The sequence below is a fragment of the Dama dama genome, chromosome 14 (assembly GCF_033118175.1).
Source record: "Dama dama isolate Ldn47 chromosome 14, ASM3311817v1, whole genome shotgun sequence".
NCBI lineage: Eukaryota > Metazoa > Chordata > Mammalia > Artiodactyla > Cervidae > Dama > Dama dama.
This window is the reverse complement of record NC_083694.1, coordinates 26,891,157-27,035,335: the sequence shown is the minus strand read 5'-3', so window position 1 is coordinate 27,035,335 and position 144,179 is coordinate 26,891,157. Positions and strand designations below refer to the sequence as shown.

General features: G+C 39.4%; 2 protein-coding genes across 4 annotated transcripts; one reads left to right on the top strand and one right to left on the bottom strand.

The window, feature by feature from the left end:
- The first annotated feature begins 38,110 nt into the window (after positions 1 to 38,110).
- LIN9 (lin-9 DREAM MuvB core complex component) lies at positions 38,111 to 129,361 on the top strand. 2 transcript variants are annotated; one of them, XM_061160161.1, is made up of 16 exons: positions 38,111 to 38,210; positions 44,891 to 44,923; positions 46,364 to 46,458; positions 47,920 to 48,024; positions 58,107 to 58,240; positions 59,511 to 59,636; positions 67,915 to 68,072; positions 96,864 to 96,997; positions 98,445 to 98,564; positions 99,049 to 99,150; positions 100,759 to 100,833; positions 102,313 to 102,393; positions 123,415 to 123,540; positions 126,974 to 127,153; positions 127,306 to 127,403; positions 127,896 to 129,361. In XM_061160161.1, the coding sequence occupies exons 1-16, from the start codon at positions 38,132 to 38,134 to the stop codon at positions 127,999 to 128,001; spliced, it is 1,752 nt and encodes a 583-aa protein (XP_061016144.1). In that variant the 5' UTR covers positions 38,111 to 38,131; the 3' UTR covers positions 128,002 to 129,361. The 2 variants fall into 2 exon arrangements, with proteins under 2 accessions (XP_061016144.1, XP_061016145.1); XM_061160162.1 differs by lacking the exon at positions 100,759 to 100,833 and having other exon boundaries at positions 127,896 to 129,359.
- A 2,876-nt stretch (positions 129,362 to 132,237) lies between these two features.
- On the bottom strand, positions 132,238 to 135,255 carry MIXL1 (Mix paired-like homeobox). 2 transcript variants are annotated; one of them, XM_061160164.1, is made up of 2 exons: positions 134,848 to 135,255; positions 132,238 to 133,750 (listed from the first exon to the last, which is right to left on the bottom strand). In XM_061160164.1, exons 1-2 carry the CDS (start codon positions 135,253 to 135,255, stop codon positions 133,421 to 133,423), a joined length of 738 nt encoding a protein of 245 aa, XP_061016147.1. In that variant the 3' UTR covers positions 132,238 to 133,420. The 2 variants fall into 2 exon arrangements, with proteins under 2 accessions (XP_061016147.1, XP_061016148.1); XM_061160165.1 differs by having other exon boundaries at positions 132,238 to 133,726.
- Positions 135,256 to 144,179: the final 8,924 nt, after the last annotated feature.

Here is a 144,179-nt window from a genome sequence, read left to right as displayed (position 1 = left end):
GTAAACTTTGCCTGAAAGATCATCAGGCAGCTCCTATATGCATTTCTCTGGCTTTAGAGAGCAAGGCCAGGCCAGGATCTAGGTTATAAGCAGGTATATTTTTGGAGACTCATTTTGGAAAATAAAAAGATAATGGCCTACAAACGTTTTCCTCAGGTAAGAGGTTGCCAACTGGGGGACAGTGCTGGTGATGGGGACACCTGGGCATTAGCCCTGTTCCACCACTGTGCCTTTCTGGGCAGGGGGTCTCACCTTACAGCAATGGGCTCGTGCCCATAAGTCAACTGGTTTTACCACATGTCCCTTCACCCAGAAGTGGCCTCATTGAAGGTGGAATGGCTCCTAAAGTTGAGCCAGTGTGCCAAACAGGGTGGGGCTGCACCACAGGGCCTGTGAGATCTTAGTTCCCCGATGGGATCAAACCCTCGCCCCCTGCATTAGAAGCGTAGTCTTAACCATTGGACTGCCAGGGAAGTTCCCCAGAATATGCTTTAGATCAGATACCAGCCTGTGGTCCTAGAAGTAAGGGCGGGAGTGGGCATAGCTCCTGAGTCTTGCCATGTGTGACTTCCCCTGGAGCTCTGCTGGTTTGGAAGTCCAAGGCCTGAGGGAGACATGCTTCCCTAGGGGCCACAACAGTGGTTCCACAGAGTTGGAAGATAAGGCTGCCACCTTAGGGCTCTAAAAACCACCATCCCCACAAGCAGAGAAAGGGGTTACTCTACTGGCTAGTGTGACTGATTACCCAGTGGGAGATTAGGATGCTGGACCTTGGAGGTGGAAGGACAGTCTGCAGCCCAAGGGCTTCTCAGCATCACCTTGTCCATGACGTAGTTGGGGGGCGGGGGGAGCTGCGGTCGGTGGAAGTCCATGACAGCCCATGACAGTGGTGGGGCTGTTGAGGACCTGACCCTCAGGAATGACGCTTTGGGCACTAAACCAGTTCAGAAACTTCAGCTAAGGTTCAGACTGAGGGCAGAAGAAATAGGAAAGAAGAAGCTGTAGGTAACAACTTGTGGTTTTATGACCCGAGTATAAACAACTGAAATAACCAGGTAGGGGGCTGTAGACAACTGGCCTAAGTGGCCTGAGCCTAGGATTTGAGATGATGGGTTAGAATGGCTATAAATGTAAAATTGTTTATAAAGTGACTATAAATGTCAATATGGGGCTTCCCTGGTAGCTCAGCTGGTAAAGAATACACTTGCTATGCAGGAGACCCCAATTCAATTCCTGTGTCAGGAAGGTCCCCTGGAAAAGGGATAGGCTACCCACTTCTTGGGTAGTATTCTTGGGCTTCCGTGTGGCTCAGATGGTAAAAAATCCACCTGCAATGTGGGAGACCTGGGTTGGGAAGATTCCCGGGAGGAGGGCATGGCAACCCACTCCAGTATTCTTGCCTGGAGAATCCCCATGGACAGAGGAGCCTGGAGGGCTACAGTCCACGGGGTCAGAGAGAGTCAGACACGACTGAGCGACTAAGCACAGCACAGCCAGATGTCAGTATAGGTTACATATCTACCCCCAAGCTCCCCACCCCATACATAATTCAGCAGATCCTGAACTCAGATGCTGTTGCCTGAGAACTGATGGTGGATTCAGCTTGGGGGTCACAAGGTTCAGGGCCCAAAGGAGAGAATCCCTGACTTCCCAGGGTCATCTGAGTCCTTTCAATCAGGGCTTTTTCTCTTGACTGCAGAAAGATGAATCAGGGCTTTGCTGGTGGCTCAGTGGTAAAGAATCCACCCACCAGTGCAGGAGACATGGGTTCAGTCCCTGGTCTGCGAGGATTCTACATGCCACAGGACAACTAAACCCGTGAGCCACAGCTACTGAAGCTTGCACGCCAAGAGCCCATGCTCCGAAACAAGAGAAGCCACCGCTATGAAAAGCCAGTGCACTACAACTAGAGAGTAGCCCCTGCTCGCCACGACTGGAGAACACCTGTGCACAGCAGCCAAGACCCAAGGCAGCAATAAATAAATAAATTTTAAAAAGAGAATGTCAAAAAAAAAAAAGGAAAAATATAGCCATTCTGAATGCCTGAAATCTGTTGGTACCAACCTCTGAATTGCTCTGAGAATGTGTGTACTAATTCCTATAAAGTACTTGGCGTGGTTCCTGACCTTGATATGCCCTCAGTAAACCTCAGCCATTATCACTGAAATCCTAACGGATACCTTTGCCCGGGGTGTAAGTTGAAATAGGAAGCTCCAGTTTAAAAAAAAAGAGAAACTGGGTCTTCCCTAGTGGTCCAGTGGTTAAGACCACCCTTCTGCTATAGGGAGGCATGGGTTTGATTCCAGGTGGGGAAGTTTCTCATGCCATGAAGTACAACCCAAAAAAAGAAGGAGAAACCAAGGAACAAGAGTAAGGAATAAATCCTATGCTTGTTGGGAGCCATTGGACAGTCAGAAGGAAGTAAAAGAAACGTGAAAGTGTTAGTCGCAAAGTCGTGTCTAACTCTTTGTGATCCCATGGGCTGTAACTCTCCAGGCTTCTCTGTCTATGGGATTCCCCAGGCAAGAAAGTGGAGTGGGTTGCCATTCCCTTCTCCAGGGGATCTTCCCCACCCAGGCATCAGGAAGAAAAGCCCAAGGTCATAAAGGTGACCTTACGCCCACATTTTCAGTCTCCTGTGCAACCTCAGTGACGTTGGCCTCCGCTCACTGTGCCTTCGTTCTCCGTCGCTCCCTGTCACCCCTTTAACTAGAGGGACAGACGCGCCTACTAAAGGGACAGTGCTCCCCCCAGGCCCAGCCCTGCTTCCAGCCAGGCCTACTGGGGCTCAGAATAGCCCAGCTGCTGTCTCAGCAGATGGCCAGTCTAATTTTAGCCATGTGGTGCTCACCCAGAGACCAGGCTGGGCTGTTTAGATTTGAATAAGCCAGTGTGCGACTTTGGTTTGGAGCCAATAACAGAGCTTTGAGTTGTTGTGATCCGTGTCTGCTCGTGCTTTACAGGCATTCCAGAAATATAATTTTTAAAGTATTTTGTTTTTCTAAACTAACAAGAGCCCAAACTGTAAAAAACCAGCAGGCAGTCAAGCCTGCGGTGTGGTGGGAACCAGCCAGGAGACTGAGTGAGGATGGAGGGACATGAGAAGCAGACGGTGGTGCCGGCTCCTGCCATGCACCCCCAGCGACAGGCAGGCGGCCGGGCCTCAGTATCCGGGGCACACCTGTGCCTCAGTGTTGTCTTTGTCAAAACACAAGCAGAAAGCCTAAGCTTCCCAGTTCATCTCCTGAACCACTTCTGGTTGATGGGCTGTATTTTGATGCTGTGGAAGGACTGTGATCAGGAAGAAATTAACCACAGATGTAAACAAGAATGGGCTTCCCAGGTGGCGCTAGTAAAGAACCCGCTTGCCAATGCGGGAGACGTAAGAAACTTGGATTTGATCCCTGGATAAGGAAGGTCCTCTGGAGGAGGGCATGGCAACCCACTCCAGTATTCTTGCCAGGAAAATCTAATGGACAGAGGAGTCTGGCGGGCTACAGTCCATGGCATCATGAAGAGTCAGATGTGACAAGCAACTTAGCACGCATACACATACAGTCCCTGAAGACAAGGTAGTGTGAAGTAGCAGATATGGAAACTGAGTCTTAGAGAGGTGAGACTGTCCAAGTTCCCACCACAGATTGGAACTGAGCAGGTTGAGAACCTGTGTTTTCCAGCATGATGTTTCTTACACATCATCTCCCATATATGAAGACTGCTTTGCCTACAAATTCTCTCAGAAAGTTAAGACAGCCCAGTGTGGCTTGGAGACCCCTTATGTAGCCTGCCTTTGCCGTTCTGGGGGCTGATAGTTGAGAAAGTTGAGGACTCGAGAAGACAATCACTAGAATGAGGAGACCAGGCTCTAGTTCACAGCTTCCAACACTGGGTCTGTGAACTCTTAGAAGGTGCTGGATGGTCATCAGGGAATCCACTGAGTCAGCAGCTGCTTTCAGCGGTAAGAAAAGGAAAGCAGGGACTTCCCTGGCAGTCCAATAGTTAAGAGTTTGCCTTCCAATGCAGGGGGCGTGGGTTCGATCCCTGGTCAGGGAGCTAAGATGCCACATGCCTTTTAGACAAAAAAAAAAAAAAAAAACTAAAACATAGAACAGAAGCAATATTGTAACAAATTCAATAAAGACTTTAAAAATGGTCCACATTAAAAAAAATCTTTAAAAAAAGAAAAAGAAAAGGAAAGCAGTTCCAACAATAATAATGCATGTCATCTCTCCAGTCCAATCACTTCATGGCAAATAGATGGGGAAACAGTGGAAACAGTGGCAGGCTTTATTTTTGGGGGGCTCCAAAATCACTGCAGATGGTGATTGCAGCCATGAAATTAAAAGACGTTTACTCCTTGGAAGGAAAGTTATGACCAACCTAGACAGCATATTAAAAAGCAGAGACATAAAACAGGGACAACAGCTCTCGGGTATTCCAAAGTGAAAGGGGCCATCAAGACTGAAAAGAGAGGGTGGGATTGCCAAGTGGCAAATTATTGGTACCGGAGGAGCTGGCACACACTCTGGTAAGCCAAACACACCAAGCGACCCACCTAGGCTATGCTGCCTGCTCACAGGTTAATGCTGCCTCTTGGGTATTCAGACAAAAACCTCCGGGTATTCAACTGAAATACACACTGCCCCTTGAACACCTGGGAGTGGACTTCACTGAAATGAAACCTCACCGACACTACCGTTACCTGCTGGTCATGGTATGTGCATTCTTGAGATGGGTAAAAGCTTTTCCTACCTGGACTGAAAGAGAATCAGAAGTATCCCGGTGCCTGATTAGGGAAATGGTTCCTAGATTTGGATTTCCTACCAGCATTGGATCAGGCAATGGCCCAGCTTTTGTACCTGATTTAGTATAACAAGTAAGCAAAACTTTAAACTGCACACTGCATATAGGCCCAGAGTTCTGAGATGGTGGAATGAACCAACCGGACACTTAAAGAGACTCTCCAAGTGGATCAGAGAGACTGACTGCTCCTGAGTGGACTTGCTTCCGATGGCTCTGCTCAGACTCAGGATGACCCCACAGTCCCAAGGCTATTCTCCATATGAAATTGTGTATGGGAGGCCTCCTCCCATAATAAAACAGGTATCAACAAATTTGCCTCAGGTAAGGGGGGATAGGATTTCACAGCAGATGGAACTGGGTAAGGTAATAAATCGGGTAACTAAGTTTGTACAAGAAAGGGTGCTGTTCCCCCTTGGGGAACAGATTCATGAGTTTACACTTGGTGACCAAGTATGGGTCAAAGATTGGGAACATGATTTGCTAGCTCTTTGGTGAAAGGGCCCTTATGTTATTCTAACTACCCCTACTGCAGTTAAAGTTGCAGGTATTGTCCCTTGATCCATCACACCAGAGCAAAGAAGGCATACCACGCTGACCCGGAGGACGCCAAGTGGACCACCCAGAAGGACCCCACCGACCCACGGGAAACCAAGATCATTCTGAGGAGGAAGAAGAAAACTAGGTCCCAGATGAGCCCTCTACAGGATGGAGCTGGGTAAACGACTCCTGCTGCTCGGCCTCACCAATGCAATTCTGAACTTGGGTATGTGGGGCTATGCCCCTGTCAGTAATAGACAGACTCCCCTGGTGGGTATCGTCACTCCGTTATGGGGACTTTAACAACAGAAAGGAACTTTCCTGTCTCTCACCAACCATAACCTTTCTTTGCCCTCTGGTGTTAGAAGAAGCCATCAATGGGCCAGGGACATAGGGTTACATTTAACATGAACACCAGCCTTATGGAGATAACAAAGGCTTATACCTCATATATGAGAATTAAGGAGGAAAAGGGCTCCCTTACAAAAGGGGGACAGGCCTCCCGGTGCCTTCAGCAATACTACCAGGTCTGGGATGAATATTTCTGGATGACTCCTGAGAAAGGACAGTTGATTGCCCCTGCTACTATTTGCTGGGAACAAAAAGAACAGAAAGTTGGATTTGGAGACCATCCCCTAGACCCAAAAGAATTGTTATTTGTGCCCTGAACAATGTAAACAAATCTTGGAAGTTACCTATCACCCCAATCAGTCTGCTCAGTGGCCCGGTTCCGACTGGAAATATAATCCTGGAATCCGCTGGGTAGCCCCCAATGGGACCCAGTGGCTCTGTGGGCTTAACTTATGGCCATGGTTACCAGTTGGCTGGGTGCGGCGTTGCACATTAGGATTTGCTTTCGCCCATGGCAGAATTAAGCCTAGCCTATACCAGCCTCCAGTAAACCTGCCTTATCTGCATGCAAGATGGACACGATCTGTGTTCCAATGGTATGACTATGTTGCTGCCTTGTTTATCATACTGCTTTGTGGGCCCTGCTTCCTACAATGCCTCGTGAATTTTGTAACCCAGAGGTTGATAGCATTCTCTCATGTGGGTGGCAGGAGGGCTAAGGTACAGTATATCTCAATAAATGATGCTCGTTATGGAAACTAAGAGCATCAAGAGGGGGGAATGAAGAAGGAATTCATAGGGCCTGGACTCCATCTCAGGCCTGTCTGTGCTGATCGTGCGCAGCCACCTCTCCAGTGGACTCTGAACTCTCTGCTTAGTGCCTGTGGGAATGACAATGGAAGGATAAGACCCCCCTCTGGGCAGGGGAATGTTGAAGAAGAGAAAACAGACACTAATCACCCCTGCCTCCGGACACTATCTATCAGAATGTAAGCACAGGCTTATCGGTTATTAACTATTTGGAATGTAACTGCGGGCTTATTGATTATTGACTGTTTGAACACATAACACGTGAATGATGGGGTTATTGTAGTTGTATTTACCCTTCCTTTGTTTATGTAAGTCTCAAGGTAGTGGGTTTGGACGCGTACACACGGAGTATAAAAGATTTTCACAAATGCTTGTCGGGGTCCTTGGCTAAGAGGAGACTCTGCCTTGGGCCCGCCGGTGTAATAAACTGCACTCTGCTAAAAAAAAAAATAAATAAATAAAAATAAAAAGCAGAGAAAAAAAATAAAAATAAAAATAAAAAAATAAAAAGCAGAGACATTACTTTGTCAACAAAGGTCCATCTAGTCAAGGCTATGGTTTTTCCAGTGGTCATGTATGGATGTGAGAATTGGATTATAATGAAAGCTGAGCGCAGGAGAACTGATGCTTTTGAATTGAGGTGTTGGAGAAGACTCCTGAGAGTCCCTTGGACTGCAAGGAGATCCAACCAGTCCATCCTAAAGGAGATCAGTCCTGGGTGTTCATTGGAAGGACTGATGTTGAAGCTGAAACTCCAATACTTTGGCCCCCTGATGCGAAGAGCTGACTCATTTGAAAAGACCCTGATGCTGGGAAAGATTAAAAGCAGGAAGAGAAGGGGACGACAGAGGATGAGATGGTTGGATGGCATTACTGACTCAATGGACATGAGTTTGGGTGAACTCCAGGAGTTGGTGATGGACAGGGAGGCCTGGTGTGCTGCAGTTCATGGGGTTACAAAGAGTTGGACACGACTGAGCGACTGAACTGAACTGTCCAGAAGTGGACAGTGGCAGGATTGCTTAATTCAGCTATTTCTCTAGACAGTGAGAAAGTGGCAGCTGGACTCCTAGCATCAACATCCAAAGGAGAAGAGAGTTGGCCCCTCATCCTTCTCTTTTTACTAAAAAGATTTTTCACTTTTTAATATATTGATTTACTTCTGTGTTGGGTCTTTGTTGCTGCTCCCAGGTTTTCTCTAGTTTCAGTGAGTGGGGGCTACTCTCTTAGTTTAGGTGTGCTAGATTCTCACTGTGGTAGCTTCTCTTGTTATAGAGCTCAGGCTCTAGGCGTGAAAGCTCAGTAGTTTTGGCGCATGGGCTTAGTTGCCCTGTAGCATGTGGGATCTTCCCGGACGAAGGATCAAACCTGTGTCCCCTGCATTAGCAGGCAAATTCTTATCCACTGTACCACCAGAGAAGTCCCAAGACAGACTTTTCTCCATTACTCCTAGTAGACCTGGTCTCACTGGCCAGGGCTGGGACACAGCTGTGAGGGAAGTTAGACCCAGCATATCTGGTGTTTTCAGCCTGTTTAGAGGGAAGTGGGCTCTACCAGCAAGGACCAAGGGGGTCAAGAATGGTGGTCAAGTGCATCTCAGTCCCTGGGAAGTGGATGGGAAGGAAGGTGAGGCCCAGCCACACTTTTTTCTGGGCAATGGGTCCATCAGTTCAGTTCAGTTGCTCAGTCGTGTTCGACTCTTTGCGACCCCATGAATCGCAGCACACCAGGTCTCTCTGTCCATCACCAACTTCCAGAGTTTACTCAAACTCATGTCCATGGAGTCAGTGATGCCATCCAACCATCTCATCCTCTGTCGTCCCCTTCTCCTCCTGCCCCAAATCCCTCCTGCCGTCAGGGTCTTTTCCAATGGGTCAACTCTTCACATGAGGTGGCCAAAGTATTGGAGTTTCAGCTTCAACATCAGTCCTTCCAATGAACACCCAGGACTGATCTCCTTTAGGATGGACTGGTTGGATCTCCTTGCAGTCCAAGGGACTCACAGGAGTCTTCTCCAACACCACAGTTCAAAAGCATCAATTCTTCAGTGCTCAGCTTTCTTCACAGTCCAACTCTCACATCCATTCGTGACCACTGGAAAAACCATAGCCTTGACTAGACAGACCTTTGTTGGCAAAGTAATGTCTCTGCTTTTTAATATGCTATCTAGGTTGGTCATAACTTTCCTTCCAAGGAGTAAGGGTCTTTTAATTTCATGGGTCCATAGAACCCATCAGATTCTCAGCAGTTCATGAATGCAAGGCCTTCCCTGAACCATAGCTGTGGAGAAATTACACCTCACTCAGCTGCTCTCACATTCTGTGGTGCTCCTGAAGAAAGATACAGACCATCATAGAAATAGAAACAGTTGTCCGGGATAGTTTAAATGGCAGTACTGAGTGCTCATCTTGGACTTCCCTTGTAGCTCAGATGGTAAAGACTCAGCTTGCAATGCAGGAGATCTGGGTTTGATCCCTGGGTTGGGAAGATACCCTGAAGGAGGGCACGGCAACCCACTTCAGTATTCTTGCCTAGAGAATGGACAGAGGTTCCTGGCAGGCTACAGTCCACGGGGTTGCAGAGAGTCAGACACGATGGAGTAGCTAAGCACAGCACAGTGCTTATCTCACAAAGTCAGGCTTCGCTGACACTGTCGAGGTCATGGTCAGCAACCCGTGGGAAAGCCAAGCTCTTCTTTTCCACTTTAGCTTTATTTTTTGCTGTGAACCCCAGGGTCCTTGCCCAGAAGATGATCACACTCTGCTTGTCTGGAGCTGAACTCCTTTGACTGAGTGGGTGCTGGATTCCAATTGGACTGGTGGTGATTCCATTCCCGCTTGGGTCGGGGCAGCCACTGTGGTGCCCAGGACACCAGGAAACAGCTCCAACTGGCTGGGCCAGTCTGAGGAGATCTTGCTGCACTGGGTTAGTGACTCCCTAGGGACAAGGGCCCGGAGAAGGCAATGGCACCCCACTCCAGTACTCTTGCCTGGAAAATCCCTTGGATGGAGGAGCCTGGTAGGCTGCAGTCCATGGGGTCGCTAAGAGTCTGACACGACTGAGCGACTTCACTTTCACTTTTCACTTTCACTCATTGGAGAAGGAAATGGCAACCCACTCCAGTGTTCTTGCCAGGAGAATCCCAGAGACAGGGGAGCCTGGTGGGCTGACATCTATGGGGTCACACAGAGTCGGACATGACTGAAGTGACTTAGCAGCAGCAGGGACAAAGGCCAGTGGGTCACAGGCACCGAGAGCTGCCTTGAACCTGGTGAACTGCAGCCTGGTCGTCTCGGTTACCACCCCCCACTAACACTGGTGCAGGGGATCCCTTCTCCTGGAAAGCCCTGATTTATGGCAACAATTGTGGAAACACACCTAACACCCCTGCCAAACAAAACACATCTTGTCTATATTATGTTGAACAAGTACAACTTGTGATCGAAACCATTTACAGTAAGTCTATATACAAATGAGTTCTGTTCTAAGAATGCATTCATAAGTTTGTTTGTAAGTCAGAATTAGCCTAAGTACCCAACTAACACAATCAGTTATGTAGTACTGTAGTATGTTTTAGTCACTCAGTCGGGTCCAACTCTTTGTGACCCCAAGAACTGTAACTCACCAGGGTCCTCTGTCCATGGGATTCTCCAGACAAGGATTCTGGAATGTGTTGCCATTCCCTTCTCCAGGGGATCTTCCTGGTCCAGGAATTAAACCCAGGTCTCCTGCATTGCAGGCAAATTGTTTACTGTCTGAGCCACAGGGTAGCCACTGTAGTATAATAGGTTTATAATACTTTTCTGAAAAATAATACATAAAAAGCAAAAAGTAAAGAAAACAGTTTTAATCTTTAAGTATAGTACTCTAAGATCAAGGAGATTAAACTAGTGAATCCTAAAGGAAATCAACCCTGAATATTCATTGGAAAGACAGATGCTGAAGCTGAAGCTCCAATACTTTGGCCACCTGATGTGAAGAGCCAACTCACATCAAGACCCTGATGAAAAGAAAGACCCTGATGCTGGGAAAGATGGAAGGCAGGAGGAGAAGGGGACAACAGAGGGTGAGATGGTTAGATGGCATCACCGACTCAATGGACAGGAGTTTGAGCAAGCTCTGGGAGGTGGTGATGGACAGGGAAGCCTCGTGTGCTGCAGTCCAGGGGGTCACAAAGAGTCGGGATATGACTGAGTGACTGAACAACAATAATAGTACCCTGAAAAGTGCAGTAGTGCAGGGCAACAGGTGGCATATAGAGAGTGGCATCCAGTGAACAGGGAAAAAGAGTTACTGACTGGAGGAGGGAGAGGAGGTGGAAGCCAGTAGAGCAGAAGGATCATCAGCAATAGAAGACGGAGGGCAAGCTGCAATTTCACCCATGTGAAATCACCATGTTGATGGAACACTTGTTCACGTCTTTGAAATTTCGAAACTTGATGATTTGTATGCAGGGGACTTACTATATTTTTCTCCTACCACCCTTTTTAAATTGTTCAGTGAAGGAACTTTTCTGCTGCCACTGGAAAGAAAAAAAAAAAAAAAACTCTGCAGGGAGGCCCTTGACCTCCCTTCTATAAAGGCAGATGGTCTTTTACACCCCATGGTGACTCTAAGATTCAACCATTTCAACTCAGCCCAATCCAAGATGACAATCAAATCTCCAGAGTTGGTTTTAACATTACCATTTCTCCCTCCTTTGGCTCCACTGGGCTGGCTTCAGGCTGGAGGCTGAGACGGGAAAGGGACACAATGGTTCTCTGTCAGGCCCTCCTCTTCCTGTCTGAGTTTCTGGCCCCTTTTAGGGTCCCGGAGAGGAGAAGGAAGGGAAGCAAAGGCTGGAGGCTGGGACAGGTCCCCTCTGCACAGGCACCTGGCTGATCTGTCTCTGGCAGGTTTGTGACACTGACTTTCTTAGCGTGCTTTCGTCGGCTCTCAGAGAGTGCCTCCTGGGCCCCTCGAGCCTGCAATGCAGGAGACAAAGGAGACACAGGTTCGATTCCTGGGTTGGGAAGATCCCCTGGAGAAGGAAACAGGAACCAGCTCCAGTACTCTTGCCTTGAAATAATCTGCCTGGGAGACAGACTCTAGTCCAGCATGCCCCAGGCTGAGGGCTTCCAGACGAGCCTTCCAAGAAAGTCACCCACTTCCCCTTCCAGGGGGAGAAAGATGGGCTCTGAGCATAGCTTCTTATAAGATGCTTCCCCACTACATGCTGATTTCCTTTATATCCCTGACCTGATTGAGGGTTCTAAGATTCTTAAAACTCTTTTCAGACTGTTTCCTGTTCATGTCAATTGTATTTTGGAGTTTCCATTAGAATTGCAGTCCTAATACCCTCTTGCACACTATTTACAACCCTGTGAGGTAGACATTATTATCCTTATTCTCCTGATGGGAAATAGGCACAGTGAGGCTAAGTGACTTGTCCAAGGTCCTAAGCTAATGGATGACTGTTCTCAACATGACTTTTTTTGCCTGTCATGCCATTTCTGTGTGCTTAGTCATATCCGACTCTTTGCAGCCCTTTGGACTGTAGTCCACCAGGCTCCTCTGTCCATGGGGTTTTCAAGGCAAGAATACTGGAGCTGGTTCCCATTTCCTTCTCCAGGGGATCTTCCCAACCCAGGAATCGAACCTTCATCTCCTTTGTCTCCTGCATTGCAGGCAGATTATTTACTCACTGGACCATCGTGGAAGTCCTGACCGCTACACAAATCCTGCTGAATGGGTAGACCATGTGACAGTCCCCTTCTCCTAACCCAAGGCCAGCAACTGATGATCAGTATGTTCAGTAATCTGTACAAAGAAATAAAAAAATGATTGCTCCCCCATGGAATGCTTTGGGGGTGATGGAAAGGTTATATATCTTGATTGTGAGGTCAAAGTCATTGAGTTACACACTTTAAACAGGTGCATTATTAAGTTATACCTCTCTGAAGTTGATTTTTAAATACCAATCAATTAAATAATAATAATATCCTCTGATCCCTCAGTGATGAGGGACTAGAGCTGAGATGTCATTATGCAGACATGGAGCTAGGGACCAACCTGGATTCTGCATGAAGAGCTAGTGGAAGTCATCAAGGGGAAGGGAGGTGCCCAGCAGAGTTCCAGAGAAGTCACTCGGCTCCCACCTCAAAGGGAAGAGAAGACTTTAGCTCCTGACTTTCTACTTTCCTCTTCCTTCTGTTTCCTTCCTTTGGATTCCCAAGTCCTCTGTAGCTTTATCATTAAGGTTTCCCTTTTTCTTGAGCCAGACCAAGTGGATGGCTACTCTCCACCCCAGTGTGTGCAGCAAAGGGACCCCAGTGCAGGTTCTTGGGCCCGAAGTCCCTGTCTGAGTTCCCAACTGCCACGTTTCTGCTGGGCTGGCCCTCTTCTTCTGGGGACTGCATACTCATCCAGATACCCTGACACCTGATGAGCTCACCCTCACATCCCCACAGAGTGCCTACAGGACCTCTCTGGGAAAAGGGCCGATGAACAGGGAAATGTATGAGGGCTGTCTGAGGCCAGGCCCAGTCTGCTGTCTGCTGGTGTGGCTCCTGCTTGGAGGAATGAGGCAGGGAGAAGCCATAGAAACTAACCAAGCAGGTTAGTCAAAGGGAGCATCTGAGCCCACTCTCTGCGTGAGGGGGACAAGAAGGACAGAGCCGATGATGCCTGAAATGAAGAAAGCACTGGTTTGCCCAAATGAAGGAGGTTGGTATGACTGTTCTGAACCCTTGTAGCTTGAATGGGAGGGGGCCTGGTGTGATGAGCCCACAGCCAAGGCCCAGGGCAGGAGAGCATGATCTCCAGATACACTGTCTGGGCTTCAGTCCTGGCTTTACCAGTTGTGAGACCTTGGACAGGTTACTAAACCTCTCTTTGCCTCATATTCCTCATCTGTAGGTGAGGATCACAGCACACCTACTCATGGAGTTTTTCTGAAGGCTTGGGACAATTTTTGTTTCTTTAGTTTCCATGAGTTAGAATGTGAAGTACTTAGATCAGTGCCTAATCAGTGTGATTTTGTGGCCACAGCAGCAAGGACCACATGGCTTCAGAAAGTCCCTTGACAGTTAATACCAAGCTCTTCTTACCCACCCCTAGCCCAAACACCCCTCCTCTTCTCAGCCACCTCTGTCAATTTTAAACACTTCAACTTGCTTAAAGACATGAAAGTCTTGCTGAAAGATCTTAAAACACACTTGTTTTTACATTTCACTTGCTTATCCCACTATCTACATATATTCATCTCATTAAAGTTGAAATTAGATTTAAAATTTAGTTAGTTAACAAATTAAATTTTTTGAAGTTATATTTTAAATATTTTAAAGTTATATTCATGAAGCAATTCTATAAGAAAAATTAAAAATATACCAGCATAGAAAAAACAAAAAAGATTGAGAAGAAACCCCAAAAATGTAAAAGTAGCAGTGTCTATGTAGTAGCCTTATAGGTACTTTTTATGTTCACGTTTTTCACATTTTCCCACAATAAGCCTTAACAATCAGAAAATAAAAATAATCAGCTTCCCCAGTGGCTCAGCAGTAAAGAATCTGCCTGCAATGCAGGAGATCCAAGAGACGTGGATTCAATTCCTGGGTCAGGAAGATACCCTGCAGAAGGGTATGGCAACCCACCCCAGTATTCTTGCTTGGAGAATCCCATGGGCAGAGAAGCCTGGCAGGCTACAGTCCATGGGGTTGCAGAGAGTTGGACATGACCGAAGCAACAAAGCATGCATGCATGCAATAAAAGCAAATCTTTTTTAATATAGTTGGAAAGTCAATTTTCCTGTCACATGCTCATTATTTCTGCTCTTTACTACAGATAAGCACTAGTTTTTTTGTTTTTTAATTAATTCATTAATTTGGCTATACCAGGTCTTACTTGGTGGCACTTTCATGGTACCCTGCAGAATCTTTTAGCTGTGGTATGTGGGATCTAGTTCCCTGACCAGGGATCAGACCCGGGTACCCTGCATTGGCAGCACAGAGTCTTAACCATTGGACCACCAGGGAAGACCCCTTGAAGTCTTTTCCAAGATTTCCCCTTGAGAGATCCTGGGTGCCCTTAGCTGGAAACAGAAGGCACTGTGGCAGAGGGGTACAGGCATTGATGGTTGACTCTCTGGAGCCCCCCTCCAAAGCCACCTCTTCAGGCACCTTAGTTGGGGCTGTTTATCTCCAAGATGCTCCTGCCTTCAATTCCAGAATACAGGCCTGCAAGACTGCTGCTGGCCTTGGTTTCTGAGAAAACTTTTTCCAGACTTCACCTCTGGGTGGGTTATAACCACCCACTGGTAGAATCAAAGGGGCACTCATTTTTCTGCACTTCCAAGGGACTGACCATCTTTTCTGACTGGGAAGTTGGCTTTTACCGAGGAAAAGGTCCACTTGTTCAAGGTGGACTCCAAAGGGAGGGTGAGCTCTGCCGGCTGGTTAAGGATAAGGGAGTGAAGGAACTATGGAGCGGAGGTAAAACAGTGGTAAAATTCTGGAACCTCAGGAACTTCTCCACATGGGTCTTGACTGTTAACAGTCGCCTGCTCCCTAGTGATTAGCAGGAAAACTCTTGAAATGGAAACGGGTCAATGTGCTTGCCTTTGATAGCAGAAAGAAAGAGGGAAGCAGGGTGTTCTGGGCAGCCCTCCTCAGCAATCCAAAGAGTAGAAGGGTGAAGGGCGGGTCAAGGCCTCCTGCAGAGGGGGGAAAATTTCTGGGAGGATGGTCCTGATACAGGGGACTCTGGGCTGAGCATCAGGAAGTCCAGGGTGGAGCCCCCAGCAAAACTCACCTTCACATTATAAATCCCACATCCTAAGTGAAGCTCAGGAAGCCTGATTTAAAACCCACATAGAGACTTCCCTGGTGGTCCAGTAAGACTCTGCACTTCCACTGCAGGTGGACGCTGGTTCCATCTGTGGTTGGGGAGTTAAGATTCCATGTGCATCGAGGCCCAGCCTAAAGAATAAAATAAAATAAAACCCAGATAAATATTAATAGTAACTTGTTGAATTTTTAGAGGCCAAAGATACTTCTTTGTAGTATGTCATCTTTTAAGTTTGTCTATAATGTCTTCATTGTTTACTTATTCATTTAACCAACACTTAGCTATAGTATGTCTTATTTGCCTGGTTCTATTCTAAGTCCTTCAGAAAAAGATCAGTACATTGAAACTACTGTATTTTATCTTAAAACTAGAAAGTAATTAATTTAAAAATCTCACTCCATATTTTTTTGTAATTTTTAACAGAAAAAATAAATATTTTTTTGCCTGGCTTTTACACAAAATTCAAGGCCATAGGTGCTTTCAACTAGATTGACGGTGTCTCTTTGTAGGTGGCATTTCTCTATTTTAGGCATGAAACTCAGCCAACTTATCTACCAATCATCCTACAGATTTCAGGAAGTATATGAAACAGCGAGGACCTCCCCTTTAGAATGCTCTGTGTCCAGTTCACCTTCCAGGCCCTGCTGTGCTTGGTAATGGATGGTGCCCCACCATTCAGTTGGGAAGCAGAGGTTGAGCCCCCATGACAGGGACACACAGAGGCTTAACTTCCTATGGACAAGAGATTAACAGGGGTTATCTGATGCCTGAGGAGTGGGCTCCTTGTCCATTTTCCACGGCGCCTTCATGCCACAAACGATGTCCACTTCTATCTCAAGAAGCCTGTGAAGGGACGCCCCCTCCCACAGACACGGTTTTGCAAGCTCCTCCCATTAAAAATCAGATCTCTGAGGAAACCACAGGGCCTGACCTGAGTCTGACTGTTCTTGTCACAGGCCCTGTTTGTTCCAAAGGTGATCAAAGAAGCAGCAAGAAGCAAAGCTGGCAGCATTTCCAGGCCGGGAAAAGCACCTGGACCCTGTTTTGAAAAGCCTTTGCTCCATTGATAATTTGCCCCAAGGTGCTCAGCTAAGATATTTCAAGGGCAAATTAACCAAGTGTATTAGAGCTTCTCCCCTTTCATCTATCAAAGCACCGGATTGAGGAAGTCATTTTATATCCAGAAAACTATATGCCTCTCTGTTCTGAAAGCAGAAAATAGTTACCAAAAAGTTATTTTGTAGAAAATCTTTTAAAAATCTAAGTAGAAAAACATATCCTGTTCTATTCCAAGGAACACTCTTGGAACCACTATCTTGGAAGTTGCTTTATTTAATGGAAAGCAAATAAATTTATTTGCTGACATTAAATAAGTCATCAGGAAATCAGTGAATGGATCTGAATGCATCACTTAACCTGCTGTCCTTCATTTTCTCTGATAAACAATGAGAGCTACCTTTACTTGCAAAATTAATAGTCCTAGTTGGTTTTGGGGGGTTTTGTTTGTTTTTTAGTTTTTGGCCCAGCCTAGTAGCGTGTGGTATCTTAGTTCCTGGACCAGGGATCGAATTGGCACCTCCTGCAATGGAGGCAGAGTCCTAACCACTAAACCCTCAAGGCCTAGTCCTACTTGTTTTATCTCATGGTGAGGGAGGTCTTGAAATCCCAGCCACTCTTTCTCTTAAAATGTAGCTCAACTCTCCAATCTGCAAATGATAGTGGCTCAGTACTTCTGTTTTGCTTTAGAATGAAATTGAGTGATGTTACATTTAGAATGAAATAGAATGTAAGAAAGTAAATTACAAGGACTTTGGATTAAAAACCCAGAAGGAGGTAAGAAAAGGCATAATGTAAAAACAGGGGCTTGAACTATAACAGGGGGTAGAATACTGAGGGTTTTTTTTTTCTTGTTTTGTTTTGTTGTTTTGCCAGTTTTTACCTGTCCTTGCCAATTTCCTGATCATAGGTTGTTAGATTTTTCCTGTTGGAGCTCAAGGGAACCTGAGGGGTCCTTTAACTAAGGGATTCCATGAAGGGAATCTGTGAGCCCTCAAATTTGACAGGTTAAAATGTTGTTGTATGAGGGTGTATTGATTCTAAGATATGCCCACAAATTCTTTGATAATTCTCCCCTCCAACAGTATAAGTTGATTCCTCTCCCCTTCCTCGTGGGCTTGTTCAGTGACGTGCTTCCAGAAACTCAGTCATAAAGGCGCTGCATACAGGCCCTCCTTGTCGTCTCTCTCAGTTCACTTGGGGAAAGCCAGCCACCACATTGTGAGGACACGGGCAGCCCTCACCAGCCACATGAGTGAGCCACCTCAGAATGGGGTCCGCCCAACCCAGTCCGGCCTGTGGACCAGGGTTTCTCAGCTTCAGCACTCCTGACATTTGGGGCTGGATCATTTTTTGTGTGTGTTGAGCTCTCTAGTGCACTATGGGAGGTTTAGCAACATCTCTGACCTCCACTCCCTAGGTTCTGATAGCACACACAACACACGCTTGGTGATAATCACACATGTCTTCAGACATTGTCAAATGTCCCCTGAGGGGCAAAGTCACTCTCAGCTGACAGCCACAGTGTTAGATGACTGCAGCCCTGGTCGATCTCTCAACTTTAACCTCATGAACCAGAATCTCCCAGCTAAACTGCTTCTGAATCCCTGACCCACAAAAACTGTGAGATAATAAGCCACTAAGTTCTCAGGGGTGATTTATTATGCAGCCATAAGTAATCAGTTCAGTGAGCATGTGAATTTTCAGAGGAAAACAAAGGTCCTTCCCTTTCTTCAGGTTCCTGGCGGCACCTGACCCTAAAAGGTTTAAGAACCCTGGGTCTAGTCCAGCTTCCTAACCTATGTAAAAATCCTTTCTACAACATCCTTGAGTATAGGTCACACATATACTACTTGGATACTTCCAGTATTCCTACATCACTCAGTTCATTTTTTTTTTCGACAGTGACTTGTACTGAGCCAAAATCTACTACCTGAGCTCCTGCCTGTGTGGCTGGTGACCTGTGTATTTTCATTTGTCCTTCCCAGCTCCTCAATCCCTATCAATTTAGCTTTCCTCTGCCCTGTCTTCTTCGTTTTTTTAAAGATCCCCGTTAACAAGTAAAATGTTTCTTGCTGCTCTGAAAATATCAGCTCCAAAAGAGAGTGAATATTCTGTGTAGCGTTTGTGGAATAAGAATGCCAGGCAAGGGGCTTCCCTGGGGGCTCAGTGGTAAAGAGGTAGTGCACTACCTCTCCTACCAAGGCAGGAGACAGGCTTGATCGCTGGTTTGGGAAGACCCCACGTGCTGAGGAGCAAATAAGCCCATGCACCACAACTACTGAGCCTGGGCTCTAGGGCCCAGGAGCCACAACTACCAAGCCCACGTGCCACAACTACTGAAGCCCGCACACCCTAGAGCCCGTGCTCTGCAACAAGAGAAGCAACTGCAAGGGGAAACCCAGCACCACAAAAAAGAGTAGCCCCGAGTCATCGCAACTAGAGAAAGCCCGCTTCCAGCAATGAAGACCCAATACAACCAAAAATAATAAATAAATGAAGAAAGAAGTAGAAGAAGGAGTGCCTTGAGTCTGGATGACTAGATGTGCCATAACCGTCAATCACCACGAGAAGAGCTCTCTCAAGGTCAAGGTGATGTGCTGAGAAAGGCAGAGCAAGAAGAGAGAAGGGCCCAGGCCCTGCTAATCTCCCCAAACTGCACACCCACCAGCCCAAGGCTGCCCTCCTCCAGCAGTCTCATTACCTGAGACAGTACTACTTTATTGTTTAAAGTCACTCCAGTGAGGGTAGTCTGTTACTTGCAAAGATCCTAACTGATACAATTAAGAATTCTCAATATATAAAGGACTCACTACATAAAGGCCACCAGACGCAGAGAGCCAACTCATTGGAAAAGACCCTGAGGCTGGGAAAGATTGAAGGCAGGAGGAGAAGGGGGCGACAGAGGATGGGGTGGTTGGACGGTATTACCAACTCAACAGACACGAGTTTGAGCAAACTCCAGGAGATAGTGAAGGACAGGGAAGCCCAGCGTGCTTCTGTTCATGGAGTCACAAAGAGTTGGACACAATTTAGTGACTGAACAACAACATAAAGGACTTTAAAAAGATATTCCTCACTGGAGGGAAAGCTCAGGAGTGGGAAGTGTGTGTGTGTGTGCTTGCATGTGTGTTTGCCCCAAGGGAATAGCAATATGTAAGGAACAAATGAAACAGAACAGGAAGGCAGAGGGAGATAGGGGAATAAGAAGTCAAGAGCTAAATATAGACAAAAACCCATATATATCGTTCAAGAGGAGATTATGTTTAGAAGAGGAATTAGAATGATACAAGAAGAAATTAAGAGGAGGTGCTGAATAACTTCAGGAATTTTAAAATGCTGATGATTAGTGGAGAGGTAATATAGTTTTTGAACACAGAGGCCCAGGGAAAAGACGAGAATTAAAGGACTAAGGTAGTAGGAGAAAGCACCAGTTCTAGGACCAGGTGAGAGGAAGCAAATGCAAAATTACCTATTAGATACCCACTCTGTGTTTGCTCATGCAGGTGACACAATAAATCCAAGAACCGTCGCAGCCAAAGTACAAGATTTTCTCTCAAAAAAGCAATGGAGAGCATTCTATCCTGCACATAAGATGCATACAATAAATATTGCTTGAATCAATTAGGAGCAATATTTGATCAAGAAGCAAATTGTCAGGTTACGGTTATTGTGTCTTTGGAGTATAGGGAAAGGAAAATTAGCAGAGTGTCTAGAGTGATTCTGGAAGGGACCATGGAATATATGAACTGGGTCTTGAAATTTATAGGGAATTTATTTGGGCATGGAAAAATGTGTAGATACTTATTGATATTGTGGTGGGTCATTAAATTCTCAGTCATAAATGCCTGACAGTTGCTGCAGTCTAAATAAGTCCTATTATTATGATCCAGAAACAAGCATATTATCAATGCAGTAGAATTGAATGTATGACTAATTGTTTTTAACTTAAAAAGTAAAAAGGATTTCATTCAAACAGAAAAATGTATGAAAAAACTTGAGTGACTAATATAATCTTTTGCCACTCTTTTCAATGTTAGCAGTTCTTACATTTTTAAATTAATGAACAGGCACCACAAAGAAGCTTAACTGAAAGACAGTCTTTGTTAAGCTTGGTGCTTGTGTCACTAAGAAATTGAAGCTGTCATAGTCACTCTGCAGTGAGGAGTGTAAGCTGCCTGACTGCTTCTTGCTAGCCAAGATGAAAAGTTTTTTAAACGTTAGGAACATCAGTAAAATAAAGATAATAGTAGTGCTTCTCTCAATAGATTGTGAGAATTAACTGAGAAAAATGTGGGTAGTGATGATTGATGACTGGTACATACTAAGTATTCTTAAATAAGAGCTACTAGTCATTACAGAGGACTTCCCTGATGGCTCAGACTGTAAGGAATCTGCCTTTGGTGCAGGAGACCTGGGTTTAATCCCTGGGTCAGGAAGATCCCCTGGAGAAGGGAATGGCTACCCTTATTATATAATATTTTTATAAAATAAAAAATTATTATATAAATGCACAATAACAATTATCACAGGCATGAAAAACAGTCTAAGGCCTAAAATCAAGTGGGCCAGAAAAAAGATAAAAGTAATGACCAATAATTATGAAATAATCACCAAATAACCAAAGTTACCTACTATTGACATTTTGGTATATTTCCTTCCAGTCTTTTCTGTATATAAAATATTTTGGTTGTAACCATACTACATGTACAATTTTGCATCCTACTTTTCTTTAAAATTTACCACCTTCAAATCAATGATATATTTCTAAGTCTGTCCATGTACAGTGTTCTGAGCTCTTTGTTATGTATAATGTTTTTGAATTTGCAGAAAAACCTTCATTATTGGGGTCTCTGAAGTGTCAGTCTCCCTTGGGCGGTGATGCTGTTCACCCTGTTCTGTGATTCTTGAGGGCAGTGGGCACCATCTGATTCAACTTTGTTCTCTCATCTCTAAGCAGGTGAGTAGCTAACATCAGGGCAGGACTGAGGATACTCTGGCTGAATGAATGAATGAGTAAATGAGTTAACAGGGATGTAGGTTGCTTGAAGTTTATTTAAAGACTAAGGAGATCATTTTTAAGGTCAACCAGCTTTATTTTGATTTGAATACTGTCTCATGCACACGTGGCAAAACAGGATCATGTCTAGATTATGACTCTTATTTTTTGCACAACCTTAGGTCTTTCCCCAAAAATGCACATTTGGGGTGCAATGCAGAAGTACACTAAAGATCCAAAAGGCTCAATGAACCTGAAGCAGGAAAAGATTCAAATAGACAACATGCCAAAGGACATTCTAATCAAATTGCTGAAAACAAGCGATAGAGCTCTTAAAAGTAGAGAAGACCAAAGATACGTTACATAGAGAGGACTGAACAGTTTTCATCAGAAACAATGCAAGCACCTGCCCCCTAAATGCCATCTTTAAAATGCTGAAAGAAAAAAAGTTACCAGTCTAATGAAATAAAGATACTTTCAGATAAGCAAAGGCTGAGAGGGTAATTTCCCGCAGAATTGCATTATTAAGAAATGCTTTTAAAACAGTTCCTCAGGATGAAGGAAAATGATGTCAAATAGAAAATTCAGAGCAGCCCAAAGAAATTAAGAGTGGCTGAAATGATAAGTACATAGATAAATACCAAATAGTTTCAAAAAATCTTTAAAAGACAATTGATCACTTAAAGAAAAATAAAAATATATTTTGAGCTTTATAACATATATAAAAATAAAATATATTAAGACAATAGGCATAAAGTTTGTGAGGGGAAAGTGGAGGTATACTATTAAAAGTTATTGTATGTAAAGTAGGATAACAGTATTTAAAAATATGTGGTTAAGTTTCACATTATAAACTCTAGCATGAACACTAAAAAAAAGAAATAATAAAGAGGTATAGCTAATAAGTCAACCAGTTCAGTTCAGTCACTCAGTTGTGTCTGACTCTCTGCAACCCCATGAACCACAGCATGCCAGGCCTCCCTGTCCATCACCAACCCCTGGCGTCCACCCAAACCCATGTCTATCGAGTCGATGATGCAATCCAACCATCTCATCCTGTCGTTCCCTTCTCATCCTGTCGTCAATCTTTCCCAGCATCAGGATCTTTTCCAATGAGTCAGCTCTTCTCATCAGGTGGCCAAAGCATTGGAGTTTCAGCTTCAGCATCAGTCCTTCCAATGAACACCCAAGACTGGTCTCCTTTAGGATGGACTGGTTGGATCTCCTTGCAGTCCAAGGGACTCTCAAGAGTCTTCTCCAACACCGCAGTTCAAAAGCATCAATTCTAGAATAAATGAATGGAAAAAATGCAAACACCAATCATAAGCAACCTAAACTAGTATCAGACAAAGTAAATTCCAGAATAAGGAGTACTACCAGAGATTTTAAACATTTCTTCATGGTGACAAAAAGGACAATCCATCAAGAAGATAAGAATCCTAGGTATGTGTATACTTAGTAAATGAAATTCAAAATACAGGAAACCAAAAATGTAATGAGAAATAAATCCACAATGGCAATTTCAAATTTCAACAATTCTCTCTGGGCAATCAATAGGTTAAGTAGGGAGAAAATCAATAGGTGCAGATTTGAACATTATCAATCAACTCGACCTAACTGTCATTTATAGAACATGCCACCTAATGATTGCAAAATACACATTCTTCTCAAGCGCAAATGTAACATTCACCAACATAGTCTATATTCTGGGCATAAAACAAGTCTCACATTTAAAAGGACTGAAACAGTGTAGGGTATATTCTTTGACCACAAAAGAATCAGAATGACAACAACAACAAATAAAAAAAAAATGACAATATCTTCACCTTCCAGGGTAAATCTCATCCAGTTAGATGTTCATGTGGGCTTTTCTATCTCAGCTCAGTTCAAGAAAACTCACTAGTTTGAAGTATTTTCATAGTTGAGACCACCAGGTAGAACTAACCATTCTACTTCTTTTGCCTGCACTATATTTGGTATGAATGTCTGTATATAAGTATGAATATATGCCATGCAATAAATACAGAGATTATGTTGATATTTTATGTACAGACACACATATGTAATTCTTATTTTGTAGTCAGTCTCATCTAATCCTTTCATTTTTGATAAAGGACCGACTCTAAAATCAAATTTTAAAAATACAATAAACTATAATGGAATATAATTTGCAAAAATACTGAGTCAGGATGCTGTACACCTAAAACTAACACAAAAGGGACTTCCCTGGTGGTCCAGTGGCTAAGGCTCCAAGCTCCCAATGCAGGGACCTTGGGTTCGATCCCTGGTCGGGGAACTCAGTCCCACATGCTGCGACTAAAGATGCCACATACTGCAACTAAAAAAAAGATCCTGCGTGCTGCAACTAAGACCCAAATAAAAAACAAACAAAGGAAAACTAACACAATATTGTAAATCAATGACACTTCTGTTAAAAAAAAAAAAAAAAAGGAAAGAAATGGAAAGAGCCCTGAGAGCACTGCTAGGGCTCAACCTCTCTCCTCTCTCTGCACCTTGAGTCCACCACTTTCTTTTCTGTGGACTGACTTTTTCTAGCCACAGGGCAGAAAACACAGGCAAAGAAAAGGACACATTTGTGCCTTACCGTGTAACAATTTGGCAAGTGACTAAGTCCACTCTTTCAGACCCCATTCCCTACAATCCCTACAGGAGAGAATCACTGATTCAGTTTCCTATTCTTGAACCGATCACCTGTGGCAAAGTGAGAGAAAGCAAATCTCAGGTAGGAGTTACATTTGAGCCAATCAGCTGTGACCTGCAAGTCCTGGTGGAGACACATTTCAAGTCCCACTCTGTTTTCTTGGTTCTTGCTGTCTGACTCCGCCCTGGGACCTTCTGCTGCAGCCAGAGCAAGGATATTTAGGACAGTATAGACATGTACTAACAGTGCCTGAAACAAATATTGACAATTCTGATGAGCAATGATTTCCATTTCTGGCAGTGATGTATATTCTTATCCATGAAAATGACCACAAAATTAGACCTAGAATCAAAATAAATTGTGACTTAGATGAAAACATTGCGAAAAGACTATTGCATCAAGGCTTAAGTGTCATCTTATTCAACACAGAAAATCAACTCCTGATATAGCAGAGATCAGATGCTAAAATTTCCTTTCCATTTTGTTTTACCAGCACTTGCAATTACCCATTAAGTCATAAAGGGGAACTTGAAGAAAATAATGCAGTTGAAATATGAAGGGCATGGGAAAAAAAAAAAAGAAATACGAAGGGGAGCACAGAGGCCTTTAAAAACTGAATTAGGAATTTCCATGGCACGGGTTTCCCCAGAAGATACTAACTTTTAAAATTTTATTTATTTTTTACTGCATCTGGTCTTAGTTGCAGCAGCGGGATCTTTTTCATTGCAGCATGTGGGTTTCTCTAGTTTGTGGCGCGTGGGCTTAGTAGTTGAAGCATGTGGGCTTAGTTGCCCTGAGGCATGTGGGATCTTAGTTCCCAGACCAGGGGTCGAACCTGAGTCCCCTGCATCAGAACGCAGACTCTTAATGACTGGACCACTAGAGAAGTCCTTTTTTAAAATTTTATTGGGATATAGTTGATTTACAATGCTGGGCTAGTTTCTATTGTGCAGCAGGGTGACTCAGTTATACATATACATACATCCACTCTTTTTTAGATTCTTTTCCTGTATAGGCCACTACAAAGTATTGAGACGAGTTCCATGTACTATAGGTTCTTATTAGTTATCTGTTTACATATATTAGTGCGTATATGTCAAACCCAATCATCCAATTTATCCCTCCCCCAGATCCTCTGGTAACCAGAAGTTTATTTTCTACATCTGTAACTGTATTTCTGTTTTATAAATAAGTTCACTTGTGTTTTTCTTTTTAGATTCTACATATAAGCAATATGCTATGGTATTTGTCTTTCTCTGTCTGACTTACTTCACTCGGTATGACAATCTTTAGGTCCATCCATGTTGATGCAAATGACATGATGTCATTTTTTAATGACTGAATAATATTCCATCGTGTATGTGTACCACATCTTCTTTATCCATTCCTCTGTTGCTTGACATTTAGGTTGTTTCTACATCTTGTCTATTGTAAATAGTGCTGCAATGAATGTTGGTGTGCATTATTCTTTTGGATAGTGTTTTTCTCTGGATATACGCCCAGGAGTGGATTGCTGAGTCATATGGTAACTCTATTTTTAGTTTTTTAAGGAACCTCCATAGCGAATACACCAGTTTACATTTCTACCAACAGTGTGAGAGGGTTCCCTTTTCTCCACACCCTCTCTAGCATTTACTGTGTAGATTTTTTTTGACAATGGCCATTCTGATCGGTGTGAGATGACCCCTCATTGTAGTTTTGATTTGCATTTCTGTAATAATTAGTGATGTTGAGCATCTGTTCATGTGCTTTTTAACCATTCATGTGTTTTCTTTGGCGATTTAAACATTTGAATACTTTGATACTCAAATTGATATTCAATTTGAACATTTGAATATCTATTTAGATCTTCCATCCATTTTTTAAATTGGATTGTTTGTTTTTTCGATATTTAGCTGCATGATCCATTGGTATGTTTTGGAGATTAACCCACTGTTGTTGTCGGTTGTTTCATTTGCAAATATGTTCTCCCATTTTGAGGGTTGAAAGACAATAATTTTTTAATGAGAATTCACTGCAATCTGATGACATTTGGGGTGAAATTAGATGCATTTTGCTTGTGAGGAAGAACATGTTAATAGCTTTGGATTCCAATGCCTGTGAGATTAAGAGCTATTGTTATGTGTCCAAGGAAGAACTAGAAGATTTCTGAGAAAAGTAGCCAATGGTGTAATCAAGATAATGTCAGGGTTTATTTATTTATTTAATTTTTAATGTCAGGGTTTAAAATGATCTCACAGATTTTTCTTTTCACATGTTGAGGTAACTTTATTTGAATCAGTTCATTGAACTTTAGAAAACATGAACATGAAAGTTCATGAATGATTTTACAAGTACTAAAAAACTGGTCCATATTAAAAGGGAGTGATGATGACCTCAGGCCTATGACTATCAAACTCAGATGTGTGTTCAGAAGTCCTTGAAACGTCTAGGCATCCGCTTTTCCTCAGTGTATTGTCGCTTGAATAAACAGGTTCCTTTGAGGAATGACTAGGAATCATTAGCCACATGGATCAAGGGTGTTTCCTCCTAGGGACTTGGCCAGCTCTTCCATCAGTGGGTCCCAGATCTGTATGTAATTTGGCTCAGGCGTGGGAAATGAGCAAGGCATCAAGACTTTTTATTAGGGTGACTGCCCTCCTGTTCCTACTCTTCCAACCTTGTCTTAACTGTAGATATTAAGTAGTTGCTTTGTTGGCTACCCATCTATTTTGCCCCTAGAGACACCATATCTTATTAACTATTTCCATTTCCACATGTTTCTATGGGTCAACTCCCTTGGCTGTCCCTTTAACCATGCCATTTTTTGTGGTAGAAGCATCCCCCACCCACACTGCTTTCCCATGATTAAACACTGCCATCTGGCCTCTGTTATTTAAAAAAAAATTCTTTTATATTTGGTTTTGGCTACATCAGGTCTTAATTGTAGGCTCAGTAGTTGATCTGCGAGATGTGGGATCTTAGTTCTTCAACCACAGATCGAACCCATATCCCTTGTACTACAAAGCAGATTCTTAACCCCTGGACTACCAGGGAAGTCCCTAGCTGCTGTTATTTTCAATAGGCCCCACATCATTCCCAGCACTCTTAAGGAGTCCAGCCTGAGACTGCCTCTCCTGTGGTCACCCCTGGCCTGCAGAGGAGAGCCACTGCTGAATTTCTCCACACTAGCACGTTCTGAATGACATGTCCTCTGGGCTTTCCCAAACAGCACACTTCTCTGCTGATTCAGTGTAGACTGTTGCTTTCTCAAGGCTTCTTTGTGATATTGTAGTAACCCTTGAGACTTTTGTCAGGACATTAAATCCTACATCCCAAGAGAAGGTCCCCAAGTCAGTGAATCCTTCCTCATCCATTTTATATTTATTTTAAATAAAATAAATATTTTATTTATTTAAAAATTTATTTTAAATATTTTCAATATTTTTATCTTTATTTTATTTTTTTTAATATATATTATATATATAGTCTTCCTGATCAATAACCTTCAAAATCCAATCTAGGGACTTCCCTGGTGGTCCCCCTGGACTAAGACTCCATGCTCCCAATGCAGAGGACCCAGGTTCAATCCCTGGTCAGGGAACTAGATCCCACATGCCACAGCTAATGACCACACATGCCACCACTGGAAGATCCTGCATGCCACAATTAAGATCCAGTGCAGCCAAATGAGTCAATAATTTTTTAAAAGTCTAATTCAAAATCTCCTTGTTTCTACCAGTATGTGCTGGGTAATTCTGGAAACTCCATCTGGTGTAATCTCTCTCCTTCTTTTTCAGTCTTAAGCTGGGATTTAACCTTGGTTATCAGTCTAGCAACCAAGAGAGGGTGATTGGGATGGGGGAGCCCTGTTGTCTTGTCAGAGAGAAGATGCTTCAGTGTCTTCCTGAGTGGGAAGAGAACTAGTTCTAAAAGGAGGGCTGGATTCCTCTACACCTCTGAGGGTTCAGGAGAGTCTGCAGATCCAAATCCTCAGGGACATCCCCCTACAAGTCTCCTTCCCAACTGTTAGTCACTCAGTTGTGTCCAACTCTTTTGCAATCCCATGGACTATAGCATGGCTCCTCTGTCCATGGAATTATCCAGGCAAGAATACAGGAGTGGTTAGCCATTCCCTTCTCCAGGGGATCTTCCAGACCCCTGGATCGAACACTGGTCTCCCACATTGCAGGCACATTCTTTACCATCTGAGCTGCCAGAAGAAGCCCTGTCAAAGGACTCCAGGTTTTCTCTAGGAGTCTGACTTAGACATGACATAACCTGCCCTGGCTGAACATTTAAATGTCTCTGGAGCTCAGTGACTCTAGCTATCAAATCCTACTCTTACTCTTTTGCTGTGTTTTCTCTTCATGGAAGCGATAAAGACCTCTTAATAAACTAGCCAAGAACCCTCTGGCTCTCCACTTAGCTTTTAGGTTGGATAACTTTTTTTTCATTATTCCTGTGCAAGACATCAGTACAACTTAGTAACAACCAGCCAATCCACTGTCCTTTTAAGCACCATTTTCCCCTTTTCTGTCAATGCCTGAATCACTGCATCAGTGAAGGTATATTCCCCTCCCCTGGGATATTTTTCTAGGACACCACAAGTGAAATCTTCAGTTACCAATGTGCCAAGAATTATGTCCCACATTCCAGCTGGGTTAGGATATTCCCTGCCAGCCAGGTGATGAGTTATCCAGTTCAAAGTCCACTGTAACACCTGCTTTTCCAGACTATTTCCTAATACACACAGTTCCAGTTCGGGTGCTCTGAGAAGTAGATGTCAGGAGGGAATCAGATATGCAGAAGATTTATTTGGGGAAACAGTTTTGAAAGATAAAGCAGAGAGGGAGCAAGAGGCTGTGGGGAGAGCTTCGGAGCAGACTCCAGGTCTGACACCTGTAAAAGGAGATGAAAGGAAGGAAAGAGCTTCTCATAGGAGGAGGCTCCAATTGTAGTGTAGCTCCAGGACCATCTTGGGCAGGCCAGTTGGGAGACTGTTAACTATGCTTTAATCACTTTCAATGTTTGATTGCTGGAAGGACTCACAGGACTCCAACAGTTTACACTCATAGTTTTTTTGTTTATGTGTTTTTAGACTTTATTTTTAAAGAGCAATTTTAGTAGCAAAATTGAACAGAAGGTACAGGGGTTTCTTATACACCCCCTGTCCCCCACACATGCACAGCCTCCCCATTTACACATCTCCCACCAGGGTGGTACATTTGTTACAACTCATGAAGCTACGTGGACATACCATTATCCCTCAAAGTCCACAGTTTACGTTAGTGTTCAATCTTGGCACAGGACAATTTTTCTATTTGTTTTAATTTATTTTTATTTTTTTTACTATTTGGCCATGCGCTGTAGCATGTGGGGTCCTTGTTCCCTGACTAGGGATTGAACCCATGCTCCTTGCATTGAAGTGCAGAGTCTTAACTACTGGGCCACCAGTGGTTAAGAAATTCCCAGTCCCTGTTTGCTTTTTAACAAGCAATGGATACAGTATGGCAACAGCAAAATTATGCAATGAAGGGGCTGGAGATCTCAGATACAGGCTTCTTTGTTCACCCACTGCTGCATCCCACGGGATGCATTTGTCTCCAGGTCTCAAACACCATTCGCTTGTGTACCAAGGAGTCCAAAATTGACTCATGGTGGAGATCACTTAGAGTGAGCTGACAGTGTAGGCATATTCTAGCTCCATGACCAGCTCTAATCATTGAAATCCCCAAGACTCCACCAAAGAAACAACTGTTAATCAATGCTGACAAGCTGGTATATCTTGCACCCCAGATACAGACCAGCAGTCACAGAACATTATTTATTATGTTCCATAGTGTTGCCAAGGGTCACCGTCATGTTGCAGGCAGCTAAATGAGTATGCAGCCAACCCAGACCATGCCATGCAGGAGCCCCAGAGTCAAGATTGCCCAACACAGGAGGCCCATATTGAGTACAAATGGTTTGGCTCTGGCAGCTCTGCCATGCCCAGTTACTGGCTAGGAGCAGCAGCCCGAGGAGAGCCTGGCATCAGCAGAAATGCTGAGCAGACTTTAGGGTGCAGCAGGGGGGCCCGTCAACCAACCACATTCCTCACAGCTGGAGATCTCTGAGGCGTCTACCACCATAGCTAGCAAAATTCACTTCAGGAAAAGTTTTTCAAGCTCCCTCTGACTCTTGTGTGGCCCACGTTTATTTCTCTAGTTTTTCCCCTTGACCTATCTTTAAAAAAAAAAAATTTTAATTAATTTATTTATTTGACTGTGCCAGGTTTTAGTTGTGGCATGTGGGATCTAGTTCCCCTAGCTTGCAAGGGTCAAATCCAGGCCCCCTGCATTGGGAATGTGGAGTCTTAGCCATTGGACTACCAGGGAAGTGCTCTCTTGCCATATCTTAAACTCTCCAGCCATCCTGAACTACTTAAATATCCTGGAATAAAAGTCATTTACTTTCTCACCTCTGGGCCTCTGCTCATGACCCTCTGCCATTAATGCTATTATTTTCTTCTTCCACTTCCTTCCCCTAACTTCTACTCATTCTTCAGGTCTCAGTTCAGACATCATTTCCCTATGAAAACTTTCCAGCTCCCTGTCCCTCTATGCTTCTATAGCATCCTGTCCTCAACCTCATGGTAGCGCTCATCACACTACTGTAATAGGTGGAAGAATCTGTGTCTTCCACTAGTTCACACAATATGTAAGGGTAGGCACTATGTCACATTGAATGTTGTCTAATGCATGTCACACTAGGTGCTTAATAAATATTTGCTGATCAACTACTGGATAATTTCACCCTTTTGAATTGCTTAGAATCTGAGGGTTTAGAAATGAAAGCAAAATCAATGATTATCCAACTCTTAATGTTTTCTTACATCCCATAGACGTATACACATCCTGAAGGGACAATCTTTTTGGGGTTAGAATCCATAAATCCACTTCATGAAGCCATCTTTCTGGCTTGGGCATCACTGATGACACGGCACTCCTTATTGGGTAGTCTCGTCTCATGTGCCCCCTTGTTGATGTTCCCCAGTTCATTTAGAAAATTCTAGACAATGGTTGAGTATGTTCATTTCTGTAGGGAGTATGTTTTTCTACTTTCCCTCCCATGGGATAATCTAGTACAACTTTTTCCATAGTTTGTTATGAAAGATACTTGGTGAAAGAGGTTGCTCTTATTCCTTCAAGGAAGGAATCACTATCACTTATCACTTCAAGGAAGTGATGTTTTTCCTTAGGCTTGACTCCATTTTGTAGAATGAAAAACAAAGAGATCTTCACTAAAAAAACAAAAACAAAAACAAAACTGGGATATGCTACTAAAGTTTGCTAAGCATAATGTCTTCAGAAGCAGTGTCTCAGAAATACAGCTCCCAACATTTAGTTTCTTCTTGGTACAGTTAGTGAAACAGGACATAGGAAAGAGTGGCAGGAGATGGTGTTTCTGTGCTGAGATATGGGCCAGGTGTTTTACATAAGGGATCTCATTTAATTCACAGTACAGCCTTAGGAAATAGGTTTAATGATCCCCTCCTCTGTTGTTGTTTTTAAACTAAATGATACTTTTACCTGGGTCTCAGGAAAAATTGGTATTGGATGACCCTCCTAAGGGTCATTCTAAAGAAATAGGATCTGTCAAGAATTCAATTTGCATCTTCCTGTAGTCACTCGGGTTGAACAGGAAAAGCAGCTTCTCTTTCCAGCATAGTTTGCAAAATAGGAAGTAGAATGTTTGGCATAAAAGACAGAGTGGACAGGAAAGCATTTTGATATGGGTCTTTTGTTTGCATCTATCATTTAAAATTGCCCAGCAGAGTGCAGTTGACTTTGCATCTTCATTGAGTGACTTAGAAAAGGATTCTACAAAAAGTAACTGTGGGGATTTGCCTGGTGGCTCAGATGGTAAAGCGTCTGCCTGAAATGCGGGACACCCGGGTTCAATCCCTGGGTCGGGAAGATCCCCTGGAGAAGGATCCCACTCCAATACTCTTGCCTAGAAAATTCCATGGATGGAGGAGCCTGGTGGGCTACAGTCCATGGGGTCGCAAAGAGTCGGACACAATTGAGGGACTTCACTTTCTTTCTTTTCGGTGGTAAAGAATCTGCCTGCCAGTGCAGGGGATGCAGGTTTGATCCCTGGTCCGGAAAGACCCCACAGGGCTCGGAGCAACTAAGCCCAAACGTCACAACTACTGAACCAGGGCTCTAGAGTCCGTGAACCACAACTACCGAAGCCTGTGCTCTGCAACAAGAGGAGCCACCGCAACGACACCTGGGCGCCAACAAGAGGAGCCTGGGCGCCACAGTGAAGAGTAGCCCCAGCTGGTCACAACTAGAGAAAGCCTGCGTGCAGCAAGGAAGACCCAGCACAGCCAGAAAGTGATAAATAAATAAACCTTATTTTTTTTAAGTGACAACCAAAGATTTTAGATCGAGACAAAACCCAAAGATTCTGAAAATAAGATTTATGTAACAACTTTATTGAGAGATAATTCACATACCATGAAATTTATCTGTTTAAAACTTACAATTCAGTGGGTTGTAGTACATGCACAGAGGTGTGCAGCCATCACTGCAATAAGTCAATTTTAGAACATTTATTTCATTCCAAAAAGAAGCGCTGCATCCTTGAGTAGATATTCCCAATTCTCCCACCTCCAGTCCCTCCTCTGTCTCCTCAACTCCATCCTTGAGCTGTGCTCTGCTTAGTCGCTCAGTTGTGTCTGGCTCTGCAACCCCGAGGACTGCAGCCCGTCAGGCTTCACTGTCCAAGGGCATTCTCCAGGCAAGAATACTGGAGAGGGTTGCCATGCCCTCCTCCAGCGGATCTTCCCAACCCAGGGACTGAACCCAGGTCTCCCACATTTGCTAACTCCAGCCTTAGGTAACCATTAATCTACTTTCTCTCACTGTGGATTTGCCTATTCTGGACATTTCATATGAATGGAATCATACAATATGTGGTCTTTTGTGACTGGCTTTTTTCACTTAGCATGTTTTCCAGGTTCACCTACATTGTAGCATGCATTAGTACATTTCTTTCTATGGCTAGGTAATATCCCATTATTAATATTACTATTATATACCACTTTTTTTAACAACCGCTTTTATCATGAAAGTAACAAAAATCTTACTGTAGAAAAATGATAAATACAGATATAAAGAGAATAAAAATCACCCATAATCCTACCACTAAGAGACAGCTACCATTGCATATCTTTTGTTTTAGATTTTAGTCTCTGCGTTTGTATTTATAAATGAGATCACATTGTGTGTACTATTTGTACAACGTGTATTTTTAATAGTGGTAAAATATACATAATATAAAACTTAACCATATTAACTATTTTTAAGTGTACAGTTCAGTAGCATTAAGTACATTCATACACTGCACAAACATTACCACCATCCATCTCAGAACTTTATCTTTCCAAATTGAAGCTCCATAACCATTAAACAGTAACTCCCCATTTCCCCCTCTTCCAGTCCCTGGCAACCACCATTCTGCTTTCTGTTTCTATGAATCTGATTACCTCATGTAAAAGGAATCATACAATACTTTTTTGTGTGTGTGGCTGGCTTATTTTACTTAGCATGATGTCTTCAAAGTTCATCTATATTGTGCATATGTTAGACTTTCCTTCCTTTTTGAGGCTGAGGAATAATATAATATCCCATTCTATGCATTTAACATATTTTGTTTATCCATTCAATATTGATGGACACCTTGGTTACTTCCACCTCTTTACTATTGTGAATAATGCTTCTATGAACATAGGTCTACAAGTATTTCAAGACCTTGCTTTCAACACTCAGAAGTAGAATTACTAGAGGAACCACCATACTATTTTCCACAGTGGCTACACCAGTTTACATTCCTGGCATCTGTACACAAAGATTTCAATTCTTCCATGACTTTGTCAACACTTGCTATTTTCTGTCTTGTTGAGCATAGCCACCCCAGTGAATGTGAAGTGGTATCTCATTGGTTTTTTTTTTTTTTATATTTGTTATTTATTTATTTGGCTGCACCAGGGTCTTAGTTGTGGCATGTGGGATCTAGTTCCCTGACCAGGGATTGAACCTGGGCTCCCTGCATTGGGAGCCTAGAGTCTTAGCCACTGGACCAACAGGGAAGTCCCTCATTGTAGTTTTGATTTATATTTCCCTGACTAATGATATTGAGCATCTTTTCAGGTGCTTATCAGCTTATATCTTCTTTGAATCCTTTGCCCATCTTTGAGTTGGGTTATCTTTTCATTATCAAGTTGTAAGATTTCTTTATATATTTTTAACACAAGTTCCTTATTAGGCATGTGATTTACAAATATTTCTCCCATTCTGAGGGCTTTTTTTTTTTTGCTTTCTTGATAGTGTCCTCTGAAGTACCTGTGCATGAGTACTAAGTCACTTCAGTTGTGTCCGACTCTTTGTGACCCTATGGACTATAACCCGCCAGGCTCCTCTGTCCATGGGATTCTCCAGGTAAGAATAGTGGAGTGGGTTGCTACGTCCTCCTCCAGGGGATCTTCCCAACCCAGTGATAGAACTCACTTCTCTTATGTCTCCTGTGTTGGCAGATTGGTTCTTTACCACAGTGGGGGAAGGAAAGTGTGGGATGAATTCAGTGAAACATATACATATGAAACATGAAACATATACATTACCATATTGTAAAACAGATAGCTAGTGGGAAGTTGCTGTGTAACACAAGGAGCTCAACCCAGTGTTCTGTGACAACCTAGAGGGGTGGGATGGAGTAGGGGGTGGAAGGGAGATTCTAGAGGGCGGGGACATAGGTATACTTATAGCTGATTCATATTGCTGTATGGCAGAAACCAACACAACATCATAAAGCAATCATCCTCCAATTAAAAATAAATTTTTTAATGTTTTAAATAAACAAGAAACAAACAATGACTCTTATATAATCATGTCATTTTAAATTGGAATACACAATTGGAGGAAATTTAACAACATCATGATGTATGTATTATCTTCACATCATAGAGGGAGAAACTGAAGCTCTGAGAGTGGGCTAGATTTCTAATTCTATCACCCAGTCAATGTTGTCCTTGAACAAGTCACCAGATTGTTGGAAGGATCAAGTAAGCAATGATTATAAACATCCTCATATTAGTATCCAGTAAAGAATCTCATTGAAAATAATAAATAGTTCAGTTTCTTGTTTGTAGTCACAAAACTAATAAGCATTAGATCTGAGGCTGGGATACAGCTTCAGACTTCAGAGTGTGAGAAGACTCATTTAGGGTTCTTGTTTAAAATGCAGATTATCAGTGGAAATGGAGTATGTCAAGGCTGTATATTGTCACCCTGCTTATTTAACTCATATGCACAGTACATCATGAGAAACACTGGGTGGGATGAAGCATAAGCTGGAATCAAGATTGCCAAGAGAAATATCAATAACCTCAGATATGCAGATGACACCACCCTTATGGCAGAAATTGAAGAACTAAAGAGCCTCTTGATGAAAGTGAAAGAGGAGAGTGAAAAAGTTGGCTTAAAGCTCAACATTCATAAAACTAAGATCATGGCATCTGGTCCCATCACTTCATGGCAAATAGATGAGGAAACAGTGGAAATAGTGGCTGACTTTATTTTCTTGGGCTCCAAAATCACTGCAGATGGTGACTGCAGCCATGAAATTAAAAGATGCTTGCTCCTTGGACGAAAAGTGATGACCAACCTAGACAGCATATTAAAAAGCAGAAACATTACTTTGCCAACAAAAGTCCGTCTAGTCAAGGCTATGGTTTTTCCAGTAGTCATGTATAGATGTGAGAGTTGGACTGTAAAGAAAGCTGAGTGCCTAAGAATTGATGTTTTTGAACTGTGGCGTTGAAGACTCTTGAGAGTCCCTTGGACTGCAAGGAGATCCAACCAGTCCATCCTAAAAGGAGATCAGTCCTGAGTGTTCATTGGAAGGACTGATGTTGAAGCTGAAACTCCAATACTTTGGCCACTTGATGTGAAGAGCTGACTCATTTGAAAAGACCCTGATGCTGGGAAAGAGTGAAGGCGGGAGGAAAAGCAGACGACAGAGGGTGAGATGGTTGGATGGCATCACCGACTCAATGGACATGAGTTTGGGTAAACTCTGGGAGTTGGTGATGGACAGGGAGGCCTGGTGTGCTGTGGTTCATGGGGTCACAAAGAGTCAGACACAACTGAGCAACTGAACCGAACTGAACTGTTGTGTTTATGTGTATGTGTGAAAACTGCCTTAAAACCTCATTTGCCTTAAGTTGTTTTTCATCTTTGTAGAAGGTAGATCAGAATGTGATTAAAAGGCGCAGAAGGGGTTAAGTTACCGATGAAAAGATTACTTGTAAAATTTAGTCACCCCTTTCCTTTTGCACCCTGCTTCACCTCCTCCTACCTCAGCAAGCGGCAGCACCCAGTTACCCAAGGCACAAAGTTGGCATCCAGTGATACTCTCTAAAGTAAGTAAAGTGGTGGTGGCAATAGCTAACATTTGAGCCAAAATGTGTTCCAGTAAGTATTACGAGGTCTTTATATTCACCAAGTCATTTATCCTCAAAACAACCCTGCTATTATGAGAAACTGAGGCACAGAGAATTAAGTTAAGAAACAAACTTGCCTGAGATTATACAACTAGCAGCCAGAATCCCAGGCCTTGGGGCTCCTGAGTCCACCCTCTGAAGCTCTAGGGTGGTTGGTACTGATTATCTGCTCTCCTTTGCCTGCCTGCCCCAGCAAGCTTCCTCCTGACTGGTTTCCAGAACTCTCAGGTTGTCACACTCAGTTTCCCACATTTTTATTCTACAACACAAATGGAAACATGCCAGTTCTACACTTTAAAACCGCACCTATCCATTGCTCCAGTGCTCTTAACAAGTTCAGCTCCTTAGCCCAGGCTGGCCTGTGTTCTGCTGTCTTCATCTCTACCACCCATCTCCGTCTACCACCTTTTAACTTTTTAGTTCCTGGAATTCACCCATGTTGTATTCACATTCCTTAACTATCTCCCTCCCCAGCCCCTCCCCCATATATCCCTGGAAAGAAAGGACTGGCGCTCAATAACATTGTTAGATGAATTGTTGAAAAGCAACAGTGGTTTATTACTGCACAGTTAAAAAGTCTGAAATTGTGAAATCCTTCCCTGGGCTTCTTTCAAAATTGGATGAATTCTCATTCAGTGTTCTCATAACATTTCCATCAGGATACTTCATCATCTTGAAGTGTCACTGTCGAGTTTTGTCTGTATCCTCTCCAAGCATCCACTTCCTGGTTCTGGAATTCTATCCCAGCTCACTACATGATCTAGTATAAATGGATCAAAGAGCTGAGCAAAACAGTTCTTCGGCTGCCGACCCAAGTGACTAACTTCACGACCTCTCAAGGTCTCACCTCCAAGCTCCAATTGAAGGAGTGGCCCTGGCTAGCGAGGGGCTATGGGCACCGCGAGTCCAAGGCAGACAAGCTGTGGGGCTGAGGCGGTCCGAGCCCTCCTCCCCTCCAGCTCTCTGGAGAAGGGAGGGGATGGGAACGCGGCAGAAACGTGGGCTTGGGGAGCCCTGAAAATTTTACTTCGAGTTAAACCCCCTAGGGGAAGACGGCCAAGAACCTGGGGCCTCTCCCCGTGCCAGGCCCACAGGTGATGCCTCCCTTCCCCGCTCCTTCACCGGCTCGGGCCTCCTCCCCACCTTCCCTCCTTTTCCCCACTCGGAATAAACAGCCTGCAGTTCCCGCAGCTGCAGCGAGAGACGCGAAACGCGCGCCGGGAGCGAGCCCCGAAGGAGGAGGGCCGCGCGGGCCGAGAGCGGGCCCGGGCGGGACACAGCAGCTCGCGCCGCTCCCCCCGCGCTCCGGCGCCGGGCCCGGGCAGGGGCGGCGCGAGACGGGCCTGTCCGCGCGGCCTCCCTCCCCTCCCTCCGGCCCGGCCGGGGGCGGGGGTGGAGGGGCGAGACGCGGCCCCACTAGGCTGTATACCCTCCCCAGACAGGAGCGGGCGGAGCCGGGCCCGCCTCAGCCGGCCGCGGCGGGAGGAACGCCGCGCTGCGCCGCGGGCAGCGAGCTCCGCATTCGAACCTCCCTCGCAAAGACAGTCTCCGCCCCACAATGCACCGCGGCGGGCAGCCTTTGAAAAAGCGGCGCGGCTCGTTCAAGATGGCGGAGCTCGACCAGTTGCCTGATGAGAGTGAGTAGCACCTCAAAGCACCCCCACTCTTCCCGCCTGCCGCTTGCCCCCGGGTTGCATCGGCCGGGATGGGCGGCCGTGCCCTCTGCCGAGCAAGTGGGCTGACTGCCAGCCCCGCCGTGGTCCCCTAGTCCTTCCACCTCGGTGTTGCCGCCGCGTCGCCGCCTTTGTTATGGTGTCTCTGTGTTGGTTTCTGGGGTGTGTGAGCGCCAGGGCCGGAAACCGAAAGCCCAGGGGTCCAGCCCGTGCGAGGCGGACGCAGTGGCAGCTCCCCTGGCCCTGCTTGGGCCCCGGGCCGCGGTGGGGGAAGAGCGGCCCCCGGTCGCGGGTGCTGTCCTCGCCGCCTGCACCGTTCGCCTGGCGCGGAGAGACGCCTGACGGGGTTATATAACTCGTTGTCCGGGGCCGAGAAGGTCTTGGGCTGGGGAGGGGGTGGTCACAGCCCTTCTTCTTGCCTGGCTCTCTGATCCTGTCCTGACACAGTTTCTGCCGCTGCGGGCACTTGTGATCATCACTGCCCTTCCTTCCCTCCTCCGGTGTGTCCACCCCTAGAAGCGTTTCCGTGTCAAAGGGCTGGCCCCTTCCCCTGGGACCACAGGTGGCTGTGGACCTTTCCAGAGGTAATACAGACGGGGTCCACAAGTGTTCAGGGAGCCCCCATCCGACAGACTTTCTTCTGTGCGTGTGTGTCTTAGGAATCCTGGGGGGACCTTTATGCAGGGATGTGACCATCACACCAGGCACATACAGCACTCTCCCTGACCCCCACCCTGTGCATTGCCTCCCTTAACCGTGTTTATTTATCTGATATTCACTTGTGTTTAGTAAGTAAAAGCACTAATTCGTAGTTTAAGCACAGTAGAACTTAATTTTGTAGTTTACAATATTGTATAAAGTATACAGGATAAAGGCAGATATTTTAGTTAATCACAAAAGAGACCCGATTCACACTCACTATTCAGTTTATGTATCCGTATTATTTATGAGAGTTTTAGTATAAAGAAAACAAAAGTGATTTAACCATCACTGTTAAAATCTGTCTGTGCAAGACCCTTAAACAGAGAGCTGAAAACAGCCAATTCTGTTTTCCTTGTGTGGTCATATAATCTTAATGTGTTATAAAGTTGAAAGTTCAAGTTGCCAAACCGGCAAAAAGTTGTATTAAGAGAGTTTGTGTTTCAAATTTGCTCTAGACCAGTGCTGAATTCCAATGGAACTTTCTCAGTGATGGAGATTGTTCTGTTTTGCAACATCCAGTAGGGTAGCCACTGGCCATATTGGCTCTTGGAACTCTTCAGAAATGGCTACGGTGACTTTTAAATTTCATTTGATTTTTGTTAATTTAAGTCTGAATAATCACATATGGCTGTTGACTACTGTACTGGACAAGGCACAACCATAGGCCACCAGTGAATATTATTATTTCTTGTATGGAGGATATCTTTGTGATTTAGGATGCTCCTAAATAAAGGTGGGCCTCCACAATGCACTCATCATCTGGAAATCTTTGCTCTCTTTGTGATAATCTTTTATCACCTCTTGGAAGTCCCAGACACTTGATAACTGTCATTTAGAATGACACACTAGGGTTCAAATTCCAGTTGCACTCTCAGACTGTACAAGGTAGTCATGTATATTACTTTGTGATGTCTCTGGTACACTAGGGTGTGTGTGGCGTGCACCTTAGCTTGTCCAGTATATGTCTTGTTTAGCTTGACCAGAGCTTGTTGAAAGCAGGGATTGCTTTATCTGGTTTGTCACGCAGTGCCACAAGTCAGGTATATATGTATATACGTATATATGCTTAATTTACATGGGGTTGAATGTAGGGTAAGAGGCATGGTTAATGACTGGAGCAGAAGTGATTTCATTTTGATACTAGAAGTAGCAATATGTTTCTTTGCCAGATTTGGTCAAGGGGGCTAGTTGTAAGTTATCCACTAGTCTGTATAACATTATCAATGAAAAAGCTACTGTTTATTTAGTCCTAATTATGTATCAGGTGCTGTGCAAAGCATATTGGATACATTTGCTCATTTAATCCTCATTCCAGTTGAGGTAAGTACTGTTAATGAGGTAGTAGAGGCTATCTTCAGCCCAGAACTTTCCAGTGAGCCTCTGTGTTTAACAGCTCCTGCTCATTTCACACATCATCTTAGAGGCCCCTCAGACTTCATGGGTTCAAGATCTACCTCATCATCCTACCCCAGTACAGAGATACTTTCAGTGGTTCTGGTTAAATGAATGGCTCCACTGCAATCAGCTAAAACCTAGACTGAAGTTACCTTCCTCACTCCCCATATTTAAGCTTTTACTAAATCTTGTAACTTTTATCTTTTAAATATCTCTCAGTTTTACCTACTTTTTTACCTTCATCCTCATCCTTGTCACCATCTTTCTGCCTTATTCACTTCAGCCTCCCATTAATCCACCACCCCAACCCCCTCCCTCAGCCTACACACAGCCAGAGAGATCCTTTCGAAATATATGTATGTCATCCTATTGCTGAAAACTCTACTGACTACAAGACCCTTTGTGATCTGGCCATTCCCCATCTCTCCAGCACTATTTTGTACCACTCTCCCTCTCATTCTGTCCCTTTGAGCTAAACTGGACCTTTTTCAATCCATATAATCACTCGGCTTTCTTTTTTGTAGGGCCTTTGCACATGCTATTCTGTCTACCCGGAAGGCTCTTCTTTCCCCTCACTTCCAGTTAACTTCTACTTTATCCTTTAGATCCCATTTAGGCTTCTGTCCTCCCTGACAAATAATACATGTTCTTATTAAATGTTTTCATACCACTGTGTAATTTCTTAGTGGCAGCTGTCACAATTGCAACTTTACATTTGCTACCTTTGGTTAGAAGCCCTGCTAGAGAAGGTGCCATTTCTGTTTTTCTTCATGTTTGCAGTTTCATGCTTGACAGCTGGTTTCTTTCTCTGCTCTTTTTTCATACCACCCTTCTCCTGCCAATGAGTCCCCAAGCTTAATATTGCCCCCTACCCTTCCTTCGTATTCTAAGTGATCTACCTCAGGGCTTTTTTTTTTTAATTTATTTATTTTTTTATTAGTTGGAGGCTAATTACTTCACAACATTTCAGTGGGTTTTGTCATACATTGATATGAATCAGCCATAGATTTACACGTATTCCCCATCCCGATCCCCCCTCCCACCTCCCTCTCCACAGGGCTTTTTTACTTGCTTTTTCTACCACCCTGACTTGTTGCTTTCACCTCCTGTTCTCTCATGACTAGTGTTTTTCATGAGTTACCTTCTCAGAGAAACCTTCCCTAACTATCATATATAAAGTTTGTTACTCTCCACACTGCGATCCCCTACTTATTTCCTTTACAGCAGCTACCACCATTGTCGTCGTCATTTTGTGTTCTTGTTTAATGTATGCCTCCTTCTGCTACACTGTAAGCTTCCCTGAGAACAGAGGCTTTGTCTGTCTTTTACTTCAGTTAACCCTAGTCCCTAGGGCAGGTATTCAGTGAATATATGTTGAATGAATGAACATGCCCAGGAAAAGCAGGATTCTAACTTAAGTGCATTCACCTGCCTGTAAAATATTATAACCTAATTCTTTTTTTTTTGATTGATCAAAATAATGCTATCAATAAACATGGTCTGAAAATTAGTCTTGTGCTATGTACATTTTTCTGTAAGCAGTTTTACATATACCAACTCATTTAATCTCCCATTTTACGAAAGAAGAGTAAGTAGCACAGAGAGGTTAAGTAACTTGCTTTAGATAACACAAAGTAGCAGAGCCAAGAGTCAAACACAGGTAGTCTTCATCTGTGTTCTTAACCTCTATGCTATACTACCTCTCAAGACAGAAAGAAGGTTAAAGGTAATAGGTCAGAATCTGCAAGATGCAGTCCCTGCCTTCATGGAGCAAAAATGATACCCTTACAGCTCACATCTCTTCTTTCAGATCTCTGCTCAGATATTACCTTTCAGAGAAGCTAATCATGAGCACCTTTTATAGAAATAGTCTTCCCTCCACCAGCTCCCACCCATGTTGCTTTATTTTTTTTTTTTACCAGTGGTGCTTATCTTCCCTTGATATGTGTATATGTGTTTATTTCCCCTTGGTAGGATGTAAATTCCCAGGGGAGCATCAGGAGCAGGGACTTCCTCTGTTTTGCATGCTGTCAGTGTCCCCAGTGCCTACAGCAGGGGCCAGGATGCAGTCATACTCTCTGAATGAGTGAATGGTTACTGCTTTTTCTCAGATGAACCTTGTTTTTCTTGGTAACTACGTGGATATGTGTTGCTTCCCAGTTGTGTTGTGTTGTTTGATCCTTCTTAGCAAGACATCATGGCCTCTCTCCCCCACCTTTCCCCTTACAGCTTTACTGCCTTTGGTCGTTAAACTTCAGTTTGCCACGCAGAAGCTGGTTAAGGTGCCCTGTTAGCCATTCTCCACATCTAGGCAAGAGAATAGGGGCAAAGCAAGAGTGGCTTTGATATTGGTGGGTTGTCTGTTCTACAAGCCTCTCGTACTGCCTCGACGAGAAGTCAGTTGAGGTTTGGATACCTGAGATGCATAAAAATGTTTCATAGGCAGAACCATGTATCTGTTACTTCGCATTTAAAGCCTGCTGTCCATTTGTATGAGTTGTAAATAAATCATTGCTGCTTCTGTCTGATTTTTGTACTGAGTTCATGTTTTTCTATCTTCTACTTTATCCCCTGAGATCAAGGGATAAAGTATTTATTTATTTATTTATTTATTTTTGTGTTTTGTGTAATGTCATAATGGACTGGCTCCTTTTTGATGTTAACAGACATTTATAACAAACCACTTAGAAATCTGCCTTTTCTCAATATAAGTAAATGGCTAACCTTTCAAATAACATCACTACTGCCTGGTCTTACATTATATGTTTTTTAAGCATAAATGGATGTCACAGTAACTGAGGTGAAAAATAGCTGGTTCTAAAATAAAATAAATTTTAAAATGAGGAATGATAAGAAATAATGATTTGACTATAGTAAAAGAAAAGGTATTCTAAACAGTTTTTTATTTTTATTTATTTTAAACAGTTTTTTAAATTTCAAAAGGGTGATTTTGCTCACTAATAATTCTGTGAATAATTTCTATTTTGGACCACAGAAAGGTTTTTTCCCTCCCTATTATTTCTTTTATTGAGATATAATTAACATGTAACATTGTATTAGTTTTAGATATGAGTATAATGATTTGATATTTGTATATATTTTAAAACAATTGCCACAGTAAGTTTAGTTAACACCCATCACCACACAGATAACAATTTTTTTCTTGTGATGAAGGCTTTTAAGATCTACTCTTTTAGCAATTTTCAGAAATATAGTACAGTATTGTTAACTTTAGTTACCATGCTGTATATTACATCCCCAGGACTTATTTATCTTATAACTGGAAGTTTGTATCTTTTGACCCCCTTCACCTATTTTGCCTATCCTCCACCCCTGCCTCTGACAACTGCCAATTTGTTCTCTGTATCTCTCAGTTTGGTAGGATTTTTTGTTGTTGTTGTTGTTGATTTATTTATTAAAAAAAATTTTTTTTTCCATTTATTTTTATTAGTTGGAGGCTAATTACTTTACAATATTGTAGTGGTTTTTGCCATACATTGACATGAATCAGCCATGGATTTACATGTGTTCCCCATCCTGATCCCCCCTCCCTGTTGTTGTTTAAATTAAAAAATTTTTATTACTATTTTTTGGCCATCTGGGTGGATTGTGGGATCTTAGTTCCCTGACCAGGGATTGAACCCCAGCCCTCAGCAGTCAAAGTACAGAGTTCTAATCACTGGACCGCCAGAGAAGTCCCTTTTTTATTTTTTCTAGATGTCCCATATAAGTGAGAGAGATCATACTTTATTATTTTTCAAATGACTTTATCTTCTTTGCAGTATACATATCCGACTCTGAGATTTTCAATTTAGTGCTCTCCCTCTCTCATAAAAGCTTCTTTGCCTATCAATTTTCTTACAGCTCCTCACCCAAATATCCTATATCCTTTATTTACACTAGAACCTGTAGTCCAGTGTTTCTCAATATGGGCTTGAGAGTTACCTACAACAGAATCCCCTGGAGGCCTTTATTACTCCTTCAATTCTACATGTAGGAGGAGCTTCCAGGTTATTCTGCTGTTTTAGTTAGTGAATCCCTCCAGCTTTGCGCTAGTCCTTCTTGGCTTCTCTGAATGCCCTAGTCAGACTTGTATCTTTTAAGTGTACATACTTGCATTCTAGACTTCCATTCTAGACTGCTATGACAGTCCCTGGATCATTTCCATTTTCTCTTTTCTAAAACTCTATTACCACTTTTGATCTTTGTCTCAATAAATGTCAGTTCCCTTTCTCTTTTCCTTCTCCAGAACCAGCACACTTTTGGTTGAGGATCCAAAATTGCTTCTGTCCCTACTCTTCCTCTTTACTCTCTTTCTATGTTCTTCTGTCTTACAAAGTTCACCAGTTCTCATAGTTTCCAACAAAACTCCCAAATGTCTCCAGTTCTTCCATATGTTGTCTGAGTTCTGGTCAATAGCTTGAACTATTAGTTATTTCTAATTGCACATTCAACTATGACTTCAACATTGCTAAAACTAAGTGGATCACCAAGTTCATTTTCTCTCACTCTGATTATAAAGTAATACTGATTTGTTTTCATTGCAGGCTCTTCAGCAAAAGCACTTGTCAGTTTAAAAGGTAAGAATCAGAGCTTGATTCTTTAGATATGGCATAAACTAGGAATTCAATTCATTAAATTAATTTGGTTATAGTATTTGTCTTTTCTTTCTAAGTTATGATTCACTATAGCTTTTAAATACTGGTTTTCCCTGATGATAATTTTAAATTCTTATGGGAATTTGGCCCTTGGTTTTCTCCCTCTAGAATTATTGATTAAAGTACTTTGTAACTAAACATTCTGAGCAGTTCTTACTGGATTTGAATAATGTATTAACAACTGGGCTAAGCTGTATTTTGAGGGCTTCCCAGGTGGCTCAGTGGTTTTTTATTTTTAAAGAATTTTGTGAGCTAAGTAATAATGCAAGTCTCTTGAAATAAAACAGTGATATGTTATTTTGAGAAAAAGTTAGACTTGTTCCTTGGTCTTGCTATTTCTTTGTATGAGTAGATTAGACCAGTCCTTTTAATATAATTTTGAAATTTTATCTCTTGAGCAAGATTCTACTGGTAAGTAAATTTGGAACTAATCTAAATCTTTTCATAGGCTCATTAGTACTTTTAGTTTTTAAAGCTACTATGTTGTACCTTGGATGCGTGATGTACCAGATCAAGTCCTTCTGGCTTGAGAACACTTATCTTCTAGGATTACCCTCATTTATTTGTCTAGAAGGTTCAACCCCATCTGATCTCTTTTGTACTTATTACAATATATGTCAGAAAAACAACTCCACTATTTTTTTCTTCAAATATTAAAGCCATGTTTCTTTTTAAATATATATAAGGAATATAAAATTTTTATAGGAAAATTAGAAAATGCTATCAGGTAATTAAAAGGAAATAGAAACAACTATCCTGTGTATATTCATCTCAATTTTCTCTCTCTCCAAATAAACATATTTTTATGAAAATTAAACTCACCTTCTTTAATTTCACAATTTTCATGTTTAATATGTTTAATCAGTTGATCAGATTTTTTTCTGGTTGACTACAACTCTGAAGACATTTCACAGAATTAAGGGAAAAAAATACCACATATGTCATTTTTGGATATTAAGGGTTTTACACATTGAAGCAGAAGACGTTTAGAAATATGCTGTAAGTTCAAAGTTAAAACTTTTCTCATTTTTCCTTGCCTGCTTTCAGTCAGACTCTACTGAGACAGTTCTTGACAAATTAGAATAGAGGAATTATTGAAAACCAAAATGAAATGAGCCACACATGTTTTAATATGAAAATGTAATAGTTTTAAGTAGAATTGGCTTGTCAAATTATTTAGAAAGTTTGACAAGAAAATACAGAAGAGATTTTTTCATTTGTAATAAACAAATTATGGGCAGTATATTTTTTCTGTATTGGTAAATATTTCAGATATATTGCTATTATTAAAAGGCCATATTTATAGTATAAAGTCCTTTGAACTAAACTTAAATAATCATAAATAATAATTATTTATTACAGAGGGAAGCTTATCTAACACATGGAATGAAAAGTACAGTTCTTTACAAAAAACACCTGTTTGGAAAGGCAGGAATACAGGCTCTGCTGTGGAAATGGTAAGGAATTAGTTTTTCTTACTCTTTAGAATATGATAGCTAAATTGTCTGTATTATTATCATGTACACATTCTTATAGCACTATAAAACTTTTTCTAAGGTTTTTCCCCATTTCCAACCACTTGTGTCTTTAAGTGTCATTGAACAGTATTTGGTCATATCTAGATAAATAATCTGTGATATCTGTTCATCATTAAGCATTTGTAAGTAATTGTTGCTTTAAATAGGCAAACCAAAAAAACTCCTCAACAACCCAAAAATCTTACTTTTAATAGATTTTTAATGATTTAGTAGATTTTTTTAAAATAAAAAAAATTGTGTGTGACTCTGGACCCTACAAAAAAATTTCTAGATAAGTGGTGAGATATTGAAATCTTGTGGAGGTCAAGGGTAAATGCATTTAAGTTGGGAAGTAGAGATGAGCACATGATTGGGATAACTAACAATTTTGGGGGCCTTTCCTCCTCCCCTAGCCCCAGGGAATTTTAGGGGTCAGTCAGAGCTGGGTCAGACAGTAGCTGTCTCAGGAGCCTGGGCAGTTGGCCATACTCTTATCAATCCTGTTGTCATCATTTTCTTCTTCCTCTTTGCCCACTGTCAGGGGAGGAAAGCAGGGTAGAGGGGACTTCCTGTTAGGGCTATTCGTTCAAAAGGCTCTCAGTGGGTTTAATTTCAAGGGTCCATACCTCTAGTGTCATTTCAGTTGGATGCTTCCCATATGTTGCTATCCCACTTCCCCTGCTTCAGTTCAAAGTAGACATGGAACTGTCTTGAATGATAAGAGAAGGATTTGAAAAGGGTGTGGGTGTTATGGGGATATTATTTCTGGTGTTCTTCTCTATTAATAAAGGCTCTGAACCTAGGATGGACTGTAAGTTTTTTCATATTACAGATCCTTAAGTGTGTAATGTATTTTGGATACTTAAAAGTTTTTAGTTCGTATGTACTTATCAAGCGTCTGTTATTATCTCATATTTTTATTAAATGGAAATTTGTTAACAGTTTTTCATAGCAGATCTAGTATAATATTATATACCTTTAGATTTACTCTCTAAAATGAGTAAATGTACTCTCAAAGTCTAGTTAATTTGTCCCAATCCAGTCCTACACAGCAGACACATCCTGTGAAACACCCAGTTGGTTGGTATTAATCCAAGCACCAACATAATGAGAACTGGAATTTCCGGAACTTAATTTTCAAGACTACCAGCATACTATATGAAGACTTGGGTTCTAGTTTTAATTATCAGCTGGGTGTTTCATTTTTAAACAAATTGCATAAATATGTATATTTCTACTTTATAAAATCTAAGATTATTTGTATGCTTTGTATTTTCCGTTCTTCATTCTTCAGTACTGATGATAATTCAGCTAGCAGTATTTTCCAAGTGTAGAATTGTGCTTTGGAACAAAAATTAGATATGTTTGGTCTTTTCATTAAATAAAAAATTTCTATCATAGCCTTTCAGAAATTCAAAACGAAGTCGGCTCTTTTCTGATGAAGATGACAGACAAATAAATACAAGGTCACCTAAAAGAAACCAGAGGGTAGCAATGGTTCCACAGGTATGTGGGTGCTAAAATTTTGTTTCATTGAAAGGAAATGAGCAATCACTCAGCATAATAAAGTTTGTATTTATCATTCTATCACATTTTGAGTGACAAGTTCTTTTCTTTAAATCATTACTTCAGCTCAGCTCTGTTTCAGTTACCTGAAAGGGGGCATTATTTTATTGATGAACTTTAAACCAGAGTAGAAAGCCAATCCTCAGTCTTACAAATGCACACTCTTTTTTTTTTTTGAGGGGCAGGGGGCTCTGCCCTACAACATGCAGGGTCTTAGTTCCCTGACCAGGGATCTAACCTGTGCCCCCTGCAGTGGAAGTGCAGAATCCTAAGCACTGAACCGCCAGGGAAGTCCCGTGTACACTCCTTTTAAGCATGGAGATAGTGGACATTAAACAAATGAATTTGGCAAATTGGGATCAACTTGGCATTTTGCATAGAATTCAGAGGGGAAAAATCATTTTACTTTATCACTAAGGGAAGTATGTTGAAGACTTTCTTTATCCAGAAGAGGAAAATGTATAGTGAAAAATCGTATTTCCTTTTTCATTTTTGACATCTTTTTTTTTTTTTAAGTGATAGTAGACATATAAGAGTTAAAAGAATGAATGAAAATTAGAAAAGGAAATATTAACTTTAAAAATAAAGTAATTTTCTGTGAAACTTAAAATTTTTGATAAAGTTATTCCCTACTTTCATTTTTTTCCAAAAGTGTTTTAAGATTTTCTAGTAGGATATATTATAGTAGAGATAATTTTCTTAACCAAAGATTTGGCATCAAATAAATTAGAAGTATTACCAGAAATACGCCCTACCAAAAAAAATCCAAAGAGTTTTTACATACCTTTATGGTCATTTCAAATAGTAAAATATATTGTTCTCTATAAAATGAACAAAAATTATGAATTTTTTTTTTAACATCAAGGACAAGTGTGCATCAGCATCTAAATTTCAACTTAAAAATGTGAACAATTGAAACTAATACACAACATGCATAGCCTGGCTCAGTAGATGTTGGTACAGGTTGAATGAACTTTTCAGGAGCTATCATTTTGGGGAAAAAAGATGTTTCTTTATCATCTAGAGAATTCCATATAAATAGCAGGGGCAATAATCAGTGGCCTTGAGAATAAAATAGTGTAGTTTAACTTCTTTTCCACCCTGCTGTATAGTACTTATTAGTATTATTATGGACATTGCTGTGGTTTTTAACCTTTGTAATACATCAAAATTCCTGCTGCTTTTTACCTTGTTAAGAGTTATTTTTATTTTTTATCAAAACTATGCACTATGTATAGTTTTGAAGTAAAAGGCTTATAACAACAACAAAAAAGAATAGTCAACAACTATTTTTGTATTGACTTTGATTTTTATATATTTAAAAAATTTTTGGCCACACTATGTGGCATGTGGGATCTTAGTTCTCTGACCAGGGATTAAATCCATGCACCTGCATTGGAAGTTCAGCATCTTAACTTACTGTGATCTTGGGTGGCCTCGGCCTGCAGAAGCTTAAAGTGAGGCTTTGGTTTTCTAGCCAGAGATTGAGGCTGGGTAGCACTGGTGAGAGCACTGAATACTGACTAGTAGACCAGTGGTCAGTGACAAGGGCCCTGGCCATTCAGCTTTGCAGAAAAAGAATTCCAACAAAGATCGAAAATAGTGAAGCAAGTAAAGTATTTATTAGGAGGATTAAAAAAGTACAGTGGATAGACACAGGGGCAGACTCAGAGAGAGAGAATCATCCCCTCACAGCAGTTTGAATCACTTACCTGGGGCTTTTCTTCCTGTCTTCCTCTGGCCAGTCATTTTGATTTGCCTGGTTCAGAGTCCATATCTGGTATATTACAGAATTCTCCCCAGTGTGCGCACGTATCTCTCAGGCAAGATGGATTCTACCAAAGAGACATATGGGTAGAGTATCAGTTAGCACCACTCTGCTTTTGACCTCCAAGGAGCCTTTCTGCACATATGTGGTCAGGGAGATCTCCTGACTTCGAGAATGAGAAATATGTGGTCTGGGCAGGGTCCAGTCTCCTCTCTTAATTGTTCTGCTATTCTTGTCTTGGAGTTTCTGTCCACAGGGGATGAATCTCCTATCGCTTTACCCTGGGTGGGAGCCCAATCTACCTCCTGCCTCAACTGGACTGCCAGGGAAGTCCCCTGTGTTGACCTTGGAAGAGCTGTATTATTAGGATAATTTGGATATTTTAATTCTACTTAGATTTTTTTAAATTTCCAAACATATGGAGTTTAAAAAAATTGTTTTTTAAATCACTCTTCAGCTATTTATTAGGAAAAATTTCAAACATACAGAGAACTCTGGTCTTTGTGACTGTGAAACCATCCTCCCCCAAGTCTATCCAAAGCCCTCCTCCCCAGGCACATTTCATTCCTTCTGGGATTGTTTTACAAAGACCTTTCAACTTCTGAGCAATACAGAACGAATATAACATAGGACAGATATGATATGACACTTATTCAAATATGTGAAAAAATTTTATATCCTCTGAGTTTTCTCTTTTCTAGTCTTACATGCCTAGTTCTTTCAGTCTTCGTTTATATGATATGTCTTATTTTCTTACCCTCCTAATCACAGCCTCTAATCTGTTGTATTCTTTTTGTTTAAAGAGCACCACTCAGAGCTGAAAGATTACTAAAATCCAATTTTTACTGAGACCTTAGTATGTTCCAGATCCTGTTCTAAGCACTTCTTATGTAATACTTTGATTTAATCTTCAAATTCCCCATGAGTTAGGTTACTTATTTCACATTTTTCAGATGAGAAAGCAGACACAGAGAAGTTATCTTGTTCAAGATCATAAAGCTGGGAAGTGAAAGCTGATACTGAATGGCAGACAGCCTGTCTTCAGAGCCTTTCTTTTTTTGTTGTAGCTTTATTGAGATGTAATTAAGAAAGCAGACAATTCAGTATGCTTTAAATATATGTATAGACGTGTGCAACAGTTACCACAGCCAATTTAAGACATTTTGATCATCTCAAAAAAAGAAAAAGCAGTAGTAGTCACTCCATTTTCCATTTATTGAATAAACCTTTAGAAGTGTAATTGCTGCAAGGGTCTTTACACTTAAACTTTGGAAGATACTACCTAATAATCTATTTATAAAAGTTGTAATAACTTGTATTTCCACTAACAAATTGACTGTATTTCTTCATACTCAACAGAGGGATCTCCAATACAGTTTTATGTCCAATGAGCCACCAATACCCTGTTTTAAAATCTGGGTCAATAACTCAATAGAAATAAGAATAGCACTCTTTCTGATAGTAATATTTTATAATAATTTGGTTATTATTTATGCTAAATGACTCATATAATTTTTTTTTTGTACATTAAAAAGTCAACTTTCTAAGTACCACGTGGTATCCTGAATTGGATTCTGGGCCAGAAAAAGGACATTAATGGAAAAACTGAAAAAATCCAAATAAAGTCTGTGGTTTAGTTAATAGTATTATACCAGTGTTAATTTCTTAGTTTTGACAAACCATGGTTATATAAGATGTTAACGTTAGGGAAAGCTGGATGAAGGGCATATGGGAACTCTGTACTGTCTTTGCAACTTTTCTATAAATCTACAGTCTTTCCAAAATAAACTTTTATATTTAGAAATAGTTAATTTTAACCTTCATCTACCCTTCAGATCTGCTTCCCTCTTCCATTGGTAACCAACCACTTTTAGACCTCTTTAATACTTCTAAACCTTTCTGTATGTATTCATAGAAAATATATAGTATTGTTTTGTGTATGTAGTTTAAAAATTACATTTGTAGTAGTATTTTCATGATATTGTATCAGTCATCATTCTGTAATTTATTTTTTCACTCAAAAGTCTGTTTTTTTGTTTTTGTTTTGTCTTGTGGCTTGTGGAGATCTTAATTCCCTGACCAGGGATTGAAGGTAGGCCCCTGCAGTGGGATCAAAAGTTTGTTTTTGAGATCTGGCCATGCTGACTGATTTAGTTAGATAGGCTTTGGTGTTTCATTTCTTTTTGCTGTTTTGTAGTATTCAACCTTATACCATAATTTATTTATAAATTCTCTATTTATGGGCATTCAAATGGTTTCTGAGTTTTCAGTTATACACAATGCTGTGGTGAACATCCCAAGCATGTTTGTATAAATTTGCAAGTGTTTTCTAGGACAGATGCCTAAAATGTGGAATTGCTGATCACAGGATATGCACATTTAAAGTTTTTAAAGTAGTGCCAGATTATTCTCCAAAGAAATTGTACTGGCTTATACTTTCAGCCAATAATATATCACAGTACCTATTTTGTCTAATGCTTGTCAATCCAGTATATAACCAAACAGCTAGATTTTTGCTAATCTCATAACAGTATCTCATTTGTTTTTAGTTAGTATGTCATCTATGAGTGATGGTGAGATACTTTTCGTATACATTTATAAACTTTCTTTCCTTTGTTCTAAACTTTCTATTTTTTTTTTAATTTTTAATTTTATTTATTTTTTTCTGTGTTGGGTCTTTGTTGCTGCACATTGGCTTTCTCTAGTTGCAGCAAGTAGGGCCTACTCCTTGTTGTAGTATGTGGGCTTCTCATTGCAGTGGCTTCTGTTGTTGCAGAATACAGGCTCTAGAGTGTGGACTCAGTAGTTGTAGCTCATGGGCTTAGTTGCTCCACGACATTTGGAATCTTCCTGGACCAGGGATCAAACCTGTGTCTCCTACATTGGCAGGTGGATTCTTATCCACTATAACACCACGGAAGTCTTTCTCCCATATTTAAAAATTAAATTGTTGGTCATTTCTGATTAATTTGTAAGAACTTTGTATATATTAAGTATATTAGTCCTTTGGCTATTTATATTATAATTTTTTTCAGAGTTTGTACAGTAGTTTGTCTTTTGCTTTATTTCTGTGTTTTTCACCATAGAGGACTGGAAAAGATTCTCTAGGTCAACTATACCTGTTTCCTTTTAATGAGTTTTTGATTGTATGATCAGAAAAACCTTCCCTAGTCTAAAATGTATAGTTTTAGAGTTCTCTATTTCTTATTTCATTTTTTTAAAAAAATGTTTAAATCTTCAACTGTCTGAAATTTATTTTGGAGTAAGGAATGAGGTAAGACTGCAACCAGATTTTTTTCCCAGAGGACTGTTTAGTTGTCCTGGTAACATTTACTGAATAATCCATCTTTTTTACATTGGTTTATAATGCTACTGCATGACAAGCTAAATTCTGTATATATTTGGGTTTATTTCTAGACTTCCTATCTCTTTATATCTAGTATATCTCTATGTGCTAGTATCAAATTATTTTAATGTGACTTTATATTATGTTTTGGAGAAGGAAATGGCAACCCACTCCAGTATTCTTGCCTGGAGAATCCCGTGGACAGGGGAGCCTGGTGGGCTGCTGTCTTCATGGGGTCGCACAGAGTCGGACACAACTGAAGCAACTTAGCATATATTATGTTTTAGCCTCTGATATAACATTACTTATTCTTTTTTAAGATTTTCCTGAGTATTCTCTCACATTTATTTTCCCAAATGAACTTTAAAATCAACTTGACTAGGAAAAAGAGTCTGTTGGGATTTTCATTGATATTGCAGTAATATTATAAATTAATTTGGGGAATATGACATGTAACATTGGGATTACCCTTCCAAGAACTGGTTGTAGTTCCACTTATTCAAGCCTTTTTGTCCCTTTTTTTGTTGTCGTTTAGTTGCTAGGTCATGTTCGACTTCATGTATTGCAGCACAGCAGGCTTCCCTGTCCTTCGCTATCTCCCAGAGTTTGCTCAAACTCATGTCCGTTGAATCAGTGATGCCATCCAACCATCTCATCCTCTGTCACCCCTTTCACCTTCTCCTGCCTTCAGTCTTTCCCAGCATCAGGGTCTTTTCCAAGGAGTCAGTTCTTCACGTCAGGTGGCCAAAGTATTAGAGTTTTCAGCTTTAGCATCAGTCCTTCCAATGAATATTCAGTACTGATTTCCTTTCAGATTGACTGGTTTGATCTCCTTGCAGTCCAAGGGATTCTCAAGAGTCTTCTCCAACACCACAATTCAAAAGCATCAATTCTTCGGTGCTCAGCTTTCTTTATGGTCCAACTCTCACATCCATACATGACTCCTGCAAAAACCATAGTTTTGACTAGACGGACCTTTGTTGGCAAAGTAACATCTCTGCTTTTTAATACACTGTCTAGGTTGGTCATAGTTTTTCTTCCAAGGAGCAAGCGTCTTTTAGTTTCATGGCTGCAGTCACCATCCACAGTGATTTTGGAGCTCTGGAAAATAAAATCTGCCACTGTTTCCATTTTTTCCCCATCTGTTTGCCATGAAGTGATGGAACTGGATGCCATGATCTTAGTTTTTTGAATGCTTGGTTTTTAAACCAGCTTTTTCTACTCTCCTCATCTTCATCAAGAGGCTCTTTAGTTCTTCTTCACCTTCTGCCATTAGGTTGGTGTCATCTGCCTATATGTGGTTGTTGGTATTTCTCCTGGCAGTCTTGATTCCAGACTTTAAGTTTCTTTTCCATGTCAATCTTGCACATTTCTTAAGTGTATTCCTAGGTGTTTAATGCTTTGTTCTCACCATTGTTGCTGTAATAAACAATATATTTCTTGTTTTATTGCCTAATCTGTTTTCATTTATATAGAGAAATGATAATATCTTTTAAAAATAGAGAATTTTGGATAACAGCTTTGTTTTCTCCCACTTTATTAAATTTTTATTCTTATTAAGTTCTTAAAGTTGATTTTTTTGAGTTTTCTGGGGAAGTCAGGTCACCTGCAAATTTACAGTTTTATTTCTTTTCTTCAATTGGCTAATTGTACCATCAAAACAATGTCAAAATAGTATAATCAACATCTTTATCATATTCCTCACTTTAATGAGAAATGTTCAGAATTTTAATGTTGAATATGATCCTGACTTTTGGATTGGGTTGGGGAGAAATGTGTTAATTTATTTATTTTTGGCTGTGCTAGATCTTCCTTGATGCATGGGCTTTTCTTTAGTTGTGGAGAGCAGGGGCTGCTCTCGTTGCCGTGCACAAGCTTCTCATTGCAGTAGCTTTTGTTGTGGAGCACGGGCTCCAGAGCACACGAGCATCAGTAATTGTGGCCCGTGAGCTCAGTAGTTGCGATTCGTGGGCTCTGGAGCACAGGCACAATGGTTGTAGCACGTGGGGTTATTTGCTCTGTGGCATGGATTGTCCCAGATCAGGGATCGAACTCCTGTCTCCCGAATTGAAGGTGTATTCTTTACCACTGAGCCACCAGGGAAGCCCAAGAAATGTGTTTTGAAGGTTAAGAAAGTATTCATTTATTTTTATTTTCTTGGTCAGTATAACTAAAGGCTTATTAATTTTGTTGATTTTTTCCTTCAATTTTTTATTTTATTGATTTTTCTTCTATTGGTTTTCTGTTTTTTATTTCTATTATTTTTGCTCTGATTTTTATATTTTTTTCCTCTAGTTGCTTTGAGTTCTCTTTGTTCTCTTTTTTCTCATTTCTTAAGATGGAAGGATAGATCATATTTGAAACTTTTCTTTTTTTCCTAGTACAAGCATTTACCCAATGAATTAAATGTTTCTTTCAGGTATTGCTTTAGCTGTATCACTTAACTTTTGGCATATTGTGTTTTTTTAGTCATTTTATCTATCTTTATTCCATTAAGAGTTTTTTGGATTTTATCAAGTGTTTTAGCATCAGTGGAAGTGATCATATAATTTTCATTATTTCATTTATTAATAATGGCACATTACACTAATAGTTTTCTAATACTGGCTCTTTCTTGTATTCTTGACATGAATTTCATGTGGTTGTGTGGTATTTTTTTGATGTTCTGATGATGTTTTTTAAGCTTTTTAAAAAATGAAATATAATTGATATATTACCTTTAGGTATACAATGTAATGATTTCACTATTTGTGTATATTGTGAAATGATCATCACAGTAAGTCTAGTCTAGTTAACATCCATCCCCATAGTTAAAATTTTTTTTCTTGTGATGAGAACTTTAAAAATTTATTCTTTTAGCAACTTCCAGATATATAGTATGATATAGTCACCATGCTGTACATTACATACCCATAACTTACTTATTCTATAACTGAAAGTTTGTATCCTTTGACCATTTTTGTCCATTTCATCTGTCCCCCTATCCTGTCTGGCAACCACCAGTCTGTTCTCTGTATCTGTTTTCTATTGAGTTTGAGTTTTTTGAGGGGAGAGGAGTGATTTTTTTTTTTTTTAAGTTACACATATAAGTAAAAGTATATGGTGTTTATCTTTCTCTGACTTATTTCACTTAGCATGGTGTCCTCAAGCCCTATCCATGTTGTCACAAATGGCAAACTTTCCTTCTTTTTAACGACTGAATGATATTCCATCTGCATACATACCACATTTTCTTTACTTGTTCATTTGTCAGTGTATGCAGCAGTTGCTTCCATGTCTTGGCTATTGTAAATAATTCTACAGTGTACTTGGGAGTGCATGTATCTTTTGGAGATAGTGAGTTCATTTCCTTTGGATAAACACCCAGAATTAGAATTGCTGGATTATATGGTACATCTATTTTTAATTTTTTGAGCAACCTCCGTACTGTTTTGCCTTCTGGCCACACCAATTTACATTTCCACCAGCAGTTTACAAGGGTTCTCTTTGTTCCATGTGCTCTCCAACACTTGTTGTTTCTTTAATTTTGGTAATGGTCATTCTTACAGATGTCAAGTAATATCTTACTGTGGCATTTCCTTGATAGTGATGTTGAGCACCTTTTCATATACCCGTTTGCCATTTGTGTGTCATCTTTGGAAAAATGTCTATTCAACTCCTCTGCCCATTTTTAAATCAGATTGTCTTTTTGTCGTGGAGTTGTATGAGTTCCTTATATTTTTTGGGTATTAACCTCTTGTCAGATATATGATTTGGAAATATTTTCTCCCATTCTGTAGCCTGCCTTTTCATTTTGTTGATTGTTTCTTTTGTAGTGCAGGAGCTTTTTAGTTTGGTGTAGTCCCACTTGTTGATTGTTGCTTCTGTTGTCTTTGCTTTTGGTGTCATCTCCAAAAAAAATTATCACCAAGACCAATGTCAAGGGGATTTTCCCCTATATTTTCTTCTAGGAATTTTGTAGTGTCGGGTCTTACATTTACATTTAAGGCTTTAATCTGTTTGAGTTTATTTTTGTGATGTAAGACAGGTAGCCAGTTTTATTCTTTGGCTTGTGAAAACCATTTCCAACACCATTTACCAAAGAGACTATCTTTTCCCCAATTGAGTATTCTTGGTTTCCTTGTCAAATATCAATTGACCATATTTGCATGCATTTATTTCTGGGCTCAGTTCTGTTCCATTGGCCTAACCTATCTGTTTTTATGCTAGTTCTATCACATTTTGATTACTATAGATTTGTAATATAGTATATAATCTATATTATTAGATTAGGGAGTGTGATGCCTCTGGCTTTGTCCTTTTTTCTCAAGATTACTTTGGCTACTCAGGGGGTTTTTTTGTGGTTTCATAACAGTTTTTGGATTGCTTGTTCTGTTTCTGTGAAAAATGCCATTGAAATTTTACTAGAGATTGCATTGAATCTGTAGATTGCTTTGGGTATTATGGACATTTTAACAATATTCTCCCAATCCATGAATATAAAACATCTTTCCCAGCATTTTTAAAATTCATATAAATTAGTGGTATTTTCTGCATGTTCTTTCTCTTAATCTCTCTCACAATTGTACCAGAGTCCTTACTGGTCTTTTCTAGCCCAAGAACTGCAGAAATAGTTTTTGTAAGTACCTTTTTTCTACATACTTAAATTGAAATTGTACTGTAGTGTAAGCATGGTGGGAGCAAATATTTCATCCTCCTTGTCAAAATTTGTTATGAAACGGGAGGCTTTAACTTTGTAAGATAATCAAAATGTGTATTTGTTAAATAATGGCAAATTTATTTTGTATATTGTTGAATCTTTTTGAGTACTTAACCATAATCTTTACCTTTTTACAAATGTAGTCAGTGTTATGGATGTTCAGTTTTACTTAATGGGACTGTAATTAATGTCTTTTTTTTATTGTATAGAAATTTACAGCAACAATGTCAACACCAGATAAGAAGGCCTCACAGAAGATTGGTTTTCGATTACGTAATTTACTGAAGCTTCCCAAAGCACATAAATGGTGCATATATGAGTGGTTCTACTCAAATATAGATAAGTATGTATCACGGCTCATATCATGAATATCATTTGAATCAGAAGTTTAAGGTTTTCACATGTTAAAACCCTCAACGTTTTCTAGAGGTCTATTTTGATTCTGTTTTTTTCCTGAATTTCTTTTCCTATTCCTCATTCTAGTTTGATCTGTTTCTGTTTTTCATGCTTTTCTTGCTTCCTCTCTTTTGGAGAAGAAGTTGTTATAAGTTTTTGTGAAAAATCAAATGAAAATATAATTTCTATATTATAATTTGCAAAGACTATGCAGTGGAGATACCCTGAAACCAAAGCACCATTATTTGCAGTGAATGGGACTTGTTTTATAAATCTTAAGATTTTAAATGCTAGTATAGTAGTGGAGGAACAGTTATGAATGGTAAAAGTGATTAAGGAAGATTTTTAAGAGTCTCTCTATTTAGGGGATGATATTCATGCACTTTTTAGTTATATGTAAGTGTTTAAGTAGAACATAGTAAGAGATTTCAGTGAAATTCAATTATTCAACAACAGAATTCATTGAGGAAAGATTCTGATTTCTCATCCACTGCAATCTAATCTAATCTAACCCATGCTTGTCAGTGGTGCTTGCTTTGCTGGCTACTTATCTTTATTTCCTTTCTCTGTTGTTACCAGTTGCCTACTCTGAATCTTGTTAATCTCATGAACATTTCATATTTAAGCCCAAGACATTCATGTGTCATTACTAAGTTCCTTGTTTCCCAAATTCATCAATAAAATTGTCTTATTTTTGTCCACAAATTTTTTCATTATCTTAATTAAGACAGCTCTCAGGGTGTCCTAGTATAATCTGTGTTCTGCATTTCCTCAGAACTAATTTAACTCTTTAGAGTCCCCTCCTTTCCTAAAACTAATTTAATATCAAAGAGAACTCCTTGGTGATGGTATTTATTATCTTTGGGACAAAGATACTTTGTAGCTTATATTCTTTATCCTCACTAGATACAATGATAGTGCTAAAATAACTTCCCAAAGGATAGACTCCTATAGGAGATTTAATGAAAATCAGTGTCTCCTGGAATCTCAAGCACAGACAGTACCTGTTGAATAACTTTTACACATTATTTGTTTTATAAATGTAAATGATTTAGTTTAATTTTAACACTTGGAATTTGTGCCCATTTTGTATATATTTTGGGTAGAAGTGAAAGTTTGGTGTCTTGGGATTGATTGATGTTCAAAATTGGAATGCAAGTTTTGAATTTTATATCTCAAGCTGTATATTAACTCAAAATACCATTTCTCTTTTACAGACCGCTTTTTGAAGGTGACAATGACTTCTGTGTGTGTCTAAAGGAATCTTTTCCTAATTTGAAAACAAGAAAATTAACAAGAGTGGAATGGGGGAAAATCAGGAGGCTTATGGGGAAACCACGGAGGTAAAAATAATGTTTTGTTTAAAAGATTAGTACCAAAACATGACTTTCCAGAGTAATTAGTTATATGTTAAATATATTCTATTGACCAGCATTAATGTAGTGCTTTTTATACTTAGGCAACTTGTAATTAAATACACAATTTCATTTTTCTTCAGATCATAGGCTTTGAACATAATTTTTTTATATTATCTATGCCTCACTAAGAGAAACCCAAGTTAGACGGTGGGTGCTGAGAGAGGGCATCAGAGGGCAGACAGACTGAAATCACAATCACAGAAAACTTAGCCTCGCTAATCTGATCACATGGACCACAGCCTTGTCTAACTAAATGAAACTAAGCCATGCCATGTGGAGCCACCCAAGATGGTCAGGTCGTGGTGACCTGAGAGGTCACCTGAGAGGTCTGACAGAATGTGGTCCACTGGAGAAGGGAATGGCAAACCACTTCAGTATTCTTGCCTTGAGAACCCCATGTTCTGAACAGTATGAAAAGGCAAAAAGATAGGACACCTTCCCAGGACACACCTGGGAAGATGAACTTCCCAGGTTGGTAGGTGCCCAATATGCTACTGGAGATCAGTGGAGAAATAACTCCAGAAAGAATGAAGGGATGGAGCCAAAGAAAAACCAACACTCAGTTGTGGATGTAACTGGTGATAGAAACAAGGTCTGGTGCTGTAAAGAGCAGTATTGCATAGGAACCTGGAATGTTCTATCCACGAATCAAGGCAAATTGGAAGTGGTCAGACAGGAGATGGCAAGAGTGAACGTTGACATTCTAGGAATGCAAACTAAAACAGACTGGAATATGTGAATTTAACTCAGATGACCATTATATCTACTACTGTGGGCAGGAATCCCTTAGAAGAAATGGAGTAGCCATCATGGTCAACAAAAGAGTCCGAAATGCAGTACTTGGATGCAGTCTCAAAAACGACAGAATGATCTCTCTTCGTTTCCAAGGCAAACCATTCAATATCACGGTAATCCAAATCTATGTCCCGACCAGTAACACTGAAAAAGCTGAGGTTGAACAGTTCTATGAAGACCTACAAGACCTTTTAGAACTAACACCCAAAAAAGATGTCCTTTTCATTATAGGGGACTGGAATGCAAAAGTAGGAAGTCAAGAAACACCTGGAGTAACAGGCAGATTTGGCCTTGGAGTACAGAATGAAGCAGGGCAAAGGCTAATAGAGTTTTGCCAAGAGAATGCACTGGTCATAGCAAACACCCTCTTCCAACAACACAAGAGAAGACTCTACACATGGACATCACCAGATGGCCAACACGGAAATCAGATTGATTATATTCTTTGCAGCCAAAGATGGAGAAGCTCTATACAGTCAGCAAAAACAAGACCAGGAGCTGACTGTGGCTCTGATCATGAACTCCTTATTGCAAAATTCAGACTTAAATTGAAGAAAGTGGGGAAAACCACTAGACCATTCAGGTATGACCTAAATCAAATCCCTTATGATTATACAGTGGAAGTGACAAATAGATTTAAGGGACTAGATCTGATAGACAGAGTGCCTGATGAACTTTGGACGGAGGTTCGTGACACTGTACAGGAGACAGGGATCAAGACCATCCCCAAGAAAAAGAAATGCAAAACAGCAAAATGGCTGTCTGAGAAGGCCTTACAAATAGCTGTGAAAAGAAGAGAACTGAAAAGCAAGGGAGAAAAGGAAAGATGTACCCATTTGAATGCAGAGTTCCAAAGAATAGCAAGGAGAGATAAGAAAGCCTTCCTTAGCGATCATTGCAATGAAAGAGAGGAAAACAACAGAATGGGAAAGACTAGAGATCTCTTCAAGAAAATTAGAGATACCAAGGGGACATTTCATGCAAAGATGGACATAATAAAGGACAGAAATGGTATGGATCTAACAGAAGCAGAAGATATTAAGAAGAGGTGGCAAGAATACACAGAAGAACTGTACAAAAAAGATCTTCGTGACCCAGATAATCACAATGATGTGATTACTCACCTAGAGCCAGACATCCTGGAATGTGAAGTCAAGTGGACCTTAGGAAGCATCACTACAAACACAGCTAGTGGAGGTGATGGAATTCCAGTTGAGCTATTTCAAATCCTAAAAGATGATGCTGTAAAAGTGCTGCACTCAATATGCCAGCAAATTTGGAAAACTCAGCAGTGGCCACAGGACTGGAAAAGGTCAGTTTTCATTCCAATCCCAAAGAAAGGCAATGCCAAAGAATGCTCAAACTACCGCACAATTGCACTCATCTCATACGCTAGCAAAGTACTGCTCAAAATTCTCCAAGCCAGGCTTCAGCAGTACGTGAACTGTGAACTTCCAGATGTTCAAGCTGGTTTTAGAAAAGGCAGAGGAACCAGAGATCAAATTGCCAGCATTTGCTGGATCATCAAAAAAGCAAGTGAGTTCCAGAAAAACATCTATTTCTGCTTTATTGACTATGCCAAAGCCTTTGACTGTGTGGATCACAATAATCTGTGGAAAATTCTGAAAGAGATGGGAGTACCAGACCATCTGACCTGCCTCTTGAGAAACCTGTATGCAGGTCAAGAAGCAACAGTTAGAAATGGACATGGAACAACAGACTGGTTCCAGATAGGAAAAGGAGTACGTCAAGGCTGTATATTGTCACCCTGCTTATTTAACTTACATGCAGAGTACATCATGAGAAACACTGGTCTGGAAGAAGCACAATCTGGACTCAAGATTGCTGGGAGAAATACCAATAACCTCAGATACGCAGGTGATACCACCCTTATGGCAGAAAGTGAAGAACTAAAGAGCCCCTTGATGAAAGTGAAAGAGGAGAGTAAAAAGGTTGGCTTAAAGCTCAACATTCAGAAAACTAAGATCATGACATCTGGTCCCATCACTTCATGGCAAATAGATGGGGAAACAGTGGAAGCAGTAGCTGACTTTACTTTTCTGGCTTCAAAGTCACTGCATATGGTGATTGCAGCCATGAAATTAAAAGACGCTTACTCCTTGGAAGGAAAGTTATGACCAACCTAGATAGCATATTAAAAAGCAGAGACATTGCTTTGCCAACAAAGGTCCCTCTAGTCAAAGCTATGGTTTTTCCAGTAGTCATGTATGGATGTGAGAGTTGGGCTATAAAGAAAGCTGAGCACTGAAGAATTGATCCTTTTGGACTGTGGTGTTGGAGAAGACTTGAGAGTCCCTTGGACTGCAAGGAGATCCAACCAGTCCATCCTAAAGGAGATCAGTCCTGGGTGTTCATTGGAAGGGCTGATGCTGAAGCTGAAACTCCAATACTTTGGCCACCTCATGAAAAGAGCTGACTCATTTGAAAAGACCCTGATGCTGGGAAAGATTGAGGGCAGGAGGAGAAGGGGACGACAAAGGATGAGATGGCTGGATGGCATCACAGACTCAATGGACATGAGTTTGGGTAATCCCCGGGAGTTGGTGAGGAATAGAGAGGCTGGCATGCTATGGTTCATGGGGTCGCAAAGAGTCGGACATGACTGAGCGACTGAACTGAAACTGATGCCCCACTATGTTCCAGAAAATATTTAATGATGCCCTCACAAGCATTTAATGAAGCTGTGAGATTATACATACATTATTATTACCTTTTTAAAAACTCTTATCACTTCAAGATAATAAGTGATCCACTTATTATCCTTTCCACAAATGCATGTTTTACTTTATGTAAAAATGAATCAAGTGAATATATCCAATATGTTACTTCTTGAGAATTACTTTTCAAATTACCTTTCATGTGAAACTACCTTTCCTTTTTCTAGTATTATCTTGCTTTCTTAATATATCAGAAAATCTTACATTACTTTTGAGTGAAATTTTGTAATATACTATATATCATTAGTTCTCATGTTTGTTCTGTCAGCCTAGTAAAAGCATGTTTAAGAGTTTTTCATTTTAAATGGTAGGAAAATTTAGGGGAGACTTGAAATATAAAGTGACTTGAACAAATAGACCTGGAATTTAGTTTACATGATTTCTATAGATAATAATGAAATTCAAGGAGAACTTTTCATTGAACTGGTTTATTTTTATTTTATCCCTTGTATTAAAAGGTGTCACTGCTCCTGTTAAGTATTTCCCTCATTTATAAGAACAAATTAAAATGTGATGTGTATTGTGTTTCACACAGGTAATTTATTGTCTTTGGTTGAGGGCTTTTTGCTGTAACTTTACATGTTTGAGTAAATTGAGCCACACTGTTTCTAATTATTGTCAGAGTGAAGTATTACTCACTATTTTATTGTTTAGTTATAATTCTGCAGTTTGATTGTCATTATTTCTCTTGTTAGTTTATCCTCTATTAATAGGGTTACCATAACATTGTTGAATCTTAGAGTTCTTTACTTCATCAAGATAGATTAACAGTTTAAATGAAGTCTTTATTATCAGCAAAAGTTTGTAGTTTTTCTTTTTTTGAGGAAGCTGATGTACACTACAAATTATTGATATAATACACTTTTTCAAATATCATTAAAAAAAAGAATCCAGGAAAGAGCTTAGCAGAAAATGTGCAGAATACTCAGCATTCTAAAATCAGTCCAGTGAAAATATCAATAGGCCTTTTAAAAAAAAAAACTAGACCAACTCATTCTAAATTTCACATAAAGAGAAGAAATCAAGCAGGAAGAGCCAGGAAAATTCTGAAGAAACAAAGTAATGAGGGGAGATTATGTAGTATCATACATATGTTGTAGTGTGTATTACCAGATATTAGCACTGATATAACATGATCATAATCAAAATGATGTACTCAAAATGATGTCATAGTGTACTTGAATAAAAAGATGAATTAAAAAGGAGAGAAAGTCCATGAAATTAACACAACACTGTAAATCAGCTATACTCCAGTAAGGTTAGAATATCTTTATTGAATCAAAGATGTCCACAAAATTTTAATACATAATAACACTGACTGCATCTCAGGCATAGAGGGGAGAAGGAGATTATTGTTCAGTGGATATTGAGACCACTCTGAAGCAATCTAAGAAAACACAAGTTGATTTCATACCTCAGACCTTACACCAGAAAAGATTTGAAAGGATCAAATATTCAGATTTTTTAAATGAAACAGTTAAAACTACTAGGGGAACGTGTAGGAGAGTTTTGCTTAATCTTGAATTGGGGAAGATCTTTTTAACAGTACCCAGAGCTAGGAATCATAAAAGAAAATATTGATAAATTTGATTTTGTTTAAAAAAAAAAAAAAAGCATTTTGCATTGCTCACCCCCAAAAAAACCCATAAAGTCAAAAGACAATGACAGAAATATTTATAATTCTTACCACAAAGGACCAATTTCTAAATACTTGAAGAACTACAAATCAGTTCAGTTCAGTCGCTCAGTCGTGTCTGACTCTGCCACCCCATGGACTGCAGCACACCAGGCCTCCCTGTCCATCACCAACTCCCGGAGTTTACTCAAACTCATGTCGATTGAATCGGTGATGCCATCCAACCATCTCATCCTCTGTAGTCCCCTTCTCCTCCCGCCCTCAATCTTTACGAATCAGTAAAAAATATCAAATAACCTGTAATAAAAATGTCTGTTTATACAAACAGTACCTAAGAAAGGAGAAAGAAGTGGCTCTTCTAAACAGATGAAAGAGTTCAATTTTACTTATAATGAGAAATACAAAATCAAAGTATGCCAAGATACTGTTTTTTAGCTATCAGAACAATAGAGTTCCTAAAGTTTGAATATACTGGGTTGGCAATGGTGTGGTGAAAAAGCCACTGTTGGTGGTGAGAGAATAAATTTATGTAACCTCTGTGGAGGGCAGTTTGGTAATACCTGTCAAATTTACGAATTCCCATACTCTTTGACCTAGTACTTCTATGAGTACTTATACATGAATAAAATGACATGTACAGTGCTATTTGTAGAAGCAAAAGATTTTAAAAAACCTAAGTGTTCATAAATAGAGGAATGATTAATTAAAGTAGGATACCTCAATATCGGAGAACACTGAAATCATTTAATTTAAAATCAGAGAAAGTTTCTTATGTACTGCTAAGATACTTTAAGAAAGCAGAATACACAACAGAGCATATTGTAGCTATTTGAGAAAAATAGGAAGGAAACATAAGCATTTCTTGCATGTATATTTCTAAAGTATAATATCAGTAAAGGGCATGTACAAAATTTATTGTCATCATCTGGAAGACACTAGGAAACCGAGGGATAAGAATATTAGAGTTTTCTTTTTTAATCTCATTTAGTTATTTTTGGCTATGCCGGATCTTCATCGCTACACAAGATTCTCTGGTTGCAGTGAGTGAGGGCTCTTCCTTGCAGTTTGTAGGCTTCTCGGTTGCAGCAGCTTCTCTTGCTGAGGGCGTGGGCTCTGGAGTGCGGGCTCACTAGCTGCAGCGCATGGGCCTAGTTTCTCTGTGGCACGTGGTGTCTTCCCGGACCAGGGATCAAACCAGTGTCCCCTGCATTGCAAAGCAGACACTTGACCACAAGGGAAGCCCTAGAGTTTGCAGTGCCTTTTGAACCTTTTAAATTAGAAGCCTATGAATGTATTTACTATGCAAAAATGCTATTTGAATAAAATTCAATTGCCAAAAGTGTGTATTATATCCAGAATGTATGAAGAACTCTGAAAATTCAGTAATGAAACTCAAACAGGGGAATTCCCTGGTGGTCCGCTGATTAGGGATCCACATTTTTCACTGCAGAGGGCACATGTTTGATCCCTGGTTGGGGAACTAAGATTCTGTATGCCGCGTGGCGCAGCTCAAAAATAAAAAGAATCAAACATCCCATTTAACAAATTGGTAAAAAAAAAAATTTGAATAGATAATTCATCAGTGATATAGAGGTATCATATAAACCAATGAGAGGATGTTAAACATAATTAATCTTTAGGAAAATGCAAATTAAAACCAGTATTAAAAACTTAGACGACTAAGCATGCCAAGTGTTGGTGAATCTGTGGGAAAACTTTAACTCTTATACACTGCTGATGGGAGTATAAAATGGTATAACCAGTTTGAAAAAACTGGCAGTTTTTGCCCCCTCCCCCTTTTTATGACTTATTTTTTTAAGAGCAGTTTTAGATTTGCAACAAAATTGAGAGGAAGATACAGAGATTTTCCATTTATTGCCCCTCCCCCCACATACGTAGCCTCTCATTGTTAGTATCCTCTATCAGAGTGGTACAGTTTTGACAGTTGATGAACCTGCACCAACACATGATAATCATCCAAAGTTCATAGTTTACATTAGAGTTCACTCTTGGTGGTGTGCATTCTATGGGTTTTGACAAATGGTGACATAGCCACCATTATAATATCAGTATTTTACAGAGTATTTTCACTGCCCTAAAAATCCTCCAAGTTCTACCAGTTCACCAATTGCTGGTAACCATGGATCTTTTCATGGATCTTTTCATTGTCTTCATACCCTTGCATTTTCTGGAATGTCATATATTGGGATCACACAAAGTGTAACCTTTTCAGATTGGCTTCATTTACTTGGTAGGATTCATTTCAGGTTCCTCCATGTCTTTTCATGGTTTTAGAGCTCATTCTTCTTTTCTTTTTTTTTTTAACTTTTTATTTTGTCTTGGGGTATAACCAACTAACAATGTTGTGATAGTTTCAGATGAACAGCGAGGGGACCCAGCCATGTATATACATGTATCCATTCTCCCCCAAATTCCCCTCCCATCCAGGCTGATTGATATCGTCATATGTTCATTATCTTGACTGTAGTGATAGTTTTATGGATATATATTCTATGGCATGAAAGCTATGTTTAAATACCTTTGGTTCATCCTGGAATTTGAAAATAGAAATAAGATGGGCCCTAAAAATAAGAGTACATTTAATATTCATATTTAAAGACAGAAGATATGATTAAAAGTTTACACAGTGGCAAGTCTCATTTTTAATTCCTATATTGATATGCTCACTAGGTCACAGGGGAAATTATCATGTTCTTTTGAATAGAATATTGAAATTTTGTTCTTAAGAGAGGACCTGGGATCCAGATGCAGTTTTGTCAGAGGATGGTGAACAATAGATCCTTCCACTTTGTAGGAAGAAGCAATCTGCTTATGTATCTTTCAATCTTGCAAGGTCCTGTTTTTAAAACAACATAAAGGTAATTTACTGTGAGGAGAAAATTATTTTTAAGAACCCGTTTTTAAATACAGCACTCAATGAAAGAAATAAAGGGATTAGTGATATGGATGGTGTGACTTGAAGTTTTTATATAGGACAGTTATCACTTTATATGATTTTTATAATTTATTCTAGATGTTCTTCTGCATTTTTTGAGGAAGAAAGATCAGCATTAAAACAGAAACGGCAGAAAATAAGGCTCTTACAACAAAGGAAAGTTGCAGATGTTTCACAATTCAAAGATCTCCCAGATGAGATTCCTTTGCCCTTGGTTATTGGAACCAAAGTTACTGGTAGGTAAACATAAGCTTATTACTATTTTGACTTGTGGTTTTTCACCAAGATAACTTTTATTAGTCAAATGGACTTTACATTTAGAAAGCTTAAACTATGTTTCTGTAGCAATATTCTGTAGAGGTTACTGTTGGTCATCTGTGAAGTCTGTTTTTTAAAGTAGTTGGATAAAAGTGTACATCTTCAAAACAGTGTCTTCCACAGTGTAAACTGCCACAAAGATGAAATTTAAAGTTAAGTGTAATGTTTAAATTTTTAAAGTTTTATTTTTGCTTCTATATTATATTGATTTTCTTTTCTGACCAGTCTTACCTGGTTAGTTCACAAACACTGTTGTTCTTGTGATCTTTGGGTTTAGAAATACTCCATTTCTAATGACTAAATGACTAAACTACCTACTGAATAATTTCGTTTGCTCAAAATTTTGTAAAGATGTAAATTCTGTCAATTTGTAGGTAGTGATTCTATATGACCACTTTAGTTACAACATTGAGGGAAAGTGCTACTAAAATCTCAAATTTAGGTTAATTCTTAATAATTTAGTAATCTAAAATTACAGTTTTTGTAATACAAGCAGTAGCAAGATGTTCAGTGAGTAGATAGAGTTAAAGTTTGAAAAATCATTGGATTAATCAGAGAGTTTTTTCTGGAGGAAAGGGATCCTTGAATTACATGTGTTTTTTTTTTTTTTAATTTTTTTTTATTTTTTTATTTTTTCAGTGGGTTTTGTCATACATTGACATGCATCAGCAATAGATTTACAAGTATTCCCCATCTCGATCCCCCCTCCCACCTCCCTCTCCACCCGGTTCCTCTGGGTCTTCCCAGTGCACCAGGCCTGAGCACTTGTCTCATGCATCCCACCTGGGCTGGTGATCTGTTTCACCATAGATAATATACATGCTGTTCTTTCGAAACATCCCACCCTCACCTTCTCCCAGAGAGTTCAAAAGTCTGTTCTGTACTTCTGTGTTTCTTTTTCTGTTTTGCATGAAGGGTTGTCGTTACCATCTTTCTAAATTCCATATATATGTGTTAGTATGCTGTAATGTCCTTTATCTTTCTGGCTTACTTCACTCTGTATAAGGGGCTCCAGTTTCATCCATCTCATTAGAACTGGTTCAAATGAATTCTTTTTAACGGCTGAGTAATATTCCATGGTGTATATGTACCACAGCTTCCTTATCCATTCATCTGCTGATGGGCATCTAGGTTGCTTCCATGTCCTGGCTATTATAAACAGTGCTGCGATGAACATTGGGGTGCACGTGTCTCTTTCAGATCTGGTTTCCTCAGTGTGTATGCCCAGAAGTGGGATTGCTGGGTCATATGGCAGTTCTATTTCCAGTTTTTTAAGAAATCTCCACACTGTTCTCCATAGCGGCTGTACTAGTTTGCATTCCCACCAACAGTGTAAGAGGGTTCCCTTTTCTCCACACCCTCTCCAGCATTTATTGCTTGTAGACTTTTGGATAGCAGCCATCCTGACTGGCGTGTAATGGTACCTCATTGTGGTTTTGATTTGCATTTCTCTGATAATGAGTGATGTTGAGCATCTTTTCATGTGTTTGTTAGCCATCTGTATGTCTTCTTTGGAGAAATGTCTGTTTAGTTCTTTGGCCCGTTTTTTGATTGGGTCATTTATTTTTCTGGAATTGAGCTTCAAGAGTTGCTTGTATATTTTTGAGATTAATCCTTTGTTTGTTTCTTCATTTGCTATTATTTTCTCCCAATCTGAGGGCTGTCTTTTCACCTTACTTATAGTTTCCTTTGTTGTGCAAAAGCTTTTAAGTTTCATTAGGTCCCATTTGTTTAGTTTTGCTTTTATTTCCAATATTCTGGGAGGTGGGTCATAGAGGATCTTGCTGTGGTTTATGTCGGAGAGTGTTTTGCCTATGTTCTCCTCTAGGAGTTTTATAGTTTCTGGTCTTACATTTAGATCTTTAATCCATTTTGAGTTTATTTTTGTGTATGGTGTTAGAAAGTGTTCTAGTTTCATTCTTTTACAAGTGGTTGACCAGTTTTCCCAGCACCACTTGTTAAAGAGGTTGTCTTTTTTCCATTGTATATCCTTGCCTCCGTTGTTGAAGATAAGGTGTCCATAGGTTCGTGGATTTCTCTCTGGGCTTTCTGTTCTGTTCCATTGATCTATATTTCTGTCTTTGTGCCAGTACCATACTGTCTTGATGACTGTGGCTTTGTAGTAGAGCCTGAAGTCAGGCAGGTTGATTCCTCCAGTTCCATTCTTCTTTCTCAAGATTACTTTGGCTATTCGAGGTTTTTTGTATTTCCATACAAATTGTGAAATTATTTGTTCTAGTTCTGTGAAAAATACCGTTGGTAGCTTGATAGGGATTGCATTGAATCTATAGACTGCTTTGGGTAGAATAGCCATTTTGACAATATTGATTCTTCCAATCCATGAACACGGTATGTTTCTCCATCTGTTTGTGTCCTCTTTGATTTCTTTCATCAGTGTTTTATAGTTTTCTATGTATAGGTTTTTTGTTTCTTTAGGTAGATATACTCCTAAGTATTTTATTCTTTTTGTTGCAATGGTGAATGGTATTGTTTCCTTAATTTCTCTTTCTGTTTTTTCATTGTTAGTATATAGGAATGCAAGGGATTTTTGTGTGTTAATTTTATATCCTGCAACTTTACTATATTCATTGATTAGCTCTAGTAATTTTCTGGAAGAGTCTTTAGGGTTTTCTATGTAGAGGATCATGTCATCTGCAAACAGCGAGAGTTTCACTTCTTCTTTTCCTATCTGGATTCCTTTTACTTCTTTTTCTGCTCTGATTGCTGTGGCCAAAACTTCCAACACTATGTTGAATAGTAGTGGTGAGAGTGGGCATCCTTGTCTTGTTCCTGATTTCAGGGGAAATGCTTTCAATTTTTCACCATTGAGGGTGATACTTGCTGTGGGTTTTTCATATATAGCTTTTATTATGTTGAGGTATGTTCCTTCTATTCCTGCTTTCTGCAGAGTTTTAATCATGAATGGGTGTTGAATTTTGTCAAAGGCTTTCTCTGCATCTATTGAGATAATCATATGGTTTTTATCTTTCAATTTGTTAATGTGGTGTATTACATTGATTGATTTGCAGATATTAAAGAATCCTTGCATTCCTGGGATAAAGCCCACTTGGTCATGGTGTATGATTTTTTTTAATATGTTGTTGGATTCTGTTTGCTAGAATTTTGTTAAGGATTTTTGCATCTATGTTCATCAGTGATATTGGCCTGTAGTTTTCTTTTTTTGTGGCATCTTTGTCTGGTTTTGGAATTAGGGTGATGGTGGCCTCATAGAATGAGTTTGGACGTTTACCTTCCTCTGCAATTTTCTGGAAGAGTTTGAGTAAGATAGGTGTTAGCTCTTCTCTAAATTTTTGGTAGAATTCAGCTGTGAAGCCATCTGGTCCTGGGCTTTTGTTTGCTGGAAGATTTTTGATGACAGTTTCGATTTCCTTGCTTGTGATGGGTCTGTTAAGATCTTCTATTTCTTCCTGGTTCAGTTTTGGAAGGTTACACTTTTCTAAGAATTTGTCCATTTCATCCAAGTTGTCCATTTCGTTGGCATAGAGCTGCTGGTAGTAGTCTCTTATGATCCTTTCTATTTCAGTGTTGTCTGTTGTGATCTCTCCATTTTCATTTCTAATTTTGTTAATTTGGTTCTTCTCTCTTTGCTTCTTAATGAGTCTTGCTAATGGTTTGTCAATTTTGTTTATTTTTTCAAAAAACCAGCTTTTAGCTTTGTTGATTTTTGCTATGGTCTCTTTAGTTTATTTTGCATTTATTTCTGCCCTAATTTTTAAGATTTCTTTCCTTCTGCTAACCCTGGGGTTCTTCATTTCTTCCTTCTCTAATTGCTTTAGGTGTAGAGTTAGGTTATTTATTTGGCTTTTTTCTTGTTTCTTGATGTAAGCCTGTAATGCTATGAACCTTCCCCTTAGCACTGCTTTTACAGTGTCCCATAGGTTTTGGGTTGTTGTGTTTTCATTTTCATTCATTTCTATGCATATTTTGATTTCTTTTTTGATTTCTTCTATGATTTGTTGGTTATTCAGAAGCGTGTTATTTAGCATCCATATGTTTGAATTTTTAACAATTTTTTTCCTGTAATTGAGATCTAATCTTACTGCACTGTGGTCAGAAAAGATGACTGGAATGATTTCAATTTTTTTGAATTTTCTAAGACCAGATTTATGGCCCAGGATGTGATCTATTATGGAGAAGGTTCCGTGTGCACTTGAGAAAAAGGTGAAGTTGATTGTTTTGGGGTGAAATGTCCTATAGATATCAATTAGGTCTAGCTGGTCCATTGTGTCATTCAAGGTTTGTGTTTCCTTGTTAATTTTCTGTTTAGTTGATCTATCCTTAGTTGTGAGTGGGGTATTAAAGTCTCCCACTATTATTGTGTTACTATTAATTTCCTCTTTCATACTCGTTAGCGTTTGCCGTACATATTGCGGTGCTCCTATGTTGGGTGCATATATATTTATAATTGTTATATCTTCTTCTTGCATTAATCCTTTGATCATTATGTAGTGTCCTTCTTTGTCTCTTTTCACATCCTTTATTTGAAAGTCTATTTTATCTGATATGAGTATTGCGACTCCTGCTTTCTTTTGGTCTCCGTTTGCGTGAAATATTTTTTTCCAGCCCTTCACTTTTAGTCTGTATGTGTCTCTTGCTTTGAGGTGGGTCTCTTGTAGATAGCATATATAGGGGTCTTGTTTTTGTATCCATTCAGCCAATCTTTGTCTTTTGGTTGGGGCATTCAACCCATTTACATTTAAGGTAATTATTGATAGGTGTGGTCCCGTTGCCATTTACTTTGTTGTTTTGGGTTCACGTTTATACAACCTTTCTGCATTTCCTATCTAGAGAAGATCCTTTAGCATTTGTTGAAGAGCTGGTTTGGTGGTGCTGAATTCTCTCAGCTTTTGCTTGTCTGTAAAGCTTTTGAATTCTCCTTCATATCTGAATGAGATCCTTGCTGGGTACAGTAATCTAGGTTGTAGGTTATTCTCTTTCATTACTTTCAGTATGTCCTGCCATTCCCTTCTGGCCTGGAGGATTTCTATTGATAGATCAGCTGTTATCCTTATGGGAATCCCTTTGTGTGTTATTTGTTGTTTCTCCCTTGCTGCTTTTAATATTTGTTCTTTGTGTTTGATCTTTGTTAATTTGATTAATATGTGTCTTGGGGTGTTTTGCCTTGGGTTTATCCTGTTTGGGACTCTCTGGGTTTCTTGGACTTGGGTGGCTATTTCCTTCCCCATTTTAGGGAAGTTTTCAGCTATTATCTCCTCGAGTATTTTCTCATGGCCTTTCTTTTTGTCTTCTTCTTCTGGGACTCCTATGATTCGAATGTTGGGGCGTTTCACATTGTCCCAGAGGTCCCTGAGGTTGTCCTCATTTCTTTTGATCCTTTTTTCTTTTTTTCCTCTCTGCTTCATTTATTTCCACCATTTTATCTTCTACCTCACTTATCCTATCTTCTGTCTCTGTTATTCTACTCTTGGTTCCCTCCAGAGTGTTTTTGATCTCATTCATTGCATTATTCATTTTTAATTGACTCTTTTTTATTTCTTCTAGGTCTTTATTAAACATTTCTTGCATCTTTTCAATCTTTGTCTCCAGGCTATTTATCTGTAACTCCATTTTGTTTTCAAGATTTTGGATCATTTTTATTATCATTATTCTAAATTCTTTTTCAGGTAGATTCCCTATCTCCTCCTCTTTTGTTTGACTTGGTGGGCATTTTTCATGTTCCTTTACCTGTTGGGTATTTCTCTGCCTTTTTATCTTGTTTAGATTGCTGTGTCTGGACTGGGCTTTCTGTATTCTGGAGGTCTGTGGTTCCTTTTTATTGTAGAGGTTTTACCCAGTGGGTGGGGTTAGACGATTGGCTTGTCAAGGTTTCCTGGTTAGGAAAGTTTGCGTCAGTGTTCTGGTGCGTGGAACTGGATTTCTTCTCTCTGGAGTGCAGTGGAGTGTCCAGTAATGAGTTTTGAGATGGGTCTATGTGTTAGGTGTCACCTTGGGCAGCCTGTATGTTGACGTTTAGGGCTATGTTCCTGCGTTGCTGGAGAATTTGCTTGGTATGTCTTGCTCTAAAACTTATTGGCTCTTGGGTGGTGGTTGGTTTCAGTGTAGGTATGGAGGCTTTTGGACGGTCACTTATTACTTAAAGTTCCATGTAGTCAGGAGTTTTCTGGTGTTCTCCGGTTTTGGGCTTAAGTCTCCTGCCTCTGGATTTTAGTTTTATTCTTCCTGTAGTCTCAGGACTTCTCCAACTATACAGCACTGATAATAAAACTTCTAGGTTAATGGCGAAAAGATTCTCCCCTGTTAGGGACACCCAGAGAGGTTCACAGAGTTACATGAAGAAGAGGAGAGGGAGGAGGGAGATAGTGATGAGCAGGAGGAGAAAAAGGGGGACTCAAGAGGAGAGAGACAGATCTATGCAGTTGTCTGTTCCCAGAGTGTTCTCCGTAGCCCAGACACCCACCAAGATTCACAGAATTGGATTGGGAAGAGAAGGGGAAAGGAAGAAATAGAGGTGTTCTGAGGTAGAAAACAGAGAGTCAAGATTGGGAGAGAATAATCAACACACTCCTGAATAAAAATGGGAACTGAATTTTGGATTCTTAAATGTTCACAATTTATATCATATATTGAAAAAGAAAAATTAAAAATCTAGAGTAGAGATTAGACTCTTAAAAATACTATATTAAAAACAAAAACCAAAACACAAAAAAAATTTTAAAAATATATATGAAGTTCACTTTAAAAAATAGGGCTTCTCTTCTTTTTTTTTTTCTTTTGGTAAGGTTATAGTGTATTGAAAATGAAAATTAAGGAGTAGTAGAGGAGTACTAGAGGACTTTAAAAGAAATAAGAGAAAAAGAAAAATAGAAAATAGAAGAGAAAAAGGAGAAAAAAAGGAAAAAAAAAAAAAAAGAATTTTCCCTAATTAAAAAAAATCGTAAAAATCTATGAAAATGAAAGTTAAGGAGTAATGGGGGAGTAATAGGGAATTTTAAAGGAAAATAAAAGAGAAAAAAGAAAAAATAATTTTTTTTTTTTTTTTAATTTTTTCTTATTTAAAAAAAAAAAAGTAAAAATATATCTAGGAATTTCTCTGGAGCTGTTGCGGTCAGTGTCGGTTCGGCTCAGTTTCAGATATCTCCTCGTTCCAGCTTACACTTCTCGATATCTACAGACCTCTTCCGGTGTAATCGGTGTTTTCTACAGGGATTTTAATCTGTTGCACCGCTCTCTTCTGAAGCGGTTCCCTTTGTTTATTTGGCTTCTGTTTGCCGGTTTCTTCAGAGCCTCATTTCCGCCCTGACACAGGCGGGCGGAAGTGGACTCTTACTCAGGTAGCTAGTTCCGTCGCGCTGTGGGGAGGGGCTGGCGCTGCTTTCTCGGTCTGTGCTGCTCAGGCTCCCGGCTGTTCTATATGGAGCGCGCCCCGCGCTGCACGCAGCTCCAGCCCTCGGGTGTTCCACAAAAGCGCGGAACAAAAGGCTGCGTCCGCTCCGTGCCCTCCCCGTCAGAGCGGTCCAGGCAGCCAGGAGCTTGACAGGCGCACTCTCTCCAGATGCGGCGCACCCGTTCCCTTCCGCGGTCCCAATCTCGGTTTCCGCCGGCGCCAGTCGGGTGCGCGCGCCTTCTGCCCTCCGCGTCCCCAGCCCCAGTCCCCGCCCGCGCCGGTCGGGTGCCTGCGCCCTGTGTCTCGCCGCGACCTGCTCCCGCCTCCGGCGGGTCTGGGCCGGTCCGCAGTCTGCGAGCTCTTCTCTGGACTTTCTCGGTCCCTTAGTTCTGCGAACTGCCGGCAGCGTGTTCGGGCCGGTTAATTTTCTCTCTCTTCCCTGCTCTCCCACAGTTCAAGTTGGCAACTCACAAAAGCTCCCTCCGATTGTCCTCAGGGCACTCAGGCCCGGACCCTACCCCAAGCAATGCCGCCCGCTCCTCTCCGTGCCGCCCCCACTTGCTGGTGGCGATGCGGGTGTCTGGGGTACTTTTCTGCTGAGAGTTGCTTTTAGGCACGTAATCTGTGGGTTTTATTTATTGTTTCTCTCCCAGTCAGGTTGCCCTCCTAGATTCAAACACTTCCCCCAGGCCCGCCAGTGCGAGGATTTCCCAGTGTCTGGAAACATCCTCTAAAGACTCCCTTCCCGGGACGGATTTCCGTCCTTAGCTCTTTTGTCTCACTTTTTATCTTTTATATTTTGTCCTACCTCCTTTCGAAGACAATGGGCTGCTTTTCTGGGCGCCTGATGACCTCAGCTAGCGATCAGAAGTTGTTTTGTGAAGTTTGCTGTGCCTTCAGATATTCTTTTGATGAATTTGTAGGAGAGAAAGTGGTCTCCCCGTCCTACTCCTCCACCATCTTGGCTCCTCTCCGAATTACATGTTTATATCATTTTTTCCTGGTTATAGAGTGGTACCTTTTTTCATTATATTGTAAAAATGGGTAGTGAAGAGGAAAAGTAGACAACAGGGAAAAGGCTGTATCATGCATATGAAGTGCAATTGGAAAAGAGAAGAATGCATGTAGTCATAACCCACCATGTACAGAAGTTATACGTGATATATATGATCTCTCCCTTAACAAAATTAGTCTGGGAGTGAGGATGGAGATAGAGTGAGGAAGAGAGAGCTTTCCTGAAAACATGTGTCAGTTCTAAAAATCCCATATGAATAAGTACATATACAAAGTCTGCAATGTAACTGCTCATCAGAAAAGTGCTGACGTGAACAGAGTGACTCATAGATCCAGTTAGGAAATCTGTAAAAGTTAATTGCTCCAGAATTTTAAGGACTGGTGGTATTATTTAATAAGAACTGATAGTTTTACAGAGGATCAATAAGTATGTACTTTTTTACAATGCAGAATAGGCAGACTAGATGTATCAAGATATGCAAGAAGTTTGTAGGAATCAACTACTAGAGCTTTTGAAAGTTTCTATTTGGGCTAGGGGATGTGTCAGCATATGATAAAAAATTACTAAACCTATGAAGAAACAGAAAAACAGGTTCTATAGTTAAGACCAAAAGCAAACAAGAGAATTAGATGCTAGGGTGACTCAGATATTGGAATTAGTTTCAAAATATATGTTATAAAACATGTTCAAGAACTTAAATGTAAATGTGGTCATAATTAATGGGAATATCACAGATAAATGGTAATTACTTATATAAAACAAATAGAACATTAAAAGTATAAATGGTCTTAAAAGCATATTGAAAACAACAAAAAGAGTCAATGAACTTCAGAATAAATCAGTATAAATGATTCATTGTGAAAACATGGAGGAAAAAAGTGGAAAAAACATTCATAGAGCCTCAGAGACCTGTGGGACAATATTAAGCAAATAATAAACATATAACTAGTGTTCTTTAAAAAAGAGAGGCACAGTGGCATGTAAAAAGACAAAAGATTTGATTTTTTTTCTTCCAGTTTTATTGAGATATAATTGACATACAGTATTATAGCGTCCCAGGTGGCACAGTTGGTAAAGAATCCGCCTGCCAGTGCAGGAGACACAAGAGATGTAGGCTCGATCCCTGGGTCAGGACGATCCCCTGGAGGAGGAAATGGCAACCTACTCTAGTATTCTTGCCTGGAAAATTCCATGGACAGAGAAACCTGGTGGCCTACAGTCCATGGGGTCTCAAAGAGTTGGACTCAACTGAGTATGTGTACATGCACACACGTGTACACACGCACAGACAAACACACAAGAGTCAAGTGTAGGTCATAAAGATTTAACTTACACCCACAACATTTCCTGGTCTCAGAGAAGTGACCTATTGTAAGAACTCCTGTGCTTCCCAGCAGCTCACTTCCCTCTGGTCACCAGAGCTATATTCTCTAGGGGTGCCCCCTATGTGGGCTGCCTGGATCCTTCTGTTGTGGTGGACTATTTATGGGCAGTCTGGTAGGTGTGGCTGACCCTCCTTCTGGTTGGTTGCTAGGCTCTGCCTTGTGGAGGGCTTCTGTCTGTGGGCTAGGTCATCAGGTGGCTGGTTGTGGAAAGGGGTGGGGAGTCCTGGGACTGATGCTGGCTCACTGGTGGGTGGAGCTGGGTTTGGGGTGGGTGGTTGCAGATCTAGATCTGGGATCCCAGATCTAGTGCTGGTAGGTGGGCCAGTTCCTGGCATGGCTATCTGGGGGTGGGGGTGTGGTCTGGATATCCCAAAGTTTGTATCAACAGAACTGGATCTTGGGGCTACAGATTGAGGGGTCCAGAGCGTCTAGTAGCAGCTATCAGCCTGCTGTTGGCAGACCGGAGCCCCTGGTATTCCCTGGGCTAGTGTCCCACCACTGGTGGATGGGGGCATTTCCACCAGGCGCAGCTAGCTGAGGGGCTAAAGGTGTCCCAGAGCTGGTATTAGCCTGCTGGTGGCTAGCACCAGGACTCAGTGGGTCTTGGGCTGGTGCTGGCCTGCTGGTGTGTGGGCTGCATCCTGAAATAGCAGGCCCTAGGGCTGTGGTGGTCCTGGGCCTGGTGTCCACCCAGTGGAGGATGAGACAGGGCATCAGATCCCCTAGCTGGTGCCCACCCCTTGATAGGTGGAGCCGGGTCCTGGATTCTCCATCTGCAGGACTGGGATACTGGAGCTGGTGTCCACCTACTGATAGGTGAGGCTCGGTCCTGGGGCTAGTACCAGCTCACTGGTGGGTGGAGCCAGTCCCAAAGTCCCTGGCTACAGGGCCCTAGGGGTGTGTTGGTGTCAGTGGTCGGTCCTAGGCCCTCTGGTGGATAAGGCCAGGTCCTGAAGCAGCTGTGGGCTCAGAGACTCCCTGCTGGCCAGCTGGTGGGCGGAGCTGTGTTCCCGCCCAGCTAGCTGCTTGGCCTGAGGTGTCCCAGCACTGGTGTGGACAGGCTGGTGGGCGGGGCCTTAGAGGGAGGATTAAAACATGGCGCTTGCCAGCACCAGTGTCATGGTTGAACAAGCTTCCAGAAATGCCTGCCACAAGTGTCTTTTTCCCCTGGATGAGCTCTACTTGGCTCCTGCCTCGCAGGGAGGCTCTCCGAGATCAGCAGGTGGGTCTAACCAAGGTTCCTCTTGAATTACTGCTCTTGCACTGCGTCCCAGAACGTCTGAGGTTTTTTGTGCACCCTTTAAGAATGGAGTTTATTTCCCACAGCCCTCTGGCTCTCCTGAATGTACGCCCTGCTGGCCTTCAAGGGCAGACGTTGTGGGGTTTGTTTTCCCGGTGCAGGGCTTCTGGTTTGGAGAGCCACAACTGGAAGTTTGTGGAGTTCAGATCCCTTGCTCCTTGGGAAGAACTTCTGTAGAAGTTGTGATTATCCTCCCCTTTGTGGGTCACCCTTGTGGAGGTATAGTTCTTGGCTGTACTGCACCCCTGTCCCTCCTTCTTGTCTGGTTATGGTTCCTTTATGTCTTTAGTTGTAGAAGATCTTTGCTTGTCTTCTGCTCTTTCTCATCAATATTTGCTCTGTAATAGTTATAATTCTGGTGTGCCACTGGAAAGAGGTGAGCTGAAGATCTTCCTACTCCGCCATTTTGGCCACTTTACTCAAATTTAATTAAAAAAAAAAAGTACGGGTCTTTAATACTCTTGGGCTTTCCGGGTCACTCAGTGGTAAAGAATCCACCTGCCAGTGCAGGAGATGCAAGAGGTCAATCCCTAGGTTGGGAAGATCGCCTGGAAAAGGGAATGGCAACCCGATCCAGTATTTTTGCCTGAAAAAATACTGTAGCCCATCAGTCTCTCCCGTGCATGGGATCACAGAGTCGGGCATGACTGAGTGACACACACATACCACATACCACACCTTAGTACTCTAAACCCCAAGTCATACAACCCACATGTATACACAACCCCATAATTAGGGCAAATCTTGAAAGCAATCTTAGGAAAACAATATATATGAGGAACAGTGATACAGATAGCTGCTGACTTCTCATGGGAAAAGAACCCTAGATGTTACATCAAATGAAAATTTCAGGTTGAGGGGAAATGATACTAAATGGAACCTTGACTATACAGTAAGAACACCAGAAATGGTAAATGTATGTATAAAATGTAACTGTTGTGTTTCAAGTTTCTTAAATTTGTTGTGAGGGCATGCAGTATTAATTATTAGTAGAGTGTAGTAAGTGAAGAGTGGATATTATAAGCCTTAGAATATTAAGGTTCAAAAACCTTAGTGTACATCAGATTAGCTGAAGAGCTTTATAAAGGACAAATTGCTGGCCCCCGCCCTAGAGTTTCTGATTCAGAGAGTCAGGGGTAGAGCCTGAGAATTTGCATTTTAAGAAGTTCCCAAGTGTCAGGTGTTGACACTGCTGGAGTGGGCTGTACTTTGAGAATTGGTAAAGGAATTTCTTTTTTTTTTTTAATTTAATTTTTATTAAGGTAACTGGTTTATAACATAAGTTTCATGTGTATATTTTTTTCTTCTCCTTACACTGTAGCATGCTCACCACAAAAAAATGTAGTTCTTATCTCTCACCATATAGGTGATCCCGTTTATCTGTTTTACCCCCAACCCCCCATCTGGTAACGACTACTCTGTTTTATGGCTGAGTGGTATTCCATTTATGGTCGTCACTATTCTTTTTTTTTTTTTTTTTTAAACAGTGGAACTGTATTTAGTATGTATGTGTGTCTATGTGTAGCATATCTTTTTCCATTCATTCATTGATAGTCACTTAGGTTATTTCCATATCTTGGCTGTTCTAAATAAAACTGTGATGAACATAGAGGTGCATATATCTTTTTGAATTAGTATTTTTGTATTCTTTGGATAAATACACAAGTGGGATAGATATCGATAGATCATGTGATAGTTCTAATCTTAATTTGGAGGGGACTGTTTCTCCATAGTGACTGCAGCCGTTTACATTCTCACCAACAGTGTATGAGGGTTTCCTTTTCTCCACTTCCTTGCCAACCCTGTTATTTCTTGCCTTTTTGATAATAGCCATTCTAACATATGCGAGGTGATATCTCGTTGTGTTTTTTTTTACTTGAAGTACAGTTAATAAACAATTTTGTGAATACAGTTCCCTGTGCTATACAGTAAGTCCTTGTTGCTTGTCTGTTTTATGTATAGTGGTTTGTTAATTCCGTACCCCTAATTTACACCTCCCTCTCACCTCCCTCTCCCCTTTGGTAGCTACAAGTTTGTTTTTTATGTTTGTGAATCTGTTTCTGTTTGATATATAAATTCATTTGTATTATTTTTTAGATTCCATATACAAGTGATGTCATATAATTTGTCTGTCTGACTTACTTCACTTACTGTTATTCTCTAGTCCATCCATGTTGTTGCAAATGTTTCATTCTTCTTTATAGTTGAGTAATATCCCATTGTGTGTGTGTGTGTGTGTGTGTGTGTGTGTGATATATATATATATATATTCATATCTTCTTAAACCAGTCATCTATTGCTGGGCATTTGAGTTGCTTCTGTCTTGGCTATTGCAAATAATACTGCTATTTGCAATGCTGATAGACACTGGGGTGCGTGTATCTTTTCAGATTAGAGTTTTTCTCATTCCTGGATAAATAAATACCCAGGAGTGGGGTTGATGGATCGTATGATAACTCTATATTTTGTTTTTTAAGGAACTTACAGACTGTTTTCCATAGTGGCTACACCAATTTACATTCCCACCAATAGTGTATGAGGGTTCCCTTTTCTCCACACCCCCTCCAATATTTTTTTTTCCAATATTTTTTATTTGTAGACTTTTTAATGATGACGATTCTGACTAGTGTGATGTGGTGCTTCATTCCAGTTTTGATTTGCACTTCTCTGATAATTAACAATTTTGAGCATCTTTTCATGTGCCTTTTGGCCATCTGGGTGTCTTCATTGGAGAAATGTCTGTTTAGATCTTCTGCCCACTTCATGATTAGGTTGTTTGGTGACTTTCTGTGGTTTTTTTTAATTGAGTCATGGTTTTGATTTGCATTTCCCTAACAATTAGTGATGAATATCTTTTCATGTGCCTGTGGCCATCTATATGTCTTCCTTGGAAAAATGTCTATTCAGCTTTTCTGCCCATTTTTTAATTGGGTTGTTTGTCTTTTTGTTGTTGAGTTCTTTATATATTTGAGATATTAGCCAATTAATGTATATATGAGTTGCAAATATTTTCTCCCATTTGGTATGTTGTCTTTTCATTTTGTTGATGGTTTCCTTTGCTGTGCAGAAACTTTTTAGCTTGATATGATCCCATGTATTCAATTTTGCTTTTGTTTCCCTTGCCTGAGGAGACATATCCAGAAAGATATTGCTGAGATCAATGTCAAAGAGCATGCTACATGTGTTTTCTTCTAGAAGTTTTATTGTTTGAAGTCTCGCATTCAAGTCTTTAATCCATTTTGAGTTGATTTTTCTGTATGACGTGACATAGTGGTTTAGTCATCTTTTGCATCTGGCTGTCCAAGTTGAAGGAATTACTTTTTAAAGTGTTGAGAGATATACCTAAAAAGCCAATAAAGAAATTAAATTAACATACTAACAAATTCTCAGTTAAGTGAAAAGATGACAGGAAAGAAAGGACAGAGAAGTAGAAAATAAATAGCAAGATGGTAAACTTAAATCTCACCCTTTTAAAATTATATTAAATCTCAGTGAACTGAATACTATACTCAAAAAGTAGAGATTATCAAACTGAATTTATTATTTTTTTTTTAAAAAGTCACACTCAACTACAGTTGACCATGAACAGCACCGATCTGACATGTTTGAATTGTGCAAATCCATTTATTTGTGGATTTTTTTTTCAATAAACATTGACAATTTTGGGGGAGATTTGACAGTGTGAAAAAACTTGCAGATGAATTGCTTAACCTTGAAATATTGCTTAACCTTAAAAAATTTTTAAAGTTAATATGTCATGAATGCAGAAGATATATGTAGACATAGTCTATTTTATCATTTGCTTACCACAAAATAAAACAGTAAAATTTATCAAAATTTACTCCCACAAACATAATCTATACATTTACCATTGAGAGAAATGGAAGCAAACATAAAGATGCTGTATTAAACTGTAACTTCTCAAAATTAACTGTAGTGCACACTGCACTACTGTAAAAATTCCATAGCAACCTTCTCTTGCTATTGCAGTGAGCCCAGGTGTTGCAAGTATCTGCTTAAAATGCTGTGTGATAGTAGTCATCTCCATGTGATCAGTTTGTCTGCAGCAAAATACATGTGATTGCCTTAAAAAGTGATTTCTTACAGTTCTCAGATATTTTTCATTATGTTTAGTGCAACATCATAGACTATGAATAATTTCATAGGGCCCATGTGAAGTGCCACAGTGATACTCGAGTTGCTCCCAAGAAGCAGAGAAAGGTTATGACACTACAAGAAAAAGTTGAATTGCTTGATATGTATTGTAGATTGAGGTCTTCAGCTGTCATTGCCCACTATTTCAAGATAAATGAATCCACATAAGGACCAGTGTTTAAAAAAAAAAAGGAAATTTGTGAAGCTATAGCTTCAGCTATGCCAGCAGGCATGAATACCATGCATTTTTTGAAATATATTTTTATCTCATAATGAAAATGTAGCTCTTATGTGAGTGCAGGATCGATATAAGGAAGACAGACCTATGGACTCTGATAAGACAACAAAGCAAAAGGGATTGCAGGATCTAAAGCTGAAGAATTCAGTGCCAGCAAAGGATGGTTTGATAATTTTCAAAAGAGGTTTGGTTTAATAAATACCAAGATGATAGGAGAAGCAGCTTCTGCCAACCAAGAGGCAACAGACAGGTTCCAAATGCCCTTAAGGAAATCATGGAAGAGAAAGGATATCTGCATGAACAAGTTTTTAATGCCAACAAGTGTCCTATTCTGGGTTTTAAAAAAATGCCTTATTAGTAAGGAAGAAAAGCAAGCACTGGGATTTAAAGCAGAAAGAGATGGGCTAACAACTGCAGATACAGTTGGGTTTATGATCAAGACTGCCCTTATATATCAGAGAAGGCAATAGCACCCCACTCTAGTACTCTTGCCTGGAAAATCCCATGGACAGAGGAGCCAGTCCATGGGGTCGCTAAGAGTCGGCCATGACTGAGCGACTTCACTTTCACTTTTCACTTTCATGCATTGGAGAAGGCAATGGCAACCCACTCCAGTGTTCTTGCCTGGAGAATCCCAGGGATGGGGGAGCCTGGTGGGCTGCTGTCTGTGGGGTCACACAGAGTCGGACACGACTGAAGCGACTCAGCAGCAGCAGCAGCAGCAGCCCTTATATATGAAACTGCTGGCCTCGGAGCCTTGAGGGGAAAAGGAAACATGAGCTGCCAGGCTTTCGGTTGTACAGCAAGGAGTCCTGGATGACAAAACCCCCTTTTCTGGGTCGGTTCCATTGATGCTTTGTCCCTGAAGTCAGGAGCTACCTTGCCAGTGAGGAACTGCCTTTTAAAGTTCTTTTGATATTGAACAATGCCCCTGGCTACCCAGAACCCCATGAGTTCAGCCCTGAAGGCACTGAACACAGATACAACATGTATAATTCAGCCTCTAGCCTTAAGGACCTTTAAGGCTCGTTACACATGGTACTCTATGGAAAGGATTGTCATCGCTGTGGAAGAGAATGCAAATAGAGAAAACATGGCGAAAATCTGGAAGGATTATATCATTGAAGATGTCATTGCTGTTATAGAAAAAGTCCAATAGAGCCAGTCAAGGAAATCATGACAGAGATTGCAGCTGTATGGGGTGAGTGGGGGGAAGGTTGGGGGTTTGAGATGCAGATATTTTCAAGAACTAATAGACACCACACCAGAGGAATTAACAGCACAACTTGATGGAGATGATTGCTTCCGAATTAGTGCCACAAAAATAAGGCAGAAGACATAAAAGAGGCAGTGCTAAGAAATAGATCAGCATCAGACAATCATGTGTCATCAGGGAAATGCACACTGAACAGTGAAATACCATTATAGACCTACTAGAGTGGCCAAAATCAAGAACTTGACAGCACCAAACATTAGTGAGAATGTGGAGCAACAGGTGAGAGTGCAAGACGGTACAGCCACTTTGGAAACCTGTTTGGCAGTTTTTTACAAAGTTAAATATATTCTTACCACATAATCCAGCAGTCACACTCCTTGTTGTTTACCCAAATGAGTTCAAAACTTATTTTTGCACAATAAAGTGCATGTGGATGTTTACAGTAGCTTTATTTGTAATTGTCAAAATTGGAAGAACCACTGTGTCCTTCATTAGATGAATAAACTGGTACATCCACACATGGAATATTATTTGAAGCTGAAGTGAAATGAGCAGGAATTCCCTGGCAGTCCAGTGGTTAAGACTGTGCTTCCACTGCAGGGGGTGCAGGTTTGATCCCTGATTGGTAACTAAGATCCCACATGCTGCACAGCCAAAAAAGAATAGATAAAATAGCAATAAGAATTAAAAAATAATTATACATATAAATGACTGATCAACTAGATATCTATATGGAAATGAGCCTTGACCTTTCCTCATGCTATACAAAAAGCTTAATTTAAAATGGACCAAAGGACTAAATGTAAAAGCTGTAACTATAAAACTTCAGTAAGTAGACACAGGAAAATATCTTGTGATCTGTAAGTAGGCAGAAATTTCTTGGATCTGACAAAAAAGTAATTATCAAAAAAATAAAGGTGATTTTTACATTAGGCTTAAATTTAAAACTTCTGCCCACTAAAAGCCAACACCAAGAAAACAAATAGGCAAGCCATATACTAGGAAAAAATATTTCCAAATCTTATATCTGAAAAGGGACTACATCTAGAAAACATAAATAACTCATTTAGTGATAAATACAAATAATTCAGTTAAAAAATTAGACAAAATACTTGTGTAGAGGCTTCCCAGAAGAAGATATATGAATGGTCAATAAGCACATGAAACAGCACTCAGCATCAATTAATCATCATGGAAGTGCAAATTAAAAGCATAATAAAATACCACTACACACACCAGAATGGCTAAAATTGAAACTCCTGATAACATCAAATGTTGACAAAGATGTGGATCTACCATAATTCATTGTTGATAGGATGGTGTACCACTTTGGAGAAAAGCATGACAATTTTTAAAATTAATTTATTTTAATTGGAGGCTAATTACTTTACAATATTGTAGTGGGTTTTGCCATACATTGACATGAATCAGCCATGGGTGTACATGTGTTCCCCATCCTGAACCCCGCTCCCACCTCCCTCCCCATCCCATCCCTCTGGGTCATCCCAGTGCACCAGCCCTGAGCACCCTGTCTCATGCATCAAACTTGGACTGGTGATCTATTTCACACATGGTAATATACATGTTTCAGTGCTATTCTCTCAAATCATCCCACCCTCGTCTTCTCCCACAGAGTCCAAAAGTTCTTTACATCTGTGTCTCTTTTGCTGTCTCACATATAGGGTCATCATTACTCTTTCTAAATTCCATGTATATCATTAATACACTGTATGGTGTTTTTCTTTCTGACTTACTTCACTCTGTATAATAGGCTCCAGTTTCATCCACCTCATTAGAACTGATTCAAATGCATTCAATAGCTGAGTAATATTCTATTGTGTATATGTACCACAGTTTTCTTATCCATTCGTCTACCGATGGACATCTAGGTAAAAGCATGACAATTTTTAATAAAATTAGATTTATGCCTGCTCTATGACCTACCAGTTCTGCTGCACAGTATTTTAAGTAAGAGAAATGAAAAGTGCTATTCGCAGAAGGCTATGTACAAGAATATTCATAGCATCTTTTTCCAATTTTATAGCCAAAACCCAGATTCACGCCAACAGTAGGCAAATGGATGAACATAACATGGAATTGTCTCACAGTGAAATATAAATTGACAATAAAAAGAAACTACTGACGTTTAGATTAACTTCGGACAGTATGCTAAGTGAAAGAAGCTTGAAAACTAAAAAATGTGTATTATATGGTTCAATTTATATGAAGTTGTAGAACAGACAAAATTAGTTTATGGTAGAAAAATATTGTCAGAAAAGTGGTCACTTCTGAAGAAAGGATTGCCTGGGAATGGGGATCTTTCTGGGATAAGAATATTTCATGACTTCATAAGGATGGATGATTTCATTTGTCAAAACTTATAGAATTATATGCTTACGTTTTCATTTTACCTAGAGAGAAATGTTACCTAGAGAGAAAAAGTATATAATCAAGCAAAATTTCACACTCCTTATTGGGAAGAAAATTCTTAGTAAAGAAGAAGTAGTAGACAGATTTTTCCTCAAAAACAGCAACAAAGGAATTTTTAAAGTAACTGATTTGAGATTGTGCAGTAAGTGAAAAAGCAACCGGTAAAAAGTGACTGTACATGATTCTTAGATACACAGTTAAGAACACAAGAATTTTGACAAACACCAAAATGATGGAAAATTTGAATAGTGGAGAAGTTTTGGGGAAATGTCTAGACATCATACTTTAGCCACATTGTATTAATTTAAGAAGTTGTTCATCCATTGTCCTGTGCTCTGAGTAGTTCTAGAACTCTATGTAGTCAGAGAAGTCAGGGTTTAAGAAGAGATTTTTTAAATGATTGGCTTGTTAAGAAATTTAAAGAATTGGAACTGTCCTAAAAGTAATGTAGGTTATCTAAGTCTCTTTTTGTTGCATTGTGTATTTGAGCCTATAAACAGTCAGAGGAGTAGAGTGGCCGTGTAATTATCACCCACATGAGGGTCTTCCGAGAGTAGGGGAGGAGATGCTCTTAATAACTGAGGTAGGGTAACAAGTGTAAGTGGACACTGTCTAGTATGATTTATGGATTAGTAGGATTTACTCTGCCTGATGTTTTTGAAATTTCTTAATTGTAAAGTATTCTCAAAACCTTAGGATAGAGGAAGTGCTGATAACAACAGCAATATTTTTCTCTTACTTTCCTGACCAGGAGTGCTTTTCACCCCTGAGTTATCATGTGTAATATACTAACTTACATTGCTGCTTTTGCTTCTGTTATTTTAGGTTTGCTTTGTCGGCACCAGTAATCTAGTACAGAAATGGCTGTTAATGAGAGGGCTGCCTTAGAGATGAAGATGTTTAAATATTTTTAAAAATCTTTGAACCAGTTAAGTAAAACTGGTTAGAATTTAGTCATCACTCGAACTGATAGATACTCCTATAATAATAGGGGAACTTGATTTAAAATATAGGTCTGTGGTAGAGGGACATAATGACATCCACATAAAAAATTATGGAAATGTCTTCTTTTTGTTGATTTATAAAAGCAATACATTCTCAAAGCAAACAAAACAAAAATACCACAGAAGTGTAGAAAGAGAGTTTTCTCTAAGGTTTATAAATCTCCCTCTAAAGTTTGGTGTATTTAAGTATACAGTATATATCAGAACATAAGATGGTCCTCCGTCCAGAATATATTTGAGTTCTTACACTATTCATGTTATAAGTATTCTCTTGGCTTATTTTATATAACGAAGTCTGCTTGATGAAGACTCAGTAATTTCTAATTTCTTTTTGTTTCGGCTGGAGAAAGTACTCTGTATAGTTTTACTTATTTTAACGTTGTTGAGACTTGTTTTATGGCCTGTCATTTGGTCTGCCTTGCAGAATGTCCCGTGTGTATTTCAAAGGACTGTGTATTTTGCTGTTGGGTTGATCATTCCATATATGTTAGGTCAAATTGATTGATAGTGTTATTCATATCTTCCATATTCTTACTGATTTTCTGTTTTATTGTTATATCAGTTACTGAGTGAATATTAAAATCTCTAACTATAACTTTATTTTGTCAGATTTTGCTTCAGGTATTTTGGTGCTTTGTTAAGGTGCATATTTATTTATACTTGTCGTATTTTCCTGATACATTGACTCTGTTGTCACTATGAAATGTTCCTCTTTGTTTCTGGTATTATCACTTACCTTTGCTGTTGTTCAGTGGCTGAGTCACGTCTGACTCTGTGTGTGTGTGTGTGTGTGTGTGTGTGTGTGTGTGTGTGTGTGTGTCCGACTCTTTTGCAACTCTGTGGGCTATAGCCCGCTCAGCTCTTCTGTCCCTGGGATTTTTCAGGCAAGAATAATGGAGTGGGTTGCCATTTTCTTCTCCAGGGGATCTTCCCAACCCAGGAATCAAACCCACATCTCCAGCATTACAAGTGGATTCTTTACTGCTGAGCCACGAGGGAAGCTCATGCCTTGTCTTCCGTTTTTATTATATAGCCATCCCAGTATGTAACAGTTGTTACTGTGGTAAATGTTTTTCCATTCTTTCACTTTTAACCTGTTTGTATCTGTGAATCTGAAGTGTGTCTCACGCGTATCCCAGTGTTCATCACAGCACTGTTTACAATAGCTAGGACATGGAAGCAACCTAGATGTCCATCGGCAGACGAATGGATAAGAAAGTTGTGGTTCATATACACAATGGAATATTACTCAGCTGTTAAAAAGAACGCATTTGAGTCAGTTCTAATGAGGTGGGTGAAACTGGAGCCTATTATATAGAGTGAATTAAGTCAGAAAGAAAAATAGCAGTACAGTATATTAGCGCATATATATAAATGGAATTTAGAAAGATGCTAAGGACAACTCTATACGTGAGACAGCAAAAAAGACACAGGTATAAAGAACAGACTTTTGGATTCTGTGGGAGAAGGTGAGGGTGGGATGATTTGAGAGAATAGCACTGAAACATGTATATTACCATATGTGAAACAAATGACCAGTCCAGCTCGATGCATGAAACAGGGCTCTCAAAGCTGGTGCACTGAGGTGGGAGGGGGGATCGGGATTGGGAATACATGTAAATCCATGGCTGATTCATATCAATGTATGACAAAACCCACTGGAAAAATAAAAAAAAAAAAAAGCTGGTGCACTGGAACAACCCAGAGGGATGGGATGGGGGATGGAGGTGGGAGGGGGTGTTCAGGGCAAGGGGGACACATGTATACCCGTGACTGATTCATGTCAATGTATGGCAAAAACCATCACAATATTGTAATTAGCCTCCAATTAAAATTAATTAATTAAAATTTTTAAAAACAATAAAATAAAGTGTGTCTCAGACACATGTAGAAGTATATAGACAGCATATAGTTGAGTCTTGCTCTCTTTAAGCCAGTCTGTAAACCTCTCCCTTTTTAAAAATTTGAGAAATTTTTATCTAATTGTATTTTTTATTGAGGTATAATTGACATCTACCACTAGTTTCTGGTGTACAAGATAATGATTCAGTATTTGTGTATATTATGAAATGATCACAATAATTCTAGCTAATAACGATTACCATACATAGTTTCAAAAAAGTTACAACTGTTTAAAGATTTACTTTTTTAACAACTTTCAGGTTTATAATTCAGTATTAATTATAGTCACCATGTTTTACATTTTGTACATGGCTTTTTGTATGTTTACAATTTTAAAAAATTTTATAGAAATATAGTTGATTTACAGTGTGTTGGTTTCAGGTGTATAGCAGAATGATTCAGTTATATATGTGTGTTTGTATGGATGTGTCCATGTGTGTATATATATATTCTTTTTTAGATTCTTTTCCATTATAACTTATTACCAAATATTGAGTATAGTTCTCCCTGCTATCCAGTAGGTCCTTGTTGGTTATCTATTTTATATAGACTTAACTTACTTTATACTCCTTCCCTGTGGTGGCTCAGACAGTAAAGAATCTGCTTGCAATGCAGGAGACCTGAGTTCGACCCCTGAGTGGGGGAAAATCCCCTGGAGAGGGGAATAGCAACCCACTCCAGTATTCTTGCCTGGGAAATCCAGTTATTTTATAATTGAAACTTTGTAACTTTTGACCCCCTTCACCCTCTGCTTTTTAATCAGTGATTAGTCTGTTCACAGTTAATGTAGTCGTTGATATGGTTGAATTTATGCTAAAAAACCTCTTGATGAACGTGAAAGAGGAGAATGAAAAAGTTGGCTTAAAGCTCAACATTCAGAAAACTAAGATCATGGCATCTGGTCCCATCACTTCATGGCAAATAGATGGGGAAACAGTGGAAGCAGTGTCAGACTTTATTTTGGGGGGCTCCGAAATCACTACAGATGGTGATTGCAGCCATGAAATTAAAAGACGCTTACTCCTTGGAAGGAAAGTTATGACCAACCTAGATAGCATATTAAAAAGCAGAGACATTACATTGCCAACAAAGGTCCATCTAGTCAAGGCTGTGGTTTTTCCAGTGGTCATGTATAGATGTGAGAGTTGGACTGTGAAGAAAGCTGAGCACTGAAAAATTGATGCTTTTGAACTGTGGTGTTGGAGAAGACTCTTGAGAGTCCCTTGGACTGCAAGGAGATCCAACCAGTCCATCCTAAAGGAGATCAGTCCTGGGTGTTCATTGGAAGGGCTGATGCTGAAGCTGAAACTCCAATACTTTGGCCACCTCGTGTGAAGAGTTGACTCATAGGAAAAGACCCTGATGCTGGGAAAGATTGAAGACAGGAGGAGAAGGGGACGACAGAGGATGAGATGGTTGGATGGCATCACCGACTCGATGGGCATGAGTTTGAGTAAACTCCAGGGGTTGGTGATGGGCAGGGAGGCCTGGCGTGCTGCGATTCATGGGGTCGCAAAGAGTCGGACACGACTGAGCGACTGAACTGAACTGATGCCTGTCATGCTGTTTGTTACAGTGTGTCTCATCCTTCATGCTCCTTTGTGCCTCCTTTACTGCCTTCCTTTGTGTTAAGTACTGTTTGGTATACAAATTTTACTTAGTATAGCTATATAGTTAGGATTTGTATATTAGTGTACAAATTTAGTAGACAATTTTAATTTCTTTGTTATTTTTAGATGGGTGTGTGTGTGTGTGTGTGTGTGTGTGTGTATTGCTCTGGGAAATACAACATGAAGGTTTTTTTTCCAGTATGAAGTTTGAACATATCACAATCTAATTAATACTGAATTAATTCTGATAAAATATAGCAAATTTACTCCACTATAGCTCCATTTTCTCCCACTTCCTTATTATTGTCATCATCAAATGTGTTAGATTGATAATTGTTGCTTTAAATAATCTTACTTTTTAAAAATGAAGGAAATAGAAAAAGTGTCGTATTTTGTATACACTGTTTTTTATATGCACCCACAAATTTACCATTTCTGGCATTTTTCTTTTTTTGCTGTGGGTTTTAGTTACGGTCTGGTATTGTTTCCTTTTATCACAAAGGATGTGTTTTAGTATTTCTTCCTATCTTGTCTAGTAGCAGCAGATTCTGTTTTGTTTATCTGAAAATGTTTCCATTTCTCCTGCATTTGTGAAAAATAGTTTCACAGGATATAGAATTCTTGACTGACAGTTTTTTCTTGTTAGCACCCTATTGCCTTCTGACTTTCATCGTTTCTGATGAGAAGTGAGAAATGTACCTGTTCATTGTGCTGCTATTCTCCTACATGTGATGACTCGTTTTTCTCTTGAAGCTTTCAGTATTCTTTCTTTGTCCTTGGATTTTGAAAATCTCACTGTGTTGTGTCTAGATTTGATGCTCTTTATATTTATCCTGTTTGAGGTTTATTGAGTTTCATTGATTAGTAGGATTTAATTTTAAAATTAAATATGGGAGATTTTTGGCCATAGTTTCTTCCAGTTTCTTTTTCTGTTACTTTCTCTCCTTCCCTTTCCATCTCTCATTACAAATATGCTGGTACACTTGATACCTTTCTCCAGCTCTTTGAGGCTGTCTTGATTTTTCTTCAGTCTTCCGTTCTCTGTGTTCTTCTGATTGGATAATCTCTATCTTGATCTCTCTTTAATAAAGTAGAATCCAAACTTATTACAATATATTATCTAAAATGTTCCCTGATGCTTTTCTTCATATCGTCTTTTTAACTCTAGAGTTTCTGTTTTGTTCTTTTGTACAGTTTCTGTGAGATTCCTATTAAGTCATTGTCTTTAATTCTCTGAACATATTTTTAAAACCTACTTTTGAAGACTCTGCTAATATATCGTCTCTTTCAGTTTCTACCTGCTATACTTTTATTCTGGGTAAGAATCACACTTTTTTACTTTATTACATGTCTGGTAATTTTTGGTTGAAAACTAGATATTTTAGATAATGTATTATAGCAAGTCTGTTTTCTATCTCTGTGTGTGTGTGTGTGTGTGTGTGTGTGAATTGTTGTATTTCCTTTAGTAACTTGCCCTGGGAGCTCAGATGGTAAAGAATCTGCCTGCAACCCAGGATATCCTGGGTTCAATCCCTGAGTCGGGAAGATCCCCTAGAGAAGGGATGGCAACCCATTCCAGTATTGTTACCTGGAGAATTCCATGGACACACATGGAGTCACAGAGTCAGACGTGACTGAGCAACTGACACTTGGTGCAACCACCGATATCTCTGCGCAGTTTTTGTTTGCCCTTTTATTTATTTTTAATAAATAAAGTCATGCAGACTTGGTGGTCAGCCAGCGACTTAGGCAGAGGTTTTACTCAAACCTCTTAATCCAGAAAGGCCTCAGACTAGTCTGTGTGTGTAGCTGGGTAACACATACAAAGCTGATGTCAGTTTCCAAGTCATCCTTTAGTTTTTGCTCTTTACCAGACTCTCTTGGGTCTTTCCCACCAAATCACATAGTTTTCCACTTAGGCAGAAATTTATGGAGAGTTTATTTCAGTCTTTTTATGGCTTTCTAGTTTACAGGAACTCCCTCTTAAATTCCTGCCTGTTCTGCCACTCACCTCAGACAGGACTGCATCTTAGGCTTCCAGAGTTGTAGGGTTTTCTTATTCTTTCCTCATTGAGTTCACCACTCTTAGCTAACACACTCACAGGTTTTTACACACTGGTCCACAACCAGTCTGCCCCTCTGGCAACAAACAGCACTGTTTCCATGACCAACCATACACTAGAAAAACTCTTCACCAGTCAAGCTATTGGTGATGGTGGCATGTGAGTAGCCTCTTGCAAAAAGGCCACTGAGTTCACTTATCCTTACCTGAAGTTCTAGCAATTTTCTAACAGGCTCATTTCTTAATTGTTTTCTGCATTTAGTCTATTTCCAGTACCTTGAAATGGTAGTCTTTGACAGTCTTGTACAGGTTTATACAAGTCTTTTTGCACAGAAGAATCAGCAACCTCTTCATACTGCCATAACTAGAAATTCTAATTCTCTGTTTATTCAACTTTATTGCTCCTATCTTCTATATACCTGTTTAATTTTCCCTTAATTGGTCAGTCAAAGACTAAAAATGATATTTTAGTCTTCTGCACTCGAGTTTTTAATCAGTTGATCCTTTTAAATAGCTTTGCATTGAACATTTGTGTTCTATTAAAATGATATCATTTTTATGTGTATAAAAATAGAGAATCACCATGGACAGAGGAGCCTGGCAGGCTACAGTCCAAGAGTTGGCTACAACTAAGCGACTAAGCACAGCACACAGCAAAATGTGTCATTTTGCCTAGTTTAATGTCTTAAATGTTCTTATTTTTTCACTCATCCTTGTTGTTTCCTTGGATTTTCCTCATGTTATTTCAAACTGTGAATTTAAATAATAGTGGCACAAGAATTCATCTATGTGAGGGATCCCCAAGACCACACCCGGGTTTGGTTTGGTGATTCACTAGAAAGAGTCAAGTGTGTGTACAAGTGTGCCCAATCGCTCAGTTGTACCTGACTCTTTGCAACCCCATGGACTGTAGCCCAACAGTCTCCTTTGTCCATGGGATTTTCCAGGCAAGAATACTGAGTTGGGTTGCCCTTTCTTCCTCCAGGGCATCTTCCTAACCCAGATATCAAACCTGCATCTCCCACATCTCCTGTATTGGCAGGTGAATTCTTTACCACTGAGCCACCAGGGAAGCCCCAGAAAAACTCAAGAATACTTGGCAAATAGTTGTGTTCATGGCCATGGCTTATCACAGAAAAGGATACGAAGCAAAATAAGCAGAGGGGAAAGTCAGTTCAGTTCAGTGGTTCATTTGTGTCTGACTTTTTGCAACCCCATGGACTGTAGCACTCCAGGCCTCCCTGTCCATCACCAACTCCTGGAGTTTACTCAAACTCATGTCCATTGAATTGGTGATGCCATCTAACCATCTCATCCTCTGTTGTCCCCTTCTCCTCCTGTCTTCAATCTTTCCCAGCATCAGAGTCTTTTCAAATGAGTCAGTTCTTCTCATCAGATGGCCAAAGTATTGGTGTTTCAGCTTCAACATCTGTCCTTCCAGTGAATATTCAGGACTGATATCCTTTAGGGTGGACTGGTTGGATCTCCTTGCAGTCCAAGGGACTCTCAAGAGTCTTCTCCAGCACCACAGTTCAAAAGCATCAATTCTTCGGTGCTCAGCTTTCTTTATAGTCCAACTCTCACATTCATACATGACCACTGGAAAAACCATAGCTTTGACTAGACAGACCTTTGTTGGCAAAGAAATGTCTCTGCTTTTTAATATGCTGTCTAGATTAGTTATAACTTTTCTTCCAAAGAGCAAGTGTCCTTTAATTTCATGGCTGCAATCACCATCTGCAGTGATTTTGGAGCCCCAAAATATAAAGTCTGTCACTGTTTCCCCATCTATTTGCCATGAAGTGATGGGACCGGATGCCATGATCTTGGTTTTCTGAATGTTGAGCTTTAAGCCAACTTTTTCACTCTCCTCTTTCACTTTCATCAAGAGGCTCTTTAGTTCTTTTTCGCTTTCTGCCATAAGGGTGGTGTCATCTGCATATCTGAGGTTATTGATATTTCTCCCGGCAATCTTGATTCCAGCTTGTGCTTCATCCAGCCCAGCATTTCTCATGATGTACTCTGCATATAAGTTAAATAAGTAGGGTGACAGTATGCAGCCTTGACGTACTCCTTTCCCTGTTTGGAACCAATCTGTTGTTCTGTGTCCAGTTCTAACTATTGCTTCCTAACCTGCATACAGATTTCTCAAGAGGCAGGTCAGGTAGTCTGGTATTCCCATCTCTTTAAGAATTTTCCAGAGTTTGTGGTGGTCCATATAGTCAAAGGCATTGGCATAGTCAATAAAGCAGAAGTAGATGTTTTTCTGGCGCTCTCTTGCTTTTTCAATGAGTCAAGGGAAAAGTTACAAGGGGCCAAAGTCCAGAGGAAAACAGGTGTAAGCTTCCAAGAGTCCCCTCCCTGTGGTGTCACACAAGACTTGCAGTATTCCTTCAGCAGCAAGTTGTAACCACACTTAAGAAATGTTCTCTACCAGGGAAACTCATTACTCAATGCCCAAGTTTTCTATAGGGGACTGGTTACGTAGGCACCTTTTGCCTGGCATATGCAAGAATTGGAAATCTGGTAACCACATTGTTTGCATAAACAGTCTGGGCACAGTAAACCACCTTTCTTAGTATGGCAACAGTGGGAACACTCTCAAAGTTCAGGCTCCCAGAAGTCAACCTTGTAGGCTACCCTTTCTAAGGATAGCAGTTTGAAGCCTAGTAAATCTTTTCCGCATAGCATCCTTGTCTTTTTTTCATTTGAATTATTCCTAGTGCTTCATTCATGAGTATAATGACCAAGTTTCTTTTGTTGACTTTTTTAAAAAGTATTTTCCCCCTAGTTTGGTAGATATATGGTTTCATTCACTTATCAAATTAAGGATCACCATTTATAGTTTTGTTGTTTGTTTCAAAAGTTTTTAAATTATTCTTCTAAACCTAAATACCTTTTTTGGAAACTTTAATAGACAGCAGTACTGTACTTTCTCCACTTTGAAGTACATGCTTGGAGCAGTTCTGTATGTGGTAGTTTTTTGTATCCTAAATACCATAATGCCTTTTTGTTTCTTTTTTCAGCACGATTACGTGGTGTTCATGATGGTCTCTTCACTGGACAAATAGATGCTGTGGATACTCTTAACGCTACTTATAGAGTAACATTTGATAGGGCAGGGCTTGGAACTCATACTATCCCTGACTATGAAGTTCTTGTGAGTATTTATTTCACAGTACATATTTGGTTTATGCATATAAAATATGTTTTATAGAGTGTTCTTAGTGGTTGTGTGTATGATAGAATCAAATTTCAAGTCACAAAGGAAGAGATCTTTAGGGGGTTCCCAGCCCTGCCTCCTGGACTCCTGGAGCAGAACTCTAATTTTCTTCTACATTTTCCAGAGTCTAGCATCCCTCTGCCTTCCCCACATCAAATTATAGTGTGACACAACTGATCACTCTTGACTAAATAGCTACACAACACTTGCACCTGGGGAATAGCTACACAACACTTGGGTTTCAGCTGTTTTTATAAAACAACTGAAACAAGTTGTTTCAGTTTACAAAAACAAGTTGTTTTGTAAAACAACTTTGAAGGTTGAAGTAACATCTTATAATTTGAAATATATATATTTTTTATATGTTCCTATTTTATCCTCAGAATATACAAGTTGGATGTTAATAACCTCCACTTTTCATAAGGTGAAACTGAAACATAAGTACATTAGGTAATTTATTCAAGGCTTTCAAGATGGATTCTTGCCAGGTTGAGTCTTGAATCCAGATCTTTTGAACCTCTGATATAGTCCATTAAACTTTGAACCATTATTTCATGATCATGCTTAATTTAGCAATGTAATGAAAATTATATACTTTCCTAACTAGTTAAAATATAAAGAATAAATATAACTCTGATAGTTTTTTTAATGAGTAATAAACTTTTTGAAAAAAAATTGTTTGCCTCTAAGTATTATGGAAACTTAACTCTTTGCATTAATCCCCCTGCCTCTTCCTTCCTTTGTTATAAACTTGCTTTTCAAGGATTGTGAACTTACAATTAAAAATCAAAATTTATCTCCTTAGTATAAAAATAGAAGACTCTTTTTCTGCTCCATACTTTTAAAAAAACTGTGACTCTGCTTATTGTAAGAATTTCCTTATCAAACGTACTTTAGAGAGGAGTAGGAGAGAAAGATAATTTGGACTAAATATAGAGCAAGGTATATCAATCTTATTTTTTTCATTAAAGGATGAAATTTTTAAACCTCCCATTTCAAAAAGGAAAAATTACTCTTCTGTTGCATTAATGTAATTTCCTTTATGAATCACCAAAACATCTCTCCCTGGCCAGATAAGAATTGCCTTTAATTACAGTGGGTAATACTCAGATAGTCTTTAACACAGAGAGAGCCAAGGGTGGCCATAGATCACTTTCCTTTCTTTCATAGATCACTTTCTTCTGTTTTGTGGATTCAGCATCTTAGTAGCCAAGTAGTATTCATATTCTGATTTAAGTTCTAGCTGTTTGATCTTCGTAGTTAATATATTTTATGATAAATCATAATAAACTAGTGTGCATTTAATGCTAAAATAGAATTTTTGTAAAACTAAAATGATTAGTAAAGTTCTTCAAGTTTTGGGGCCTGTTCTCTTTTCCCAAAGAGTAATGAGCCTCATGAGACGATGCCAATTGCTGCCTTTGGACAAAAACAGCGGCCTTCTCGATTTTTTATGACTCCACCACGGTTACATTATACTCCTCCTCTCCAGTCACCGATTACAGTAAGTAATATTTTTTAAATATCACCAGTAATTTAAATGATTATTATGAATGTAAACTATGTTCTTACGAAACATACATTGATTGTAGTAACTTTAGGTGGTGCCCACATTATTTTGAGTTGTCAGATATTAAATAAAAAGCTAATAAAGTAAATAAAATAGTTACTTCAGCTTGGAAATATTTTCCTTTTTATAGGATTTTTAATACAATATTAATTATAATAGAATTTGCTCTTTATTTAAAAATTTTATGAGAGTTCCTACTGTGTAGCACAAAGAACTATATTCAGTATCCTATGATAAACCATAATGAAATAGAATATTTTAAAAATGTAACATGTGTAGAAATGAATCACTTTGCTGTATAATAGAAGTTAGGACTGTATTATAAATCAACTATATTTCATTAAAATAAAGTTTTAAAAAATTTAAATGCTTCATTTTGAAAGGTCAGTGGTTAAAGGGTTCCCTTTTATTCCCACAGGATAATGATCCCTTATTAGGACAGTCACCTTGGAGAAGTAAAATTTCTGGCTCTGACACTGAAACGTTAGGTGGTTTTCCAGTAGAATTCCTTATCCAAGTGGTAAGAATTGCTCTGAATATTTTGCTCATTTGTTAAAAAAAATTCAATACCTTTTGTGTTATTAAAGTTGAAAATTTTTCTAGGACCAAATATTTTTACACTTTTAAAATCATTGTGTTTTAAGAACTCTGTTATTTCCAACAAAGCTTGAAAATAAGTTATAACAGCCAAAAAAGACTTAGAGGTCTATTTTTGTTGGGCTTTTCTTGGATTGGGTTCTTATTATTTTGCTATGTTAAGGACTCTAGTATAAGTGTTCTAGCATACACTCTATGAAATGAATGGTTAGCTGTTAATAAATTGTATAAATATAAAGGTTTTTATTTAGTAACCTCAGTAATCCTGCCATTATCAGTCACCTCAAAACTTAAGGTATGTTGACCAACTCTGGTTAGCAGGAACTTTAGTTTTTTTCTGAGACTACAAATAGCTATTCATTTGCTAAGTACTTAATAATGAGACACAAAGAAATCTAAAGCTAAAGTGAAACAAATAGCACTTATTATATAGAACAGTTTCCTTGAATAGCCTGACTCTTAATATAATGAGCTGTTTGTTTTGAAAATTAGGTTGAATAAATTATTTAGTTTGAATCATAGTCTAATGATGTTTGATTTGTTTCTTTTCCTTTCCTTTTCTTTTTTGAAAATAAATCTGTTTGGCTTGGGATAGAAAAGTCTTTATAAATAAAAATGTTTATAACATAAGCCATTAAAATATTCAGTGTTACCCTTTACAATTAATGTTATTTGAGGAAATGGCTTATCATTTGTATGTATATGTATAGCATTTCTTATTCCTTAGTTATATGTTGTTAATTATCCTTGGAATACAGAATTACACCTTTTGACTTTCAAAGGTAGATATTTTTATATGAAAATTTTTAAATATGAAAAGAGCCAAGGCTTATCATTTCACAACTAGGACACTTGTTTTTTAAAGACATTCTTTCTTTTGTTAAATAGCGGAAGTAAAAGCAAAGCTGATATGTCATATTTGGGCAAGGGGTAGAGGGAGATGGGGAAGGAGGGTGAGGAGGAAGAGGAGGAGTGAGAGCAAGAGATCCACCAGCAGAGGGAGTCAGAAGCCAAATACTGATACACTACTACTAAAGGATTGATGTTTTTATTGCTGCTTAGATGTTTTGATTGCAGTGCTTAATTTTAACTTCAAAATCTATGTGTCATGCCTAGTTGAAACACTGCTTTCATTATTTTAAGCTTTCTAGCAGGTAAAAATAAAAGCCCTTTTATGTACTGGTCGTTTGTAATATCTAAAGTTTTATGAAACTCAGGTTTGCTCTTGTTGAGCTGTAAGGTACGTTTTTGTCTTTTTCTGTTACTATTTTTTTCTTATGACAAAATAAACATCATTTTTTGCTAGTTTTATAATTCATAGTTCGCAATGAATTTTTTTTCTCGGGGTTAGGGATTTTGAGGAATCTAAAAAGACTGACCCTTTCTAAGAGAGGACTAAGTTTTGAAAAGAATGAGAAGGAAATAGCATGATTTTCTATCAAAAACTAACAAGAAACAGAACTGAAAGAGAAACCAAAAATGGGAGAAAGATGTTGCCTTCATCCATCTTTTACTGTTTCTTACTCAATAGAATCTCACAGATTTCCATAAAACCCAACAACTCAAGACAGGAGACCAGTCCAGAGCTCTGGACCTACTAATAAGGGTCAGTGTCAACAAGTATGTAACATATCTTACCAGGCCTTCCCTCTACCTGTATCAACTTAGGTCAGTTGTTTTTTTTTTTTAATTATCAAAAATTTAGTACATATAAAAGCAGACAGAGTTGTATAAGGTATCTCTCTGAACCCATTATCTAGCTATAGCAGTTATCAGAAACTCCTGGCCATTTCTATTTCATATATACTCCTACCCTCTTTCTCTCTTTTGAGAAATTAAACATCATATCATTTATCTGTAAATATTTTGTTATGTATCTTTAAGTGGTAAGGGCCCTTTTTTTTAAAGACACATGACTGTAATATTATTATTACATCTAAAAAGTTAATAAAAACATGTCTTAATATCATCACATATCCAGTCAGCATTCCAGTTGTCTAGCTGGCTCTTAAATATTGGCTCTTCTTTTTTCCCATTAACCTCTTTGTTGCATAAACTGTATTATTTGTCCATAGAGTCTCCCACTGTTTGGATTTTGCTGACTGAATCTTTGTAATAATATGAGTATACTCTTCTGTCTTTGTACTTCATGTAAATTGCTCATTGAATATAAAGGTTTGATTCGATTTGGGTTTTTTATTTGATTGATATAGTTGTTTTTATATGACTACTTTTATGCATACTTTTGCATTCTGATAGGATGTGTGGTAATAGTGCTCAGCCATGTGCGACTCTTTGCGACCCCATGGACTATAGTCCACCAGGCTCCTCTGTCCATGGAACTTCCCAGGCAGGAATACTGGAGTGGGTTGTCATTTCCTACTCCAGGGGATCTTCCCAAAGCAGAAATCAAACACACATCTCTTGTGTCTCCTGCATTGGCAGGTGGTTTCTTTACCACTAGCTCCACCTGGAAAGCCCTGATAGGATACCCCTATTTTTTTTATCTTTTTTAATATAATGTTAGCTGCCACAAATTATCAATGCCTTGATCCATTCATTCATTAGGGTTGCAAAATGGTGCCATTCTTGTTCTTGTTTATTAGCTGAAATCGTTCTGAGAGGAAAAACTTCCCCAAGTCTATTATTTGGTTACCTAACGGCATAGTTTGTATAGGAAAGGCAGAATAAATGCTTGATTTTTTTACTTTGTTTTCCAGTTGATGAGTTTGGTTACTAGTGTTCTCCAACAGTGGTTAATTTTGTTTAAGTATCAGCCTGAATGCATGGATTTTAATATATTTGTGCTTCAATTAATTATAGTTATTATTCTGATTGGTCCACACGTTGTTCCAGTGAAAGCTTATTCGGGTTGACTTCTTACTCGTTTTGATGTACCTTCTTACAGTAGATTTTAAAATATCTTCCACTCAGCCAGTCAGATTTCTAAAATAGTGTCCGTGCTATATTTATATTGAAACACATCTGCTAAAATATCTTAGTGGAAACTTACAAGTTTGATGTCTACCTGGTATATTTAAGTGCCTCTCTTTATTCCAAAACATCTCTTTTTCATTGTCTGTAGACCAGACTATCAAAAATTCTCATGATTAAAAAGGAACATATCAAGAAATTAAGGGAAATGAACACAGAAGCAGAAAAACTGGTAAGATATTTTTTTGTTTACTTGTCTCATTTTCAAATGATGGGGGCTTCTATATTTAAGGGTTGAAAATATTTTATGAAAAAACCTAGAGATGACTGTTATTTTAAAATCCTGATTTACTCTCACTGTGTTTTATTATACTGAACACATGCTCAATTAACAATACAGTACAGTTCATTACCCTAGACCTCCTTTATGTCATTGAATAGGATTAATGGATATATATTAGATTCTTAGACAGTTTGCATGAGTGTAGAATTCCTAGCATTGGTGCTTCTGACTAAGGAAATCATATTAGCAGAGGTTATTCAAAGTGGTTCAGAATAAATAAATCAGGAAATATGTAGGCTGGTATCTTGAGGTTATCTTGACAATACTTATATCCTATTTTATCAATCTAATGAGTACAATATATGAGTTAATTTAATTCATAGGAGATAATTATCAGAATTTTTTAAGATGTAGAAAATATTCACTAAGAAAGTTTTTTAATCATACTGAAAGTCATAGTTATGATTTTATAGGATGGTGAATAGTTTTTATCTCAAATACCATCTCCAACTGATTAGAAATGGTTGCTAGAAAGTATGAAAGAAAAGGAGAGCTCAGTGACTAGACTTGGAGGCAAAGGGCTTTAGCTAATTACCGGAGTCTGTCATGAGTACAAGAATAGGGAGTTGTCATAACATTAATCACCTCTTGCATGGAATGGTGTGAGGGGTAGGTGTGAATAAGCAGCTGGACAAGTAGATACAGAACTGAATGAGGAACAGTCTTCTTGTAGGTGTTTTTTTTAATCTGAACATGACTTTGAATTATCCAATTCAAACCCATCATTTTTATGGAATTGAAAACTGAAGACCAAAGATGTCAAGGGATTTTGACCTAAAATTTTGCTGCTATTTAGTAGTACAGATACCAGAACAGGCTTCTTGGTCCCAGTTTAACTCATGTGGGCATGTTATAAAATCAGTGTTGTCAGATACGCAGACTATCAAAGATCGAAAAAAATTAGCCATAACATATTGCTATTGTATATCCTAAACATAGTAATATTAATGTGCTTGCTTCTTTGCTACTGGACTCTAATTCTTATCTTGGTTTCCATTAGTTCTACTTCTGCCCTTTATACTACGGTTTTTCAATGTTCCCCGGCTGCATTTCCTCTGATCATCTTATCATTTTTTCCATCTTGAAAAAAGTGTTAAGTTCCTCAGTTGTGTCCGACTGTTTGTGACCCCATGAACTGTAGCTCACCAGGCTCCTCTGTCCGTAGAATTCTCCAGGCAAGAATACTGGAGTGGGTTGCCATTCCCTTCTCCAGGAGATCTTACCAACCCAGGAATCGAACCTGGGTCTCCTGCATTACAGGAAGATCCTTTACCGTCTGAGCCACTAGGGAAGCCATTTCATCTTCATTCATAATCAAATTATTTTACTTTCACACCACTAACTAGGACTTTTCCCTGTAGCTGGGTTTCACAACTTAAAGTATTAGATTTGACTCAGCCAAATTAATGTTATCTACTTTAAAATAAAGGCCTATTTTGATGTTGGCTTGGCTTCTTGGCATGTGGGAACTCTGCAGAAATCTAATTTTCTTGATAGACTTTATAATTTTATTTATGATTAGAAATAATTTCCATTATAAAAATTCAAGTATTGTGAAACTAGTATATGGTATAAATATGTTTTTATGCTTAGCATATGGATTTCTTCTTCCATGCATTTACTTTCATATTTTGTTTTGTTTTTTGAAGTACAGTTGATTTGTCGTATTGTCTTAGTCTCAGGTATACAGCATACTGATTTAGTGCTTTTGTCAGATTATATTCCATGATAGGTTGTAAGATACTGGGTATAATTCCAAGTGTTATTCAGTATATTCTTGTTGCTTATCTACTTTGTATGTAGTAGTTTATATCTGTTAATCAATCCCATACCCCTAATTTATCCCTCCCTATTTTCCTCTCTCCTTTGTAACCACTGGTTTGTTTTCTGTATCTGTGAGTCTCTTTCTTTCTGTATACACATTCATTTGCATTGCTTTTTAGATTCCACATATAAGTGATATCATGCAGTATTTTCCTTCCTCTGTCTGACTTATTTCACTAAGCATAACATTCTCTAGGTCTGTCCACATTGCTGCTAATGGTTTTATTTCATTCTTTTTTATGACTAAGTAAAACTTCATTTGTGTGTGTGTGTGTGCGCGCGCACACGTGTGCACACAGCACGCAATGTATGCCGTGTCTTCATAAACCAATCTGTTGCTGGCCACTTGGGTTGTTTCCATTGTCTTGGCTATTTTAAATGTGCTGCTATGAATATTGGGATGCATGTATCCTTTTGAATCAGTGTTTTCATTTTTTCTGGATATATACTCAGAAGTGAAATTGCTGGATCCTATATACGGTAGTTCTATTTTTAGCTTTTTGAGGAACCTCCATATTGCTCTTGGTACTGACTATACCAGTTTACATTCCCAGCCATGTACAAGGGTTCCCTTTTCTCCACACCCTGACATTTGTTTTCTGTAGACTTTTGATTATAGCCATTTAGACTGGTATGATGTGATACCTAATTGTGGTTTTTGTTTGCATTTCACCAATAATCGGTGATGTTGAGCATCTTTTCATGTGCCTTTTAGCCATCTTCATGTCCTTTTTGGAGAAGTGTCTATTCAAGTTTTTTGCCCATTTTTGGATTGAATTGTTTGTTTGGTTTCTTAGAGTTGTATGAGCTATTTATGTATTTTGGATATGAACCCCTTGTCAGCTTCATCATTTGCAAATATTTCCTCCCATTTCACAGTTTTTTTCTTTTGTTGATAGTTTCCTTAGCTATGCAGAAGTTTTAAGTTTAATTAGGCCCCATTTGTTTATTTTTGCTTTTATTTATTTTGCCTTAGGAGACTGAGCCAAGAAAATATTGCTACCAGTTTCTGTCAAAGAGTATTCTGCCTCTGTCCTAAGAGTGTTATGGTTTCGGGGCTTACATTTAGGTCTTTAAACCATTTTGAAGGGGTTTTTGATTTGGTTTGGTTTGTTTTTTTGTATAGAAAGTGGCAGGGTCAAAATGTATGAGCATTTTAAAGATTTAATTGTACTCCTAACTTAAGATGGTAGGCTGGGTAAGATGGTAGGCTGGACATGTGTTTTCTTCTTGTCCCTTAAAATTTCCACATAAAATAAGTACGAAAAAAAAGTAAATAGAATATATGGAAACAGATTGTTTAACAATGTATGAAAGGATTTTTTTTTTTTTCCTGATGTGTTGGATGAAATTAAAACCTTGGCTGAAAGAGGCTGCATGTTGGAACCCTGAAGAGACTCCAGGCCAAGAGTTGCAAATATGATAGAGGAATGCAGGAGTGAGATGCTATACTTTAAAAGGAATTGATTTAATGTTTGTTCCCACATTCCTGATATTCATCCGAGTGACAGAATGTAAATGTGGCTTTTACCCAAGTTAAAGGAAAAAAAGAAACTGACACTCCTCTAAAGAATATGAACATACTGCTTGGGAAAAGTTAATGTGCTTCTGCTTAATGGTAGGCTAGATGAATTGGATTAGTCTTCCTAATCCAAATAGTTAAGAACAGCTATTTCCCCTGGAATAAAATGTAAAAACAAGCCGAAGACACTGGAGCATTAATAAGATATTTAAGAATTTTAGGGATAGGATCTAGGAAAAGAATTAAACTCAGAAGGAGGATTCTGGTAGATAGGATTCCTTTTTCCTTAGGGGCTTATGCAAATTTCAGAAAATGTGGCTGAGAAACCAAGTAAAGTTCTCAAAGGGTTTACAGGAGGGGGGAGGACAAAAATTAAGAGTCCAGAGAACCAGCAGGGGTTGAGAGAAATTGGCAAATTCCTTCCATATTCTGGATTGGAAACCAAAAAGGCTACTTTGGCCCAGCTTCAGATTAGTTTATCTCTGAAATTGAACTAAGTTGATTATGGAGTTTCCCAGGCGGCGCTAGTGGTAAAGAGCTCTACTGCCAATGCAGGAGCCATAAGAGATGCGGGCTCGATCCCTGGGTGGGGAAGATCCCCTGGAGGAGGGTATGGCAACCCACTCCAGTATTCTTGCCTGGAGAATCCCATGGACAGAGGAGCCTGGCGGGCTACTGTCCACTGGGTCTCAAAGAGTCAGACACAACTAAAGTGACTTAACACACACAGGCCCCAAGTAGCCATCCAGAAGTAAGTAGTCCTCTTAGAGGAATATGATATCATACTAGACCTGAAATTATTTGTACAGTTATTAACATAACAGTATCTAATACTCAATTTTAAATCCCAGAAACAGTAGGAGACATGATTACACTAACGAAAAACACAAGAAAATATGAACAGAGGGCAGATTAAAGAGAATGTTATTTTTAGACATAGATTTTGAATACTTATTTTGTTTAACAAGATGAGACAAAACAGAATTTTAGAAGAGAACTAGAAAAAACAACTAAAATGATCTAATGAAAACTCAGGAAATAAACTATAGTAATCAAAATTAAGAATTCAGTTGGTAGATATAACAGCAAATTAGGAACAGCTGAAGAGATAGCTAATGGTTGAGAACAGATCAGAATAAAATATCCAGAATTAAGCATGGAAAGATGGATAGAAAGTACAGAAGAGAGGAATAAGATAAATAAGGGATATAGTGAGGAGTCTAACATGTCTAATAGGGTAGCAGAAGGAGAAGAGAAAGAAAAATGAGACAAAAGGAGAATTTCTGAGAGATAACTAAGAATTTTTCAGAACTCTCAAAATTCAGCAGGCTACAAATTCAAGACCCCCATAAATCATAAGGTAAATAAAAAGATAATGACTCCTAAACACATCATAGCAAAACTGCTGAAAGCTAAACACAAAGTGGGAGGTATTTAAAGTACCCAGAATAGGATGGAGATGGGGAAGTACTTTCAAAAAAGTAACAGTTTGTTTGACAGCTGACTTCTCCACAGAAAACACAGAGGACATAAGAGAATGGAATGACATCTTTATAGGGCTGAAACAAAATTACTGCCAACCTAGATTTCTATATCCAGTGAAAATTTCATAAGGGTAAAGTTAATACAAGGACATTTGCAGGCAAGTTATAGAATTTTTTACCAGAATACCTGTACTAAAGGAAATAATACAGGTTGTGTTCAAGCGGCGGGGAGTGGGGGGTTGGGAAACGGGACTTGTTTAAGACACTTAAAGTTTTAAAAAGGAATGAAAAACAACAAAAAGAATGACTATGTACATTAGTCTAAGTGTCACTGTATAAAATAATAAAATTGTATCTTGTGGCATTTAAAATATAAAGGTTTAAAAATACAGTCCGACATTTGTTTGTTGGTTAGGGTAAGGAGTATGTATTCCACATAGATTTTGAAAAATGAAGAATGTACAGTTTATTCTCTGCTGCTGCTGCTAAGTCACTTCAGTTGTGTCTGACTCTGTGCGACCCCATAGATGGCAGCCCACCAGGCTCCCCTGTCCCTTGGATTCTCCAGTTAAGAACACTGGAGTGGGTTGCCATTTCCTTCTCCAATGCGTGAAAGTGAAGTCGCTCAGTCGTGTCCGACTCTTAGCGACCCCATGGGCCGCAGCCTACCAGGCTCCTCCATCCATGGGATTTTCCAGGCAAGAGTACTGGAGTGGGGTGCCATTGCCTTCTCCGTTACTCTCTAAGGCACCTATTAAAATAATGGTAAAAGATTAATAACTACCAAGCTTATCAGGGGGAGCTGCATGAGGGAATGGAACAATTAAGTGTTCATTCAGTCCAGGAGAAGGCAACAAAGGAAAGAAAAAAATGACACCAAACAAGTGGGACACATAGAAGGAAAATAGTAAGATGGTAGATTTAAATCTAAACATATTGATAAATAGCATTGAGTATAAGTGGACTAAATTTCTTGAATAAAAAACAAAGATTGCCAGACTGGATGAAAATAAAACCCAGTTCCTACCATATGATTCAGCAGTTCTACTCCTGGGTATATATTTGAAGAAAACAGAAACACTAATTCAAAAAGATACATGCATTTCAATGTTCATAGCAGCGTTATTTACAGTAGCCAAGATATGGAAGCAACCTAAGTGTCCATCAACAGATGAGTAGATAAAGAAGATGTAGTCTGTATATATGTGTGTACATGTATATATACACATGCATGCATACATGCACACATACACACACACAGTGGAATATTACTCATCCATAAAAACAGAAATGCTGCTGTTTACAATAACATGGATCAGCCTAGAGGGTATTATGCTTCGTGAAAGAAGTCAGACAGAGAAAGATGACTGCTACTCTGTGTTATTACTTAAATGTGGAATCTAGAAAATAAACATGGATATAACAAAACAGAAACAGACTCACAGATAAAAAGAACTCTTGGTTACCAGTGGGAAAAGGGTAAGGGAGATGGGCAAAACAGAGGTAGGGGATTGAGAGTTAGTGTATAAAACAAATAAGCAACAAGGATACTACACAAAGAAATTATTTGTACTACACGAGGAAATTTAGCCATTATTTTATAATTTTAAATGAAGTATAATCTATAAAAAAATATTGAATCACTGTGTTGTGTACTTGAAACTAATATATTAGTTTAAATAGTTGTAAATCAACTACAACTTTAAAAAAAAAATCCAACTGTATGATTCTTTTTTTTTTTTCCCAACTGTTATGATTCTTGATAGAGACACGTTTAATATAAAGGAATCCAGGATAAAATTGTTAATGTATAAAAAGATAAACAATACAATTATTTATTTTTTTATGGCTATGCTGGGTCTTTGTTGCTATGCGGGCTTTTCTCTAGTTGTGGTGCACGGGTTTCTCATTGCAGTGGCTTCTCATTGCAGAGCAGGGCTCTAGGGTGGATGGGCTCAGTAGCTGTGGCACATGGGTCTAGTTGCTCAGTGGCATGTGGGATCATCCCAGATTAGGGATCAAATCCATGTATCCTGCATTGGCAGGTGGATTCTTTACCATTGAGCCACCAGGGAAACCCCAGCAATACAAATTTTAAAATAACAACAGAAAGGCATGTAACTTTATTAGGATCTGATAATGAAATGTAGGGCAACAGATATTACTGGTATTACTGGATATAGAGAGTTATGCTTTCTAATGTAGAAAAGTTTAATTCACCATATCTTATTTGGATGTAAAGAGGTGTGATTCTTAATGATGAAAGGTATAATTTCAAAATAATAACTTGAAATTTTTATGTACTTAATAACATAGCATCCAAATATATAAAGCAAAAATTGGCAAAACTCAAAGGAAAAATACAAATCCACTGTTCAAGCAACACAGTTTTCATAGCCCTCTTAATAACTAATAAAACAAGTACTCAAAAATCAGTTAGAGGGCTTCCTTGATGGCTCAGTGGTAAAGGATCCACCTGCCAATGCAGGAGACAGGGGTTTAATCCCTAGTCCAGGAAGATCCCACATGCCGCAGAGCAACTAAGCCTGTGCGCCACAACCACTGAGCCTGTGCTCTGGAGCCCAGGAGCTGCAACTACTGAACCCTGTGTGTCCTAGAGCCCATGTTCTGTAACAAGAGAAGCCCATGCACTGCAATTCTCTTTTACCACTAGAGAAAAAGCCTGTGTAGCAGTGAAGACCCAGAGCGGTCAAAACTAAATTAATTAATTAATTATATTTTTAAAAAATCAGAATATATATTTGAAAAACAGTTAACAAATGATTTCATTAGCATATGGAGACAGTTACACCTGTCATCTGTAGGATACCTACTATTTTCAAGCCTGCGTGGAATATTTACAAAAGTTAATTATACTCTGGTCTTAGATTTCAACAAATTGCAGAATGATTAAAACTTTCCAAAGTAAGTTCTCTGACCACAGTATACATATAAACTTAGACGTTAATAACTAAAGGATCAGTTCCGTTGCTCAGTCGTGGCTGACTCTTTGCAACCCCATGGACTGCAGCACACCAGGCTTCCCTGTCCATCACCAACTCCCGGAGCTTGCTCAGACTCATGTCCATTGAGTTGGTTATGCCATCCAATCATTTCATCTTCTGTCATCCCCTTCTCCTCCTGCCTTCAGTCTTTCCCAGCATCAGGGTCTTTTCTAATGAGTCAGTTCTTAACTAAAAGATACCAAGAATAAAACTCATGCTTGAAAATTAAAGAATACAATGCTAAATAAACCATAGACCAAAGAATGAGTTATCAGAGAATAGAAAATGTTTTTAATTTAGTAGTATTGAAAATTACATACATCAAAATGTTGTTATGCAGCCATGCCTATTTTAGAGTAAAAGACATGTTTAAATTGAAGATGGACTGAAAAAAATTAGTAAGTTACATCTATCTCAGTAAGTTAGAATGAGAACAACAAATTAAATCCAGAGAGAAAAGTAATGAAATAGAAAACAAATCTAAAATAGAGATGATCAACAGAGTAAAAGTTGGGCCCTTTGAAAGACCTAATAAAATTGATAACCCTGAAAATGCTAATCAGGAAAGATACAAATTACTGCTGTTAAGAAAGAAGGTGGTCCAGTGGTGTGGAATCATCCCACCAAGGCAGGAGACTCGAGTTCTGTCCCTGGCCTGTGCGCCACAACTACAAAGCCTGCAGTCTAGAGCCTGCGAGCAGCGCAGTGAGAAGCCCAGGCACTACAACACAGAGTAGCCCCAGCTCGGAAAAGCCCACAGGCAGCAGTGAAGGGCCAGCGCAGCCACAAAAAGAAAGAAAGAGGGAACGTCGCTATTAAACCTACAGACATGAAAAAGATCTTGAGAGGATACTGTGGGATTGAGTTTTGTGTGCTTCAAATTCATAAATTGATGCCCTAAGCCACAGTGTAACTGTATTTAGAGAGAGGGCCTCTAAGGAGATAATTTAGGTTAAATGAGGCAACAGGGTTGGGGCCCAAATCAGTAAGACTGGTGTCCTTACAAGAAGAGGAAGAGACCCCAAGGGATCTCTCCATGTATGCACAGAAGGAAGGCCATCTGAGGATACAGTGAGAAGGCAGCTATCTGCAAGCCAGATAAAGTTCTAAAGTTCTGTTCAGAAACCATCCCTGACAGCACCTTGATCTTGAACTTACAACCTTCATAACTACAAAAAAAATTTATTGCTATTTTTTAAGCCACCCAGTCATGGTATCCTGTTATAGCATCCCGAGCAGACTAATACAGTTTATTAACAGCTTCCTGTAAATATGTTTGAAAATTGAAATGAAGGAGGCAAGTTCTTAGAAAAATACTTGTCAACACTGGTATGGAAAGAAAGTCTGAATAGTCCCATCACTGCCTTATAAATGAATCTATAATGTAAAACTTGACCACAAAGAACCTACACCACCAGATGAATTCTTCCATACCAGTGAATTCAACTAAATATTTACCATTACCATCACCTTGAAAAAACTTTTTTTAGAGAATAGGAGAAAAACTAGGAACATTTTCCAATTCCTTTTTGTAATTCTTGAATACATTGATATTAAAACCTAAAAAAGATATTACAAAAGAGAATAACTACTAGCCAATCTCATTTATGAATATAGGTGAAAGAATCCTAAGCAAAGTGTTAACAAATGGGGATATTTAAAAGGTACATCATGCCAGCCAGTAGATTTATGCCAGAAATGCAAAGATAGTTTAACATTCAGAAATAAGTAAGTGGAATCTCAACCACTGAAGATGATGATGGTCTCCACAGACAGATTATGAAAACAGAATCTAAAACATGGAAGTCAAAATGACCTAAATATCCAGAAGCTCCTCCATTAGGTAGATTTACAAGAAAATATGAAAAGAGTATTTCTAATGGGGTGGCAGATTCACAGAACATACTAATGTTAAGCAAAATGTCAGAATTCATATTAGCTTTAAAACATTGTTTAAAACACTGCTTAAGTTGTTGTATAATATTGAGCAGAGTTCGCTGTGCTATATAGTAGGTCCTTATTGGTTATCTATTTTAATTATAGCAGTGTATACATGTCAATCCAAAAAAATAGATACATGTATATGTATAACTGAACCACTTTCCTGCACACAGGAAACTATCACAACCAACTGTATATACTGTTAACCAGCTGTACTCCAATATAAGATAAAAGGGTAAAAGATAAAAAAGAACTAGGAAATCTAATGCTGTCCAAAGAAAATATGAAACTTCCATAGGCATTTATATAAGAAATAGCAGTTGATTTTAAGGGATATCTAGCTTACTGTTTTGGTTATTATTGTGCAGAAAACTCAAACATTTAATAAAGTTATTCCAGCTGGTAAACATAACATGTTCATTCGTTGGTAATAAAATATTTAAAACATGTATAGTCATGATGTTTTCAGACAACAGGAGGACAGTGTGCCACTGTTTTTCTTTTCTCATATCAAGGACTGTCATTTAAACATAAACCTGGAATTCAGTTTTATAGGGTAAGATCAAAGTATGAAGTATCAGAATGCTTTAGAATAAAACTGTTCCCCAAAGAAGAAAAAGCATAAATCACATGCTTGCCTGGCAAAAGAGTTGAAATTTAGATTGTTCAGTGTAGCAGGTAAAATGAATGCTATTGCAAATCCTGTTGATTTTTGAAGAGTTGCTAACTGCTAGTAGTATAAAAAGTATATTCAAGGTTATTTGATCCTTGTACTCATTAAAAACAAATGGTGGAGAGGGGTGGATTTCTATTCACAGTAGCTCCCGTGTATAACATGTAACATGCATGGTAATTGTTTGGTCTTAACCTTTGTTTAATACATTTTGGAGAAGGAAGTGGCAACCCACTCCAGTATTCTTGCCTGGAGAATCCCATGGACAGAGGAGCCTGGTAGGCTACAGTCCATAGGGTTGCAAAGAGTTGGACATGACTGAGTGACGTCACTTTCACTTTCACCCTTAAATTTAAGTGGAATCCTCAAAAAGGAAATAGTATGGTATATGATGGCTCAGATGGTAAGGAATCCGCCTGCAATGCAGGAGACCCAGGTTTGATCCCTGGGTTGGAAAGATCCCCTGGAGAAGGCAACCCACTCCAGTTTTCTTGCCTGGAGAATCCCATGGACAGAGGAGCCTGGTGGGCTACAGTCCCAGGGGTCGCAAAGAATCCGACATGACTGAGCGACTAACACTTCATATGTGATTTGAGATTAGTTTTAAAAAGTAAATAATACGTGAGAATTATCTTCAGAGACTGTACCATTTCTATTATATTGATATAAGTATAGTGCCTTATAGAAGTAGTAAAAATCAAATTATATCCATTAATCGTAACATACCTATTATTTATTCTGTTTCGTATATCACTTGTGAATTGAAATTTTGTAGAATATTTTAGGGACAAATACAAATTATTCAGTTAGTTTAATTCCTTCTTTACAGAAGGAAGAATCCTAGGTATTATAAGGAGATTTTATTTTTAATATATCCAGAAATGTTATTTTTTTAAAAGCTTCAGAGGTATAACAGTTCTTTCATTTTTATGGATTACAGATTTTCTTGGTATGCATTTTTTCCTAATTTTCTGTGATACATCAGGTTAGTGACATTGAACTAATGTAATGTTTATGTTAAACCCAAATGATTTTGTCACTGAGTGGTTTTATGGAGAAAAGGAAAGATATACCCATTTGAATGCAGAGTTCCAAAGAATACCAAGGAGAGATAAGAAAGCCTTCCTCAGTGATCAGTGCAAAGAAACAGAGGAAGACAATAGAATGGGAAAGACTAGAGATCTCTTCAAGGAAATTAGAGATACCAAGGGAACATTTCATTCAAGGATGGGCACAATAAAGGACAGAAATGATATGGACCTAACAGAAGCACAAGATACTACGAAGAGGTGGCAAGAATACACAGAAGAGCTATACAAAAAAGATCTTCATGACCCAGATAAGCACGATGGTGTAATCACTCACCTAGAGCCAGACATCCTGGAATGCAAAGTCAAGTGGGCCTTAGGAAGCATCACTGCAAACAGAACGAGTGGAGGTGATGGAATTCCAGTTGAGCTATTTCAAGCCCTAGAAGATGATGCTGTGAAAATGCTGCACTCAATATGCCAGCAAATTTGGAAAATTCAGCAGTGGCCACAGGACTGGAAAAGGTCAGTTTTCATTCCAATCCCAAAGAAGGGCAATGCCAAAGAATGTTCAAACTACTGCACAATTGCACTCATCTCACGCACTAGTAAAGTAATGCTTAAAATTCTCCAAGCCAACAACTGTTGAATTCTACAGTTCAACAGAACTTGAACCATCAACTTCTAGATGTTCAAGTTAAATATAGAAAAGGCAGAGGAACCAGAGATCAAATTGCCAACATCCGTTGGATCATAGAAAAAGCAAGAGAATTCCAGAAAAACATCTACTTCTGCTTTATTGACTACGCCAAAGCCTTTGACTATGTAGGTCACAACAAAATGTGGAAAATTCTTAAAGAGATGGAAATACCAGACCACCTTACCCACTTCCTGAGAAATCTGTATGCAGGTCAAGAAGCAACAGTTAGAACTAGACAAGGAACAACAGAGTGCTTCCAAGTTGGGAAAGGAGTACATCAAGGCTGTATATTGTCACCCTGGCTATTTAACTTCTGTGCAGAGTACATCATGCGAAATGCTGGGCTGGATGAAGCACAAGCTGGAATCAGGATTGCGGGGAGAAGTATCAATAACCTCAGATACGCAGATGACCCCACCCTTATGGCAGAAAGTAAAGAGGAACTAAAGAGCCTCTTGGTGAAAGTGAAAGAGGAGAGTGAAAAAGTTGGCTTAAAAGTCAACATTCAGAAAACAAAAATCATGGCATCCAGTCCCATCACTCCATGACAAATAGATGGAGAAACAATGGAAGCAGTGACAGATTTTTTTTTCTTGGGCTCCAAAATCACTGTAGATTTTGCAATGATTTCCACTCCTTGGAAGAAAAGCTATGACCAACCTAGACAGCTTATTAAAAAGCAGAGACATTACTTCGCCAACAAAGGTCTGTCTAGTCAAAGCTATGGTTTTTCCAGTTATCATGTATGGATGTGAGAGTTGAACTATAAGAAAGCTGAGTGCCAAAGAAATTATGCTTTTGAACTGTGGTGGTGGAGAAGACTCTTGAGTCCCTTGGACTGCAAGGAGATCCAACCAGTCAATCTTCAAGGAGATCAGCCCTGAGTATTCATTGGAAGGACTGATGCTGAAGCTGAAACTCCAATACTTTGGCCACCTGATGCGAAGAATTGACTCGTACGAAGAAAAAGACCCTGATGCTGGGAAAGATTGAAGGCAGGAGAAGGTGATGACAGAGGACGAAATGGTTGGATGGCATCACCAACTTGATGGACATGATGAGTTTGAGCAAGCTCCGGGAGTTGGTGATGGACACGGAAGCCTGGCATGCTGCAGTCCATGGGGTCGCAAAGAGTTGGATATGACTGAGCGACTGAACCGATCCCTACCCAGTCTCTGCTCTAATAAATACGTAATTTTATTTAATCAGTATAACTTAATTTTGAAGCTGAGAGCTAATTTCTATTCTGTTTTTACCAAAATGACTTGAGTAGTTCACTATATTGCACTTCAAAGGACTGGACATATTACTTTGCCCAAAGTATACATATTTTTTCTTTTTAACTTTTTATTTTATATTGGAATATAGTTGATTAACAGTGTTGGGAGAGTTCCAGCTATATAGCAAAGTGATTTAACTATACATATACATGTATCTATTTTTTTCAAATTCTTTTCTCATTTAGATTGTTACATCATATTGAGCAGAGTCCCCTCTGGTATACAGTAGGCCCTTGTTAGTTATGCATTTTTAATATAGCAGTGTGTATATGTCAGTCCCAAACTCCCTGACTATCCCTTCCCCTCACCCTTCTCCTCTGGTAACCATAAGTTCTATTCTCTTAAGTCTGTGAGTCTTTCTGTTTTGTAAATCAGCTCGTTTGTATCATTTCTTTTTAGATTCCTCATATACACTATATCATACAATATTTCTGTTTCTCTGTAAGATCATCTCTGGGTCCATCCATGTTGCTGCAAATGGCATTATTTTGTTCTTTTTAATGGCTGAGTAATATTCCATTGTAAATATATACCATATTTTCTTTCTCCATTCTTCTGTCCATTGCTGTTTAGGTTGCTTTCATGTCTTAGCTGTGGTGAACAGTGCCGCACCAAATACTGGGGTGCAAGTATTCTTTCAGACCATGTTTTTCTCTGAATATATGCACAGGAGTAGGATTGTAGGATTATATGGTTTAGTTTAGTTTTTTAAGGAACCTCCATACTGTTCTTCATACTGGCTGTACCAATTTACATTCCTACCAGCAGTGTAGGAGTGTTCCCAAGTTCTCTCCACACCCTCTCCAGCATTTATTATTTTTGGATTTTTTTTTATGGAGACACAAAAATTTATTTCCTGATGGAATTTATTAAAAATGGGAACATTGGTCTGATAAAGTCTCCTTTAATTTTGGAATATGTGTTTATCTCACTCTTACTTTACCCAGCAAAAGCAAACTAAAGTCACACTTGTCAAAATATGAAATTAAATGTTCAAACTTCCAATTTGCAAAGCAAAGGGAGGAAAATTACTTTAAAATACTTTAGTCACTTTTATGATACAATGAAGAAAACGTTTTCAGTCATACATCTGAGGAATTTTTGTCAAGTTCTTTTAGATTTAAAGTTTTGAACTATCTTTTCTTGACCTGATTATATAGTATGTCAGTATAGTATGTCAGTATAGTATGTCAGTATAGTCAGTGAAGCTTTGTCCAAGCTTATTAACTTCAATATACCTTTTCTATTTTGGACTATCAAAACATTTTTAAAATACATATACAGAGCATCCACATACAAATTAATTAGTGTATGGAATTTATTAAAATAGATTTGGATTGCCTCAACATTATATAAAAGTAGATATTACACTAGCAGTCTCAGTCTTTGATCATTGCTTTTCCACTTTGGAAATTTGTCTTGTCATACATGGACATTAATAATAATTCAGGAGTAGGAAAGGGGATTTATCCTAGACAGTTCTGTTTTAACCACCTTTAAAACTGTATTAGTGGCTTTGGAAAACTCTGGATACTGTTTTCTCTGTACTCCTTCCCTCTCTCCATCACCACTACGAAGGTGGTTCTTTTCCAAATATGTTCTCATAATTGTCTTATCATGATTGTTAGTCCTCTTTTTATTTTCAAAATTGTGACTCTCTGCAGAAATCTGCTTACTAATTTGAAAGTAGAATACATAAAAAAAAAAGTAAGAGTCCATTTTGTGTGCTGCACTCAACCCGTATGTGACAGCCTAGAAGCACATTAGTTGATTATATAGGAGGGATAGGAAACCATGCTCAAGTATAATAACTTATTTAATGGGGCAGATTTTTAAAATAGCAGCCTTATTGAGATATTATTCACATACCATACAATTCACCCATTTAAGTGGACAATTTTGTGGTGTTTAGTTTACGGTTCAGTTCACAGATTGTACAGGCATCATCAGAGTTGATTTTAGAACATTTCATTATCCCAAAAAGAAACCCTATATATTTAGCAGCTACTCCTCATTTCCCCCAAATCAGTTTCCACCCCAAACGTAGGCAACCAATAATCTAATTTCTCTCCAGCTGTTCTGGACATTTAATGTAAATGGAATCTTGTGATATGTAATCATTTGTGACTGTATTCTTTCAAGTAGTATAATGTTTTGAAGGTTCATCCATGTTGTAACATGTATCAGTACTTCTTATTGCCAAATAATATTCCATTGTATGGACATATCACATTTTACTTGTCCATTCATCAGTTGAGGGACATTTGAGTTGTTTCCACTCTGGCTATTTTGAGTAAGACGACTATGAACATTCATGTATGGATTTTTGTGTAGATGTATATTTTCATTTCTATGAGTATGTATCTAAAAGTAAAATTGCTGAGTCATGTCAACCCTTTCCTTAATCTTTTGTGTAACTGCCAGGCTATTTTCCAAAAAGACAGGCGTGATGCAGTTTTCCTTTTTATCTGTTTTATAAAGTAGCCAAGCTTGTAAAAGTGTGTGTTATTCACCTTTAAATGAACTATAAAACTGCCTTAGATACTTGTTTAAAAGACTAACAGGTAAGACTCTTAAAGCTAATCACTTACTAATTTAAAAAAAAAATTTTTTTAAGTGTAATTTGCAGTGTAAGAAAGTAAAGAAGGGGATTTCCCTGGTTGCCGAGTGGTTAGGATTCCAGATTTCCACTGCTATAACCCATGTTCAATCCCTGGTCAGGGAACAGAGAACCCGCAAGCTATGCAGCATGGCCCCCCAAAAAAGTAAAGAACACACAAGATCATCTCAATGGATGCATAAAAACCATCTTACAAAATTAAACATCTCTTCATGGTGGAAAAGCAAACATTCTTATCAAACTAGGAATAGAATGAACATTCTTTAACCTAATAGAGAATATTTACCAAGAAAACTTATAGCACGTATCATACTTACTAATGAAGTGTTAAAAACTTTCTCTTTAAGACTGGAAATAAGATAAGGGAGCCTACAATCACAGCTTTTATTCAATAGTACACTAGAGGGCCTACCCAATGTAATAAAACAAGAAAATGAAGTAAGAGCTATAAAGATTGGAAAGGAAAAAATAAAACCCTTTTATTCACAGATGATGTGGCTGTGTACCTAGAAAATGTAAAAGAATATGCAATTATTAGAATTAATATATGAGTTTAGCAAAGTTGTAAGATTCAAGGTCAGTTTTTTTAAGCAGTTTCTCTATTTATCAGCAATAAGCAGTTAAAAATAAAATTTCAAAAAATACCATTTAAAACTGCATACCTTGATATAAATATAAGATATATTAAACTTCTATGTAGAAAACTATTAAATATTGAGTGAAATTAAAGAAGTCCTAAATAAAAAGAGATACTCATGATTTCAAACACTTTTTTGAATGGGGTCATTTTCACCAAATTTATCCATAAATTGAATGAAATCTCAAGTGAATTTTGCGTGTATGTGTGTGAGCGCATGTATGCATAAATGCATTCAAACTGACAAGCTGATTCTAAAATGTATGTGGAACTGCAATAAAGTAGGATGATTTACTCTTGTATATCAAGACTTATTACAAAGCTGGAGTTTCTGAAGACTGTGTGCTACTGGCCCAACATAGACAAATAGACCATGCGACAGAATAGAGAGCCCAGGAATAGATTTGCATGTGTGCACACTCTTGATCTATGAAAAGGTGGTCCTGCATAGCAGTGGGAAAGAAAGGTCTTTGAAATAATGGTGCTGGATTAACTGGATATCCATGTGGGGAGGGAGATAAATCTCATAACATAGTCAGATGACTGGCATTTTAGATATAAATGTGAAAGGCAAAACTGTAAAGCTTCTAGAGGTGATTAGGAGAGTAATTTTAAGATCTTGAGGTAAGAATTTTTTTAATGAAATAAATGTGAATAGACAGTTCATAGGGGAAAAAAATACAAATGACTCTTATATATGTGAAAAGGGATATGTGTGTATGTGTGTGTGTGTTCAGTAGCTTAGTCGTGTCTGATTCTTTGTGACCCTGTAGACTGTAGCCTGCCAGGCTTCTCTGTCCATGGGATTTCCCAGGTGAGAATACTGGAGTGGGTTGCCATTTCCTTCTCCAGGTAATCTTCCCAACCCAGGGATCAAACCAGCATCTCTTATATCTCCAGTATTGACAGGCAGATTCTTTACCATTAGCACCACCTGAGAAGCCCCATGTGAAAAGGTGGTCAAAGAAACAGTTAAAAAAGATCCTACTTTTTAGTGAAATTGGCAAAAATTAAAAGTTGTAACAAAACATTACAGTGATACTGAGCCTGCACGTTCTAGAGCCCAGCCTCCAAAATGAGAGAAGCCACAGAAACACCACACAGCCAAAAAAATTTTTTTAATTATTGGTAAGGCTATGGGGAAATAAGCATTCTTAAAAATGGATGAGTACATCTTCTATGAAGGGCGTTTTGTCAATATCTATTGAAATTTAAAATGCACAATGCACAAGCCCTTTGATTTAGTGGTTGCACTTCTGGGAACTTCTGCAGAGAGATTTCCTTTATTTTTCCCCCCAAACAAATAGCCATAGTCTCACTTTAATAATAGTTTATCTTTCCCCACCGATTTGAAAGGGCAACTTTATTGTATACAAATTCCCATGTATGAATAAATACACAAGCATACATATATATATATATATATATAGGAATTACCATATATTAAAGACTGCCCACTGTTCTATTCCTTTGGAAGATTTGTTACCCATGCCAGTTCCACAGTTTAATCTGCCATCTACCAGTATCAGTTCCCTATTTGTCCTTTTTCAAAATGGTTTTGGTCATTCTTGTACATTTATTATTCTACTTTCTGTGTTAATACTTAATTCTTAGACTATTTTAAAACATAAGGGAATTATTTGTCTTCATTTAGGATATTCAGAAAGAAGTGCTGAAGACTTCGAGGGCAGTTTCAAAAGAGGGGTCTCCAGCAGTATTTGAGAAGTTGGAGATACAAGCAGATGATAATTTTGAAGAGGATGATATCTGTTTCATTTTAGGATTCTTTTCAAAAATTATTCACTTGTTATTTCACTGTAGATAAAGTCCTTGTATGTCTTTATTTAAATAACTCATGAATATGTTGAACACAAAAATTGAGGATCAACACTTTTGATACCCTCACCCTCTAATAATTTTGACTATTTCTGAGTCTGCCACAATACACGCTTACACTCAAGAAAAATTTAACCAAATGCTTAAACTCAACACCGTGTCCCCAGTCCAGCCCAACAGGGGAATGGAGTTAAATTAACCATGTTCTGTTTATCCTTGCATAGGAAATACCAATTTTTTTGATAATACAGTGGGCTTAACTCCACAAAAACTAAAGCTTAGGAACAGGAATTCAGGAAGCACCAGTGGATGTACTGGGTGTGACTCTGGGCTGGTAAAAGAACTTGTGTGTGTGTGCTCAGTCGTGTTCAACTATTTGCAGCCCCATCAACTATATCCCACCAGGCTCCTCTCTCCATGGGATTTTCCAGGCAAGAATACTGGAGCAGGTTGCCATTTCCTACTCTAGGGGATCTTCCCAACCCAGGGATTGAACCCACATCTCTTATATCTCCTGCATTGGTAGGCAGATTGCTTATCACTGCACCACCTGGGAAGCCCACTCTAGAACTTATCTTTCCAACCAATGATGTATGTTCTCACTTATATATGGAATCTAAAAAAAACAAGAAACCAAGCTCTTAAGTACAGAGAGCAGATGGTTGGTTGCCAGAGCTTGGTGGAGGAGTGGGGTGGGTAGGGTGAAATGGGTAAAGGGGATCAAAAGGGACAAGCTTACAATTATAAAATAACTGTCGTAGGGATATAATGTGCAGTATGGTGGCTATGGTTAATAATACTGTATTGCATATTTGAAAGTTGCTAAGTAAGTCTTAAAAGTTCTCATTGCAAGGAAAAAAATTATGTATGGTGACAGATGCTAACTAGACTTGTAGTGATCGTTTTGCAATTTATACAAATATAGAATCATTGTGTTGTACACCTGAAACTAATAGAATGTCGTGTATCAATTTACCTCAATTTAAAAACTAATTATGAAATAAATAATTTTTAAGTGACTTATCCCTTCCCTTGTCTCCCTGTGACATTGTTTCCCTTCCTCCTCTTTCACTGCTTCAGATCCCATGGTGGAGGAATTCTGATGCAGTCTACCTTCAGATCCTGCATGCTTACCACTTATTGACTGTGGTACATGGACCTCAGATTCCTCCATGTGTAATGTGGAGATCATTATAGTACCCTTCTTGGGATGGTTGTAAGGATTCTGTGAGATTCTCTTAAACACTTAGAACAGTACCCAGTACATTATTAATAGTGTGTGCTGTTGAGCAAAACATTTAACTTTCCCGGGCCTCAGTTTTCTCATGTATAAAATGACAAGGCTGAACAAGATGATCGCCAGGTTTCTGTTAGCTCAAACAGTTAAGACACTGTGATTGGTTACTAGTGTAAGCAGTTTATCCCTACCAGTCCAGGCACACTTTTCTTTCTTAACTGTACTTGTTTCCCCAGTGTACAATGATCTGCTTTCTTGGAAATCCTGTGAAAAAAAAGAAGTATGGTTCAATTTGGCTTGACTAAAGAAGTCTCATTGCAGCATTTGTAGCTGGATTGGAATGGATAGTGTAATTTATTGGAGGTGTTATGAAGAGAGGAAAGGAAATGGAATCAAAGTCCATTTACACTTACTGGTAGGAAGCAGATACAAAATGATGGCAATGGTGATAACAGTTAATACCTAATGAATATTTTCTATGTGGAAGGCAATATGCTACCATATATTATTTCATTTAATCTTTGCCATAATCTCATTAGATAGAAGTTCTTTTATCCCCAGTTTGCAGATGAGAAAACAGGCACAGAGAAATCAAGGAACTTGCTTAAAGTAACATAGCTAGTATGTAATAGTGTTGAGTTTTGAATATGTAATCTGATTCTAGCACCCATACTCTTATCCATTATGCTATACTGAATTGAGTCCAAATGGAGAATCAATTAAATAACTAGAACACTTCAAATGAATATATATGATTTTTTGCCAACTTTTTATTTTTGAAAATGATAAAGTTATTAAAAAGTTGAAAGATTTCTACAAGAAACATACATAGATTCAACAATTTTGCTTCATTTAATCTGTCTTGCACACACACACACACACACTCTCTCTCTCTCTTTCTGTACAATCTCCATTTTTAAAAAAGTAAATGACAGACATCATGACACTCCTAAGAACAAAGACAATCACCTAAATAACAATAATACCATTATCACATGTAAGTAGTATAACATTGATTTTAATAACCTGTTTGTCTATTTTGAATAAGTCCAATGTCCTATTAGATCGTTGAAATTGCATTGTTAAAAAAACCTTATCAAAATCTGACTTTTTTCCTTCTCAGAAATCATATTCCATGCCCATTGGCATTGAATTTCAACGGAGATATGCAACGATTGTTTTAGAGCTTGAACAACTGAACAAGGACCTAAACAAAGTTTTGCATAAAGTTCAACAGTACTGCTATGAGGTAGGTAGTTTGTGTGAAGTTCCCTTGAGGGGGCTGTGACCACCTGTCTTACTTGAAACTGATACTGTTACCACCCCATTTTAGAAAACCCAAACTAAGCCAAGATCTTTTAGCAGAACCATATTTTATATATATTTTTTTCCTTATAGCATCAACATTGAAGACTCCATTAGGAAATGAGTCTATCACATATGACCTTGTGTCATATGTGCTTTATACACAGTGACCTGTCAATTCTGTTGGTTTTTTGTTTGAATTACAAATGATTATAGCTCTCTAAAAATTTAGAAACATCCAGAAAAATAATTACTCTTAATTCTACTACCATAAAAGCTGCATTTTTGTTTATTTCCTACTGTTTGGGTTTTTTTTACCGTACATGCTTTTTCTCACAAAGTTATGATCATGCTGTGTATACAGTTTTGTTTACTCCTTTTTAAACGTTACATTTGGGAATTCCCTGGTGGTCCAATGGTTAGGACTCGGTGTTTTCACTGCCAAGGGCCTATGTTCAATGTCTGCTTGGGGAACTAAAATCCCACAGGCTGTGAGGCACAGTCAAAAAAAAAAAAAAGAAAATTTTAAAATAAACTTTACATTAGAACTATGGATTCTTGAGCTGCAGTCACATACATTATAGGATTATTTGTAAATTATCATTATCGTTATGCACATATGTATGAAGGTGTTTCACCAGTTTCACCTAAAATTTGAGTTTCTTACAAAGTAAGAACGAAATGATTGTGATGAGTTTAGTATGCTCCCGTATTTGCATTCTTAGAGGTTGTATATTTCCAGTAAAATCACTTTTTTTTTTTTTTGAAGTAGAGTTTTTTGAATTAGCATTCCAAAAGTATCTTTTTGAATTAGAGGTTTCATCTTTTCCATGAGTGGGATTACTAGATCATAATGGTAACTCTGTTTTTAGTTTTTAAGGAGCCTCCATACTGTTTTCCATACTGACTGTGCCAATTTACCTTCCTACCATCAGTGTAGGAGGAGGGTTCCTTTTCTCCATACCCTCTCCAGCATTTACTATCAGTAGACTAGTTGATTTACAGTGTTTGAAATGGATGCAAAGTAATTCAGAGACATATATTCTTTTCCACTTTCTTTTCCATTACAGATTATTACTGAATATAGTTCCCTATACTATACAGTAGGACCTTGTTTTATATATGGTAGTGTGTATCTGTTAATCCAAAATTCCTAATTTATCCTTCCCCACCCCTTTTCCACTATGTCCTCTTTTCTATGTCTGAGGGTCCATTTTGGTTTTGTAAAAAATTTTATTTGTATCACTCTTTGATCCTTCCTTTGGTACCATGTTTTTAAATTCTACAAATAAATGTTATAATGATATTTGCCTTGCTCTGTCTGACTTACTTCACTTAGTATGATAATCTCTAGGTCCATCCATGTTGCTATAAATGGCATTATTTCATTCTTGAGTTTATTTTTTATATGGTATTAGAGAATGTTCTATTTCATTATTTTACATATAGCTGTCCAGTTTTCCCAGCACCATTTATTGAAGAGACTACTACCTTTTTTCCATTGTATATTTGTATATTTGTGCCTCTTTGCTGTAGATTGACCATAAGTTCACAGGTTTAGGACTTCCCTGGTGGCTCAGATGGTAAAGAATCCACCTGCAATGTGAGAGGTTCTATCCCTGGGTTGGGAAGACCCCCTGGAGAAATGAACTGTGATTACCTTTAACAGTTCTGTGTATATTTTGCTCATTCCTTTAGCCATCCATTATTATTTTTATTTTCCTGATAATTGTCATTTATCTACATAGCAATATATGTTGTCCTAGCAAATAGAGTTCTCCCCCTGGACTAGCAACCATCCACAAGAGGTACAAACCAAGCAGTCCAAGACAACATATAACAAAACATGCAGAAGTGGATGTCTTTTTGTATCTCATTATGTACACAAGGTCATATGTGATAGACTCATTTCCTAATGGCGTAAATTTAATTTAATTTTCACAAAGCTCTTGTGGAAGTACAATATTGATTTTAAAATAAGAACAAGCAATTCCACTTCTGTGTATATATCAAAGATATATGAACATGTATTTACCAAAAGATAGACACTAGAACATACATAGCATCACTGTTCATTATAGCCAAAAATTAGAAATTACCCAAATACCCATCAATACTAAAATGAATCAGTAAATTATCATATAATATTACAATGGAATTCTTAGCAATAAAAATGAATGTGTGAACATATTTGTTCATATAGAACATGCAAATATTGAACAGATAAAGTCAGACACAAAGGAATATATAATGCATAATTTCATATTATGTAAAGCTCAAAAGCCAGCAAAAACTAATATATATAATAAATAATACATAGCTCTGTATTGTGTTATATATATAAAAGTCAGGATGGTGGCTACCCTTGGAGTATTATATATTTATGTATACTTCAATTTAAAAAAATGTTAAGTGTTAGAAGACAAGATTATTCATTGCAGTGTTACTGACAGTCACAAAATATTAGAAGTAACCTAAATGCCCATACATAGGGAATTGGCTGAATAACTTATGGCACATCCCACAGTGGAGTGGTGTGCTGCTATAAGAACAATCGAGGAAGCTCTCTGTGCTAATGGAGGCACATAGTTTCCTTAACCGAGTGATCAAAGATAACATAAGCAGTAGTGGGACAGATAAACATCATATGCCTCCTAGCCTCAATGAACTGAGAACAGCATCATTTTTGTGGTGTTCCCGCCAAAGACCTATTACCTTAGTCTAATCAAGAGGAAACAGACAAACCCACATTGAGGGATATTATGCAAAATACTTGGCTGATAATCTTCAAAGCTATCAAGGTTATGAAAGACTGAGGAACTGTTCTAGAGTAAAGGAGTCTAGAGAGACAGGACAACCAGATGTATTCAGAGGGAAAAATAGCTAGGTATTGGGACAGTTGATGAAATCTGAATATACACTGTTAGAAAATGGTATTATGTCTGTGCTAAACTTCCTGATTGTGATCAGATCATTGTTCTGTGGTTATTAAGTATTTAGAAGTAAAGAGGCAGAGTGCTTGCAACTTATTCTCAAATAGTTAAGATAAAAAAAATTATATACAGACAAAGATCAAATGTTAAGTCAAACACAGTAAACGATAAGCAGTTAGTGAATCTGGGTAAAAGGTTGTCAAGAAATTTTTGTTCTATTCTTTTTTTAGAAGTATCTCAAAATTAAAAGTTACCCAAAATATAAAACAAATCAAAAAATAAATACTCTTAGAGGGGAAAAAATTTCTAAGGTAAGAGTGAGATTGTTTTTGTTATACAAATGCTACTTTTATAAAAATCCTAATCTGAAAACAGGGCACAAACACCCAGAAATTATCATGGCCTTATGAATGTATAGCTTATGTTTTAATCATCTATATTTAGCTTGCTCCAGACCAAGGGCTCCAGCCTGCAGATCAGCCGACAGACATGAGACGAAGGTGTGAGGAAGAAGCACAGGAAATAGTTCGGCATGCAAATTCCTCAACAGGACAGCCCTGTGTTGAAAATGAAAATCTGACAGACTTAATCTCCAGGCTTACAGCTATTTTATTACAAATTAAGGTAAATTTTGGAGAAAATATTAAGAATGCTTTCTTCATTTTGACACCTAAACAAACTGCTAATTTGGTGCTAAACAATTAAACTGTATATTAGAGCAGAGTTTTTATCTGTATTCGAAGTACAATTAAATTTTGAAATTTTTTTTTCTTTAGTGTCTAGCAGAAGGAGGAGACCTGAATTCCTTTGAATTTAAATCACTTACAGATTCACTAAATGATATCAAGAGTACAATAGACGCTTCTAATATCAGGTAATTCATTAAGATGTACTCTATTTTTATATGAAATTCATAGTGATTTCCAGTATAAGCTTTAAGAATTGTACATATTTATGAAGTAGTCACGATTTTTATCCTTTAAGTAAGTTGTAAATGAGCTTTCATGTTATGTGCAGTCTCTTGACAGAATTTTCAGATGGATTTTTTTATATAAAGGAATCAAAAGACATAATATTTAGGCTTGGGTTTGGCATAGAGGTTTAACTTTGAAGTAAGTCTTCCCCAAAGAGATTTGTCCATCCTCTCTTTCCAGCACTCCCATGGCTTCTTTGCTTCTTTCAAGCGTACCTTTTCAGTTACTGCTGAAATAGAATTATAGCTAATGTAAAGGGAAGATACATTACTTACATGGGGTTGTTATATCCTAGCTATTCCCTAACTGAAATTCAGCTTTTTCTTTTTAAAAAAACTGTTTTTCTTAATTTTGTGAGATAAAGTAGTTAACCATGTTTCTTCTTTCTTTAGTTGCTTTCAGAATAATGTAGAAATTCATGTTGCACATATTCAAAGCGGCCTGAGCCAGATGGGAAACTTACATGCCTTTGCAGCAAATAACACCAACAGAGACTGAATAGAAGATTTAATTATCCCAACTGCATAGGACATTGTTTTTGTGAAGTTCTCTTCCTTTATATAGGCTTCCAACACCAAATAACCTATCTGCTGGAAAACAAGGAAAATTTAAATCTCCAAATAAGGCATTTTAATATACTTTACTGCTTCTTAAACCAGCATTGCTGACCAGCGTTATATTTATTTTTCTTTTATTACTCAGCTGCAGTAGCACTGCTTATATTATATATGTTTATTAGCAAGTATTTTTAAACTGAAAATGTCTGAACATAATATAATTTCATGGAAGAATATGTTGACCATTTTTTTAATGTGCATGAATTCAGCTCAACCCAGGCAGACAACTACTGCAGTGGAGAACATGAAGAAACATGGTCTTTTGTGCATTATGCATGGCAATGTGGAAATTCTATCTAGAAAATTACAACTCCAGTTCATTTAGTTGATCACCACTTCAGTCTTCAAAAGATAACATCATGAGATATGGGAAGTCCTCATTTTTAGGAAGCCACTGGAATATAGGTGGGAAATACGGACTTTACAAGTATATATGATATATACTTGCAATGTGACATGGTTCTATAGATCATTTTATAATAATAAATATTTTAATTTATCATAATTTATAAAAGAAACCTTTGTTGTTTGTCTGTTGAAAGAAAATGAAGGAGCAGGAAAGAAACATTACTGCAAGATGCTAAATTTCAGCAAATGGATTTGGCATGTCTTTTCCCATCAATTCAGGGCAAAAAGTGCTATTGTTATGGGATTTATTTTCAAAAGACTGAAAACACACTATTTTCATATTTTTTTGTTTATTTGCACAATTTGTGAACCAGATTACTGGTTAAAATCCAACAGTTACACAATTTTTAAAGCAAAAAAGTTTTATAAGGAAAACAAATATAATATCCAGTGCTAGAAAATGGAGAAAAAAGGTTTGTATTTGGTTGTGGGCTTTTTTGGTTTTCGGTTTTTTAAGGAAAACCCTGCCTAAGATGTTAATCTTGTAAAAAGTGTGTATTTGGAATTTTCTCTGTTTTAATATAGAATATTATAAAGTCAAAATATAATAAATTGTTTTCAGATTTGGAGTTTAAGATATAGCTGTAGAAGTGGCTTTGATTCTTTTAGATGTCTCATAAAATGAGACTTTTTATATGTTAATGTATAATAAAACTGAAACAAGATTATTTTCCATTTGAAATTTTTGTATAGTTTAAAAATGCTTCCATATTCTTTGTTGGTATTGTGCCACTGCAGAACTTTAGTGCAGAGTTTATATTTAGCTAAACTGTTACGTTTAATTAAGAAAAGCATAAATCTTTTATTCTTAATATTTGTAATTCTAAATAAATTGATCTATGAAAATTAAATGATCTTCATTTTCATTTAATTAATACAAGTTGATAAATATTTCTTCTATTTAAAATGTTTTTTAAATTTATCTTTTCCACTATATTTTTAGAAGGAACAGTACAAATTTATTACTGTGATTTTGAATTAAAATACCATTAGAATTTTTTTTCCCATGGCTAAGTAATCACTATGGAAAACACTGTGAGCATGTAAGTTACTTGGCTTACTATAGATCTAGAGAAAGGTTGATTTTTAATATATTCTGCCTAGGCTTAAGTAAGCATTTTTTATGTTTTTTCTTCTACATTTCTTAAGGCTGACTTGTCACACTTAAATTATACCTAGTTTTGCACTTATGTAATTAAGCATCATCTATATCTTTCAGTGCCATCATGTGTTGATAACAAGAACTGTGCCTAAGAATATATTTGAATTTTATTTTTGTTTAAGGAAGAAGAAATCTATATAATTCAAAGTAGTCATTTGGGATTGGCTGTGCATTAATTTAAATGATGCTGCCACTGCTTAACACCTTTATGGAGCCCTAAAGAAAACTATCAAAGCCAGATTGAGCGAGCAAGCAAATACATGATGCTTTATGTAGATTTGGTTCTGAATTTCTGTTAGTTCCAAAAATCAGATTCACTTGCTACCATTGAGAATCTACAAACAAACTTGCCTGTTAAATTTTTTTCCTTGAATTCAAGCCCTTTCTCCATCTTCACTATCACCAGTACTGTCAGCCTAGCGCCCTCATCCCTATCCTGGAACACACCAGTCAGTTCCTAACTTGTCTCCCAGCGTCCACTCAGCTCTCCTCAGAAGCAGCCGAAGCGATGCTCTTAAAATGAAGAACTGGCCAGGTTATCCCCAACTAAAGTCTAATGTCTCTCAGGACAAATTCAGAACTTTTCTGCAAGACCTACACAGCCATGCCTGATCTGGCCTCCCCTGCAGTTTCTCCATCCTGCTCCTTAAGCCTCCAGGGCCTTTGCACACGCAGTGCCCTCTGTGTTCCCTCCCCCTTTACTTTGGTAACTCCTGATGGTCCTGCAGATTTCACCTTCAGCATCACTGTCTGAAGGTGTCTTCAGACAGGAACATCATCTTTGACCACAAGGTTTCCTCTCCAGGCCCTCACATGCCTCCTCCATCCAGCTCTTGTCACATTTGCAATTTTGTATTTCTTCTGTCACCATCCTGGCCTCTTGGGCCCATTAGGTGGGGAACTGTTGCTGGTTTTGCTCACCATTTTATTTCCAGGCCCTGCTAAAGTGCCTTTCATAGGCACCAAATATTTGTGGAATAAATGAATAAGTAAGAGTTTCAAAGGAGTTCTAAGCAACATTTGTGTCCCTGGAATAAAAGTAGGGTCCTTCATGATGACTGCTTTGAAAGATGAGACATACTCACTTGGATGTACAAATACTGATTTGTACATAGGTTTAAAGGAGTTGCCTTTAAACCTATCACATTATCATTAGTCCTAACTAAAAGGTCAGGCCAGTATAACAGGTGTTATATGGTGGTGAATAAATGGTGGACTGAGTCCTAGATTTGAGTCCTGGTCATCATTTTATTAGCTATGTGACTGTCAACCACTACTTAAATTTTGTAATCTTTAAAATAACAACAGTCCCTACCTTACATGTCAGTTGTAAGGATTAAATCTATAATGCCTATAATATATTCAACAATTAGGGTCTTCTTAAGACTGAACTGAACTGAACTGAAGAGTTTCAGAGCAGTACAAACCACTCTTAAAGGATCCTATATTAAAAATTGTGACAGTACTTAAACATTTATAGATTTTTTAACTGTTCACTGGAGAAAAGAGAACATAATATAAATGCAATAATGAAATTAATAAGCTAATTACAAGATTTCCTTTAAATGTGATCCTTAATGGACTGTTAAGTTTAAATGATATGCCTCTCAGTTGTGAATGTGTTTATATTATCTCATTTGGCCTTGTCACAAGTCTAAAGGCAAAGGAAGCTGTGATTGTGAGACCTGGCCAGCCCCATAGTAGGCCCCAAGCATGATGTATAATACAAAGCAAGCACTGAAAAATAAGACCTAATGTTTATCATTTTTGGTTTCAGACAGTTTTCAAGGGTTTAGAAGTCATCTGCTACTAAAGCCTGAACTGTATATCCTGGTTGCTTGTAATAGTGGATTTGCTTCTCTGAAAAGTACAGGCCACTCAACAGCTGTATGGAAATCAGGATAACGGGCATGTATAATCTCTGAGGTCTTCAGTGTAGCTCAGGCTCCTGGTAATCACCAGGACCTGAGTCCTGTGGCATTCCCTGGTATCCAGTCCCGGGGAATTTCCTGGTGGGCCCTCACTGTCACTGCCAGGGGCCCAGGTTTGATCCCTGGTTTGGTAACTAATATCCCACAAGCCATGCCAAGGCATGTGTGCTGAATCACTTCAGTTGTGTCTGACTCTTTGCAACGCTATGGACTCTAAGCCCACCAGGCTCCTCTGTCCATTGGGATTCTCCAGGCAAGAACACTGCTGTGGGTTGCCATGCCCTCCTCCAGTGAATCTTCCCGACCCAGGAATCTAACCCACATCTCTGGTCTCCTGCACTGCCACCTGGGAAGCCCCATGCCAAGACATATCCAAATAAAAAAAATATTCCATTAAAAAAAAGAAACACCTGAGTCCTAGCCCCAGCCCTGGTTTCTCATGAGCTGCCTCCAAAGCACAATTTACAAAAAAACCTCACCTGTGATTACCTCATATACAAAGAGTTTCCTTTTGCCTTTAGAAGTTTAAAAACCCTCAAAATAACAAGACAATAATTTATCTCACAATAACTTGAAAACAATAATTTGCATACATCCTTATCATATAAATCGGGAACAAGACATCTGGAACCAAAAGATTCATGTTACTAAACTTTGAACAAGCTGGACAGATTTTTAACCAAGTTAAACTTAGTACAGTGGCCTCCGGATATAACAGTGACTGGCTTTAGAAACTACATTTGCAGAAACTTCTTGTAGAAATGTTTTTCATGGCCACAAAATATGTGCTGAGCAGTTATGGAGTGAAGTGCTCTACTAAGAGCTGTTTAAAGAACAGAACTCATTTAAATAGAATTAACAATGAAACATTTGTGGAAAACATTTAATAATAATAAACTAAAGTTGCACAGAAGTACAGTTAACAAGTGCTAAGGGTAATGCTGCAGTGACTGAAGTAACGGGTACAAAATCAGGATTAGAAAAAGTTATAGCCTTCAGCAAGAGGGAGGTCTAGAGTGTTTTGAAAAGAGAGAGGTTATGCACTTGCTTCCAAAACTGAAAGAAATGGCTTTAGGACAGAGACATATATTGTGGATGGGTGAAATTAAGATGTGCATAACTGTCCTATAGGCTCTCAATGTCAGTTACCTAGAAGGGTAACCAAAAGGTCTTTACAATTTGGCAGCAACTGAAAGCTACTACAGGTTTTAGAGAGTAGTTTTTTTTTTTTTTTTAAGTTGAGAAAATAGAGGCAGGGGTCTCTTGAATAATCTGGATGCAGAATCACTGGAACTATGAAGGAGTGTAAAGATGTGAGGCCCGATTTTAAGAGGAGTAAATCTTGATGGTAGGAGGGTTGAAGGAGCTGGGTTAACATAAGTTTAAGGTTATTAACCTTTGGGGGAGCCATATGAAGACAGCAGCTGTCAAGGACAAGGGGAAACAGAGTCACACTGAGGAGTTCTTGTGAAGATGATGAGTTCTGAGAAACTAATTCGGAAAAATTACAACAGGGCTGGTAAGAAGGAACAGATAAGGGGACCAAAATGAATGTGCATATTTGGAGATGTGTTGGTAAAAATAAATGCCAGAACTCCTAGGTGGTGTGTACTATGAAGAAAGAACAGGCCATGGGCAACAGGGGAGGAGGTTTCACAGGTGAGAGATGACTCAAGACCATTATCAAGGTTAACACGGATGAGTCCTTAACATGGAAGCCAGAAAGGACAGTATTCCGATGTGCGTCCCCCTGACTGTCAGTCATGGTTCCTCTGAGCTCACCCTGAATCCTCCCAGACTCAAGAGTGACCAAAGGCAGAGAAAATGTGTTCCTCCCATGAGTCCAGCTTTGAACCAATGTCTTCAGAGAGAGGAGAACAGGTTTCAAAATTCTGACCCTGAGAGTTAGGGTCAGAGATGCCTCCTCCAACCCTGCTGGGATCGGGCAGGCAGTTCACATCTACCTCCAGAGGCAGCTGGGGCTTCAAATACTTTGCTTCAGTTTCACAAGCAGAGTGGTGGAGGAACAGCTCTGGCCTGGCTGAGGGTTGAAAGGGTTTCCCGCTCTGACGACGTGACTTGGCCCGCCTGTTCTGGAACCACACCTGCAAGAGGGAAGAGAGAAACTGCTTTTGGTTGGAGTCCTTGTGCTACTTTTACCTTCATAGTTCACTGTAAGTTCCAGTACCTGGCTCCCTGCTGTGGAACCTTATGGTTTTCACAAAACACTTCACAAAATAAGAGCACCTGGTTTTCTCGACCTCATCATTACCAGGTGCAAAACTGCAGTAATGCCTAGTGCTTTATATAGGGACATCTGCAATGAAAAAATGAGGCCACAGCAACAGCAGCACTTAGAATTTTAGGGGGAAAAAATGCTACTATGCCTTAAAAGAATCTGGAGAATCAATTTTCAAAAGTGTGCTCCCTTGTCAAATTACTTAAGGAGGCATTTTTCTAAGTGGACTTCATTCACTTAGGTGAATAAAATTTTTGCTCACTATTTCCCCACAAATACCAGACGACCTGTCCTGTTTAGGAAGCTTCTATGCCAGCTGTTGAAACTGACAGATGCATTCCACCAAAGATGCATAAAAACAAGCTCACTCTCTCCCAGTGTGAAAATCAGGGCTCCTACTTAGAACTGCTCTTAGATACAGACCACGGTGCTATAGATCAGGCAAAAAAGGCAGGCTTCTTATGACCACCAAGCTCCAGGATTCTGGTCTAAATTACTTTAGGCAATAAACACACCTTGCACTAAACTTTTCAAACCGTGACAAGAAACTCCGTATGCTTCAGGCTTTACCCCCAAGACACATCCTTTCCAACCCACATTCCAAATCCAACACCTGCCAAGGAAGTGGCCTAGGAGCCCAGGGGGGGCACCTTGGTGAGCCAGCAGGGGAAACACCAACTGCACCTCATCTGCCCCTTCTTGCTGGGTAAAGAAAAAAGTGTGAAAATCATCCCTATTACCTTCCTGCTGAGGATTTATTTTCTGACCATTTCAAGAGATCAGCTAGCCTCCAGGGAGGAGCCCTTATACTCAGCAATGAGAGACAGAAGTCATTGAGCATGAGCCTGAATCATTCAAGCCTCACGATCACCGTAGCCCACAGACACTGATTTTACAGCCTAGGACACTGAGGCTCGAGGGAAATAACTTGCCCAACGTCAAGTAGGTGGCACCGGCGAACTCGCCAGCCCGCCGCGGGCCGCTCACCTGGATCCTGGACTCGGGGAGCAAGGTGAGCGCAGCCAGGCGCTCACGCAGGTGGATGTCGGGGTACATGGTCCGGCGGAAGACGAGCTCCAGCAGCTGCAGCTGCTCCGGCCTGAACGACGTGCGCTTGCGGCGCTGCGACGCCGACGAGACGGCCGCGCCTTTAGGGGGCGCAGACGGGCCCAGGGCGGCGGGGGGCGGCGCGGCGGGCCCGGGACCCCTCCCGAGAAAGCCGGCGAAGGCTACCGGGGCGCCGAGCTCCGGAGCGGAGCCCGAGGGGCGCGCGAGGAGCAGGCCAGCGGCGGGGTTTGGGGGCGGCAGGAACGCCCCGCCGGGGTGGGCGGGCAGGTAGGCGGGGGGCGCGGCGATCTCCTCGAACTGGAGCTGCCTGGACTCCGCTGCGGCCATCGCTGCCCGACCCCAGTGCACCGCCGGGAGGGGCACGGCCTTTAGTTATACTGGCCCCGGGGTCGAGGGCGGGGGCCCGGGGTGGCGGTGCGATCAAAGCGGTGGACGCGGGGAGGCCCGTGTCTCTTCGGGGTGCGAGCCCGCCCCCCACCCCGCCAGACGCCGGTGGGGAATAATCGCTTCCGCTGCCCGTGGGATGGAGGGAGGGAGGCGTGAACTTGGGCCTGGGCCCCTCCGCCCCTTCCCCCGTCCATCTGCCCGGCCAGCCCCACCACCGCCACCGCAATCAACATCCCCCAGAGCAGGTCTGCCCGAGGGCAGTGCCTTAGGGGCCCGAGTGGGTGGGCGGAGTGGGGCAGAACCGCCCTCCTCGAGGGCCAGGTGCCCCACGCAGGGCAGCGAGGGGCCAGCCGCCTATCTCTCCCATGACCAGGCAGAGAGCCTTGCCCGCTGCCCTGTCTGTAGTCATCAAAGGTATTTATTTACACCCCCTGCTATGTGCTAGACCCAGTACCAGGTTGGTCAAACAGCCCAGCCCCTGTGCTCCTCAGACCTCCGTAACAAATCCTGAATCAGAAGGAGGGGGTGCAGATAAAGGGACCTCAAAGAGAGGCAGTAAACTCACCTTGGAGGGGAGGAGACCTTTTGTCTGGAATGTCCCAGTGGGCCTAGGAATAAGGGTACCCTAGACACAGCATAGTTACGAATGTGCCTTTCTAGATTCAGTTACTGACTCCTGATCTGGCCTCTCTGGAGATACCCGGCAATGCTTAAGGCGCCTCTTAGCTGGAAGGGAGAAGAGGAAAGGGGCACCCCGAAGTTTCCACTCCCTCTTGCCTCTGCCCTCTGGGCCTCCTTTAAGATTCCTATTTTATTCTTATTTGTACTGTGGTTACGGTGCCTGTACCTGCCTGCCCTCCTAGATTGTAACGGCTTAGGGAGCAGGAGCCGCTTTTCTTGATCAAGTCTGTCGAGTGTCTGCCTTGTATGTCTGCTGCTCTGCATGCATAAGACACCATGCCAGACTCTCAGTGAAGGTCTGTAGAAGTGGATGCCGCTGAACTGATTTATCGAAGCTCATGTCCGGAATGGAAGCAGCTCCACCACAGTGCAGTCTTCAGGAGAGGAGCACAGAGACCCGGCTCTTCTTGCTCCCAGAACCTGAGCCCTGATTTCACCAGGACCACGTACTGTCATTGGCTCCAAGGGGACTCTGAGCTAGAAGGATCTTTTAGGCCACAGCCCCTGCCTGTCTCTGTCCATTCTAGAATGCTTAGAGACAACCTCAGGAAGAGCTTGGATATTTTCGTCCCGAGTGGACCTTCCAGGTGTCAAATCAGAAAGGATTCTTTTTTTTAACTTTTTGGTTGCACCTGCGCAACTTCTTACTTTCTCGACCAGGAATCGAACCCTCACCCGCCCTGCAATGGAAGCATGGAGTCTTAACCACTGGTCTGCCAGGGAAGTCCCCAGAAAGGATTATTGGGGCTGCTGCAAATAGGAGCCCTGTGCTTGATTCTCTCCCTGTGGATGTGGGGGTGGAAGATGGGGTCTGGGACATAGTCCCAGAGGCTCTTGCAGGCAGTCTGACCATTCTCACAGCCTGCTTGCTCCTCCATCAACCCCACGGCACCCCTCTTTCTCTTCCCCCCTCCTCCTTCCTTCTTATCCCTTAGCCTGGTCATTGGAGTTTTCAGACATAGGCTGTATGGGATGGGAGGTCAGACCCTTTTATTTTACTCCATGCCTTCATTCTTTCATTAATTAAAAAACCACTTATGAAGTGTCACTGTACTAGACTATGCTTTGCATATGTACCTGTGAAGTCGATATTCCTATCCCAGTTTTCCAGATCAAGAAGTACTCCACAGTCTAGACGAGGCCCAGATGACCCCAAAGCCACCATGCTAAGCCGGTCTCCAGACATGCCCCCTGGGTCCCCTGCTGATCTTCCCAGCCGCCCTCAGAGGGGGGTGAAGCCCCTGGCCCTCTCCCATGTCAGGGTTGTTCTCTTCCAGGCCCGTTGGGCCCACTGGGTTCCCAGGCACAGGCAATGGAGGTGACGGGGCCAGATCCAATGCTTGCATTGCTTCACTCTGGCACTGTTAGGCCAACCACGCAAGGAAAGCAGAGCTTGGCTTGGCTGCTGACTGCCAGCTGAGGTCTAACAGCCAGATGGCCCAGCAATCCAGAAACTCACCACAGAGGTCGAGTCGGAATTCTCTAGCCTGTGTGAAAATCCCCGCTAGTCCAGTGCCCAGGCCTCATTCCTCTGCTGCTGTCTGCTCACCTGTGAGGGGCCCTCCCCCTACCCCCGAGCCTGCCTGCTTTACCGTGGGCCGGGAAAATGGACCTGCAGAGACAAACGGAGTGCCTGGTGACAATCTGATGAAGGAATCTAAACCTCTAAGACAGTCTTCTCTCTGTCTTTCAAACTAGTGGTAGAAAATTGCAGTGTTCAATTTGTGGCTTGATAATCCTCCAAACTGACTAAACATGCATTATCTTCTTATGACTTTTCCTGAGAGTCTATGAGAGTCTGTGTGGAATTAGAATCCTCGATGTTGAAATAAGATTTCAGCCTTTCCCCTTCTCTCCTGCTTTTGCCCTAAAATGAAGCTTTAATGTCATATACTTGTATATCCCTACAAAATAACTTCAGTGAGGAGACGGTACTGCAAACCCAGGGTTGGAAATTGGAATCAAGTATTAGAGATGGAGACTTTATTGTATACCCTCCGGTGCTGTTTTTTTAATTTTTTTAATCATGTGCCTGTATTGTCGTTGTAAGTATATTTTTAAAACTTAGTTTTGTGATGTGCTATGTTATTCTGAGTTGGGTCGTTAGAAAAGAATAAAGAACATTAGTGGAAAAACTGGTAAAATTGAATTTTTTTAGCAAACTAAACTAAAAGTTTTTTAGCAAACTTTTAAAAACTGAAGCAAAGAATGCAGGAGAATGTATATGGAAAGAGAGATTACTTCACGGTAGGAATGGATTTCCCAGTTCTCTTGGATTTTCATTGACTAAAATCGGTAAGCTGTAAGTGTCTAGAGGGTCGCTGCAAAGTTCTGAGGTGTTCATTCACTTGAAAGTTATTTTCTGCTTCTCCTTTGTTTGACAAACACCTATAAAATCATGAGTGAGTGAGTGAAAGTCGCTGAGTTGTGTCCAACTCCTTGCAACCCTGTGGACTGCACCCCACCAGGCTCCTCTGACCATGGATTTCTGCAGGGCAGAATACTGGATTGGGTAGCATTCTCTTCTCCTTCTCCAGGGGATCTTGGATCAAACCCAGGTCTCCCACATTGCAGGCAGATTCTTTATCATCTGAGCCACCAGAAAAGTCTCAAAATCATGAGTGGTTTTCACTAAATCCAAGTTTTAGATTCCTTACTGTGCTGCACGCACACAATGAATAGTCGTTCTTTCTCCCATACCTGTTCTCCAAATGCAAAGTGGAAAGAGCTCGATCCTTGGCACAATATCTTAAAAAACAATTATTGCAAGTGATTTTCCCAAAGTAGACGATCTGTGAAATTTAAGTACATTTTAAATAAGATCTGTAAAGTACTTGTTTCTATCAAAGGAAGTCAGTTTACCAGTTTCAGAATAGCAGACAAGTTCAGGGTTAGCTGAAGATGAGGATCTCTGAGATCAGGGGTCTGATTCCCCCTTTGCCAACACCTGGGCTCTGCTCCTCACCACTTGATGTGCTGAGAATTTGGGGCCATTATTTTATTCGGCCTGTCAGGTATGCCTACTGAAATATTCACAGGGAAGGGCAAGGTGAAATAGCAGACAATTTGCAAGGCTGCTTCTGTACTAAGAGGGAAGTCTGGTAAAATACGAGTATAAATGCAACAGAAAAGTGATGCAGAGAGAAAACATTATTCTCCAGAGTCACACTGGCTGTGAGGCAGCCAGGGCTAGGGAGGATGGAGCCATTCGGGGTCACCATCCTGTTCTGCTTGCTCCACATTTCCCACCACGGTGCCTGTCACCGACTCCCCCAAACTTCACAGAGGCCTGCCTTTCCTCTCCAAGTGCTAAGTACTCTCTTCCCCTCTGCGCTGCCCTCAAACCTGGCCCTGGAGCCCCGGGTGTTTATTAAAGAGAGAGCCAGGAAAAGGCAGCCGAGGGGAGTCGATGGCTCTGCTTTCACCTTGAGATCCCAGAGCTGTTGGCCCCTTTGATCCTGGCCTTGCTTTGATTTCATCTCTTCGGCTGCCCAGGCCTCTTTGGTTTCTGAAGTTTATTTCAGAACCAGTGGTTACAAGAGATCGAAAGACAACACCCACCCCCCCACCCCTGCAAAGGTATCAATGTGCCAGGAAAGTGATAAAATGTTAAGAAGCTTTTTTGTTGTTGATGAGTCAGCGTCACATAAATTCAAATAACAAACACAAAACAGATTTGGAACCTAGCCTGTGGAGCTTTTTGAAAGGATGATTCCTTTTCTTCTTTCAAGAATTTTTACCCAAAAGCCTCTGAGCAGGAAAGACTCTCCTGGGTGTCTTTCACGATCCTGATTCCCGTAGCTGAGAAATAAGAGAACATTTCAACCTCAGAGAAAGGAAACCATAAATTATCTAAGTTTATGTCTACACACTTGAAAAACTGAAACAACTATAAGAGTATTTTGTCCTGACACCACATTTGTCTGACCTTTCTACAACATACCTACTGAGCACTTTAAATAGGGTTGGTGCCACCAAGGAACTGGATTTTTAATTTTATTTCCGTTCAGTGATTTAAAATCAAGCAGACACACGCGGCTAGTGGCTGTTATATTTAAGCTCTATATGATCCAGCAAATCACCCTTCTTTGATCTTTTTTTTCTTATAAAGTTTTTTATTTGGTAAGTGCTAGGTTTTGTAGCTTAGGTTTTGAAAATTTCCATATTTTGTCCACAGTCTGTATGTCTGTGCTCCCCTTTGTTTTGATTCTATTTATTTTTAATTGAAATATAGTTGATATTTTTCATTGATGTATAGTTGATTTATATTGTGTTAGTTTCAGATGTACAGCAAAGTGATTCAGTGTTGTATGTTTAAATTAGTTACATGTAAGTATATATGTATGCTTTTTCAGGTTCTTTTCCCTTATAGGCTATTAAAAAATATTGAGTATAGTTCCCTGTGTTATACACCAGGACCTTGTTGGTTAACTATTTTACGTATATTAATGTGTACATGTTAATCTCGAATTCTAATGTATCCCTCCCCCCCTCTTTTCCCTTTGGTAAACGTAAGTTTGTTTTCTATGTCTGTGGGTCTATTTCTGTTTGTAAATAAGTTCATTTGTATAATTTGTTTAGACTCCACCTGTAAGCAATATCATATGATATTTGTTTTTCTCTGATTTACTTCACTTAGTATGATAATCTCTAGATCCGTGATAATTGTTTTTTTTTTTTTTTTGGTCGTGCCTTGCCACTTGTGGGATGTCAGTTCCCCGACCAGGGATTGAACCTGGGCCATGTCAGTGAAAGCCCAGAATCCTAACCACCTAACCAAGGAACTCTCCAATGGTAACTTTTTATATTTAGATACCAAAAGGTTTTCAGTTGATGCAAAATCATACACCAGATTTGAACTCTAGAATCTCATTTTTATTGTTTAAACAGAACTCTGGATCATCAAAATGATCACCACATTTTCCAGCCAGACAGTCTCATACAGATTTGACTAAGCAGCATGTGAAGTATTCCTGTAGCATTCATGAAAGGTCTTTCTCCGAAGTGACAGTGTAAGAGAGCATTGCTGATTGAAGTCTTATGATACCATGAGTTTCTTCAATATTGTCATTTGACTTAAACTCCATTTCATTTTGATCATTCTGTTCTCTTCTAAGTAGGTAATGAAATTCAGCTTCAGAATTCCCTGATCCTTTGTGGAGTATGGCATGGTATTGAATTAATGCATATCGTGTGTCTTGCACAAAGTTAAACTGAACCAGGACAAGTAAAGAGAGAGGTATTAGGAGAACACAGAATCTGCCAATACCTGTCTTTTCTGCCCCCAAATAATTTATTTATGTGTTAGCAGATACCCAAAGTAATCTAAGATCAGTACTGGACTCTATCCCAGCCAGCATGTACTGGGTCTGAATTTCCAATACATTGTCTTTTACTGGATATATTATAAGCCTGTAATAGATGGGGCTTCTCAAGTGATTCTAGTGATGAAGAACCTGCCTACCAATACAGGAGATGTAAGAGAGGCGGGCTCAATCCCTGGGTTGAGAAAATTCCCTAGTGGAGGGCACAGCAACCAACTCTAGTATTCTTGCCTGGAGAATCCCCGTGGACAGAGGAACCTGGTAGGCTACAATCCATAGGGTTGCACAGAGTCAGACATGACTGACGTGACTTAGCACACACGCATGCTGTAACAGATGAGAAATTTTGTGCAAGTAAGATACCACCTAAAGTTAGTCTAATCAATCACAGATTCTTGGCAGATATAGGATATAATAAGGCACTTTCAGGGCTTCCCAGGTAGCTTAAGTGATAAAGAATCTGCCTGCCTACGCAGGAGACATCCCCTGGAGGAAGAAATAGCAACCCACTCCTGTATTCTTGCCTGAAAAATCCCATAGACTGGCAGGCTGCAGTCCATGGGGTCGCAAGGAGTCGGACACGACTGAACATGCACACACACGCAAGGCACTTTCAAATAGATCCTAGTTTTAGTGTGCACCAGAAGGGTGATTTTTAAATAAACAGATCCACTCTTTCAGAGAGTTGGGCACTTAGCTTTTCACAGTCTCAGCATTCAGACTCCTTTGGAAGAGGAAGTAACCTTGACCTCCCCTTCTTTTAGACAGCACTCCCTTGCTTGGTGGCCAGCTCTGCTCCAGACACCAAGCCACAGAACCATGAGGAAGATATCCTTACTCCTAGGCCTTCTGCTTTCCAGCTTGGCTTCTTGGGCCAGTGGCCATCCCATGAAGCCCACCCCATGCAGCTGAGCCACCACGCTGAGGCCCCAGCTGTAGACCCAGACTCAGCCCACTCCCTTTCATTGCCCAAAATATGCTTGCCTTGGGTTTATCACTTGTGCATAGTGCAAAAGTGGGCCCTGCTTTTTAATTTGGTTGCTTATTCTAGGGTTATTTAAACTCATTAGCACTGAGACTTTGGCTTCTACATACTATTTCCTAAAAGGAAAAAAAAAATGCTCCTTTTCAAAATGCCTCATTCTAGGCCTAGAACAGCAAATGTATAAGTCTGAAATATTTAGTCATATCTGAAAATGACAAAATTATTAAGCACGACCAAGGAGCCCTCACTGGAGACAATCTGAAGAGGCTCCTGCTGGCCAAACACTGGGACAGTTTGAGCATCAATAAGAATCCTGAAAGCAAAAACAAAACAAAAAGTCAAAAGCAGATACTAATAGCAATAAACCTATCAAGCATGTTAAAATCCTTTATTTCATAATGATCACAAAAAAACAAAAATTGGTCAGAATTTCCTTCTGGAAAATGAAGGAAAAATCCTTCATTCTGTCTTTTCTGTATGACTTTGGAAAAATCCTTCATTCTATCTTTCCTGTATGACTGTACCTCCTGGGAAACAAACTCTTGATAATGAAAAACTTCTCCTTATAGAGGTATTTTGCTATTACATGAAGAAGAAATGATAGAATATTCCCGTTTGCAACTTCTAATGAAATAGTGGACCTAAGCAGTGATCATCATGGCTGCTAACTGTACTTTCTTTAGAAATGCACATCACCACCTATAACTCATTCTCAACAAAATTTAGAACCAGAATCTCATCCAGTTATTAGAACTCCCTAACGGTTCAGAAGAAGTACAGGGAACAGGCACAGTCTCACAAGGATACTCTCTCAAAACCCAGATTGTGGAAAATTCTGCGGGACAAACCAACAGCTGCTTCATCAAATAAATTGCAGAGAGAAAAAACTGAAAGACTAAATGAAACCAAAGAGATGTATCAACCCAGTGCAACATTTGGGTCCTGATGCTAACAAACCATCTGTAAAAATTCATTTCAAAACCAAGGTAGGACATTTAAACAGTAGATGGGAGATGATATTAGGGAATTGCTGTTAACATCTTTTTCATTATGGTGATTTTGTGTTCTATTTTTTAAAGATTCATTGTCTTTTAGAGATATATGGAAATACTGGCAAATGAAATAAGAGGTTTGGGGGTCATGTATTTTGGGGTTTGGGAGAAGAGAGGGAAAATATAGCAGAAACAGGATTCGGTATGAATTGATAACAGTTGAATTTATGTCATGATCTTTCATGATGTTGCTGTCTCTACTTTTGTAAATGTTTGAGATTTTTCCATAATAGAAAGTTTTAAAATGCATTAGGCAGTATTTTTGAAAGAAGTGGAAGATGCTGAGCCTGAGGACAAAAGTATCGCTTTGGAGCAGCAGGGTCTGCTGGCCTAGAGGTGGCACTTGCTTTGTGAACCCAGAGGAGAGCAGAGTCACTGCTTTCAGAGGTGGGGCTGGAGGAAGGGGGCTGGTGCTGGGGATGAGCAGGATCTGTAGCTGGGTCTTTCCTCTAGGGAATCTGCCACAAGCCAGGCTGTGCAGATCACAGCCAGCAATCAGTCCCTACTGCACAACCATGATACTGCCACGCTACTGCATCAAATGAAGGGACGCTGGCAGGGCCGTGGGAGGAGGAGGGGACGTGGGGGAGAGCTGACGGCGGGCTTGGCGGGCCTAGAGGTGCAGAAACAGTTCCTGTGTGAAGAGTGGCTGGGCTGAGCCTCGAAGACGGTTGTCAGGCTTTAGGGAGGCTGTAAGAAGGACTTCACCTGGTGGCTCAGAGGTTAAAGCGTCTGCCTGCAATGCGGGAGACCTGGTTTCGATCCCTGGGTTGGGAAGATCCCCTGGAGAAGGAAATGGCAACCCACTCCAGTGTTCTTGCC

Coding starts and splice junctions, on each gene's coding strand:
- LIN9 (XM_061160161.1), top strand. CDS start 38,132: ATGCACCGCGGCGGGCAGCCTTTGAAAAAGCGGCGCGGCTCGTTCAAG. Junction 58,241..59,510: donor TTCTACTCAAATATAGATAA/GTATGTATCACG, acceptor TCTCTTTTACAG/ACCGCTTTTTGAAGGTGACA. Junction 68,073..96,863: donor TATTGGAACCAAAGTTACTG/GTAGGTAAACAT, acceptor TTCTTTTTTCAG/CACGATTACGTGGTGTTCAT.
- MIXL1 (XM_061160164.1), bottom strand. CDS start 135,255: ATGGCCGCAGCGGAGTCCAGGCAGCTCCAGTTCGAGGAGATCGCCGCG. Junction 133,751..134,847: donor TCCCCGAGTCCAGGATCCAG/GTGAGCGGCCCG, acceptor TCCAACCAAAAG/CAGTTTCTCTCTTCCCTCTT.